Raw genomic sequence first — 118,211 nt, forward strand, 5'->3', positions numbered from 1 at the left:
ATTCTCTGATGTCTATTATATACTGTTATATGACTTGGATTACTAGGTAGTCTTCTTACACTAGGTGTCTACTTGCTACTACTACTACTTGCATCTGAATGTTTTAATGTTTTACACAGGGCTTCGGTGCTTTTGCATTTGTCACAGATGATCTTTTATGTTGTCCCTTCTTTCTATCAAGTTCTATTTCATCTCATGTTCTTTAACATTTAGTCAAGAGCCTTCTATTAAAGTCCACCAGAACCTTGAATACAGTACTTCTAACAGCTTTTTACACCTCACAAAGTATGACTCACATTTTAGTTTAGATGCCTTTGCTAGAATTTTTGTTATGCTCACCTGTCTTTCAAGCAGACCAGAGGCAGAGAAGTGCAGCCCTATAAATGTTGTTGAATTGGTATTCTCATTGATCCTTGCCAGCATAGTGATGAAGAATGTTGTAAGTTGCAGTTTGACATCTGGAAGCTTGACCCTAACTGTAGACCAAAGGCCTTCAGGTAGTACAGACTGGTGGGCACTATGTAAATAAAGCATGAGCGAGGAATCTATGGCTTTCCAGATTATGTCAACTCCCATTAACATTAGAGCCAATGATTAGGCATGTTTTGTATAATCAAACATTGAAAAGGCCACACATTTGCAATCAATGGAATAATCCCTCACTGTTGTGCAAATGTATGGAAACTGCTGGTCTGTGAGGTGAGTGAGGGTAATTTGTCATTTGTTAGCACACGTGTCCTACTCAGTTAACTATATATGCTACTTTTCAATTAAAGCCTAAAAGCTGTTTGAAAGGATAGAGGAAGTCTTGATCTTGTCAGATACAGAAACAAAAATTTAGTGATTTTTGAAAATGCATTTACAGCAACCACAAAAATAATATGTGGAGAATCACATGCTGATCAGCACTGTAGTAAGTTACATCCTCTCACTGTTGGACCACAATAGATTTTACTCACACTATGCAATTACTTACTGTGCCTGCAAGGTGCTAAAGGGCTAAACAGACCGGCATTAAATGCCAGCATCGGGGCAGGGTTGTCGCGGCACTGTTGTTACAGTGTTTAGACATGCTGTGCCAAAGGAGTGCTGAAAGCCGCCTCCACCATGGCAAGGGCACTTTTTTGCTGGCACTAAAAGGAGTGGCATTTTGCTGTTCTTTTTAGCACAAAGCACCAAATCGGGGCCGCAGCATGTGGTTGCTGCAGCCCCAATCTGGCGAGGAAAGGTTCGGTCTGTCAAGCCCTAAGTTCCTAAGAAAGTGCTTGAGGTGTTGTAGGACAATGTTACACACTACTTTTATGGTCATATAAACAATAAAGGCTTTGGGGTTCCCCCCACCCTCAAAATAAGCATCACAAACCCACTAGAATTACTGCAATTGAAACAGAACCCCTAAAACATTTTACCATCTCATTTACCGTGCGAACTAGATCCCACAACTGCAAACATCCAAATATAACTCTCCAACTAATAAAAGCTCATAAATCAGTTTGGTGTAAGCAGTTTGGGTAGCAGTTGAAGCGAACATCAGGAAGGAGAGGAAGAGTGCCATGAAACCTGATAGCACAGATGGTGGATAGTGAATTAACAGAATCACAGATAATTTGGCAGTTCTGCTTAACCTCCATAATGAAGATCCTACTCTTCTGTTGACACAAAAGATGTAGCAAATAAAAAACAATTGTCCCTCTATATACCTGGATTCTCTATCCACAGATTCAAACATCCATGGCTTGAAAATATCCTTCCCCACCCCCCCAAAAAAACCACCATAAATTCCAAAAAACAAACCCTGATTTTACCATTTTATATAAGGGACACCATATTACTATGCATTATATTTAATGGGAGTTGAATATCCGTAGATTTTAGTATCCACAGGAAGTCCTGGAACCAAACCCCAACGGATACCAAGGGCCCATTGTATGTTTAAGCAACAATTAAAACACTTAATTATAAGCTGTTTTAAATTATCACATGCTATTGCATGCATCTTTACATGTGCAATGAATGCAGTTGTTGCAGTGAAGAGATCCCTCAAGACTAAGCTAACTCACTGCTATCAAGTAGAATAAAAGTGATTTTCGCATCAATATCCCCAGCAGGATTACCTTTCAATGTAGGAAAGTCTCACGTCAGAACACTAATCCCACCAAGAGAGAATTCGACCATTGATGAATGCTGCAGACATCAGTAGTTTATTGGTATGTTTAGTCAAAACACATTCAAAAATGGAAACTTAAAAGTAAATACTTTCCACCTGCAACAAGTAAACTAGATTCTACTAGCATATAATGCTTAACACATTACAGCAATAAAGATGGTATTCCACTGTCTTGCATACCTACGAAAGCCAAAAAGATGGTTAAAGCAAGTTTGTTGAAATAGGAATGTAATGATAGCAAATACTACCCATATCAACAAATCAGCAGTTTAACAGGTCAAAGATCTGTCACTTTTTCTTCTAGAGGTACATTTATTGAAAAGGAGGGACAAGAACACTATGAGTCCACAGTACAGAAGGTGAACAGTCACCATGTAAACTTCTGTGTATGCTTCCAATATTTTAATTTCATGGCATTTAAAGAAGCAAGCCAGAAAGCTGAATGGCTCAGAAGCTCCTCTAATGGTCAGTAACATATTTTTCAGATTATTCCTCCAGTGCCATTTGCCTTAAGAGTTTTTACAAAAAATGGCAGGGCAATACCGTAGCAATAAACAAGTCAAGAAACAGAAAACACTGGTAAGCAAACTGCTTTCTGAGAACAGCAGTTTAAAGAAAGGCTTCCAACTTAAGTCAAGTTTATGGTTTATGGTGAGGCATTCAAGTACTACATTTCCAGGTATCATCTGGAAATGAAACAGTTCAACACAAAAAACACCCCAAAAATATAAACATGGAAATAGAGAAATGTGTCCCAGAAAGTGTATGAAAATAGTGCAAGACTTACCGTCAAACATGGAAGACCTCAATTTGGGGGGGTGGAAAAGAATGATACAAACTCACTCCCCCCCTGTACACACACAGGCAAGTTTTTCCACATTCTTTAGAAACAACAAATGGTTACTTTAACCAAATGCTCCTTGCATTAGGCATAATTGTTACATCATATCAAGTGAGGTCTTCCATGCTTAGAGCAGCTCTGAGTGGTCACATACTTTTGCCTCCCCTCTTCCTCAAGAGTAAGCCTGAGGTTTGCTGAATTGTCCAGTGTGAAGCTGGGGAGTATTGTTTGCTACATTTGCCATTTTCTGGAATGTGCTATCTTTGCAAACAGGAACCTAGAAACAGCAAACCTCTCACCAAAATGCAAGAAGCTCTACAAAGTCCAAATACACAAGGAGAGTTCTCCCTCTGTGTACAAATCTGAGCCACGTAGGCCAAGTTGCTTCAAGGTTTGTGCAAAATGGGTGACAGTTCAAAAAACTGGAAATAGCAAATATCTGCGCTATTATCCTGCCCTGTGAAAATTGCAGTATCCTTGAGTGTAACGTGTTAATTATGTTAACTGGAGTATACTTAAAATGAAGGTACACACTTGATTAACTTTGGAGTTGCCTATGCAAGAATGCACACTTACTTCCATAACTTCACTTGTTAAAAATGCAGCTACTACTTCGTACCTCCCTTTTCTCAAAGGCTTTAGAAGCTTGTTAGCTGTAGGCAAATAATATTCCAGTAACTTTTACTGATTTAAAGATACTGCAATTTTTATACAATGATTTTATAAACATTTTTACAGCTGTTAAGAGTTTTGCAGCACAGCCATTCATACACTATACTGTACAAAATCACCAGCAAGACTGGAATGATGTATTTAATAGAAGGCACCATCATGCTTATTACATTACCAGAGACCTCAATACAGTAAAGACAATTTTTCACTGTACACTGCTTACAGAAAGGGGAAAAGGGAGGAGGAGTGTGTTGAGCAGTCAGCCATTCCTGTTCTGGAGAGAGGCAGGGAGCTCATAAGATTCTTTTCTTTAAAAAATCATTTTGCTTTCAGGACAATGATTTCTGACGTTTTACATTTGTATTTAGAGCTAAATGGTTTCTTTCTGGAGCATACTTGTAGTCTTGTTAAGGTCTATGTGTGTGTGTTTGTGTGTGTGTATTGGTCACAGCAAGCAGAGTAGATGCCCGCATCGTTTCACAAGCTATTTTTTTCCTTGCTGTTTTCAGCAGATGTCAACATAAAATGAGTCAAGTACCCATTAGCACGTTTTAAGTTCATAAAAACATGAGTTGTTTGGAGCCAAGTGTTCTAAAAGGGGAGGGGAAAGAGCAAGCTTCTCCAATTGCACAGATTGGACTATTTGCATTTCCAACAGCAATAGGCAGAAACAGTAACACTTACACAAAATGTGCAGCAAAGGATTATTATTAATGTTTTATACTGGAAGGACTGTAACTCAATTAGGTACGCCCTTTGTCCTTTCTGTTCTTGCTGCTGCAGAAAGTTTAAATGGTCATTTCTCAGTCCTTAATCTCCAAGTCTAATTTATAGGTTAACCATGTGACTTCTTTGTGAAACTGGGGAAAGAACGTCCACCTCAATTTAACTTGTAACCAAAAGATGTTTCTCACATCAAAGAAATGATCAAAAAGGCTGTGTTACATTCCAAAGCCAGAAAATTAACAAGAATGCAAACACGACGAATAATGTATCACTGCCAAGACTGCCTGCCAACAATGGTGTCTTCAGCGACGTTGACCTGTAAACCGGCCCTCCATCTGCCCAGTTCCTCTTCCAGAGCCAAGTTTCTGGGACATGCCACCCCTTAGAGGTGGCCCTCTTCCATCACGGTCTCGCATCATTCCACCACCCACTATGCCACGCGGTCCCCCAGGACCTCTGTCGTTGCGCCGAATATCCCTGCGGTCATCACCACCACCTCGAGTTTCCCTTTCACGAGCAGCTCTGGTCTTTTTTTCTTCTACATTCAAGCGCACCTCACCACGGAACATAATGGGCTTTGTGGGGAGAGGAGGGGAGGGAGAAAATGTTGATACCAAAAACTTGGTTAGTCTAATGATGTCCAAAAAGGACACAAGTAATAGAACATGTGCTCTGCATGCAAAATATCCCACGGGCAATCCCTACTATTTCCAGTTAAAAGAATCTCAGGTAGGAGGGATCATAATAACTCTCCATCTGCTAATGCCTTGAACAATCACCAACTGGAGAAGACAAGATTGAATTAGAAATACAAGGCCGGTGAAAGAAGCATTTATGTGCCCTTCAGAGAGGATAGCTGATATCTGGCTCCCACTTCAGCTATTCTCTTCAGTCATTCCATTCTACAGCAGTGTAAAGAAAGATGGGAGAGCAAGGCCGTATCCACTGGCTAGACTGAGAGACTGAACTGGGAGAGGCCATACTTAATTGTGGGATCTTTCTGAACCTGCAAAGCAAACCCAGATTTCAACTGTGAACAAGCAGGCATTATATTCATCCCCCAAACCCTCCCCCAGTCCAGTGACATATAGTGGGTGAAGCAGAGGACAAGGGCAAAATTTGTGTACTTCACTGGGAAGTACAAATACATCTCAGATGCGTGGGTAGCACCAGAATACATCTTCAGCCAGAACTTCTGTTCTCTTCCCAAAGGATGGAAAAACAAGGAAAGGAAGTAAGATATTAATTAAGCTAATATCTAGTCATGGCCAATACATCAAATAGAATATGTTTGCATATTAGAATCTATCCACTTCTACAAAGGACCCCAACTCTAATGACCAGGTATTTTAGGGGAAACAGTTTTAAAGCCAGATGTTTTATTCATTCTGGTTTACAGATATCTACCAATGGGCGGGGGGAGGGGGGGTTATGACTTTGAAAGTTTAACAAGAGAGAGTCCAGAATATTTATATATAGTTATGCAAACAACCCCACCCCTCCTTTGGCATACACTGGCCATAGTCAGAGTACTTACTTTCGCCAACAAAATTTTCTGAACTGGTTCAGAGTCATCAAATACAACAAAGCCAAAGTTTGGAAGTTTTCCTCCAACACCTTTAGTATTGATGCGAAGTTCCACAACGTTCCCAAAGCCTATGAAAGCACAGTACATGTTATAGAAGAAAAGGCACAGCATCTTAATCAACAAATCAAATGACACAGAAGGAAGTATTGTAGCGTTCATTAGAGAGACAATTCAGTATATAAAATTACAGTGTTTAAGAATCTATGTGTCTTTCCTTCGATGCAACACTTCACTACAAAGTGAAAGATGTGTCACTTACTCATGAAGAATTCCTTCAGTTCATTCTCATCAATGTCGTGTGGTAAATTCCCAACAAACAGCTGGTGACTATCTGGGTAGCGAATTATCCGACGACTGTCTGATTCATTCTGATCCATGTCCCCTCGGCCTATAGTCATTCCAAACAGTGATGTCAACTCAGTGCAAATCTGTGTATTTTAATTTGTATGTACAGTTTCTATTGGTATCTAAATTATATACAATGATTTTTTTTAAGCCTCTGAAAAATATATTAGTTTCTTAATAGTACACAAGGACTTATAGACTTAATTATAATGAAAGTGTGAGATTCACTTTCTTCAGCCAATTTTACACCAAGTTCAGAAGGTATTTCACATGTATAAAATTAGGGTTTTCTAGCAAGCTTAGCAGAAGTTCATATGGTAGTGATATCTTTATTAGGCTAACCAAAAGGCACAACATACATTATGATAGATTTCTATGCTCACAAACATCTTCATCTATTCTTCAGTGGTCAAGAGATCTCACTGCTTTAGCTACTCATAAACATATATTTTATAGATGTATTTGGAAATATGGTCAGCTTATATTAATGCACATGCCACAACTATGTTCCTATCCCATATACTCCTGCCTTTTCTTCTTTTTTCCTTTCTTTGTAACTATAATTTTAAAATCCAAAGGAATTAAAAAAATAAACATATTCTATATATGGCCTATAGCATGTATTCCAATTAAACTATGAGTCGGATCTACAGTGATATGTAGAACTCAAAGACATAGTTGTGTTAGTCTGGAAAATCAGTATGCAAATGGATCTTGAAGCACCTTTGAGACTAACTGAAAGATACAAGTTGGTAGTATGGGCTTTTGTAGACTTGAGCCTATTTCCTCAATGCATTTGGATGCATGTGGTATTGAGTACACATCATGGGAATCAGGAAACTCAGGACAACTTAGCAACTTAATGTATGACTAAATCTGGATCTAATGCAATGTATTGCAGTTCAGAAAGTTAAGAGACCTTTCTATGAAGATGCCAGCCACAGATGCTGGCGAAACGTCAGGAAGAAACTTTTCTGGAACATGGCCACATAGCCCAAAAAACTTGAGACCTTGTTTAATTTCCTCATTGAATACTGGACTATATAAATCTTTGTTCTGATTAATGAAAATAATTCTTATGAACTTACAACTGGCATTTCTCTTCCCTATCAGGATGATTTTATGTTCTTTAGCAAGATAATTCTGATGTTCTTATTCACACATAAATATGACTTATACTCTGATTTCCCCCCTGGCTGTTAATAACACAAGCATCCAATTTAGAATCAAACTGAAAAACTGTGAAAATCAGTCATTCTAGGAGAATGTGATTCCAATCAAATTTATTACAACCAAATTTCAGGTATATATGGGGTGTACAAAAAGCTACAAGAAGCCAAAAGCAATTAGATGTTCGTGCATCACTACATCTGCTCAGCGAAGGCTGACAAGCAAAATAAATTATTTTGCCTGTTAACAATAAAGTAGGAAAATCTCATAAGTGCAAGAAACTCAAAAGATCAAGACAGAGGTACCCCTGGTTAGTCAAAAGGCAGATTAGGAAATGATTCAGCCAGCAATGGATGGGAATACATTCTCCCTGAATTCTCAGGCTTGCAGCTTGGTGTACTCCTGGCCAGGGGTTCCTTTGCACAGATAAAACTAGTGTGCTGGCTGTGCCTGTTCCTGAGGTGTCAGATGTCACATGCCTTGCTTGCTTCCTGTATGGATGTAATTTAGATTACTGTAACACTGTCTACATAGGCTGCTTTTGGGAATGGTTTGGCAACTTTAGCAGGTCTAAAATGTTGTGCCCAGGCTGCTAACTGGGATTGGTTATAGAGATCATATAACCCCCTTGCTGAAACAGCTCTGTTTCAGCTGACTCATTTCTAGCCAGAATTCAAATTGCTGGTTGTGGTCTTTAAAGTCCAATATGTCTTGGGTCCAGACTATCTGAAAGACCATATTTCCTTATATGAACCAGTCCAAGCTTTGAGATCTGTAGTAAAGGGCTTCCTCCTAATCCCACCACCACCACTACAGGCAGGGTTGGTGAGGACATGGGAAAGGGCCTTCTTAGTGGCTGGCTCCCAAGTTGTGCAATTCCTTTCCACAGAAGGATTGGTTGGCTCCATATGTTTTACTATGTTTTAAATGCCTTTTTAAAAATGTTTTTAACTTTATGTTTTAAACAGAACTGTGGTTTAATTCTTTTAACTTTTATATTAATAGTATTTTAATTATTTACAGATTTTTAACAGTACTTTGTTTCAAATGGTAGTGAGCTGCCTTGAATCCTGTATCAAGAGACTCGAGAGATATAAACTTTAATAATGATGATATCATCATCATTGGTGGAGATTACCTGTGCATACAAACATAAGTTAAGGAACAGATACTGGAAAGCCACATTAAGTTAAACGTCCAACTCCCAAGTAACTACATTTATTTATTTAGTTAGTTGACACATCTATATCACAACATGGTGATGCACACAAGGTTCACAGGTGATCTCCCACCCAGGCAATTAAGAGTTCCTTATTTATTTTGGTTCAGTAATGAGGCTATATCATGTGCTTTTATACAATGCATTTGTCTTTCAAGTTTGCATTTTAAACCTGGAGTGGTTAGGTAGGTAACTCAGATCAAAACAAATAAACTAACCTTTAGAAGTCCTTCTAAATCCAGAACCTATTGCAAACCAAAACAGCAGCACTAGTGCTTAAAAAAGCTTACCTGGTCTGGGTCCTCTCGATGGAAAACCTGGTCGCTCCCTTGGACGCTGTTCACGAACACGAGGAGGTTGGGACTGGGTTTCTGGTTTTGTTTCTACTCTTTGCTGAAACAAGAGAATCTATTATTAGCAGAGATTTTAAAGATAACTTAAAAGCCAAAGCAAAACAACTCACAAAAGCATGATACTGACATATTTTTATGCAGTATGAAAAATATTTCCTTATCAATTCCTCTGTACCAATCCAGGACTGTAGGGCTTGCTGATCAAATTGCAAACAAGACATGAACAGGAACTCACAAAAGCCAGTCCTGCTCCATATCTTATTTACAGAGGTTGGTATCCAAAGCCCTTTACGGGGAGACCTCCAATGTCAGTCCCACAATTGCATCTTTCCCCGCCTCTGGGTTCAGAAATACTCCTGTGTGTCAAGCTATGAGGGGCTACAATCAAAAAGAAATCTTCTTCTCTGTCTCTCATACACACCCAAGGTATCTGCTTGCTTACAAAGGGGTACAGGACAGGATCCCAGCTGTTAGTTTTGGATCAACATGGCCTTTAATCTCTTTGTCCTGAATGGTCTGAGACCTATTTAAGCCACCTCTCCTCTGAATATGTCACTAAGACCCTATACAGACCGTTCCCAAAAGGCCGGCCTGTGGGCAGAGTCAGGGTGCAGAGTCCTGACGCACACCCTGACTTCGCCCCAGGACATCATGATGCCACATGTTGTTCCAGACTCTGGTGCTGTGTCCAGATGACACAGCGCCTAAAGGGCGCCATACAGCCATGCCACCACGGCTATGGCGCCCTGATCCGGCCAGGAAAAGGGTGGTGACCCGGCACCCCTCAGTGGTGGTCTGTAGAGCCCCTACTTCTTTTAAAAATTTAAGTAAAATTTAAGCTTTTTAACATTTACATGAAACCGCTAGGAGAGATCATCCGGAGACATGGGGCGCGGGGTTATCAGTACGCTGATGACACCCAAATAGTCTTCTCTATGTCTCCGACTGATGCAGTGACTGGGGATGGCATCTCTCCTCTCGTGGCCTGTCTGGAGTCGGTAATGGGCTGGATGAGGGAAAACCGACTCAGTCTGAATCCAGAGAAAACGGAGGTGCTCGTGATAGGTTCCCCCGGCCCAGGGATGACGGTGGTTCCACCTGTCCTGAACGGGATCACGTTTCCCGTGAAGGACTCGGTACGCAGTCTGGGGGTGCTCCTTGATTCGTCCCTCCACCTTACAGCTCAGGTGGATGTGACGGTCAGGAGCACCTGTTACCAGCTTCGGCTGATTCGCCAGCTGCGTCCCTTCCTGGACCGGGGGTACCTTGAAACGGTAGTACATGCTCTGGTAACCTCTCGTTTGGACTTCTGCAATGCGCTCTACATGGGGCAGCCCTTGTACCATACCCGGAAGCTACAATTAGTGCAGAATATGGCAGCCAGGCTGGTTACTGGCATATCCAGAGCCAGCCACATAACACCAGTGCTTAAAGATCTGCACTGGCTACCTATTCGCTTCCGGGCGCAATACAAGGTGCTAGTTATTACCTATAAAGCCCTAAATGGCTTGGGCCCAGGATACCTTGAGGACCGCCTCTCCCCATACAATCCGCCCCACACCCTCAGAACATCTGGGCAGCAGCTATTGAGGGTTCCAGGGGCCAGACTAGCCTCCACGTCTAGAAGAGCTTTCACCATCTTGGCCCCAACCCTCTGGAACTCCCTGCCCATTGAGCTCCGCTCGGCCACCTCCCTGGCCCAGTTTAAAAAGGGGCTTAAGACTTTCTTGTTCAAATCAGCATTCCCTGATACAGGCCCCAATTAGTTCTCCCCCCCCCCCCCCTTCAAGTCAGTAGTGGCAAGCTGGCTAGAATTGTTTTTAATGTAATTGTAATTTTAATGTAATTTGTAATTGTAATTGTAATTGTTGATTGTAATAGATGTTTTAGAATGTTGTACACCGCCCTGGTTATTTAGAAGGGTGGTATAGAAATAAATTTTTTATTTATTATTATTAAGTAGATAAACTCTGACTTTTCTTTCAACATTGCTAAATGTACTGTCTGACAGGTTTGTAATCTCATATAGAAGAAAAAATTAGGATACAGATCTCTCATTTCTCTAATTGTCCTGCCCGTGGAATCTGTTGAGAAAAGATCAAGAAAATGACCAGGTAGGATATCCTCTATCAGACCAAACTGTTCTTTGTCCCCCCCCCCCCAGGGATTAATCTGGAGGGAGATTTAGAATTACATTTGTTAACTAATGCTAGAATTTGTATAGTTACAAACTGGAGGTCAACAAATGCTGCATTCTTGACAGACTGATGCAAATTTACTGGTGCCCACCATTACATGATTTACTGGTTTAAGTGAATTTGGACTGAAACTAATTTGCCCTCTTATAAAAGGCAACAATAAAGACTAGCAAATACATTTCTGGATTAAACAGCTTTAAATAGGTTCAGTGAATTATCTGAATACCTAACACTACAGCATTGCTACCAAAGTTATGCACTAATTGATAAATCTTACTGTTTAAATTAGGTGTAACCGACATCCGGTCCCTCACATGCTGTAGTAGTCCAACTAAATCATCATTACTTATATTTGCTATGGTTTACAGGGGCTGCCATCCAGCAACATTATGGAGAGTTCCATGTCCCTCACTCCTGTTTTATCTGCATATGAAGCTTTTATTCCCCTCTCCACTAAATTCAAAGAATGATACCAAAGCTTAAGAAACAAAAATAAATGTTCATGGCTATTGAGAAAGGCCTGGAAGAAGTATGCTCCACAATATCCAACACACTTTCATAAATTATAACCCAGATTTGTCTATAGCTCCTTGCCTGAAATGCCTCCCGTAGTCTTTTTAATGTGTTCCCTTCTCCAACATTAGTACTAGATACTGCAGAGTATTAAGTGACTGAACTATAAATTGTGAAGTCCCTGGCTCAGACCTCACCTGTGCTATGAATTCACTAGAGGGTCTTAGGCAGGCCTCTTAGATCCCTTTCTCCAATCTACTGTATGTGGACAATACTGATCTAAACTACACAGCTCTTGTGTGGATTAGAACAAGATAAATGTAGGAGGATTTCTACATTCAAAACTATTATATAAAATGTTAAAAATGGTAGGCAAATTATTGTTTTGGAGCATGATGTGTCAAATGTATTAAGAATCTTAAGCACAAATCAACAGACAGGCTGTTTATTAATTGTTTACTATTTCTGCCTCTTGGTCAAGGAGACAAACTCTGATTCTCCTCAACATTTTTGCTTTTCCCTTTGGGACTGATTCCATCTTCCTCTGCACAACTACAAATTGGATCAACTACAAATTAGGAGTAAGTCAATGAAGTTCAAAGTGATACTCTAGATTTCTGTTCAGAAGAAGGGAAAGGGAGAAAAACTGTTTCTGCATTCTGTTTATACCACCATGAGATGTGTGGTGAATTATGGATACTAAGGAAATATATATCCTCATAGATACTCTGTTAATTCATCCAATGCTTGGTAGAGTGATACCAACCCTTAGTTCATTGATCTTTGGAAGGGGAGAAAATCAGCCTCCATGGATTCTGAATATTAAAGAAGTTGTGTGGTGTAAATTACATGTCAGCAAATAAACTTGTATTTCCTGGGAGTGGAAGGAGAAAATTCTGATTTTACTTGTGAAAGTCACTTATTCTAACAAGGAAGGAAATAAACTAACATGAAGAATAAGCTCTTCTGTCAGACTAGACTGATTTCAGATCAAAAGAGTCTCCCTGTTATTCCCTAGACACTGAATACAAGGGAGCACATGTCCCATCAGCAACTACAGCAGTGGGAAACAATTTCTTTTCCCTTCCTCAGGGAACCCTAAGAAGTGAAAAATGCAGTCAATGGGATACAGAAGGATGGAAAGAAGAAACAATTTCCTGAAGGCAATTCCTACCAGAAATTAGCAAGCATCAAAAGGAATCAGTAACCCCATATCGGACAGACCTACAAGACTTCCTTCCCTGAAAGGATAGATTTTTCACCAATAAAACCCAAGAAGTCTTTTTCTCATTACAAAGAGGAGGGGTATAGATAGTGTGGGAATGTTCAAAAGCTTTACAACCCAGAATAGGAAATCACTCTCCAACTGGTAATGAATGTTTAACAGTGATTTAATCCATGGGTGAAAAGTCTTTTTCTAGACCACTTATTTAAAGGGCACCTCTGCAAGGACATTTGATCTTCTTACAAGAAAGTCGACATTCCATATTTTTCATCAAGGCCAGGATCAGCACAAGACATCTTGTTGTCTAGGCCTGCATCTGCACTGCACAAATAATCCAGGTTGACGCCACTTTAACTGCCATGGCTCAATGCTATGCAATTTTGGGAATTGTAGCACTGAGCCAAGGCAATTAAAGTGGTTGCAACTTGGATTATTTCTGCAGTCTGGATGCAGTTTAAGGCAAAACAGCCAAAACTGTGGCACACTGTACCCTAACCCAGCTAGGTTATCCCGGGATTTAAGACATTAAATTCCATGGACATCTCCCTATTTAGTGGACTATAATAAATATAATAAAAATTAAAGGATAATAAATTGCAATAATTAGCTGACTTTCAGTATGCTAAAAACCAGATATGACCAGTTCTGATCAAGAGGGTGGGCTATCCCACCAAATGTATCAAATATGCAGTATTCCTCAGTCAGAGTGTGTCAGTATTTCTTCCAGAAGTGCCAAGGCAATAAATCTGTGAGGCAGTATGCAAGAAAAGCTAATGATATCCTTTTGCCCAAACAAAAGTAGGGTTTTGTCCCACCTCTGCTTTTGATTGGAAGTACCTATTCAAACATTTCAGAAACATTTAATTTCTCAAATATCAGACTGCCAGGATTGGTTAGCATTGTTTAGTGACATGGTAACAGCACACTGCACATGATCAGAGACCAGCGCTTAACAAGAAGCAGCCATACCACCTATCTTGGTAGCCATGTTCTTGAATGTAACAGTCTGGGCCTGTTTGCCACCAAAAGACAGCTCTCTGCCTGCTCACAGCAAAGACTGCTCCAAAACTAAAAACCTCTAGCTAAAGCCGAGCATGTTGGGAAAGGGCAAACCAAAACTGGAAATAATGCAGGGGATCCTACAGCTCCTCCCACAACTAATACAAAGAACTTTTCCTACACTTTAGCCAATTTTAGTTACCAATTTAGCCATTAGCACTTGTAGCTAATAGTCTTGGGGAAAGGAACACTGTACATGCTCAAAATGTATGTTTTCCCCCTAATCAGCATAGGTTTGTATGCATAGTAAAACTAATATCTTTAGTGAACTTCATTAGCATGGCTGTTCTAATCTAGTCTGCTTATTTAGAAAACAATGACTAACATGCATAAACACAACAAACCTGCTTGTAGAGAGAAAGGTATTCGACTCAGTTTCATTTTGTTATGTGGCAGAACTGGAAATAAGCAGCAACTATGGCTTAAATGCAATTAACTTTTTTCTGTATGAAGTTATTCTTCAGATGTTAGGCGTGAAATCTCTCCAAAAGTTTATTTCAGTAAATAATAGGGTCTGTATCATATTCTTAACAAGTAATGTCCTGGCAACTATAGTCTACTGTTTTCTAAAGATCTTGAAAGACATTACAGAGGTAAAGAAATAAGATGTACTACATTACTTTTTTTTTTTTTTTACTGGAATGGCTTAGTTTGGTTACTACAAAAATATCCTTCCAACATTTCCAATTTTTGCTGACATGTATTTTTACCATAAATTTTCTTAGAATGTGGATAATACTTGTACTGGCAAGATGTCAACAACCCAGTCTAGAAACAGTCATAAATTGGTACAGCACACTGAATTGCAAATTAGATAGCAAATTGGTACAATTTAAGCAATTGCTTTGTTAATGAAGCAGTTTGCAGATGGAAACATGGAGATAATCTAAGGTGTTCACAGATTAGTTACCTGTGAGACTGGTGCTTTAACATGGGTTGGAATTCCAGAGGAAGAAACAGTACCACTAGGAGGCAAGTTTTTACTGGTCACTGAAGCCCAGGAGAAAGCCTGCAGGAAATGCAACAAACCTGGTCTACTGATCATGGCAAACCACTGACATTACTTAATGGAATACTAAACCAATGAAAACATTATTGTTCTGCTCCAAAACAGTGTCAGGATTAAACAGGACCACAACACAGCATTAGCACAACTGATTATGAAAAATTATAATTTTAACTACCCCTTATTTCAGCTGCATAGAACACGATTTCTCTCAAAACACCCAAGCTGCCCTTTTCACAACAGATTACAATTATGCAAGAATAAATGTTTCATGCATTCTCTCTTTTAGAGCTAATCCAGATTTATGCCATTGGTTAAGAGACTGAGAACTGGCCACCGGATAATGCATTGTCCCCAATCCCTTCCTTTTCTGGATTTCATTTCTCTCACACCTTCACAACTGTGCCATCAATAATGGAATTAAGTGATAGGAGTCAACCCAAATCTCTTCCCCCCTAAAGAGCAAAGCTTACATTTGAAGTTACTGCTAGGCTCAGTCTTTGCTCTTGACATCCAAATGTAATCTGTGGCACGCATCTTTTACCAGCTGAGGCAGATGGGACCAATCCTGGACAAGGATAACCTGTGAACCTACTCAAACTATTGTAATAATGTTATATATGGGGTTGCCTTTGAAGACTACACAGAAAATCCAGTTGGTTCAAATGCAGTGGCTGGAGCTACTTAATTAATCTATCTTGCCAGTTTTGGAACAGCCACATGACTCATGTTATGTTACCAAACACTGTTCAAAATCCTTCACAACCAGAGACAGGGTCTCCAGGTGAAGCAGTCCAATGGTTAGCATCATCATCTGAGACCATTTCCTAACTCAGGTCTTCCCATCAGATTTTAGATAGGTGAAAATAAAAAAAAAACGGGCCTTTTGATTGTGGTCCTTCTTTACAGTTATCACAAGGGGAGGCTTGCTTGGGAGCAGGAAGCTAGCTAACATTGAAGCATGGAACAAAGACTTTCCTTTTTCTTAATTATAAACATACTCAGCTGAGGTGTTTTTACTTCGTTTTACTTCTGCCTTCTTGTAAAGATAATATCCAAAAGTTATTTTTCACTGCTGAATTATTTGAAATTGATTAAAAATAGAAAGTCATCTATTTATAAGCTGATTTGGCTTTTTTTATATATCTGAGAAGTTTTAAATGATCAAATAAAACCAGGCTCTTAATTAATTTCAAAACTCCATTCAAAACACAATTTAAGAGGTAACCTGGTTAAGACAAACGGCTGTTAACATTAGCTCTCATTAACATGAATACCAGTTAAATTCCTAACCAATTTCATCTAGCAAGAGAGTGGCATAGAGGATGACACAAACCATTCTTGATCTTTCAACACTGTTTAAGAAATCAAGAATATTTTATTGGTAGCACATCCTTTAAAAGGAAAAAAAAATCACAAAAGAAAAAATATATATAATTTTTAAAAAAGCTTAAGAATAAAATAAAAAAAAATTGTTATTAAAGATACTGGAAGCTTTCCAGTGTTCTTTCCACAATCCCCAAATTATTAAGCAAACTCAGGTTTATAGCACACAAAGTTTGCAATACTGATTCTCACAAACAAGTCAAGACTTAGAACTGGATATATTTCAAGGTCTTTAAACAGGCTGGATGACCATCTGTCAGGTATGCTTTGATTGAGAGTTCCTGCATGGCAGGGGGTTGGACTAGATGGTCCTTGTGGTCTCTTCCAACTCTACAATTCTGTGTTTCTAAGTTAAATTTTGAGAAGAATAAAGATCCAATTATGTTAAAGATAACCATGCCACAGCAATGAGATACAGGAAATGTCATTCCATGCTTTTAGTAGCCCCAAGACCAATTTGGATATAGATCACAGGTTACTTGGATGACCATTTGTACATCTTGGATAAGATAAACAAAGTTCATGAAAATTAACCACAAGATAAAAACTGTATTATCATTATATATTTGTATTATGGCTAGCCAGGCTTCTCCACAGTCATGGGGACTTCAATCTACTCAGACAACGCATCCTGATTTTACCAACCTTTGGTGGTTCCTGTGGTAGAGAAACTGTTTCTACAGGAGGTGGGGATGAAGACTTTTCTTCTAGCTCTTCAATAGTTTTTTCTTCAACTTCAGGTTTCAGTTCTTCAGTTTTTGTCTCAGATTCCAGCTCTGGTTCAGGTTCATGAGAAGATTCTTCCAAGGTTTCTTCTATTCCATTACTAAAAGAATTGGGCACATCAGAACAGAAAATTTTTATTAACCTAAAAGTCCTAAATGTAGTTGAACCAAATATACTAATATAGACATATATCCAATTGTTAGTATCAGTTACAGAAGACTCAATGAATCACATAAACATTCATTTACCATTCAGTAGAAAGGCTACTTCAATAAAGACAAACAATTAGATTTAGGCCATGGATGGTGACTCTTTTGGGAAGAAATCTGACTCCGTATGCCACCCTTCTTAATTTGTTAGCACCTATGCACCTAATTCAGGGAGATAATCATGTATCCCTTCAGATGTTGTTGAACTGTAACTCCAAGCAGCCTTGACCCGCATAGCCAATGGTGATGAATGCTAGCAACTGCAGTCCAGTAACATTTGCGTAGGCCTTATAATTCTAACTCCTGAAACAGTTGGCCTTAAAAACCACATTTATGTTGCTCTCCTTTTGCTGATTCACAATTTCAACTGCCTCTTATTATTGGCTGCCAGCAGCCAGACAAATCCATTACAGTACTTCTGCACTACAATAAAAAGTAACAACATTGTCCATTATACAGTTATCATATTTGCCAATGAATGCATCTGAAGAATTAATCTTCTTCCAGTTGGCTACCTAATAAATGTGGCTAGTTTGCCTTCTCAATGACATCATCCACTTACAGTTCTAGCACTTATTGGCTTTATGCAAAAATCAGTAATACTACCTGATTACACAGAAATGAACCAAACAACAAATACATGGCATAAAATGTCTCATGTTTATGCTATTTGCATTGCCAGAGATGAAAAAGGCTATAAGCCTCATTTAAGACTTCCAGAGACAATCCATTGCCATTTCACTGTACAACTTTGAAATTCCCAACATTCTGAATAAACATCCATTCACCTTTGATTGGATGTTCCCAATACTGTATTGGTTTCTCAAATATATGGTTTCTCAAAAATATATGGTTTCTCAAAAATGTCTAAGTGATTTCTATCAATTAAATATGATTAAATAAAATGGATTTAGCATATATTACGGTTTTTGGTGGGTTTTTCGGGCTATTCCTAATGTTTTGCCTGCATCTGTGGCTTCCATCTGAAGATGCCAACCGTAGATGCAGGCAAAACAACAGGAATAAATTCTTCCAGAACATGGCCACATAGTCCAACCCCCCCCCCCCCCCCAAAAAAAAAACCTTTGGATGCCGGCTGTGAAAGCTTTCGACTTCACATTAGCATATATTGATTGCAATATAAGCATGTAAATTCATCTTACGTTACAGGGTGATTATCATAGTAAGTACTGCTTGCATTTTCTTGAGTAGGCTCAGGGGATGGCTGCCTTTCTTCATGCTCTTCCTCTACTTCATCTTCTGACTCTAACACATTGTGGAAAAGATAGTTTTAAATGCTATAAATTAAAAACCATGTTAAAAGAAACATGTATTTTGGCCAAGTACAATATTGTATAAAGTGCGCCCGCGTTTTACACGGGCGTGCTATACACAGCTTTGACCTTACTCACAAACCTGCATAGAGCCACGCGGGAGCACATGGGGCGGCGTGTCCCATTCAAATGACTGTGGTGTGCACCCGTGGTGCATGCGCAAGCCCCATTCACTTGAATGGGGCTCAAGCGTACGCGATATTTGGCTTACGCGGGGGGGGGGGTCCGAATGGATCCCCGCATAAGCCAAGGGTGCACTATATATCTGGAACATTACACTGTGAAGTAGCAGTGTTGTGTTTAGTTGGCTTGATAAATAGACAAAAAATTGACCAGCTAAAAAGTATTTCAAATTAACCAGACAGCAAAGTTTTATTAACTTATTTTTAATATAGCTAATTACAATTATTTGTTTATGGCATGCATGGCAGCTCACAACATGAAATAAAACAAGATACATTAAATAAAAATAGCAATGATTTTTTTTAAAAAAATTAAATAAGCTAGCATCATCTTGACAAAAACAATAAAAAATGCAGACGAGGACCATTAAAGACCTTTGCACATAGCCACTTAGGCTGAATCAACACTGTAGAAACTATCGACTTTGACCCCACTTAAACTGCCAGGGCTCAATGCTATGGAATTCTGGGAATTGTAGTTTTATGTAGTTTTGTTAGCCTTCTCTGTCAGAGCTCTGGTGCCACAATAATGTAATTAATATATGTATCACTGTAGCCAGATCTGATGTCTCCTGGGACAAGTGCAACTAGTGCACTAGTTTTAACTATGAAATAGCATTCTTGGGCATCACTGAAATATGGCCATTCTGGCTCAAGGTTGAGTCCAGAAGTGCACCCAATCTCTGAATTTAAGATTTCATGGTGATTAAACCACATTCAGCACAAGGATGAACCCCTATTCCCTGATCTGCCTTTCAACTGACAAGGAGTATCTCTGTATCATCTGGATTTTCACTTTCTGTGCCTTCGTTCTGTTCATCCACAGTAGATACTGTTTAACACTAAAACAGCTTCCTCAGAGTTAGATGGAAAAGAGAATCAGCTGCCATCAGCATATTGGTGACACCAAACCCCAAAACTCTGGATAATCTTTCCCAGTGGCTTCATGTGTATGTTGAACAACACAGGAGCAAAGCCAAGCCCTGAGGGACATCACCTCAGCATGACCTTCTAGGTTCGCCCTTACAAAAAGGACTGGAACCACTGTAAAACAGTGCCCCAAGTCCTAGTACAGAGACGCGGTCCAGAATGATACAATGGTCATTTATATAATAAAATGAATGTGGCAGGACCTATAACAGCAAAACTATTATTCTTCCATGCCTCTTCTGGGATGTTTCCTACTGAGGAGGAGGGCAGAATGTTGTCCTTACAGTCAGGCGTTTCGTTTCATTCAAAGGCATCAACGCAAGTGTAACATATATGATCCCTTCCAATGGGTCATCAGAGTTCGTCAATCTCAGTATATATGTCTTGAAAGTCATTTCATGACTTTCTGCAATGAAGCCCTGTGTGCTTTCAGCTGTGATAAAGTGTCTTACCTTCATCTAGTTCAGCTTCAGAGTCACCAAATACTTCATCTTCATAACGGAATATGTCATTATGGACATAAAACTTATTTGGAACAGATCCCTGTAGAAACAACCACAGAGGCAGAAGTAAGCTCAGAAGATAACCACTTAGGACTCTGTTAACACTGCACATCATTTCCATATTCAATTATATTTTTCCTACTGCACTCAAAAGACCACCAATATAATTAAGATATTTAATCTCTATCTATTTGAAAGTATTTTTCTTTGGTATGTATGAATGGTCTTCACTCTCAAAGCTTCAATTACAGCAATGAATATCGGGGAGGGGGGGGGATCTGTCAAAAGTAAGCATGTATAATATTGCCTGTCTAAAATAGCGTGGACAAAACAGTGTGCTAACTTCCACAGAGCAAAGGAATAATCCCTGGAGAGACTCCAAAATATCTAGAAGAACCTCATTTCAAGGGACCCCTAAAGACATTTGTTTTTGTTAGATCGACGATGATCCTCTGTCTTCTTTAATGTTAGGAAAAAGGAATAGGGTTTCTGATCCAAAATGGGAACTCAATGCAACACAGTCTATAACACAAACTAATCTGAACTTCCTTTTCTTTTTGGGTGAAAAAAAAGGATGACCATTTAACAGACAATATTATTTCCTGAATTGGAGAGGAGATTTCCAAATCTGAGTTATCCCTTCCTGCTCAATTACACTCCCCCCTCTGCACAGGAAAGCCTTTGAAGGTGTACACAGACGCTGCTGGGATGATGAAATGAACCAGAAGAAAATACCTGTCATTTGAAAAACTAGTATAAAACTTCAATATTTGTGTGTAGCTACATTTGTCTTTAGTAATTTTTCTCTGAAGTCTTAAAGGCTACACACTGCAGAAATAATCCAGTTTGACACCACCTTAACTGCCTTGGCTCAATGCTATGGAATTCTGGGAATTGTAGTTTGTTGTAGCACCAGAGCTCTTTGACACAGAAAGCTAAACATCTCACAAAACTACAATTTCTAGAATTCCATACCATTGAGCCATTGCAATTAAAATGGTGTCAAATTAGATTATTCTGCAGTGTGGATGCAGCCAAAGAGAGACTAAAAGGATCTGTTACATGTTGGATTTGGTTAGCTAGAAACAGAAGGGGGATTCAGAATATTCCTTCAATTTCCTGTCTGAATTAGGGATATAAATCTTAACTTGTCTTGTTCTTATACACAAACATACAAAGTGTTTTTTAAAAAATCCTTCTCAGTGAAAGTTTTTACATCTGAGCACAAATTTTTTGCACAAGCTGCACAAGTTATTTAACTAAACTATGATAGCTATTGTGTGGATTTTTAAAAATTACAAGTGTCGTGGCAGTCATCCGCATCTGTTTGTTGAATGAGTCCTGAGCATGCTATGTGTGTCTGCTTGGTTTCACAAAGGGAAAAGATAGGCAACAAATCTTCTGTGGCACAACAAACTCTTGCCAGGTTGTCTAAGCATGTTGAGACAGCCTGTATTATCAAGAACATGCAATTTAGTAAGGTTTCTTCACATTCCTTAACATAAAAGACTTTCAGGGGCGTTAACTTAGATGTGAAGGAGAAGACTATTTCGCACAAGTTCCAGCTGAATCAACCCTGATAATCAGTGGGGTGACAGATGTCACAACCAGATCCCACACACATCTCATTCGCACTACAGAATTATAATGCAATAGTAATGCAAACCACAACTGCACCCTGAGCAGCATGGGACCAAGATGATCAGACACTGCAGTCCTGATGCCAGGTACTGCGATGGTCCACAATGGACCACTGGCAAGGAGTGCTTCTTTCTGTACTCCTTTGGTGGCCTTTTTTGCGCTTTAGGCCCATCTGTTTTGGACCTAAGTCTATGAAAGCTTAGGCCTGTTACAGACTGCCAAAATAAAGCTGCTTCGGGTCTCTTTGGAGGTATGCTATTTAAATGATGCATGCATCCTAAGAATCCGGAAGCTGCACCAAAGCTGACTTCAGTGCTTAGGAATGGAGTGTGGCTTTGGCGTGACCTCCGGACTCTTAGGACCCATGCATCATTTAAATAGCATACCTCCAAAGAGACCCGGAGCAGCTTTATTTTGGCAGTCTGTAACAGGCCTTAGTTTGCTCAGTTAGTGCTACAAGATCTTTTTACCACTTTATATGAGGGGCACTAGTTTACTGTGCTGCTATATAAAATGAGACCTGACCATGCATGGACTCTGGTATCCACAGGGGTTCCTGGAACCAAACCACAGCAGATACCAAATGGTACATATGAAACTGAAAAAACATATGCAGGAATAGCTATGTTGGTCATACAGCAAAATAAAATACAAAAGCCACAAAAGAGCAATACCTGTATTGCCCAACCAAAATGCACAAAACACATCATGCAAGCTTTCAAAGCTTTACTAGCTTCTTCATCAGGCAAAATATGTTAAATTCATACAGGAGAAAAAAGTGATGGTATTAGAGTCACAGGCCTACATTTTATATCAGATGTTGTTTCTGTTGTAGCTCAGTTGGTTTGGAAAGCACTCAATGCAGGCAGAGGCCACTCCTCTCTTGGCCATGTGAGGACTGAGACAAAGGACAGTAAAATTTAAAGTCCATTAGCGCAGTAAAGTAACTCCTCTTGGGAGATCTCCTCTTTCAGGTTTCTACCACCAACAAAGATAAAACATTTTCTTTTGGATTATAATTGGCTGATTTTTATCTATAGAGCACTTAAAAGTTTTTCCAGATGTAGCAATTAATCAAATGATTACTTACTTCTGGAGCCAGGACAAAGGTTTGCATGAATTTTCTCATTGGTTGGCCATTGTTTGTCAGCTCCCCCATGACTTGCACAACGACTCCATCATTCAGGGTTGCATGGGCATCCACGTGGCGAATCTTAGTGCGGCATTCACTAAACTGCAAGGACATTACCTTCTTGTGTATATCCTAAAAACAAACAAACAAAAATAATAAATTGACATAATGTAAATCTTTGGGATGTGGGATTTTCTTGTAACATGCACATATATGTAGTAAAAATATTGAAGACTGTATTTTCAATATATAAATTCAATGGCTGTGAGCTCTATTCTTTGCTACTGTCTTTTGTCATCCTAATAGGAACAGATAACCCAGTTTGAAAGATCTGTTCTTTGTGGCCATTGGCTATGAGCCATAGGCCAACCATGCTGTCACTTTCCTTCAGTGTGAGAGGCATGGGACACATATTCTTCCTTTTCTATCAATACAAGCCAACTGGTCAAAATCTGAGATTGGTCTGAAGAGCTAGAGCTTGAGTTAGTTTGCTCAAAGGTGGCACCATCTTGATAAGCAAACAAAGCAGCCACTATCATCATTCGCCGTGCCTTCCTCTCCACAAGCAAGGAAAGAGGACACTCTTACAGTGGCAGTAGATTGAAAGATGCAGGCTGACAAGACACTGGAGAAGAAAGCAAGCAGAAAAAGAAAGAAAAAGAATTTTAAAAGGAAGCCTGAGGCTGGGGGATCTTGGAGGGGAAGAAGAAGCACACACATATGTAAGGAAAGTTAATGCAAGGACCTGTAACTTCCTTTTACTCCAATTGTTACAAAAGCTAACATACCTCAATCAGCATTTGTACCACACTGAGAATGTGAAATGTAGGATGTCAAAGTGTAGTAACAGTATAATCTATTCAGGAGAACCTCTTATTCAGAAGAAGCATCTTATTTTAGTTTCTAAGCCTTCTTTACAGATATTGCCTCAGTATAATTTCTATACTTGCCTTGTCTGCCGTTTCTCAATTTCACTAAATCAGATACAAATATAATTGCTTCCATCCAGCACAACAACCTCTAGACCCATTAAGAAAGCAAGGATCTTCACAGAACAGGTATGGGAAATATGTTCCTTCCAGGTGCTATTAGACTGGAATTCCTACCAGCTACAACAAGAATAGCCAACTGTGAAGAATGCTGGGAGCTGTACTCCACAACCATTTGGAGGGCAAAATGATTCCCATCTCTGCCCTCGAGTCACTTTGATAACTCTGCTCTTGAAACAACAGCACACCACTACCTAAATATCATTTTAATGAAACCTCTGCTTGGGTCAGACACCAGCTGCACATTGCTGTATGCCAACATCCACAGGGCCATGCATTTAGTAGAGAAAAATGGGTTGAAAGGCTTTTCATTATAAAAGCCCAAGACAAAGCAGCTTGAAAAGGGAGGCTACTAGGGCTTCCTACTTCAGACATCCAACTTAATATGTCTTCTAAAAAATACTAATAATCTGCTGTCTTCTGAATAGAGGAAATCATCCATTATCTGGCCCACTGGAGATTGACAATTAGGGAGAAAGGAGAGCTTATAATGTGCAAGTACAAAAAATAGAAAAAACAAAATGAACATCAGAAATAGCTTAGCTCAATTACAACACACTGTACTTGAATTAAATCACTTTGATTTTAAAACATTATTTAAATAAAAATCAAGAATGTTAGTATTTATTTTCTTACATTTTCATAATAACATCATTACCTATTTTAAAATGTGTAACAACTTGAACAAGCAATAAAATTAATGAGTATTTAATGGTGCAGCAAAACCATAAATTCTTTTTGAATGTCTGCATATTATTCAAGAAAAATTAAAATTTGGTCTTTTATGGCATATTAACATTGCCCAATATTTTATAACTCACAAAGATATAGGGGGTGATTTGACTTCTCTTAGGTATTCAGCAAATATTAAAATTATTGCTGCAAATATACCAAAGACTTTAACACACACAGAAGAATTACTTCTAAAACTAGCAGAAGCCTAATATTTAAGCCCTTTGTAACCACAGAATCATGCTCGAAAAGGAATGAAAAGAAACCAACTTATGAACAGAACAATATAGGGGAGATACAGACAGTCCCAAAGGGCTGGCTTAGAGCCGCCTCTTTTAGACTGGATCAGGACCAGGGCAAACAAATGCCTGACCCAAAGCCAGCCAGATTCCACCCCAAAAAGGAGCGGATAAAACATGCTACTTTTTAGGGCAGAAAGAAGCCATCCCTTCTCTCAAAGAGGGAAAAGCCAGCTTTGGAGAAAGTGCCACACCTCCAAGCGGGAAAGAAGCTGGCTGGCGTGTACTTGCCAGTCCGGCTTCTATCCTACTTGGGGGCATTGCGCAGCTAAATGTCACACCTTCAAGCCAGCCCCACGTGGGCTCAAATGGGCTGTCTGTTCAGCCCCATAGCTGATATGCAGTACTTACAGCCTGGCCATACACAGCCTCTTGGGGTTTGCCATTGGCATCCAGCCCACCATGGACATAAGAAGAATTCCTGCCATAAAACCTGCAAAGGCAATAAAACACAGGAATTAGGACAGTCATATAGTAGCATAAACTAGATACCATCACTTTAAAAAACTGGTTCAAAGTATACTGCCAAGATTAAAAAAAGCTACTCCAAAAATAATCTTACACTAGTCAGCCATGTAGGAAATTCCTTGGAGCTGGACTGGAATCCATCACTCAGTATTAACTATCACGTTCCTAAATTTCACAGAAGAACCTTCCAATTCTTCTAGCTCAACAGATTTGCTCACATAATCTTCCACCTCAATTCACTTGTAAGCATACAGTTACATACTACCTTTTAAAAAATGATCCTTAACAGTTTCTGTACATTCTGGTCTCATCTGCATTAGCAGTTTCTTGCATACAACACAGTGGGCCTTTGTTATCCAGGATCCCCCATAGATAACAAAATTTGTGGATGCTCAAGTCCCATATACAATGGTGTAGTAAAATGGTGTCCCGTATATAAATTGGCAAATTCAAATTTGCTTTTTGGTTTTTAAAAATGGTGATTTAGTTTCTGGCAATGGTTTAATCACCTTCAACTCTTCCTTTATGTTTCCATCGTTTTAACCTTTTGACAGCTGCATCAATAAAAGTATAGTGTCTAGATCAAGTGAAGTAATAGTGCCACTGTATTCTGCTTTGGTCAGACCCCAGCTGGAATATTGTGCCCAACTCTCTCTAGAAGAGAAAAACAATTCAGTTCTAGAATTAGGAACCACCCATCCGTAGGATGTGTGTTCTGCTTATAACAGCATATAGGCACCGCTTCAGAGCATGCAAAGCTTCTCCTGAACCTCTTCTCCATAACTAGAAGTTTCAGAGAAACAGAGCAAAACATAATCTATTCTACATGATGACACTCTCTTAGATTTCCTAATAAATGCTCCCAATAGCAACATGTAGATGGGTTCCAGCTTTGATAAAAAAAAAAAAGTAGGGTAAAAATAAATCAATATAACAAAATGTGGGAAGATAATACAATAGTGTTTAAGGACAAATACTTAGACTACTGACACTTCAGTCCAAAATCACTTAGATAAGGACATAAAATATTCCATCAGTTTCAGACCAAGACTGTCAAGAAACACAATTAGATAAGAATACTGAATAATTTCAAAATTATTACTATCTTGGAAAAGACCTTCAGTCTATTACTGGTAAGTTTGTTCTTTTTTTTTAAATAATAAAGAGATTCAATATTTTCGGTAAAGAGTTGTACTTATTTGATAAGGATTTAATGCATCGATTGACCATGATATTAATAAATAAATAAATAAATAAATAAATAAATAAATAAATAAATAAAAATTTGATTTGTATACCGCCCTTCCAATGATCAGGGCGGTGAACAACAGATGCTCCAATATCTGGACTGGTATCTAATTTGGCTCTTCCTGAAGATGATACTGCTTTAAAAGATATGGATGAGAAGAGAGCAGATGCAGCATTAAAAAGGGACATAAAGCTGCAGCTCTATCATTAAGAGCTTCCATGGAGGTTTCAATGTTTGCCAGAGCAGATTTGGATGATATATCTGCCTGAACTTTACAGAAAGTTTTAGTAAGGTTAGATAGGCTTCAACAGTATGTAGCAAAGGCAAAATATGATGCCACAGCCTTTTCAGATAGAACAATTTTTCTCCAATATGGTAGCCAGAAGATCTATTTGGTTGAAGCATTGGCTCTATTGAAAAATGGGCTTAATTATGGAATGTCCTCACCTTGGTGGCCTAAATAGTTACCAGTACTGGCTTCATTTAGGCTGCAAGTAAAAACATGGCTATTTATTAAAGGCTTTGGGCCTCACTGATTTATTTCAAATGCCATTCACAGGTTTTTTAAACTGTTTTAACTTGCTAATATGCTTAACATACTTGTAGCCTATTTGTATTACATTTAATGTTTTAACCTTTTGGTTTTAATTTTTACCTATGTGCTCCCCTGAGCTCTTTTGATAAAAGATGGGACAGAATATTTTAATACGTAAATAAATAAGTTAATGAGTCCAACCATTAGAATTACAGAATCTAAACATCAACACTTTAAATTGGATTCCAGTCTGAATTTAAGGTTCTGATAACATTCAAAACCTGAAATGTCCTGAAACTTCGATCCTTAATACTTTCCCTATATATTAAGGATATGAATATCCACTTGTGTCCACCCAATGGGAGTAATATATTACATAGGCCCAGTCCAGACAGGCCAAAAAGGACACCGTCATCATGTGTAAGGGGCAGCGCTTCTAGATGCCCCTCGCATGTGACGAGGGCGTCAAAATGGCGGTGCCCTGTACAGAAGGGTGCCACCATTGTCACGCTGTGCTACCAATATTAGTCTTTATTTCTAAATCCCTACCACCGATATCAGGGCTAATAACCTGAATTGACAGTCTTTGTGGAGAATCTTGATCTTGGTCTCCATCCACCTCTAAACTATAGGGAAGGGAAGGATCCAAGACCTGCTCTGCTCCTATCGCCGTCTGAGAACCATTGTTACGCAAGTGCCATCCACACGGTGCCATTTTATGCAAGTACAGCATCCACATGGCGCCGTGCGGCACTTGAGTAACAAGTGCGCCAATGGCGCATTCCTTACACCGCCACCGCGGCATAGAAAGAACCCACTTTTTGTGGGTTCTTTTTCTGTCGGCAGAAAGCATCACCATTTGGTGGCTGAGGCTTCCCTCTGGCAGAAATGCAGATGTTGGCAGGCTGCCCTTTTTGGGCGGTCTGTACCCCGCCATAGAGACACAGAAGCAGGCCTTCTGTGCTGCGGTCCCACAGCTGTGGAACACTCCCCCGCCAAAGTCCCATTTGGCTCCAATATTAACTAGATTTTAGTGTGAAGCTGAAGACTAGGCACGTGCAAAGAACGTTTAGGATCTAGGAATCTATATAAAGCAATGTTTTTGAACTGTTTTAATTGGCTTAAATTGTTTAACTTGTTTTATGTATTTTAGACTGCATTAAATTGATCTTCCTTGCTGTTTTGTTCTGAAACTGGGTGTAGCTCCAGGCCTCTCCCAGGGTTCTTTTTGTACCAGACACTGACAAACACTCCTAATTTAGAATAAGCCTTATTGGTGGTAAATGATGCAGCAGATGGTACATAGGGGAGAAGCACTCCAGCCCTTTTGCTGATAAGATTCAGCATTCTCTCATGGCAAATGTTAGAACTGAGACCCCAAACCAATTCTACCCAGAGTTATCCCTTGGCCAGCAAACAAATAAAACCCCCATTGCTGGATATATGAGCTAAGCTGCACCTCAACCAAGCTGCAGCCTATGGAAAATGGATTAATAATAATAATAATAATAATAATAATAATAATAATTTGTTTTATTTATATACCGCTATTCCAAAGATCATAGCGGTGAACAGCAAGTAAGCTAATTAGCAAGTAAAGGTTCCCAAAGGTTATACAGAAGCAAACAAAGAAAAATGTGCAAGCACGATCCATCTTTCCCCAATAGCAACGAGACCTATACAAACAGGCTAGCAACAAAGGAAAACTCACTCTAGTCTGTTTTTTTTCCTGAGTCAGACTCCAAAGTGAATTAAATGTCACTATTACAAACTAACTCTCTCATGTACCCAGACAACTGTTAAGGTTGGCCATGATCCTAACCAGGATTGTCTGTTGGTTGCAGCCCAGTTCACTTCATCGCTGTGTGCCTTCAAGGCATTTCTGATTTATGGTGACCCTGAAGCAAACCTATCACAGGTTTTATGAGAGAGGAGGCAAAATTTGTTTGGCGGAAGTTTGGTCTGAGGCGAAGGAAGTGTGACTTGCCCAACAGTACCCTACACTTCTTTTAGATTTGTTTTTGTCTGTATATTGCCCTATGTTCTTATCATAACAAGGGCAGATCATAAATATTTTAATAAACAAAATATATAAGTAAAACAGCTTTCTTTCTTTTCTTTTGTTTACAAAGGTCTGCATACAATGTCAGATTTTTAGCCAACCACATTTTTTATTGCTGACAATACATGTTTTGTGGCAGGAGTGGAGCGGACAGCTGGCTAGAGGAAAAAATGGCTGGCTACTAAGCTCAGCCAACCACAGTTTGCTAACTGCTTTTAAAATATTCATGTTTTCATATGAACTGAAACTGACTGCAGTTTATATGACTGCACAACTTATTCCTCCATAATAAAATACTATCATATATAGGTTTGTTTTATACTGTTTCTTGGTAATCACCAGCCAATAAAATTTTCAAAATCATATAATCATATCAAGGAATGCACATATCTTGTTACAAGACACATTACTCCAACTCTACAAGTGCCAACTCTACTCTTGCATGGCATCTCAAAAATAATTACATAAGCAAACCTTAATCACTAGTTCCTTGACATTCTCTGACCAATATCCATTTCCCTGACTTTCCAGAAAGAGGCAACTATGCCATACCAAGACAGAGGGGTTTCCTGATGCGGAACCCTTCTCTCCATATCAATCTGGCTTCTTGCTATAAAGTGTGCCTAAGCACATATGGGTGGGTCTATCTCATGCAGCTCCTCGGCCTAGGTCTCATTTGTGTTTTATTTCCTGCTTTTTTCCCAGGGTTGGGGAAGCAAGGTGGCTTACAACGGAATTCTAAAGGCTGCAATAAAACAAAACTAATTACACATATTAAAATATTAAATTATATTTAAATAATTATAAACCAAATTAAACATTTTTAAAACTCCTGACTAATAAGTAGTAATATTACAAAGAGCCAGCATGGTGTTGTGGTTTGAGTGTTGGATTATGACTCTGAAGACAAGGTTTCAAATCCCTGCTTGGGCATGTAAATCCACTGGGTGGCCTTGGGCAAGTCACACTCTCTCAGCCTTAGAGGATGGCAATGGCAGTCCCCCTCTGAAGAAACCTGCCAAGAAAACCCCATGGACATTTTGCTTTAGGGTCACCATAAGTCAGAAATGACTTGAAGGGACACAACCACAACAACAAATTAGGAAGTCCAGCACATCTGTTTTAAATTTACCAGCAGGTCAACCAGGCCATTTCTGTCAGAAAGTGAGTTGCTGAAAGCCTGCTAGAACAGAAAACCCTTTATCTGTCAGTGGAAGGAGAACAGGGAGAGAGTTAGCCTAACAACCTTCAGAAAGGAGTTCTGCAATCTAGGAGTGAGCACTGAGAAGCTCTTCTTTCGTGTCTTACCAGACATATCTCTGAAGGTGGTGAGACTGAGAAAAGAGCCTTTCCTACAGATCTTAATAGCCAAACAGGCTTATACAGCATAATATGGCCTTTCAGACAGGTTGGATCCAATATAGGGTCATAATAATCAAAACTCTTTTTTTATTCTGACAGGATTTTAATATATTGTATATACTCATTTATAAATCTAAAAATGTTTGCCCAAACATTGACCCCAAAATCCCAGGCCAACTTATTTATGGGCCACTATGGTAATGTGATAGCAGCTCTTTCAGATTTCCCCAGGCAGTTTCTTTCTCTCTTAAGCCACACAGAAAGAGTCACAGGTGATTTACTGATATTGTTGTTTGTTTAAGAGTCCCTCTCCTGCCTCTGCACCTGGTTGAAACAAAAGCTGAACGTTGGAAGAAAAAAGTCTCAATGAGAATCTCTCTTGCCACACACATATACACACACTGAAGGAATTTCCAAGCTTACCCTTGACTATACACAGGTCATGGCAAAACCCATAATTTTGGCCCTAAAACCTGCCCTAGGCTTATATGTCAGGTAGACTTATACAGTTTACATATTGTGGATAGTTTAGTTGCATTTTAATGTTCACTTTTTGTATGTTTTTAACTGTATTGTTCTTTTTAAAATGGTAAGCTGCCTTGAATTGCAATTTTGGGTAAGGACAGGTTACAAATAAATATAACAAGAACAGGAAAAGAGTTTCCACCTCAACATTAGGAGGAACTTCTTGAAAGTAAGAGCTGTTTGACAGTGGAACACACTTCCTTGGAGAGTGGTGAAGTCTCCTTCTTTGGAGGTCTTTGAACAGAGGCTGGATGGCCATCTGCATGGGGTGCTTTGATTGTGAGTTCCTGCATGGCAGGGGTTGGACTGGATGGCCCTTGTGGTTTCTTCCAACTTTATGATTCTATTATTCTAATAACAACAAGTGCTTTTAATTATGCCAGAAAGTGGGCCGGTAGCCAATGCAGCTATTGTAACAGGTAAGTTACATGTCTCTATAACCAGCTCTAATTCAAGTGTGGCAGTAGCATTTTGGACCAGTTAAATTTCTGGGAAGTCACAGGTAGAACACAATATAATCAAAGAAACAGGATATACAAAGGCAAGTGTCACAGTGGCTACTTTGGCTCTGTCACCACAGTCATCTCATGGTCTTATTACAGACTAATGTGGCATTTACCTGCAGGGCATCCAGACCAAAAGGAACTACTGCCAGGCCAGAAAGAACTTGTTGGATGCCAGAGGGATCTTAGAAAGGGATGGCTCATATCCATTTATGTTCTTTAATACTATGTTAACAACCACTCTCTATTATATAATTCCCCAACCAAAGCCACCTTTACAAAGGTACCTTTTTCCTGTTCCACCCTCTGTTCCTACCTCACCACAAACTTGAATCAACGTTCTTTGAAACTCTGGTTTGTTTCATCATCGCAGTTCTCATAAAGGTGATCAGAACATTCATTTACAGAAGCAATATTTCAGATTTTCAAAACATAAAAACAAATGCATTTAATAAAAAACATTTTCCATCAGATATCCTGGGTTTATGCATACGTAAATATGTATAATGCAAATATATGCATAAACAGGCGAGCATTTTTAGATTTTGATCCTGTTAATAGTTGTATGCTGCTTTCATAATTTTGTGGCTTTGGCTCATTATTTCCTTTGTAATTATTGTATTGTCTGTAAACTATCCAGGGAATATGACCAAAGGGCAGTATCATACTAATATAGAACAGTACATTGAGATCCAGCATAGTATAATGGTTTGAGCATTGAACTAGCACACAAGAGTTTGAATCTCCACTCGGCTATGGAAACCCATTGGGTGACCTTGGGCAAGTCACACTCTCTCAGACTCGGAGGCAAAGGCAATCCCTCTCTTAACAAATCATGCCAATAGAACTTCATGATAGGGTTACCCTAGGGTTACCTTAAGTTGGAAATGACAGAACATGATACTAAATTATTAAAAATATACGAATAATAAATAATTAAATACAGGAACAGCAGACAAGGCATCTATACTCTTTCCTCCCCTGAGCCCCTACATCTCATTTTTCAGTTACACCTCCACCTTCACTTGTTTCCTCTTCAATCAACTCTTTAAAAAAAAGCAAAAAGTCTCAATGGAAACTTTGTACAATTGTTACCAGAACGTACCGTATATACTTGTCTATAAATCTAAAAATTTATGTCCAAAAATTGACCCCAAAATCCTAGGTTGACTTATTTACAGGTCAGGATGGTAATATAACAGCAGCTCTTTCAGATTTCCCCATGCAGTTTCTTAGTGTCCTGAGCCAAGCAGATAAAGTCCTTAGTGATTGATTGATTGATTGATTGCTGTTTCCCTCTTGCCTCTTGCATATATACACTGAAGGAGCTTCCAAGTTTTACACTCGATCTGTCGTCAAAATCCATAATTTTGGCCCCAAAACATGCCCTCGACTTATACATGGGGTCGACTGATAGTTGAGTATATATGGGTAAATTGTTTCAGAATTATGAAATATTTTTAATATGTTGCAAAGATGATATTTCCTTGGTACTAGAAAGAAATGTTATGGCACTGAATACCTTCAGTAATGTTATTATCTTTCTTTTATTTCCCACCTCTTCCCAAAAGTGGGACTCAAGGCATTATTGAAAGAGTAACCATTTATTCATTTTGTTCAGTATACTCTCAAGGCAGCATACAGAAAACTAATACAGTTGAGGATGTATTAATCAATAGTCAGGTTTGACTGGTCATAAGGAAATAACAAATCACATTATATGGAGAAATCAATACACCTCTACTTTGGTCAAAACCACACAAGTTATGTATATCTTCAAAAATTACCTGTGTAAGAAATCTGGTGCTTTATTTAGCAGGGTATAGTACTGCCTCACGAACTCCCGCCCCACAAGCAGCGGACTTGGCTTCTCCATCACCATTTCTTTGGTACACAATGTCAAGGCTATAATACAGGAGAGCAAATGAAGAAATGCACATTTCAGAATCACCGGCTTACATATGATCAGAAAAAAATCAGCCTTTTTAAAAAAATTTACTTTCAGATTGCTGGTCATCCCCTAGTTAAGAAGGCAAGTGAGCTATCATCACTCAGGGGTGAAACAGACCACCCCTTTGGGCTGGCTTCTGGCCTCTTAAGATGTGTGTGTCATTTAAATAGCGTACCTCCAAAGTGACCCGAAACAGCTTTATTTTGGCCTGTCTGTACCGGCCCTAAGTTATCAGTGATTAATAGGTCTACACTTGTTGGAACTAATAATATAATTTAGGCCACAGTTATAAATAATTTTTTCCAGGTCATTCTTCCTAGGAAGTATGTCTGTACATAGTTCTTCAGGTTCAATCAAATGAGTTTAACACTTTCTAGTGTTTTCATTTCCCTCATTAAAAAGTTAAATAATGTATGGGTATATGGTATTTATTGCTTCTGTTACACTTCCAATTTTAAGTTGGTTCTTTTAATGAAACATCATGCCACACTGACTCTAAATAGATTATTTAACCTGTTCAGCAATGCAAGCATATGGATGCCTACCTGGAAGTCTCACTGATTTGAATGGTATTGTGGTTTGAGTGTTGCATTAAGACTCTGGAGACCAGGGTTTGATTTCCCACTTGGCCATGTAACCCATTGTATGACTTTGGGCAAGTCGCATGCTCTCAGCCTTAGAGGAAGGCAATGGCAAACCTCCTTTGAACGAATCTCGCCAAGAAAACCCCTTGATAGGTTTGCCTTATTTGTTGTTCTGTGCCTTCAAGTTGTTTCCAACTTATAAGGCAAACCTTTCTGGGCAAATTTCTTCAGCCTTCTTTGAGGCTGACAGAGTATGACTTACCCAAAGTCACCAGTTAGGGTGCTATAAGTCGGAAACAACTTGAAGGTACACAACAACAACATTCCCAAGGAATGCAGCTTCAATGCAATTTCAAGGGAAAATCAATCAAATATTGCAATTTGGAGATATCTGTACATTGCGTAAAATTTGTATTTAATATGCTATTTACATACTTTTGTTTAAACATTTAAACAAACAAACAAAAATACATCTCAACTGACTCTTGAGCAGGAGAAATTTTCCCATGTAAAATCTGATAAAAAATGTTTATGACTAAGCCTCATATCATGCGCAAAAAGGGATGTTTGGAAAGGTGCAGCACACCAAAAAATATAAACAAATATAGCAGAGCACCTTCATGGCACTTGCCTACTCAGGACCATTACAGGTAACCCCCCCCCCCAACAACTCCAATTGTAACACTCAACAATAATGGTTACTTCACTATCCTAACTGAAGGCTCAAAGCAATATAAACTGATGACACAACTTTTACATGCAGGTAAGCCCAGACATGGTAGGGCAGGCCAGAAACTGCAAGGGTAGGTCAGAAACTGTAATCCCTTTTGCTTTATAGGATCTCAACCTGAAAAAAGATGATGCAGTGAGTTCCAATGGAACTCTACCAGGGAGAGTATATGTTGTCTCTGTGATTATTCTTACAAACAAGGGAGGGGAGGCTGACTAAGAACATTGGTAGAGAATCAAAGGGGCCATTTGCGCAGCAGTAAGATTAGGAGAATGCAGGCCTCCTGGTTACTGGTGTGATAAATCATGACAAGTTCATATGGAGGAAAGAATAATAAGGTCTGCACTGGGTCAAGAGATATGATTATTGGGGCAATAATTAACAAAAGCAGGAAGCTCTAAGGTTGAAGAACTCTCTGCCAAAGGAGGTTAGGCTGGTGTCATCTTTGCTGTCCCTCCATTGGCAGCCCAAGCCCTATTTGTTCAGGCAGAGTTTCAGCAACTGTTTCTCTCTTAAGCAATAGGATTTTAATAGACTGCTGCTATATTTTTAAAAAATGCATTTAAAGTCTTTTTTAACATCTTCATGTTTTACTTTCTTAATCATATTTATCATTTTGTTTTTATCAGTACTTTCCCCTTCCCCCCCCCTTTTTTTTTTTTACCTTTACTTGTTTTATTCTTGTTGTGAGTTGCCTTGAGTCCCAATCCTGTGGAAAAGGTGACAATACAAAACAAATAAATAAAGCAAGCAAATTAGTATGGGCAACATTTTGTCTGGATTATGTGGCAGGCACTAAATGATAGCTTGGGTCGTGTGGAAGCCAAACAACCAGTCCATGCAGTTACTCCTCCGATAGGCTCAAACGCTATCCTTAGGCAGGAGTCCTGTGGATAAACTGTGGAAGATACCCAGAGTTCAAATTGGCATAGTGGCACAAAGTTTGCGCGCCTCGTGTAACCCTCTTAATCTCAGCACATGTAGCTAGGTCTGTAAGATGATACTTTCTCTCACCTGCAGCTTAATGGTCAGAAATATTATGTGAAGAACAGGTTCTACCTACCTTCTGACCTGGCAATTGGTGATACAAAAGGTGAACTAGTCCTAATCCCACCATTGGTCTAGAGATATTTTCACCTCTTGCACTTGTTTCCCATGCTAGTTCCCCATGCAAAGAGCAAACTATTTGTAGTAATAGTACTGTTGTGGCTTCCTTTGGATGTCTTCTATCCCATACTGACAGAAAGGCGGAACATGAGACCAAAAACATTCCTTTGGTAACACATTCCTATTAATGTGTTTGCTACCCACCCAGGTCTGCCTGGTGGTTCAACTCATCATGGTGGAAAATAACTCAGGGTTTTCTATTTGGTTGGCCCACTACAGGAAACAGGCTGGTGAACTAGATGGACTTTAACTTCATTATCAGAGGGATATTCATGTCCTCTTACATTAAAAGCAGCTTTACTTTGGCAGTCTGTAACAGGCCAGAGATTAGCGAGAGGGATGTTTTCAGGCAGCAAACACCGGTGTAGCATTTGGGACACGATATGCATATAGGGATGGTTTTCATTAGAGAAATGAGCGCAAGCACAGAAGAACGGCTAAAGCAAAAGGCTCTTCTTTTGCAAACTACTCAATACTGGCCGGCTTTACATGGTAGTTATAAGGCTGAAGTACACAAAATGCTTCGAGGGTAGCATTAACTACAACTTGAGTCTGGGGTCCAAAACACACTGCAGAAATATTCCAGTTTGAGACAACTTTAACTGCCCTGGCTCAGTGCTAGGAAATCTTGGGAAGCGTAGTTCATTGTGGTACCAGAGCTCTGTGTAAATTTACAGCGCTTTATAAATAAAGGTTAATAATAATAATAAGAGAAGGCTCAATATCCCACAAAATTAGTTCCCAGAATTCCCTAGCATCAAGTCGGGGCAGTTAAAGCGGTCTCAAACTGGATTATTTCTGCAGTGCGTGTGTGTGTTTCGGACCTGGAATTGTGAATGGCGAAATCCTTCAAAATCCAAAACTTTTTTCCCCCATGGGAGACTGAAATAGTGGCACCTTTGCTTTCTGGGTGTTCAACGGACACACAAACTTTGGTCTCCTGCAGAAAATTAAAAACAGAGGGCACAACATTATCTTCAGGTTATGAGTTTAAGGTGTGTAAGAAACATACATTAATTTCAGGTTTAGACCCATCTCTAAGGTCACTCATTATGCATATGCAAATATTCCAATATCTTTGGGGGGGGGAGGTTAATCCCAAACACTTTTGGTGCCAAGCATTCAAGGTGCTGGTTATTACCTACGAAGCCCTACATGGCTCAGGTCCACACTATCTGGCAGGCTGTTATCTCCGGGTATGAACTGGCCCGGACCCTGAGATCCTCTGGAGAAGCCCTTCTCTCCGTCCCAACACCTTCACAAACACGGTTGGTGGGGATGTGAGGGAGGACCTTCTCAGTGGCTGCCCCTAAACCCTGGAACTGCCTGCCCAGGGAGATCAGAGCAGCTCCCTCCTTGATGGTGAAGACCTACCTATCCACCATGAATAAGATTTGGATATGCTAATTAAGAATTGATAATTAACGTGATCTATTACATATTTATTACATTATCCACCCGGATGCCTTGTGATTGGGCGGGCTATAAATAATTTATTATTATTATTATTATTATTATTATTATATTGTCTGTGGAATTATAACCTACTATATTATGTAGGTTATACTATTATTAACAAAAGACCTATCTGCTCACACAAGCTTTTAAGGAGTTATTATAAGGACAGGAAGGGATCATAAATTTGGAAGAGACCCCAAAAAGGGCCATCCAGTCCAACCCCATTCTGCCATGCAGGAACTCCCAATCAAAGCACCCCGGACATTCTGCCATGCAGGAACTCCCAATCAATCAAAGCATCTCTGACATTCTGCCATGCAGGAACTCCCAATCAATCAAAGCACCCCTGGCATTCTGCCATGCAGGAACTCCCAATCAATCAAAGCACCCCTGGCATTCTGCCATGCAGGAACTCCCAATCAATCAAAGCACCCCTGACATTCTGCCATGCAGGAACTCCCAATCAATCAAAGCACCCCTGACATTCTGCCATGCAGGAACTCCCAATCAATCAAAGCACCCCTCACATTCTGCCATGCAGGAACTCCCAATCAATCAAAGCACCCCTGACATTCTGCCATGCAGGAACTCCCAATCAATCAAAGCACCCCTGGCATTCTGCCATGCAGGAACTCCCAATCAATCAAAGCACCCCTGGCATTCTGCCATGCAGGAACTCCCAATCAATCAAAGCACCCCTGGCATTCTGCCATGCAGGAACTCCCAATCAATCAAAGCACCCCTGACATTCTGCCATGCAGGAACTCCCAATCAATCAAAGCACCCCTGACATTCTGCCATGCAGGAACTCCCAATCAATCAAAGCACCCCTCACATTCTGCCATGCAGGAACTCCCAATCAATCAAAGCACCCCTGACATTCTGCCATGCAGGAACTCCCAATCAATCAAAGCACCCCTCACATTCTGCCATGCAGGAACTCCCAATCAATCAAAGCACCCCTCACATTCTGCCATGCAGGAACTCCCAATCAATCAAAGCACCCCTGACATTCTGCCATGCAGGAACTCCCAATCAATCAAAGCACCCCTCACATTCTGCCATGCAGGAACTCCCAATCAATCAAAGCACCCCTGGCATTCTGCCATGCAGGAACTCCCAATCAATCAAAGCACCCCTGGCATTCTGCCATGCAGGAACTCCCAATCAAAGCACCCCTGACATTCTGCCATGCAGGAACTCCCAATCAATCAAAGCACCCCTGACATTCTGCCATGCAGGAACTCCCAATCAATCAATGCACCCCTGGCATTCTGCCATGCAGGAACTCCCAATCAAAGCACCCCTGACATTCTGCCATGCAGGAACTCCCAATCAATCAAAGCACCCCTGACATTCTGCCATGCAGGAACTCCCAATCAATCAAAGCACCCCTGGCATTCTGCCATGCAGGAACTCCCAATCAATCAAAGCACCCCTGGCATTCTGCCATGCAGGAACTCCCAATCAATCAAAGCACCCCTGACATTCTGCCATGCAGGAACTCCCAATCAATCAAAGCACCCCTGACATTCTGCCATGCAGGAACTCCCAATCAATCAAAGCACCCCTCACATTCTGCCATGCAGGAACTCCCAATCAATCAAAGCACCCCTGACATTCTGCCATGCAGGAACTCCCAATCAATCAAAGCACCCCTGACATTCTGCCATGCAGGAACTCCCAATCAATCAAAGCACCCCTGACATTCTGCCATGCAGGAACTCCCAATCAATCAAAGCACCCCTGACATTCTGCCATGCAGGAACTCCCAATCAATCAAAGCACCCCTGACATTCTGCCATGCAGGAACTCCCAATCAATCAAAGCACCCCTCACATTCTGCCATGCAGGAACTCCCAATCAATCAAAGCACCCCTGACATTCTGCCATGCAGGAACTTCCAATCAATCAAAGCACCCCTCACATTCTGCCATGCAGGAACTCCCAATCAATCAAAGCACCCCTGGCATTCTGCCATGCAGGAACTCCCAATCAATCAAAGCACCCCTGGCATTCTGCCATGCAGGAACTCCCAATCAAAGCACCCCTGACATTCTGCCATGCAGGAACTCCCAATCAATCAAAGCACCCCTGACATTCTGCCATGCAGGAACTCCCAATCAATCAATGCACCCCTGGCATTCTGCCATGCAGGAACTCCCAATCAAAGCACCCCTGACATTCTGCCATGCAGGAACTCCCAATCAATCAAAGCACCCCTCACATTCTGCCATGCAGGAACTCCCAATCAATCAAAGCACCCCTGGCATTCTGCCATGCAGGAACTCCCAATCAATCAAAGCACCCCTGACATTCTGCCATGCAGGAACTCCCAATCAATCAAAGCACCCCTCACATTCTGCCATGCAGGAACTCCCAATCAATCAAAGCACCCCTGACATTCTGCCATGCAGGAACTCCCAATCAATCAAAGCACCCCTCACATTCTGCCATGCAGGAACTCCCAATCAATCAAAGCACCCCTGACATTCTGCCATGCAGGAACTCCCAATCAATCAAAGCACCCCTGACATTCTGCCATGCAGGAACTCCCAATCAATCAAAGCACCCCTGACATTCTGCCATGCAGGAACTCCCAATCAATCAAAGCACCCCTGGCATTCTGCCATGCAGGAACTCCCAATCAATCAAAGCACCCCTGGCATTCTGCCATGCAGGAACTCCCAATCAATCAAAGCAACCCTGACATTCTGCCATGCAGGAACTCCCAATCAATCAAAGCACCCCTCACATTCTGCCATGCAGGAACTCCCAATCAAAGCATCCCCATTGACAGATGGCCATCCAGCCTCTGTTTAAAGGCCTCCAAGGAGGAAGACGTTGTACATTTTACACACATTGTATTTTACTGCTTCTTCTTCTTCTTATTATTATTATTGTAACCCGCCTTGATTCCTTCGGGGAAAGGCGGAGTATATTATTATATTATTATTATTACTACTGCTATTATTAATACATTTGGACAAAGGGTGGCTATCACACTGTGCGTGTGTTGTGTATGCAGACACAGGTGACCGTTTCCTGCCCCCTTCCTCCCTCTCTGAACCTGGAAGGGTCCTCCTTTTCAAGAGGCGCCGCTAGTGAAGGCGGCCTGCAGCGCTGTTGACAGCAACCGCCGCCGCCGCCGCCACGTCCTTTGCTCTGAGTGAGGAGGGGGGGAAAGAGCCCCGGAAGGAAGCCCCTGAGGCACCCGCCGAACAGGAAGAGCCTTTCCCGGGCCTCTCCCTCCGTCCCAGCCTCGCTCCGTGCCCCGTTACTCACCTCCGGATCCGGTTCGCTCCCGGCCGACGGCGCGGGGGAAGAGGAGGAGGAGGAGGAGGAGGAGGAGGAGCGACTGGCGCTGCGCCTCCCTCCTTCTTCCCTCAGGCGGATTCGGGGCGGAACCGGAAGTGGACGCCGACGACGTCAGTGACGTCGCCACCGCGCGCGCCCGCCCCTCTTCTCTCTTTTTTCACCCCAGGAAGTGAGGAAAATGCGCATGCGCGAAGCTCGAGACACCTCCCACAGTGGGCGGGGCCAAGCTCGCGGAAGATAGAAGCCGTTGGAGGGAGGGGCTTAGAGGAATGAAGGGATTTTTTTTATGGACTTCAGCTCCCAGACTCCCAAACTATTGGCCGACGTGGCTGAGGCTTCTGGGAGATGAAGTCCCAAATGCTCCTAAAGGGCATAGAGAAAGAGATGCTCTTTTTTAAAGCCTTGGTTTCCCCAAACTCTGCTCTTGAAGGGATTTTTATGGACTTCAGCTCCCAGAATCCCCGACTATTGGCCGACGTGGCTGAGGCTTCTGGGAGCTGTAGTCCAAAATCTCTTAAAGGGCACAGTTTGGGGACCACTATGATTTAAAGTTTTGTGGTTAGCAGGAAATAGATTATATGGCGCCTGCTCTGTCAGGATATGGTCATTCCAAGCTGTTTATTCCTGGTACATTAGTTAGACTGGGCCTGACACCTTAGAAAGGGAAACTGTGGCCTTACTGAAAGCTGCTGAATTGCAGGTCCCATCGTCCACACAATAGCCAGTATAGCCAGTGGCGTGGTATTAGGGGAGTTATGGTCAAATAACATTGGGAACGTACATTTGCTCAGGCAGCCATTAAATGAGTATGAATGTTGTAGATTTCTTTTCCTTAGAGAGACCCAGGAGTCATGAGTGAAAAGGAAACGTAGTTTATTTCGCTGCAGCGTCCCCAGAAGGAAATACATTCAAATTTCCGGAGCCCAGATTTCAAAGTGAACCAAGCTTTTTATAATACTTTGAACAATTCAAACCACAAATTGCATTTCATCGGTTACATTTGAATTAAACATTTACACCCCAGTATATTCATTGGATGTCCTAACGTACGCCTCTATCCCTCGTGGGTCGCCCATCGATCAGTCTATTATCTATAGGCTTTGTTTCACTGTCCCCAAACTCTCCACTGCGTGCCTCCTTTTGTTTGGGTTTGAATCTTAAGTTAGGAGCCGTTTCCAAATTGCTCACGTTGCAAAACAGAGAATCTGACCTAAATTCCATCATCCTGGCAACCTTTGCTCTTCAGTACCGTAATTTTTCAACAACGGAACAAGTGACGTTCCAATTCAAATCTACTCACCACACTAAAACCCAATATTTTTGCTGTGACTGGGAATGAGCAAATCAAATTATAATGAATGGAATGAAAGTCTAAAACATTACTCTTATGTCGGTTTCACACAGTCCAGGATGTACTCTTAAATACATACTACAGGTTTGGCCCATAGTTTTCAGTGGGGAAGGGAAATCTCACCCTGAACTGATGCGCTGAAGAGGCCAAGCCACTCAAACCATAGAGTTTATCACATGGGAGGATGAAAAGAGAGTGGGGCCAGAACGCATTCAGGTGAATTGGCTAGTTCAGTGAATTTATGTGAATTCGAATTGCGTTCGAACTGACTTCCCATTGCCTGAAAATAGCTTGCCATTGCCCAAAATTGTGTGTGATCACCTCTCACGCAATAACATAAAACTCCATGATTGCGTTCGGACTGACTTCCCATTGCCCGAAATTGCGTGTGGTAGTCTATCACGCAATAACGTTAAACCCCATGATTGCATTCAGATTGCCATTGGATTATACTTCCAATTTCCCTTGTCTGATAACGTCCCATGATTAATATGAAGAAGTTTCTAAAAGTGTATAGTTTCAGGGACTCGAGCTCCAAATTGTAGCGCTACTGGTTTTTCAAACACATGCCTTTGGAAAGGGGGGCACGGCTGTATTCCTTGTTGTGTGCTGTCAAGTTATTTTTGACTTATGGTGACTCTAAGGCCACAGTAGCACTGAGTTTTTTGGGGGACATTTGTTCAGAGGGGTTTTGCCATTGCTTTCCTCTCAGGCTGAGAGAGTGTGACTTATCCAAGGTCACCCAGTGAGTGTCCATGCTCAATCAAGTACTTGAACCCTGGTCTTCAGAGTCCTTGTCCAACACCCAGATCACTACACTGGGTAGTATACAAGTTACAACTGGATCTTGTACAGCCTGTGATGAGAATAGAAATCCTGAAGCTATGGGACAACCTGTGTTTCTCCACTTCAACATACAACTAATTTGCAATAAGGAGAGCAGTAACTCTGAAGCTATATTTGTATTTTCATGTTGTTGCTGTGCACCTTCAAGTCATTTCCGACTTATGGCGACCCTATCATGGTGTCTTCCTCACAAGGTTCGTCCAGGGGAGGTTTGTCATTGCCCTTCCCTTGAGGCTGAGAGCATGTGACTTGCCCAACGTTATCCAGTGGGTTTCATGGGTGAGCTGGCAAACTGAATTCTGGTCACCAGAGTTGTAGTCCAACATTAAAATCATTATGACACACTGGCTCTCTAAATGTGGTTAGCCAGTTACATATCATGGGGTTTTCTTAGCAAGATTTGTTTATAAGAGGGGTTGCCTTTGCTTTCCCCTGCGTCTGAGAAAGTGTGACTTGCCCAAGGCCCCCAGTGGGCCTCCATGGCTGCGGTGGGATTCGAATCCTGCTCTCCAGAGTCATAGTCCAGCACCCAAACCACTGCACAACGCTGGCTCTCTGAATTTTCACTGGCAATTTTAAAAACAGGAAGCATTAAATTCAAAACAGAAGTCGGATCACCACAAAAGTCTGACTTTTAACACTCATACCTCCGTATTTGCAGCTTTGTGGATTTGATTATTCACGGATTTGATTAATATCTTCTCTCTAGGAATATCTAGCTCCTCCTCCAGTGCAGCTCTATGGTCAACTTTAACGAAACGTTGCGCCGGAAGACCTAGAAATTCCTAGAGAGGACACTCCACTAGGCCTTTGTTGCTCCTCCAGCGCAGTTCTATGGCCAGTGTCTGTCGGATGTTGACCACAGAGTAGCCCTGGAGGACCTAGAGATTCCTAGAGAGGTGTCCTTTCAGGTAAAAAAACATGGTGATTTTGTCTTGTACCCCTAACCCTTCTGAATATGGAAGGACAAGTGTGTGTGTGTATATACATATAATATTTTATATGATATATATATATATATATATACACACACACACACACACATATATAATTACATGTATATTTATATATTTATACTGCACATATAATTATATCATTTCACATATATTATAATAAATTACTATTATTAATATTAAGTATATATAATTATATATATAATCACAGAATCATACTTTATGTTTTATTCACGTCAACATTAGGAGGACTTCCTGACAGTAAGGACTGTTCGACAGTGGAACAAACTCCCTCGGAGTGTAGTGGGGTCTCCCTCCTTGGAGGTCTTTAAGCAGAGGCTGGATGGACATCTGTCGGGGATGCTTTGATTGAGAGTTCCTGCATGGCCAAATGGGGTTGGACTGGATGGCCCTTGCGGTCTCTTCCAACTCTACAATTCTATATATTATTATACAATTATACATAATTAATATTAATAATAATAATAATTTATTGTAATTATATAATTATATATAACATACTACATTTATATATATATATATATATATGCATGTGTATAGTGTACATCGTCTTATATAATTATATACACATAAAACTATATAATTTATATTAATTACATATAACTAATATAATATTATATGTATATAAAATTATATATATATATATATATATATGCATGTGTATAGTGTACATCGTCTTATATAATTATATACACATACACACACATAAAACTATATAATTTATATTAATTACATATAACTAATATATTATATGTATATAAAATTATATATATATATATATATATATGCATGTGTATAGTGTACATCGTCTTATATAATTATATACACATAAAACTATATAATTTATATTAATTACATATAACTAATATAATATTATATGTATATAAAATTATATATATATATATATATATATGCATGTGTATAGTGTACATCGTCTTATATAATTATATACACATACACACACATAAAACTATATAATTTATATTAATTACATATAACTAATATAATATTATATGTATATAAAATTATATATATATATATATGCATGTGTATAGTGTACATCGTATTATATAATTATATACACATACACACACACATAAAACTATATAATTTATATTAATTACATATAATATATGTATATAAATTTATATATATATATATATATATATACTGATGTGTATATATTATATAACTATATTTATTTATATATAAATATGTATATTATATTGATTATAAATAATTATAAAATTTATTATTATTATTGTTGTTGTTGTTATTGTTATTATGCAGTGTGTTTTGGGCCACAGCCTCAAAGGTGCCACAAGAAGAGCCCTTTCCCTTCCATTCCAGACTGAGTTGCCTATCTCCCCTAAGTTCCAACCGGAAGCTGCCTTCCCCCCTCCCTTCCAGAAGAGAGGAACCGGAAGTCCGGCCTTTCCCTCCGGCCGCCGCTCTATGATGACCACCTTTGTGCCACGTCTGTGGCGCATGCGCAGTGGAGGCTGAGGCTGCTGACTGCCTGGAGTCCAGGGGGCCCCGAGAGCCCCGGAGTGGCGGCCTAGAAGAGACAGGGGCAGCCAGAGAGAGAGAGAGGGAGCGTAAAGGAAGATGAATTTCCTGCGGGGCGTCATGGGCGCCCAGAGCGCGGGGCCTCAACCCTCCGGAGCAGAGACGGTGAGTCAGGCGGTGGCAGGTCCCTCCAGCGCCCCTCTTTCTTCCTGGGCGGTTCTACTGGAGTGGCTGCTGCCCTCCCCAATGTACGCCCTCCTTCTTCGGTGGAGAAGGGCCTAACGTTGAGCTGTGGGCTCTCTTTCCCTGCAGCTTCCCTCCATTGCTCCATGTTCTCTTCTCTGGAGCAGCAGGAAAAAAGCTCGCTCCTTTCTCAGGTGAAAGGGATCTAGGAGTCCAAGTAGACCGCAAGCTGAACATGAGTCAACAGTGCCATGCGGCAGCTAACAAGGCCAATGCGATTTTAGGCTGCATCAATAGAAGTCTAGTGTCTAGATCCAGGGAAGTCATAGTGCCACTCTATTCTGCTTTGTTCAACCCCACCTGGAATATTGTGTCCAGTTCTGGGCACCACAATTCAAAAAGGATGTGGAGAAACTGGAGCCATGTGTCCAAAGGAGGGTGAAGAGTCTGGAAACCATGCCCTATGAGAGCTGGGGATGTTTAGCCTGGAGAAGAGAAGGTTAAGAGGTGATATGATAGCCCTGTTTAAATACTTGAAGGGATGCCATATTGAGGAGGGAGCAAGCTTGTTTTCTGCTGCTCCAGAGAACATGATTCGGAGCAATAGATGCAAGCTGCAGGAAAAGAGATTCCACCTGAACATTAGGAGGAACCTCCTGACAGTAAGGGCTGTTCGACAGTGGAACACACTCCCTTGGAGTGTAGTGGAGTCTCCCTCCTTGGAGGTCTTCAAACGGAGGCTGAATGGCCATCTGTCAGGGATGTTTTGATTTGGATTTCCTGCATGGCAGAATGGGGTTAGACTAGATGGCCCCTGTGGTCTCTTCCAACTCTATGATTCTAAGTATTTAAACAGGGCTATCATATCACCTCTTAACCTTCTCTTCTCCAGGCTAAACATCCCCAGATTCCTAAGCCTTTGCTCATAAGGTATGGTTTTCAGACCACATCCTACCGCTCTGTAATGCCCTACCTCTTTCTCGAATGACCCACATTTTTGGTGCCTGTAGTCCTTTGGGGTGATGACAACTGCTCATCTGGGGCATTGTTTGAGGGGGTGCATGTTTAGCGCTGTTGAGGGAAGCATTGCATAATGTGGCACCCAGACCAGTTGGAGGTTTTGACACCTTGTACATCCAGGTGTAGTGGTAGACTGCGACTCTAGAGACCAGGGTTTGATTCCTGCCTCAGCCACGAAGCCTAGTGGGTGACTTTGGGCAAGCCACACTCTCTCAGCTTTGGGGAAGGCAAGGGCAAACCTCCTCTGGACAAACCTTGCCAAGAAAACCCCACGATAGAGTCGCCTTAGGGCTGTCGTATTTCAGAACTGACTTGAAGGCACACAACAACCACCATAAACTGTAGGCGTAGCTCTCAAAACCCAGCGTTGTCGGTCATGCCTACGTCCCTCTTTCCAGCAGTGTCCTGTCTTCACTCTGTAGTCAAGGAAAGAGAGTTTGCGTAACTTTGTGTAAGTGGGATTGGCAAAGTGGGTTGACAAACACAACTGTTCGACTTGTATATTCTCCACTGTTCCCTCACTCCATGCAAGTGTCCCGTCTATCTCCTGGCATCTTATTCATTGTATTTACTTTATTTGTTTCACTTTTATGCCACCTTTTTCCCAGCTCACAAGATGAAAACTATGGCTCTATACAGACAGGCCAAAATAAAGCTGCTTCGGGCCACTTTGGAGGTATGGGGTTTAAATGATGCATGCGTCCTAAGAGTCTGGAAGCTGCACCAAAGCTACACTCCAGTCCTTAGGATTGGAGCATGGCTTTGGTGCGGCTTCTGGACTCTTAGGACGCATGTATCATTTAAACATCATACTTGCAAAGTGACTCGAAGAAGCTTTATTTTGGTCTGTCTGTATCAGGCCCATGATAAGAATTTTAAAACGGTTAAATCATTTAATCAAAACATATAAAATTAACATTAAAACTTACAAAAAGTTAAAACATAACAAGGCTATAACATAAGTGTATGTTTTAGTTATCACTTCCTTAGAATCATAGAGTTGGAAGAGACCATAAGAGCCATGCAGTCCAATCCTTCTGCCATGCAGGAACTCTCAGTCAAAGCAACCCCAACAGATGGCCATCAAGACTCCGTTCCTCTGTCGAACAGCTCTTACAGTCAGGAGGTTATTCCTAATGTTGAGGTGGAATCTCTTTTACTGTAGCTTGAATCCATTACTTTTCCTTGCTCTGACGTCAGGTTGAAATGCATCTAATTCCTAACACTGGCCTGTTACAGACTGCCAGAATAAAGCTGCTTCGGGTCTCTTTGGAGGTATGCTGTTTAAATGATGCATGCATCCTAAGAATCCGGAAGCTGCCCCAAAGCTGCGTTCCAGTGCTTAGGAATGGAGTGTGGCTTTGGCGTGACCTCCAGACTCTTAGGACACATGCATCATTTAAATAGCATGCCTCCAAAGTGGCCCAAAGCAGCTTTATTTTGGCCTGTCTGTATGGGGCCGTAGATTCCCTTCTTGGTTCTTATTGTCCCATATGTTTTTGGTTTTTCAATCCTCTTACCTCAATTAAGGAGTAGGTTTATACCTTAGTGCCATTTTAGCAAGTAACCCCTTTTGGTAAAGAGCCTGTAACTTTATAATAGGGTATCCTATACACAATCTTTTCCATTCGAAGATGAGTTTCTGAATGTTTCCTACATGTGCGTTGGTCACATCATCCAGACTAGTGTTATTACTCTTTCCCCTCCCCACAAGTTACGAATACAAACTGATACATCAGTCTTCTATACAATACAGTATTATGAATAAATTTATATGTGAGAGCTTTTGTATTGATAACTACTGTAAATCAGAAACGTAATGCATGCAAATATGTTTTGCTGTTATTGGTATGCATGGTTAGATTTTACAAATCGCTCCCTATTCTCATGTTACATAGTAGACAGCTGGTGTGATATCAGTAGCTTGCTTTCGCCATGCTTCACAAAAGAAATGTTGAAGTCTGGAGCTAAGATTGGCCTACTTGGTTTCCATTAGACACCTGTACTGACGCTTCATTAAATGTCTCATGTATTAAGTAAGACAATTCACCAGTCTTGTGACTCAGGTGGGAGGATGATAGATTGGATAAACATCAGAGTAGGCTGTGGTGATAGATGGCTGGTTGAATTGCAGTAGATCAAGTAGAGTTTTTGATTCTCAGTTATTTCAATAACAAAGGCCTGTTACAGACTGCCAAAATAAAGCTGCTTCGGGTCTCTTTGGAGGTATGCTGTTTAAATGATGCATGGGTCCTAAGAGTCCGGAGGTCGCGCCAAAGCCACACTCCATTCCTAAGCACTGGAGTGCAGCTTTGGTGCAGCTTCCGGATTCTTCGGATGCATGCATCATTTAAACAGCATACCTCCAAAGAGACCCGAAGCAGCTTTATTTTGGCAGTCTGTAACAGGCCAAAGTACCACTATCCTTTCAAAATGAGACTCTTAAACTTTATTGCTCATGTGATACTAGTCTAAGTGATTGGTTTCACCTCCTGATTCACCGTTTTGCTGATCCCCAGAGCTTGAGTAAATAGCAAAGGTGGTCCTGCAAAGCTGAAATCTGGCCAAGCCTGTTGTAAACGTCCTTTCCAAATTTAGCTGACATGCAGACATTGCTCTTCTGCTGTCTAAATATTACAGAAATAGGATTGATTAAGGCAAAAGAACTAAAAGTTTGTTCTTCTTTTGCTTTAATCCACTCTTTATCTGTGGAACATTTGTTTTTAAATGATCCTGGGTTGCTTAATGCTTGTAGGGAAGATATAACTGTCTCCTAATGCAAGTGTGAAAACAAATACCTAGTAGTTCCCTGTGTTTTCCAGAGTGAGATTTTGCTACAGGTGTCTATATACAGAGAAGGAGATCAGTTATAGTAGGTCCACAATTTGCTTGTTCCTACTTTCCTTAAGTTTGCCTTGTTCATGGCAAAGAACACAAAAATGAAAAGGGGGCAAGGTTGTCTCTTTCACTTCATCTGAATGCAGGATTCTTGTTCCTGTACAAACCCAGGTGGAAATTATCTCAGTGCAGAGGTTACACTACATGAAAACGTTCTGTAACCTTTGATCAAATGAATGACTGCAAGGAGAAAAATGCCCACCGCCCTTACATTCTGAACCTTTATGGTCTGGATGCCTTTGTTGCTCAGAAAAGCTGCCTCCACAATACTGTACTAAAGAGATTATGCTTTGCATTGTGGAACAGGAGAACAAGGGATTTTTTTCTCATTATGAATGGGATTTGTGATGCCACAATGAGCAGTAGAGAATGTCAGTTTTAATGTTGAGAGTATTGTGTGCAAAAGTGATGAATTTGTTTTGAGACAACCCCTTTCAACTGATAAATACAAGGTTTGAACAAAATGTTTCAACTTCTTGCTTGCTTTTAAAACCTGAAATCTCTGTTGGCTGCATTGTTTGGATGAGGCCAAGAAGCACCATGTAGTAGTAATTCCAGTCCCTCTGGAGCACCAGTCTCTGAATTAAGCAGTTGGGAGATTGCTGCTCCAACCTGGTCTTTTTCTTGGAGTACCTACCAGAGTTGTCACCCATGTATTCTGTAGTGAACTACTAGAAGATACCCTCTGGAAGTTTGACTGGAAATGCCATTGGTAGGCTGATGACACTTGGGTCTCTGTAGTTTAGATCCCTGACCAGGCAAGGGGGTCACTGAACTGTGCTATGTTAGTATGTATTTTGTATGATGTATGTCTGTATGTACAGTGGTTTGATCTTTTAACGTAATCACAGTACTTCCTAGTGAAATATAATGTATCTTCCTTATTTTGAGACTTATATTGGCCTGCTACAGACTGCCAAAATAAAGCTGCTTCAGGTCTCTTTGGAGGTATGCTGTTTAAATGCTGCATGCATCCTAAGAATCTGGAAGTTGCACCAAAGCTGCGCTCCAGTGCTTAGAAATGGAGTGTGGCTTTGGTGCGACCTCCGGACTCATAGGACCCATGCATCATTTAAACAGCATAGCTCCAAAGAGACCCGAAGCAGCTTTATTTTGGCAGTCTGTAACAGGCCATTGCAACTTTTTTAACCTTCCTTACTGTGTTGTGCCTTTATTCTTCTTTTTGTCATCAAAGGTGAAAACTTAGTGTAGAGCAGTGGTTCTCAACCTTCCTAATTCCGCGACCCTTTAAGACAGTTCCTCATGTTGTGGTGACCCCCAACCATAAAGTTATTTTCATTGCTACATGCAAATATGTGTTTTCCGATGGTCTTAGGTGACCCCCATGAAAGGGTCTCTCGACCCCCAAAGGGGTCCCGACCCACAGGTTGGGGACCACTGGTGTAGAGGCATTCAGACTTTAGGGAAAGACAGGAGAGACCCTCATTTTCAGTCTAGTATGCTTTTCTGTAGCAGCCTACTCCTTTGCATACTTATGCAGAAATATGACCGCTGAATTCAAAGGTAACTGTATATATGGGATCCTCTGACCCAGAAGGCCGGTCCGTCTGACCTGCCAAGGCCCCACACTGAAGCTCCATCCTTCAGGAAAGGAGAGGGACTGCAGAAAAGCTTCTGCGCTTGCTGCCTGATCAAATGAACAGTGCAGGTGCTTAGAGAGGTCATATGGAGGTAATGTTTAAACTCTTATGATGGCAGAAGAGGTGAGATACCTGTGAAATCCTGTTGAAAGAGCTGGAATTACTAATTGAATATATGTTTTATCTTTCTGGATCTTTGTTTTGGTCTAAAATATGAATGAATGTGGCAAGTGGTTCATTGTGTGAGTGGATGGGTCCACCCACCTTTTTCAGGTTGTTCTTAAAATTGTTTTTGACTGCCCTTTAGGTGGTCAAGCATCTTTCAAATCCATCCCCATATATCAGCCACATGTAAAAATTATGAAAGATATTTGCCCTGGAATATTTTAAAGGAAGGGCCTTTTACATTCCATATACAGTGGTACCCCGGGATACGAAAGCACCGCCTTACGAAATTCCCGGGATACGAAAAAATCCCAAAGAAAAAAACTGTTCCGGGTTACGTTTTTTTTTTCGGCTTACGAAAAAAATTTTTGGTGCTTTTCGGCGCTATTTCGCACGAAATCGCGGCTTTTAGCGCTAGCGCCTATGGCATTTCGGCTTGCGAAGGCTTTTCGGGTTACGAACGGCGCAGCGGAACGGATTAAATTCGTAACCCGGGGTACCACTGTATCAGCCGTTGTGAACTTGCAGTTTTCCCTGCTTGCATTGCTCAGTATCACAGAAAAAAGATATTTGCAGTCAACATGATTTGATGAAATTCCTAACTGTTGATTTTTTATTCACTTACAGATTCAGAAATTATGTGATAGAGTAGCATCCTCCACCTTACTTGATGATCGTAGGGATGCTGTGCGTGCACTTAAATCTCTTTCGAAGGTAGATATGTTTTGTCCCTTTTATAGTGATTGCACTATACAGTATATTGCTTTTATTTAACTGAGAATCGTTTAGCTTAACATTGGTGATGTCTGTCCTTGAATTTGTCAGAAATACCGCTTGGAAGTAGGGATTCAAGCTATGCCTCATCTTATCCACGTTCTTCAGACAGATCGGTAAGCTTCTTAAGAAACGTTTAAAAAGTGTTGAGATATTTGCTGTTCATACAGTTATTACCCTTGCTATGCACTGCAAATTGCAGTTGAATTCAAATTAATATTATATATAATTGTATTGGCCTGTTACAGACTGCCAAAATAAAGCTGTTTCGGGTCTCTTTGGAGGTATGCTGTTTAAACGATGCATGCATCCTAAGAATCCGGACGCTGCACCAAAGCTGCACTCTAGTGCTTAGGAATGGAGCGTGGCTTTGGCGCGACCTCCAAACTCTTAGGACCCATGCATCATTTAAATAGCATACCTCCAAAGAGACCTGAAGCAGCTTTATTTTGGCAGTCTGTAACAGGCCATTATTTCTTAAAAAGAGACCAATGTATCAATAACTGTCAAAAAGGTACCCTTTTTTTTTGGAAACTACAGAATCACAGTAATCATTTTCAGTGATTCCAAACAATTTCAGAAATTATCAGTGTTGTTAACAGACTTGTTTCTGTAGGAACTATTGTTCAGATACAAAGCAATAATTGCCAGGAAAACAGAAATGTTTTCAAAATATGTCATATACCTGTTTTTCTGTCTTTAAACTAAGAGTCCTGATTTGATACTATGACTTACACTGTAGTTGCTACTAATGATATAAAGATGAATATTCATCATAATGAAGAGACGTCTAAAACAAGGTGACATTGATTTTCATTCATAAGAAATTGTATTTGTTTTCACAGTTCAGATTCTGAAATAATTGGCTATGCTTTGGATACCCTTTACAATATCATCTCTAATGATTTGGAAGAGGAAGAACAAGGTATGCACTTGATATCTGAATAATATGATCTCCTTAAAATCTAGGTTTACTTATCTGGCTATTGGTAGAATAGTTTAAAAAAAACAGCGCACAACTGGTTTTCTGTTCTGCATACAAAGCTACATAAACCTTCAGCCATTCACTCTCACCTACTTTCTCTTCTTCTGTTAATTGATAAGGAGGAGATCAAAACCATCTGCTTTTTATTTTAAACTAATGAGAACTTCCTATTGTGTCTGAACTCAGGGAATGATGATCAGTTAACTGGTGGTCCAAAAAACCCCAAGATCTTATATAATACCCAGTTTAATCTTACCTTCGTTAAATTGCTTGCAGATCTCTGCATGTAGATATAACAGGGAACTCTAGCTAGTTTAAAATTAAAGTCAGTGCTTCTGATCTTGTTGCAGCTTCACCAAAGGAGAAGACAGGAGGTGGGAGTGTGTGAACACAGTGTTCACAATCTTTATGTAACTATCACATTTCTAAACAAATTGAGTAGTTGGTTAAAACATGGTAAAAACTAATTTTTAAACTGTGGGTGAGTGCATGCCTTCAAGTCACCTGTTGGCTTATTGTGATTCCATGAATTGCACAGAGTTTTCTTAGGCAAGGGATACTCAGAGGTGGTTTGCCATTGCCTTTCTCTGAAACAGAACCTACAGCACTAAACTGCTACAGGATTTTTTTGTTATTCTAATAGAAAACTACCTTATGTACTGATACAGTATTTCAGGTATTCCATGTCTCTTTCACATTACATAGTTAGAGCATTATGATTCTACCTTAACTGGCATGGCAACATTAGACAGAAACCTAGGATCTGTAATTTGGTGAGATACTATAACTTTCTGAGATGTAATTTTATACACTTCATGAAACTGTAAACCTAGGGTTTCATAGAATGGAGCCATGGTAGTTAAAGTGGTATCAAAGTATTATAATTGTGTAGTGTGAAAACATCCTAACCCTTACTTTGCTTCAACTATCTGTCATAGATACACCTCCACATCAAACAAAACCGTTTTAGGAGATTAATCATATGATATCAACCAAGGGTGAGACAATGTATTAAAAGTATGTCTCATTCTTGTGTTACCAAGATCAAGGTATTACGGTAATTCTTATTTCGCAAATGCTTAGCCTGTAATATATTATAAATAAGAGACAAAAGCAGAATGATACACACATGGCTTTAATCAATGTTTTCTCTTTGACATATGAATAATGAGCTTTACAGATCTTTCCATAATAATGTTTTTGTGTTTCAAATGGTAGCTTTTTCTATGAATGGGAGATATATATTTGGCTGTGGTGAGAATGGGAAAAGAAGAGTAAGAAAGTGGCTTGTGCTGCTTCTTCCCATATTTTGCTCAGTTCTTTGGATTGTAATAATATATGATTGAATCCAAAATAGCCATCTGCCCCCTTATACACTATCACATCTTATCATCAGAGTGCTTCAAAACACTAGGGCAACATCTCCATCCTTGATTCAAATGAAGTACTAGGTTCAGATTTAATCATAATTAGAATAGAAGCACTGAAACCAGTGAGTCTAAATTGGTTATGACTACAGACCCATGTATTTTAATGGGCCTACTCTAATTATTACTAAATTGGTATCCAGGCCCCAGATGTACTGTACATTGACATGATCCTGGTCATGTGATGGAGTAGTGCAGTTTTAGAGTTCAGGCATCCAGAATATTCATCTGGGAGGCTAAGCTTTTGAGAGTGCACCATTAGATCTTGCAGTATATGCTGGGTAACCCTGGGTTTCATTTCAGCTCTTGTGAGAACACCTTGGGGCCTGAACAGACAGACCAAAATAAAGCTGCTTCGTGGCACTTTGGAGGTATGCTGTTCAAATGATGCATGCATCCTAAGAAGCTGGAAGCCACGCCAAAGCCATGCTCCAGTCCTAATGAATAGAGCACAGCTTTGGCACAGCTTCTGGCCTCTTAAGATGTGTGTGTCATTTAAACAGCATACCTCCACAGTGACCCAAAACAACTTTATTTTGGCCTGTCTGTGCGGGCTCCTTGGGGATCTTTCATTATCTTCACTGTGATAAGTTTATCTCAGTTTTTAAAAGAGCTTTTCGATTCGTTGGAGAATCAGTTGCTGGGGGACAGCTCAAAAGCAGAGCAACCCATTTATGATACCGTAACACCCAGTACATTTTATTTGAAGCCAAGATAGAAATGTACAAAAATATTTCATCAAATTTTGGGTTTTGTTAAATAAAAAACATAAAAACATAATTGAGATTAATGCAGCTTCTGGCTAGCATGTTTAAAATAATATTTGTTGCATTTTATGGATAGGAAATATTCAGATAAACAGAAATTGCTTGCATGCGTATGGGATGTTGGTTGCAGTACTGACTCCTAAGGAATTTTGCTGGTTATGGTCCAAAACACACTGCAGAAATAATCTCGTTTGAGAATGCTTTAACTGCCCTGGCTCAATGCTAGGGAATTCTGAGAACTGTAGTTTTGTGAGCCATTGAGCCTTCTCTGTCAGAGAGTTCTGGTGCCACAGTAAATTACAATTCCCAGGATTCCCTAGCACTGAGCCAATGCAGTTAAAGCGGTCTCAAACTGGATTATTTTTGCAGTGTGCTTTGCACCTATTTTTATAAATCACATAATGATAGGTAGTCCTTGAAAATTTTTGTTCAGGCAACAGCCTCAGTGCAATGCAGACTAGGACAAGTAGATGATATTGTTCTATTAATTTTGGAGGAAGAGAATCTCTTATTAAGTAGTCAAAGTTGGAAGTAAGCATAGTGGGGGAGTGGAATAAATAGCTGCCAGAACGCCTTATGTAATAGATATGAGACAAAAGGAGGGGGGCATAGGAAAATACACAAATTCAAGTGCATAATAGTTATATAATAATAGTCAGGTTAGAATGGCAACTGACAGAAACAATCCAAGAAGGAAAGAGGTAAGCTGTGGTTGGTTCCAGCCTGGCTAATAATGGAGATGGTCATACTGATCGTCCTGGTGCCCGATTCTTTTGAACAGTTTTGATGATGGCTAGCTAAACTATTGGCATTCCTGGGGCAAGGGATTATTCTGGCTCCATCTCAGTTCACCAAAGCTGTACCCTGCTGCCATCACTTTACAACCAGAAGAAAAAGAAATCTGTTTTAAAATGCCAACACACCCTCACTTTTGAGTAGCATGGTTACAGATTCAATGATGGACTTTGAGGGAGGCTGAAAAAAAGAGGCACTACTCTGGCTTCATGTTTAGTTTAGTTTAGAAACTGTTTAGTTGGAGGTCGGAGTTTAAGGGAAGCAAGTTGTGGAATCTTTCATGGTTTGGGGGTCTACATTATATGTATATAGCAATACATAATCAGTAGTACCTGAGCTACACTAATCAAGTAACCACTGTAATATTGATCTGCAATTCTTCCTTTTGACTCAATTTTTAAACTGTTATTTTGTGCTGTACTAAATGAAAAACTGCTTCAATTTGAATCTTTCTTTCTTCTTCTCTGCCTTTACAGATGATTCTGAAGGTAAAAAGGATCTAAATGTATATTAGCATGGTGTGTCTTAATCATAGTTTGCAGCAGTCATTTTTTAAAAGGATATTGCACTGCAAGTAATACTTTAAAGAGTTGTACCCTTTTTCATACTCCCAAATTTAAAATGTTTTGATCCTCTTTACATCAAGGGGAACTGTGTAATAAAGTAGTACTGTTAGATATGATAGCTTGTGGGGTCAGGTACTGAACTAAAATACCTGAAATACATTACCACTTGTTACTAAAAGTGCTGGATTAATATGAAGAGGGTGAGATGAACAGAGTTCAGAAATATTTGTTTATATCCTGCCTTTTCCTCAGCCCTGGGACTCAAGGCAGCACACGCAGTTAAAACAGGTAGATATAATTGGTGAAGTGTTTTTACAGAAGCAAACTAAAGTTCAAAAATTGCTTCATTTGCAGTGCCCTTTTTAAACACTGCTGTGTACATAAGCATGCTTTATTTAACATACTGTACTTCATAGAATTTAACAGTACTTACCACTCCAAGATTCATTTAGAATAATGTAGCACACTATCAAACAGCTAACCTCCCTAAAATGTTTTGGTACAGTATTGTAGTAATGACTTCAGATACATTATAACCCTAGTTCATAGCATGCTCAAACTGTTACGCTTCCTTACTGTTACTCTTTTATGTTATCATTCTGTATAGATTCGTTATTCAAAAATTCCTGGATTTCCTCTTATTCTTAAACTTATTCTAACATTTTAAAAGGATAATGAATGCAATTGTCCACATCTCGATAAGAGAATCGAGGCACTTGATTGTTTTAATGACAGCTTTGATTATTAGTGTTTCGAGGATTGGAAAAATAATAATTACTCCTTTTTTAATGAAATGCAATTAATTTAATGACACCTGATTTAATGAAAAGCATTTTAAAAGTAACTTTAAATGTTTTTCAAACTCGTGTCCAGAGGGACTAAAGTGCAAAGTTGCTTGTGAGTATTATAGCCTTATAAGGACTTGAGTCATAGGCATTAAAGAGTGTTACAGCATCCAGCACAGAAAAAATATAACCCAATTATGTGGAATAGGAGCCAAAGTGGTGGTGTAGGAAGACAGCAGCAAGCGAAAATGCTTATGGTTCTTCCTGATACTTGCACACCCTGGCAGATCCAAATGAGGAGTGAAGTCAGCCTAACAGGTCTCAAAGATAACTCGCAAAGGGCAAATCAAGACCAGAAGTCAGTACTAGCTAGTTACAAACCAAAAGGGAGAGTTAGCTGTTTTCTAAATCATGGGAGACCTAGCTCTTTCCCCCCTCCCAATTTTAAATATTTGTATTTGATTTTAAAACCTAACAAATAACAAAAATTAAATAAAATGAGAGAGCAAAGCACAGTCAGATAAAAGAATCAAGCAAAAATATATCAACAACAAAACTGGACAGAAAATAACCAACAAGAGAACTGAGAAAAGGAATATGTTAAGGGAAAATAGAGGATAGCCTAGGGAAGTAAGTGTATAATTTACGTGTATAATTAGATCTGTATAATTTACAAGAAGAAACAAGAAAGATATACTACAGACTTATTTTTTTGGTGTGCTGTTACCCTGGTGGGAAGGGGCAAATAAATTGGACCCAGTGGTACTGGTCCTCATGAAACCCATGTATGAATTATGGTCCATATTATTTGTGAAATTTATATTAGTCTCCTATGAATGTAACACAACCTTGTAAATGAGTCTGAAGAAATTACAAGCCTGCTGAATGTTTGCACAGAATGGATTCAGAGCTCTGTCATATTTTAGCAGCTCACTATATTTCTGTGCTTGCACAGAGTACAGGACTGTCTTCCATCATGGCAATCCTATTTGTTTTATGTTGAGTGAAGAGTAGGGATGGGATACTTCATGCTGCTTCTGCCACGATCCAGTCCTAAGGACTAGAGCACAGCTTCCAGACTCTTGGTATGCATGCATCATTGAAACAGCATGCCTCCAAAGTGACCCGAAGCAGCTTTATTTTGGCCTGTCTGTTTCAGGCCATAGTCTGTCTGTAATCCTTGCAGCATATACTTGTGGAATTTATATGGTTTGAGTTCAGATCTTCCCATTGCATATTGAATTTCATATTGGGGTTGTTTCCCTTTTGAGGCTAAGCAAGTAGTGGACATAAAGGAGCAAAGACATGTCAAGGAGATGGCATTGTTCGTGAAATCTTGGGGTTTAGTTTTGAAATACTTTACCACTGAGGAACTTGCTAAATGCAGTAGGTGGAGATAGGTGAGCAAATAGAGGTGTACATTTTGATCCTGCCCCATACATTCCAAGCCTTCCTCCACCCTAAGCGCTCTATCTGCCTGTATTAAACTGGGAGATCTAAGGGCTGCTCTGCTTGGATATGACTCGACTTTGTATAACTGGGGACTGGGAGCATTCTACTCAGTCAAGTGAACATGACTAGAGTTCTCCTTCAAACCCTGCTGCTTAATTGGGGGCTGAGGAGGCAGTGTCAATGTGTACAGTCCATCCCTCTAGCTGCTTGCAGTTCTCATTTGTTCAAGTAAACACCTAAGTACGGTTTATGTGTGGGCAGGCAGTGTAATCGGTATTGCAGAGAATCGTCAGCAACAGATTTCTGTGATAAATTTGGTATTCATGTTAGTTTAGCATATTTTCCTTACTAAGGCGTGTTACAAACGCGCACATAGTACACACTCTGCGCGTACTAGGGTTAGGAAGAGCCGTCTCTTCCTCACGGCCCTCAACCCTAGTATGCGCGGAGCGTGTAAGAGATGGTGCCACCCGTCCACATGGGGGCCGCCATCTTTACGTAGCGTACGCTCTGCATCCGCACGTCGCACCCCGGATATGACACTGCGAGTGTGTGACTAGCGCCTCACGGCATCACATCTGGGACCCAGGAAGGAGCGCGATTTTCACGCTCCTTTGCTGCATCCAGGAACTGCGCCGTTTGGCTGCTGCGGTTCCCAGACGCAGCAACCGGCGGCGGCGACAGACCGCCGCTTCTCAGCGGTCTGTAACCTGCCTTAGTTTGTTAAAAGTGACAAGGAAAACATAAGTGTTTTGAGACTCTCTACTGTAAGCATATCAAGAGTTTGCTGCTTTGTAGGGTGAGTGCATCATAATTTTCTGGTAACCATTTAATAATTGAACATTTTATCTTGTATCTGTTCACCAGACTTTGACAAATTTTCTCCACAATCTATGATAGTAGTAGCACCCTCTCAGTGATGAACAGCAAGCAACGCAGGGCCAAACTGGGTATCTCCTCCACTCTACTGCTCTTCTTTGCTTTAGATCAGGAAAGATAAGAAAGGGAGATTGAATGCAGGTGTTTGAAGATAGGAAATAAGTTGGGGAGGATTAGATGATACAAAAGTGACCCCACGTGACCATTCTTCCATGAAAAACCCATGGGAGCGTGCCAAGCAACTGTGGCACAAGGAGACAGGGACACTGCAATAGGTTTTCTCACTTTCAAGTATTGTGGTGGAGGTGGGCCTCTCTGTGATGGTCACAGAAACCCAGTCCCTTTGATGCCAGCTAAATGACTGTGTGTAGTCTCAGCACTACAGTTCTTATTATGAGGGCCAACCTTACATTAGATGATGTGAAGTTACTGAGTCAGGCAGAAAATAATGATAAGTACCAGCAGGGAGTTTGAAGAGGGAACTGTGCACTGTGTAGGCTGCTCTGTGCTCCCTAGATTAGCCTGCTGCTTTCAGTTACAGTGGAGGATGCTGTCTTATTGAAAGAGTTGAAGATGGATCTGTCAGTTTAGTTAGCTTATATCCAGTGAATGGAACTAGGCACTTGTTCTTTGCATCACAGAGCAAGATGTCTTTTCCAGTTATCAAGTCTTGGAGCCTCTGGTTATTTTTCAAGCCATGGTGTTTCCTCTAGTCATGTGGTTGTCAACGTGCCAGGGGGTGGGGTGGGATGGGGTGTGACTTCTGGGGGGCAGGATGTTCGTTGTACAAGGCAGGACTTCTAGGGGTAGGACTTCCCTGGAGATAGCTGAAGGCCCGGAATACTAGTCAGTCCTGTGAATAACGTGTTCCTCCTCTTCCCCACCCTCCTGGGCCTTTAGCTGTCTCTGGAAAGGCAGCTAACAGCATTGGGAGGGTGGGGGGAAGAGAAGGAACATGCATGCACCTGTTGCTACTCTTCCCCCATCCTGTCTTTCTGCATACCCCCAGAAATGGCTTCGTGTGCCAGAGAGGGCACGCGTGTCATAGTTTCACCACCATGGGGCTAGTGGATTGTGATCTGGCTCCTGAGTCAAGGTGTGTATTTGACTCTAAACATAGTAATAAGTGAGTTTGTACTTACTGCCTAGTGTATTGTCTGTTCTCACCCAGTCCTGGAAAAAATCTATTAACTTTTCACTATCTTTACACTAGACATGAAAAAATCCTCCCTAAAGGATCTTGTGCGTATGTGTGGGGTTGTCAAAATAATCAGCCTAACATCAGTGGGAGAGATTTAGGTCCCCTTCCTGTTAAGCATTATGACTGTTACTCAGAACTTGGAAATGTTACTTTTTGGGAGGCCACAACTCCCAGAATCCCTTAGCCAGCCAGGGCCAGTGTAATTGTGAGTTGAGATATTTTTCTGATTCCAAATAATGTTAAATCAACTGAAAATGAACAATCTTTCTTGGTATTCACAGTCAGCATTACTCTTAAAGGTTGGGAAATTTGTTCATGATAGATAAGAGATAGCAGTGTATTAGGGTTGAAAGCCCAGTCACCATTTCTACACTGCCATCACTCATAAATGATCACATTCCAATCACTACAACATTCATAGTCAACAGATAACAGACAGGAAGAATACCACATCCTCAGATCCTCAGTCAGATACTGGAGATCTCAAGTCTGGCTATTGAAATTATCTCATCAACTCAGTTGGCTCCATTCACATTTTTGTCACTTCTGTAGCTTCCAGGTATCTTTACCAGTTATTATTCAAGATGCTACTACTGTAATCTACATTTTGGTAAAATAATTTCAAAACTTGTGTGGAAAGGTAAGCTAGAAAAACATTTAATAATTATCACTATCTCTGTGGCAGGCTCTGAATGTCATTTCAACATTTTCAACAAGTGTCTGTTGGCTTTAGTAACTGATGTCATGAAATCTCTGAGCTCTACATTAAATTTGCTTTGGTACAGTTGTGTGGTTTATGACAACTAATGCATATATATGAAGTTTATATTCAGTTGTCTTCTCTGATAACATTTGCTGCATGTAGTCTTTGGTAGATGCTCTGAAACTGTTTGAAACTGCTCTCTAATTTTTAATATTACAGAAGAAAATTCACAGAAGCAAGTGGAAGATCTTGGAAGTCAATTTACAGAAATTTTCATTAAGCAGAATGATAATGTCACTCTTCTGTTGTCATATTTAGAGGTGAGTATTGCTCTACAGCTACAGAGTAAGCTTTAATTTATTTAATATTGCCATGAACGAGGCTATACTAATTTTAAGACTACTTTGTGCAGATAGAGGAGTTTATTTCAGAGGTTACTGATGGATATACATTAGACTGAATCATTCTTTCAAGTGTCCACCATGTCTGTAGCAATCATAGGATTCCCAAGCACATATCTCTCTGATGTTTAAACTGGGATGGGACATTTTGCAGTGGAAGTCTACAGTCAGGCGGCAGGTCAGTTTTTAAACATATATTTTTTGGTCAGTCTTTTTGTACAGAACCAGGCTAGGGAAATGGTTGCTGGAAAAGAGTTGCAAAGGAAAAGTGGAAGCTCCCCCTTCCTGATTGCCACTATTCCTGTGCAAATCTTTACATATAGGATTGCAAAGAGTACAGTTACATACTGTAACATCAAAGGCTTTCACAGCCAACCTCCACAGTTTCTTGTGGGTTTTTTAGGCTATGTGGCAGTGTTCTGGAAGAGTTTATTCTGATGTTTCACCAGCATCTGTGGCTGGCATCTTCAGTGACAGAGCTGTGAACTAAGATGTATCTGGTGTAAATTAAGTCTGCCACGAAGATATTAATTGGATTTAACAAGCACATTTATTTTATCATATCCTTTGTTTTCGTCCCCACCCCACATCTGCAACATGGGAATATTGACTGACCTTAGTAAGATAGTGGTAAGAACAATTGAGAATGTTTATGAAGTACAGTATTATACAAGTGCTAGTAAATGATTCTTATCATGTTATTGTTTTTACAAGAATGCAGTCATTCTACAGTAGAAACAGAATGTACCATTTTGTTATTGAGTAATGCCATGCGTGTTAGTGTGGCTTTAAGGAAGAGTAGGGAGAATTCACACTTGTAGGATCCTCTTATTTTTACTAGTGCTTTGAGGTTTCACTCTAGAAGAAACTATAGAATACTGTATGCTGAGGATTAAAAAATAAAATGCATTTAAGCTAAAGATGGGGAAGAATTTTGTTCAGTTAACTAACGGATATAAGTTTGTCAAACTTACCTACAGACTTGAAAAAATCATAATGTGGAAATGGAACTGAATCATGCACTCAGCCCAGGAATGCATGCTTACAGAGCCATGTTTGCAATTACTTTTACGCATACCTTGAATCCTGGTTTTCTCACAAGTGTTCTTTTTAGCAGCCTAAATTATTGAGGAGAAATATATAACTGCTTCTATAATTAAATGCTTGGGAGTCTGAAACGCTTACTGAACAAATTAGTTAAAGATCTACCAGTAGATACTGATTTACTTTCTGATTGCACTGACTTAGAACAAGTATAAGTGAATATTGGCTGGAATAATAGAAGTTTTGAAATACAGTGGATTTGATGCATAGCATGATAAATTGCAGGAGTTTGATTTCCATGTTCGATGGCCTGGAGTGAAACTTCTTACAGCATTGCTAAAACAGCATGGACCACCAGTGCAGCAGATAATACTAGTCAGCCCTATGGGTAAGTATAAATACTAGTCAGTCCTGTGAATAAGTTTTGTTTTGTTTTGTTTTTAACATTTATACACTGCTTCTTTTCAGGTGTAATAGAATTGTGCCAAAAAAGTTATTAAACAAGTACCATATGTATGTTGACCTCAAATATAAGTTGAGAGTAGGTTTTGGGATCAAAATTAATGATTTTGACGTGGCCCATGGATAAGTCGAGGGTAAAATGTAAGGGCATGTAACAAAGGATGTAAAATACAAAACAAAGTAAAATAATACTGAAGAGCTTACAAAATTCCAGCAGGCGTAACTGTTTGTGCTTACCTTAAAGGCTGAATGGATGAGGAGGCAACTAAATGCTAAATGGTGGCTGTGCAGTGTGTAGGGGATACAACCAGGCACAGGCAAGGCTACGAAAGTGTGCACATGTCAAAAAGGATGCAAAGGCAAAGCAAATAAAATGGCAACTGTCTTAGCATTGATTGCAGCCTTTGTTTTTAATGTGATAGCTTTGCCTGATTTTAACCCAGGAAAGTTGACAAGCATGCACAAATATCTCCTTCAAAGCCCATTTCATGATCACTGGAATAACATTGCTGGAATCCTCTTTTCTGAGTAGAATATAAAATGCGAGAGCTTAGTCCATGCCAGGATGACATGAAAGAAGTGCCATCCTCCCCTATTGTCTTGGTGCTCCTTTGAGGGGAAGTGCCAAAGAACTGTAGCTGCTGCCATTTTCCTACCCAGGCATTCAAAAAGGTTAGAAACAGTGCTGTGGCGGAGAGAGTGAGGAGTGGGGTGGGGGAGTCAGTGCTTATTTTAGGTTTTCGCAGGACAGACTAATCTGTTGCCATTTGCCACTCTACTCAGAGAAGGGGATGGTTCCTTTTTTGGTAAAAGTTAAGGTGCAATACCTACATTGACCTGTGGATAAATTGCCCCAGGTGTTTTTTTTATTGACTAAATTGACTAAAATTTCTAGATTTATACATGATTATATACAGTACGTGTATGCACTATAGTGGTGTACAATGCATTCCAGTCCTCGAAACATGATATCATTGGATATTATTTGCCCAAACTATTTCTGTCCTGGAGCGGCTGCAGTTGGTTCACTAGCATAAGCTGCTTCAGGGCATCCAGAGATAAGAGGAGGTTTGCTAGCAGCCCCCATTTGTTGCCATTTAGAGTAGGATAGTTTTGTGATAGATGGCTAAAATTCTGACATAGTATTAAGCATCATTAAATCTGTGATCATAGCAAATCTCCTATCATGGTTTTCTTTTCCAGGTGTCTCTAGGCTGATGGACTTGCTTGCAGATTCTAGAGAGGTTATACGGAATGATGTAAGTATAAAAAAAGGAAAGCTTTAAAGTGAGTTATAATAATATAATAATAATCAAATATAATAATCAGATCAAAAATTAAATTACTTTGTAAGATTGGAAACTTACACCATGTCACTCCATGTCACGTCACCTCTTCAGCATCTATATTCTTTGGAAAGGTTGTATGTGACTGTTCATATTTCATATGGTACATGAGTTGACTACAATTACTGCAGAACCTGAGAGAGTTATGTTGTTGTTGTTGTTGTTGTTGTTGTGTGCCTTGACCCTAAGAAAAATATATCATGAGGTTTTCTGGGGCTGAGAATGTGTGACTTTCCCAAGATCATCCTGTGGATTTCTATGGCTTAATAGGGATTCAAACCCTGGTCTCCAGAGTTACCGTCCAGTGATCAAACCATTACTCCACACTACTCCTTGGAATATATTTGTAGAAACTAAACTAATTTCTAATTCAGGTTCCATGGTGATACATTATTTAAGAATGTTTTTATTCTACTTCTCAGTTAAACAGTCTCAAAATGATTTACAGTAAAAACAGGTAAAATAAAATCAACTGCTTAAAGCAGTAATAATGTAAAGAAATGATTTGACATGACCTGTTAGCTTATCCTTTGAAAAAACTTTTTTCCCCATTTTCCGATGAAGCAAGCAGCACGTTACATCAAATAGAAGCTCATTGCAAGCTGTAATTCAACATAAAGAATCCAGGCCAAGAAAAGATCCAAACAAAAGCACAACAGAATATTTGAGGCACTTTTAGAGCCTCCTGTAAATCTATTTAAATTTGGAGATACACTTCTGTGCCCTCTCTACAGTTGCTGATTTGATAGAAATGGGGACAGTAGAGGATGACACAACAGGTCAATACAATATGTTATAAGTGCTTAAATGGTGGGTACCTTATCTTAAAATCTATTAATACCTTAATTATCTTCTTTTTAAATCAATATTTTTTGGTCCTAGAGTAAAATAAACCATAAAAATACAACCCTGTAAAGCACATTAAACACATAAAACATAACATATTTGATACCAGGTTCCTATGGTATCAAATCAGCTATATAGTGTAGCATGAAAAATTTGCCTTTTGCTGCTCATGTACTTCATTTCACAAGTGGGGGAGTTGTAGTGTGGAACAGCAGTAGATGATCACAGCCACCCAAAACGTAAGCAAACCCCTGAAGAGGCAGCCTCAAAGCTAGCATCTCTCAACAGAGACAGTTCTATATTCAGCTTGCTGTTTCTTTAGTATGCACTACTGATGTGTCCCTGATTGAAGGTCTGGAGACCCAGTTTTTTCCAGTGGTCAAGAATGCTTTGTACTCTTAAAGCTAATGTACCTATTATGCCCATTCCTGAGAATGCCTGATCTGGCCATAGTGACACCTGCTTTAGTTAAATCCCAATTGGATGACTGTAACGCATTCTGTATCAGGCTTCCTTTGAAAGGTGTTTGGAAACTTCAGTTGGTACAAAGAGCTGCAGACATTGCTAACTAGGACTGATTAAAGACTAACAACACCCTTGCTACAACAGCTGCACTGGCTGCTAATTTGTTTCTGGACACAATTCAATGTTTGTTTATGACCAATAAAGGCCTATATGGCTTAGATTCAGGCTTTCTGATATACAAATCCCTCCATATTGTCCTGCCCAGTCTCTAAGAGTCTTAGGAGACACTCTTCTCTCAGACCCAAAAGGTACTGGTCCAACTGCATGTGTCTGGCCCCAATCCGGGCCACCACCATGGTTCTGAATTGGGCTGCTGGAAGGACTGGATCCTAGTGCGGCATTGGCGCAGCTTCCAGCTGCATTCAGGGCATGCGTCATCTGAATGCTACAACCCGAACGCAGCTGAAATTAGCATCATTTGGTCTGTGTGTTTCGGGCCTCAGTCTCATTTTTTCATAGGCACATATGCTGTGGATGTGACATAGGATCTGCTCAGTGGCTGCCTCTAGGCTCTGGAGTTCCCTTTGTAAGGGGGCCTTTTCTTGCTTTTCTCTGTTGGCAAGCAAAGACTTGGTTTAGTCTTTCAGGCTTTTGAGAACTGAAGATTTCTAAAGAAAGGGCTATTAAGAGGCACTGTTTATTGTTTTAAACAGCTTTTTATCATTTTTAATTATATGTTTTAATCTGTTTTAAAATGTTTTGGATAGTTCATTCTTAATCTTTTGTATGCATCAACTAAATTTTATTTTAATTTATAACCTGTATTTGAGTTCCAGTTTTGGGGAAAGGGAGTAGTATAAATCAAACATTTTAAAATACATTTTATTAAATTTAGAACTTGTATAACAAGCAGACACATTTATCTCACTCCTAACCTTAACCTAACAACATATCCCTAATCCTAACCACCTATTCTACGTCCACCCCAAACCGAACCATACCACTCTTATATATACCAATAACTAACATAAATAAACTAACATCAACAAAAAAGACTTACCACTTCCCAAGCCCCAAAATACTAACACTCAGTATATATACTTTCCCAGTGTTGCCCCATATTTTAATCTTACTTCAGCTCTAAATATTTTAAATGATGACATACATTCCATTTTCTATTTCTGGGCAAATAAGAATCTCACTGGCATAATCATATAGTGCATCACTTTATAATTTATATCTTTGGATTTTTCCTTTGATATGCCCAACAAAAACAATTCTGGCTTCAGATCAATTCCACATTTAAAAATAGCTTGTATTTACTTTTGTATTTGTTTCCAATAACTATTTGCTTTATCACAAAATCACTATATATGATAAAAAGTACCTTCCTGTACCCCCACATTTCCAACATTTATTCCTAATACCTTTATACATTTTAGATAATTTATCTGGGGTTAAACACCATTGATACATTATTTTATAAAAAATGTTCCATCTTTGTAAATCTTGTTTAATTTCCTGCCAAATCTTTTCATAATTGTTTGAAAATAAATTTGAATTTTTATTAGTCAAAGTAGTACTTAAAAACCTCACTTTAGTCTCAAGCTCTTCTCAGAGGCAAGCACTGGAGAAATAGCTGACTCAGCATGGAGCTTGTCCCTGGTGGAAGGGTGCTGCATAACTATGGTGCATTCTGCTCTGCCAGAACTGAATGGGATTTCTGCCTTAGTAGAAGCCATCTAGCAGAACATTAAAATTTGCACAGCTAAAGTAGACAGACGACAGGAGAATAATTCTGAATCTGAAAATCTGAAATTCTCAGGACTGTTTGAAGTACAAACTGAATCTCTGGAACAGAAGGGTGCACCTACTATGGTTCTTCCATTATGCAGATAGATGTGGCCTAGCAATTTTAACATTAAGGGGAAAGATTTTTTTTTCTTGGATTTTAGTTCATTGGTCAGTTTTATCTGCCTTTTCTCCCATAGGGTGTGTTGTTACTTCAGCAGTTAACAAGAAGTAATGCAGCCATCCAGAAGATCGTTGCTTTTGAAAATGCCTTTGAAAGACTCTTGGATATCATAACAGAGGAAGGAAACAGTGATGGAGGTATGAGCTTCCAAGCTTTGTTCTCTTACCATACATAGGAATCATTGGATGGCAAACATAACCTTCTCTAGTTTCAGATTGGGCTCAAGTCAAACCCTGGTTAGCTCAATATAAATTTACAGTGTTTCAGAAGTGGATATTTGACCTCCAGAAAAGGTGAGGAGTGTGTCCCACAGTTTTAATAAAGTGAACAGTTTGCATCATTAGGTCTCCATTGCATTGTTTATGAATGGTCTAGAATGCAAGAATATTTTGAACAAATGGGTTGTATCAAATCTATATATTTATGTTTGTATAAATATATAGCTTCTGTTATTTCTGAAGGATAGCTGCATGTACAGTTGGCCCTTCTTATACACAGATGTTTTATACACGGATTCAAGCATACACGGTTTGAAAATGTTCCAAAAAAGTATAAATTTCCAATATCAAACCTTGATTTTCCATTTTTTTATAAGGGACACCATTTTGCTATGTCATTATATTTAATGGGACTTCAGCATACACAGATTTTGTTATACACAGGGGATCTTGGAACCAAACCCCAGCGTATAACAAGGGTCCACTGTATTGCTTTTCTGCCTTACCTTGCAATTGTTGTTGTGTGTCTTTAAGTCGTTTCTGACTTACGATAATCATATCTAGTAATTTTCTGAGGCTGAGAGTGTGTGACTTCCCCAAAGTCACCCAGTCAGTTTCCTTGGCTGAGTGGGGATTTGAAACCTACTACTCTCCAGACTCATAGCCCAGTATTCAAACCACTATGCCATGCTGGTTTCTCCTTACAATAAGCAACTTCATTATGGTCTTTCTTCCCTAGAAACGATAGCCATATCAAATTGCAGTATATTCTTTCTGAGTCACAGTGGTTTTTATAATGTGTAAAACATTTGTAGGTAAAATATTAATTTATATGATATTTGACATACATGAAAAATGCCTGTATGTAGATTTTGTTGTTTAGGTTGGAGTGTAGATCTGTAAAAAAATACTACAGTACTTGAATTTGGAGAACACTTAAACTTGTTTGAATTGGTTGTGGACCAGAGCACAAGTCTATCTTCTCATTTTGTGTGAAGATAATAAAAACAATTTTGAATAGGTCATAGAACAGTCATCATGACTGCCTTCATAAATTTGTGATGCCCTGGTGTTTGGGTGGCAGATAAAGCTATTCAGCTGTATCTCTTTCACTCCACTCCTCCCATGTTGTTTTCAATTCTTTGTTAGTCCATAATCTATTGCACTCTGTAGCATTGCACTGTAATGGCTAAAGAAATAGACACTCACTTGGTTGCTGTGGAACTGTATGTTCTGATGCTTCTTTGTTATGAGAGTTTATACCTCTAATACGCAAACTGACATAAGAACAGGGTCTGACACACTTATGAAGTGATGTCATTTTGGTATACATAACTTCATTCTTACTGTTCTTGAAACACATTGAATGCATTGCTGGATGTGTGTCATTAATTCAGCTGGCCTCTGCTTTTTCTTGTGCAACTCCACTTTTGCTTCATATTATGACGTTATAATTATTATGATTCTTGGACTTTTACCACAAATTTTGGCTGTGTTATAAGTATCAGCAGCCCAAGTGTTCAGAGAACATCTTGCTAAGCTGCCTTTAAGCTTCCTCTTACAGTGCTTAGCGAATTAACCTTATATCCTCTGGTAGAGTAAATCACTTTGCAATAGAAGAAACATAGAAGTATATGACCAAACATATATTTAACACTTCACTTGGTAGCCATAGGTGACAAGGAGCTCCATGCAATGAGTGTGAGCAGGCTAACCAAGGCAGAATGGATTTCTGTGTCTTTTCTCCTTCAGGCCAGAAGAGGGGAATTCCAGTATTCCTCCTTAATCAGCATGAAAATTCACGTTACTAGGCTTTTAACAGACTAATAAAAATGTATTAAAACAGATTTATGGGAGTGTCTTTTTCAAATAGATTATTTAAACAAAACGTTTGTGAAGATTGGAGGCTAGAATGGTCTGATCCTATCACTCTTTTGTAAGGAGAGGCATTCTGTTCCTAGACAGTTTTTTGCATTATATCTATTTTGCCATTGGAGAGACATATTACTGCACATTCCCATTCTCATTTTTTAAAATAAGAATGTGCCATTCTATTATGTTGTTAGCAAACTGTCTTGTGAAGAGACTCTGTCTTGTGGTGACAGAGTAATTTTGACGTTGAAACAAGTATCCATCAACCTGTCTGTCTTTGTAGGTATAGTTGTGGAAGATTGCCTTCTCTTACTACAAAATTTGTTGAAGAACAACAATTCAAACCAGAATTTCTTTAAGGAAGGGTCCTATATTCAGCGTATGAAGCCATGGTTTGAAGTTAGTGATGACAATGCTGGGTGGTCAGCTCAGAAAGTAACCAATCTTCATCTCATGCTACAGGTAAATGCTTTTGAGAACAATGTAATAAAACAATCAGAATTGCTCAGCACTAAAGTGGCTTGAATTTGATATTGTTTTATCTTATGGGAGATATTAAAAAGAGTTCTTCCAGTGGTATTTCAGCACTTGTAGATGATGCATTTCTTTCCTTTCCAGCTGGTCCGAGTGTTGGTGTCCCCCACAAATCCTCCTGGTGCCACCAGCAGTTGTCAGAAAGCCATGTTTCATTGTGAGTTACTTCAACAGCTTTGTACAATCCTGATGGCCACTGGAGTTCCTGCTGACATTCTTACTGAGGTAAGGGAGCAGAGAAAAGTTTTTATTATTTTATAATAAAATAAATAATAAATAAAAGCTTTATTTTTAGCCCGCCTTTCCTGGGATCAAGGCGGGTCACAACAGCCAAAAACATGATACAATCAATATACAAAAAATTAAATACAAAAAATACAAAATCTCACAATATCTTACAACAGTTAAAATCCAGTTAAATTTTTTTCCCAACTAGCACAAGATTACAAGAACAATGAGGAGAGAGAAGGGGGCAACATGGAATGTTAGGGGTAAGCCTGCTGGAACAAAAAAGTTTTAAGCCCCTTTTTGAAGTATTCCAGGGAGGTGGTTGAGCGGAGCTCGTTCGGAAGCGAGTTCCAGAGGATGGGGCCCGAGATAGAAAAGACCCTCCGAGTGGTGGTAGAATATCTTGCCTCTGGGACACGTAACAATTGCTTCCCAGCAGATCTGAGTGTGCGGGGCGGAATGTATGGGGAGAGGCGGTCCTCCAAGTACCCTGGGCCCAAGCCATATAGGGCTTTATAGGTAATAACCAACACCTTGTATTGTGCCCGGAAGCGATTTGCAGTACAGTGTGTGAAGTGATACTACTGAACACCCTTGCTTTTGAATACATTTGTGGTAGCGTGCAATTCTACCTGCAGTGTGAGTGTCACAAATGCAAGGTATCAAACGATGTACAGGTCTATTCCAGCTCAAATCCTTATATCATTAGTGAAGAAACAACAACATGATTGATGTTGAAGAGAGTGTTTAAGTTTTGATGAATATTTTTCTTGTTTCTCCTTATCTTGTGAATTGACAAATAAGAGAATCCTTTTCCGTTTTAAAAATATATTGCATGGCTGTTTGCTTCTAGCTACTTTGGTTTCTTCATTAAAACAGTGCACAGAAAATAGGACTAAAGAGCTTGCTTTATACTTCTAGAAGTATGTTTAGGAACTGGCACTCCTAATCGGGGATGCAGTGGTTTAGTGGTGCCAATTCTGATGATCGGAAGGCAGAAGCTTGACAGTTTGAGACCCAAGTGTTGCATGATGGGGTGAGCTCCCTTCACTAGTCCCAGCTTTTTTCAATCTAGCAGTTTGAAAGCATGCAAAAATGCAAGTAGATAAATAAGTACCACTTCAGTAGGAAGGTAACAGCATTCCATGTATTCATGCTGGCCAAAGACCGTTGGAGTCGTCTTCGAACATTGGCTGTTTGGCTTACTAACAGCACCTCTTACAGTCGGTTATGACTAGACATTTGTAGCAGGGGGAAACTTTACCTTTACCTTTTAACCATAATATACACTTTATTTGTGTATTTCATAAAGTTTTATATGAGTCCAAAGAATGGAAGCCAAGATGAATATTTTTACTACAGGGTTAAATTGCATCTCCCAGAAAATCCAATTGACATGAATGGGTCCTGTTTTGTCTGAACTAACTCAGATCTCATTACTTTCACTGAATCTATTTTAAATAGGACTGGCCTTGGATTTAGCCTTCTCATATTTCTGATGTTTCAACTCTTTGTGTGTTTCTCTGTGATTACTTTCTAGACCATTAATACTGTGTCAGAAGTCATTCGAGGCTGTCAGATAAATCAAGACTATTTTGCTTCAGTAAACGCACCATCAAATCCACCAAGGTAGGGTAAGGAAAAACCTTGATGTCTTTTACTGTAAACATAAATACATGTTGAATATTCCTTATCCAATATGCTTGGGATGAGAAGTGTTTCAGTGCTGGGATTTTTTTCAGATTTTGGAATACACAAATAGCATAGTACATACCTGCATGGTATTTGCAAGGCTGGGGAAAGATGCAAGGCTAGGATGTGTGAAATGACAGGAGGTGTGGTTTCGCACATAGCAATACACTTGGATTCCTACCATTTCACAGATCCACAGTCTTTCTTTAGCCTCCTACCTTTTCTTTGCCAACCACCTGCTTCCACTTTCCAAGTAGTGGCTGTGGCGTTCCTGCTTCTTCGTCTCTCTACAGTCTTGCATCACATTCATTCACTATTTGTGTTGTGTATGAAACACAAGACTGAAGAGAACTGAATCACAAGTGAGCAGGAGCTCTGCAGCAGCCGCCTCGAAGGCAGAAGTGAGAAGCTAGTGACAAAAAGTTTCAGGTTTTGGAGATTTTTGGTTTTGTGGATTAGCCTGTATGTGAAATAACAAAATGTTTGCCCATGGTATTAATAATTAGAAGACCTTGGTAGGAAGTTCAACAACCTCCTCAGAAATGTATGGCTCCTTTCAAGAGGATATAAGACTTGTAGTTAAGAGTAAGGATCTAAAATCAAATATTCTGGTGCCAACTAGCAAAGACTCTAACATTGTTTTCTCTTTCATCCACTGATGGTGGATTAATGTTGCCTTTAACTTTTGAGTACTATTAACATTTGATCTCTCCCCATATAGAGGAATAAAGATGCCAGTTTACTGGACAGAGCTAAATTTAGGGAGTAATGTTTGTTAGATTTTTGTAGCAACATCTTACTAGAAGAACACAGGGTTGGGTGATACATTTTCTCTTAGCTATTAAGCATTTCAAGGAACATAGTAGCTCAGCGGTTAAGACACTGTCTCTAATGATTGCAAGATCAGCAGGTTGGCAGTTTGAGGCCCAAGCAATGCATGAAGGAGTGAGTTCCTGTCACTAGTCCCAGCTTCTGTCAACCTAGCAGTTTGAAAGCATGTAAAAGTACAAGTAGGTACCACTTCGGGGGGGAAGGTAACAGCATTCTTTGTAATCATGCTGGCCACATGACTTTGGAGTAATCTTTTACAACACTGGCTCTTCAGCTTAGTAACAGAGATGAGTACCATTTCCTACAGCCGCACAAGGATTGACAACCTTGTTAAAAGGAAAACCTTTATCTTTATTAAGCATTTCAGTCCTTGAAATAATATTTTTATACATGTATCTGTACATCTCTTTTAAAAAAAACAAAAACTAATAGATTGTATTCTTTCCAATTTGACAGGCCTGCAATTGTGGTACTACTTATGTCAATGGTAAATGAAAGGCAACCATTTGTGCTGCGTTGTGCTGTCCTTTACTGTTTTCAGTGTTTCTTGTATAAGAACCAGAAGGGGCAAGGAGAAATTGTGTCAACACTTCTGCCTTCAACCATTGATGGTATAGAGTTTTAAATAAACATTTAAATAAGTAAATATTTTTTTAAAAGGAAGTCCTGATACTTTGGGAGATCTCAAAAAACTGGAGTTAGGCATTCAACAGCGGCCATATATTTCTCTGAAAGTTTAGAGAAGAGCAGGCAAAAAGGCTGCAAAAATGTGAGAGTGTGAAGTATGCAGTTAATCACATCTTGGGGAATGAGGGGTGGTAGTATGTTTAATCCACCCACTGCAAAGAGCCAGTCAGTAGCCTAGTATACAGAACAGCACAGCAGGAATGACAATGAACCATTCTATAAAATGCTGCAATGTGTGTTGCTACTGACTGCAGGTTTTCCACTACTTTGAACTGATGTCAAGCTAGGCAATGGTTGTGATGAAAGAAAGACAGACAGACAGACATTGGAAACCCTGTACTGCCACCTCTCACAATGTTAAACTCTTCATTCTGTGAAAATTGAAAGATTGCGTCATCTGCCACGGAAGTTACTGAACAATTCTCCCCTCCAGCCAGAGAGGGTAGTCCATTGAGCTTGTAGAATCTGGAAGTCAGGGTGGTGGCCCAGTGGTAATAAGGAAGCTGCTTTCCATGAGAAAGTGTTTAGGGGAGCATGAGTATCAAGACATATAGTTGCTTTTAGTTGACCAACTGATAACATACTGTGGAAGAGGGACAGATCACATGATCTGAACCTTGTACAATTAGTAATGGGTAGTAGCTAATATCCTTGTTTTGCTCAAAAACTGGCTGACTAGAGGAGTCATGGGTGTTTAACATTCTTTGATGTGATCATATACCAAAGCGTATGGAGGAGTGCACCAAAACCCAGCCATTATATATTGCAAGTAAACAGGTTGCAACTCTAATGCTGTGTCTTGGGTGCAGGAGGTGCAACATGCTGCCCACTGAGGCTGTTTTTAGACACACATAGTCCCCTATAAGCTCTCCCAAATTTATTTTGCTAGACCTGCCAGTGGACATGGGGGACAATTTTGCTACATTCCCATTTGGTCATTTTAGGCCCAGCCCAAAGCAGTGTCAGAGTTTTTTGAAAGATGGTCTGTTGTTTCTACATGTTACCTTTAAATGGTCCAGATTCCAGGGTGCTCTCTTTTCATAAATAAATAAATACTCTGCTTTATGTCTCCCAGTGTCATGTATAGTATCATGTAAATACTAACACTTCCAAGCATGTGCAGCATGTCAGGATATGATTTAAATGAACTTGCTAGCATTGTTGAAAGCTCTCTGTAGATTTGCCTACAGTCATATTTTTGGTTACAGTTTGCTGTCACTAAATTGTGTGTCTGCTGTTACAGCTACTGGAAATTCTGTGTCAGCTGGTCAGCTACTATGTGGAGGACTCTTTTCTACAGACTCACTTTCAAACTGGTGTGCAGCAGTGGCATTAGCTCATGCTTTGCAAGAAAATGCCACTTTGAAAGAACAGCTGCTAAGAGTCCAGCTTGCAACAAGTATTGGTAACCCTCCAGTGTCCTTACTTCAACAATGCACCAACATTCTCTCTCAGGTATAACATTCACGTCTTTCCTTTCTTACATGAACAGATTTCTTGTTAAGCTAGGGAAGCAATAGTATGTTTATGTCAAGATATATTTTTCTCATAAGTAGAAAGCTGTTTCTAAATGATGTAACATTTAATTTCTGTAGAGCGTAGAACAGAGTCAAATATGCACATTATCTCCCCTCATCAATTTCTGTTTAATTCCAGTTAATACATGTGGTACACCTCATGTTTTGTTGTTGTGTGCCTTCAAGTCATTTATGACTTACGGCCAACCTAAAATAAACCTATCATGGGGTCTTCTTGGCAAGATTTGTTCATAGGGGGGTTTGCCTTTGCCTTCCTCTAAGGAGTGTGACTTGTCCAAGATCACCCAGTGGATTTCCATGGCTCTGGAAACCAGTGCGGATTTGAACCCTGGTTTCCAGAGTCATAACCCAGCACTCAAATGCTCAAACCTCAACAACCCAAAGGTTTTTATACCTCATGTTAGGATGAATAAAATCAGAAGTTTCTAGCTTGTTTGTTGCAATGATGGCTAATGCACATGAAGAATGATGAATTACAAAGTACTAAAATTGCATACATAGTCAAGCTGATGGGCAGATCTGACAGCATGGTAGGTTAAAAAAATTCTATAAAACCATGAAGGATTAGGCTGGAAGAGCAATCAGTTTGTTTTCCCACAAGCAGAACAAGGATAAATATCTGTCCCCTAGAGATAGGGTACCATTTTTATGGTACAGAACTCCTGTATTAACTTGGCCCTCACAGTTGCTAAGCAGGTGAAATCCAGTCAGGCTTGTATTCCTCCTGCTGCCCTTTTTCATATTACCTCTTACAAAAGATATGTGTGTTTCTAAGTGAGTCTTCAAATTGATTTTCAGGTTTTTTGGTTAGATTTCATAACTGTGCATGCTTCATTGTAACTGTATTTTTTAATTGCATGGAAGCAATATGTTTTCAATTGCATATTTTTAAATAATTATCAAAATTCTTCCCAGCTTCCTATGGGATTGTATGGGCAGGGGCTGTAAGCAGTTTATGGGCCATATCCTACACTGTTGTTTGCTGTTGTGTGCCTTCAAGCCATTTCCAACTTATGGTGACCATAAGGCTAGCCTATCATGGGTTTTCTTGGCAAAATTTGTTCAGAGGGCAGTTGTCATTTCCTTCCCCTGAGGCTGAGAGCATGTGACCTGCCCAGGGTTGCCCAAGGTCACCCAGTGCGTTTCATGGTTGAACTGGGAATTGGATCCTAGTCTCCAGTTGCAATCCAAGTACACTGGCTCTCTACCCACACTATTGCTTATAAACTAGTTTTTCTCTGGGGAGCAATTTAAAAGAGTAGGTTCCCAGATACAAATGCAGTGCAAGTCAATGAATCAAAGAGTAGATTCTACCTATATTAAGCACCACAGCAGCCAGATCCTTAGATGTCCATATGTTCTCTATCTCATACAGAAGTTTGCTAAGCTTAAAAATCATGTTCCAGCAGAACAGCCAATATCTATATAATTTTGCCGTCCTTCAGTATAAATATTCTCAATATAGAGTTTTTAAAACAACAACAAAGTCCTTCATTGTACAATTATATAATAGATGTGCAACATTCCCTTATCATTTTTAATGTATGATTCACAGGGTGATAAGATCGACAGACGGGTATGTATTGGTGCATCTGAAGCATTATTTTGTCCCAGAAGGGTCTTTCTGCTCTTTTAGCTTTGCCGTGTGTTTTATGAAATAACTGCTTTGGAGTTTTTTTCCACTTAACGGTTCTGTGCCTGCTGCCCAGTTTTATTTCTAATAACAAGCTATCTGTCTCTTCTGGTGTTCTTGGAAATGGTGGTATGGGAGACTTGGTTGTTATGGGTGCTTTTTTCTTCCCACTAGGGACGATCTTGCACAACCACTGGGCACTGAATGTGGTGGACTTTTCCCTTTTTCTGTCAGTGTGAATTTAATCTCATTTTAGGTGAAGTTTAATACAAACTTAAAACTGATAAGCCTCTTCACAAGTATCCTGAAATGAAGGGGTTGGGATCAGAGATCTGTCCAGATTTTTCAAAATAATTAACTTTATTGTGGCAGTCTTCATGAAAGGGTCTCATCATTTAAGATACCTTAATATTTGATTCAGTTTTTTTAACTGATGCATGATCAATATTTTTATGTTGATTATGTCAGGTAGCATGCATACTAGATCCAAGACTTAGAGGTGGATTTAAAAGGAGCTATTCAAGTTTTATTTGCATCAAGCCAGTGACTATTGCAGTTATAGCAGAAGCAGTGCTGTATAATCACTTGTGATTAATCCAAGTCCTCTCTTTTCTTTCAAGTTAGTCAATGTAAATAGTATTCATGGTTGGCACAACTAGATAGAAGTCTCTTAAAAATATCCTAAGTGGTTCAAAGGGCAAAGGCCTTCCCATGGAAAAGAAATTACTATGCTCCATTAAAAAAAATGGAAATCAGCTTGCACTGTTTGTGTGTGTGTGTGTGTGTGTGATTCTCTAGATAAATTTTTATTGTCCCAAGCACTTCACAAAATTAAAAAAAAAAAACCAATCCTAATACAATAAAAATTGAGAATAGTAAAACCACCCTAAGAACAAACCAGAAAAGGCCACTGAATCTTACAATTATAGTCTAAATGCCATAAAAAGGAGTCAGGCAGCCTTCTCTTAGAAAAGATTTCTGTAACTTTCATATTGCCATTGAGAAGACCCAGTTGCTTTTTAACTTCTAGCAATACACCTTGAACCATACTAAGCAAAAATCATGTCTTGTGATGCATAAGCCTCCAATCCAAATTCTGTTGAAATCGGTCATATTCGGGCATTTCGTTCAGTGCTACACTATACACGTCCTCTAAGTAGTACATCTCATTATGTTCAATATGACCTATTTTGAGTGAATGTGCAGCAAGAAATACTGTCTTTGTATCAGTAGGGTGCTGCTGCAGGATGAAAAACAAAATGCACAAAACTAGGTTGTTTGATCACTCATGTTCAACATACATGCGGAATGGATTGATTTGTTAGTGAATGTTATGCTAATGTGTTCCATATGCATGCAAAATGAAATGAGAGTTTAATTTTCTTTGTTGAAGACATTTGTGGGAGTGGGATAAAAGCTTCCTCAAAACTGAATGTACTGTATTAAATCCTTCTGTACATGGGCTTTGTGCAGCAAAGTATTTCTCAGTCTGTTAACCAAGTTTAAGATATCAAGAGTAAATCTCAGGGTGGCATGCACACACCTCTTCTTTTTTCTTCTCCCTCATTTCACTTTTCAGAACTGGGCACGGTTAGCATTTCATCTGCTCTGAGTTCAAAGTTTGAAAACATAGTTTGAAGCCAGTTTAATATTTGATTTAAATCATACTATAATCAGTATTCAGTTCTATTTCGAAGACAATGCCTTGTGGAGTTGAGTGCTAACTACATATACTTTTAAAGCCAGATTCTAATTTCATGCCAGAGTTTGAAGCCAAGATTAGAAGTAAGTTTCATGTTTCTGATGCTGTAGCATGAAACTTGCTTCTAACCATGGTTATAAACTATGATTTAAAGCTGCCTAGATAAATAAATAATAATAAATAAAATTTTTATTTATATACCGCCCTTCCAACAGATCAGGGCGGTTTACAACAGATTAAAAACAATACAATTAAACAATAAATCCATACAATATTTGCATAAAAACAAAGACAGAAAAGCCCCGGATTAGCCGATCCCTTTGCCAGTGCGGAGGAAGGAGGCCTCGAGGACTTTAATCAGGGAATGCGATCCCAAACAGGAAGGTCTTTAAATCCCGTCTAAATTGGGCCAGGGAGGTGGCTGAGCGGAGCTCTATGGGCAGCGTGTTCCAAAGGGCCGGGGCGGCGATGGAAAATGTTCTCCTAGTAGTGGAGACAAACCTCGCCCCGGGGACCCTAAGTAATTGCTGCCCAGATGTTCTGAGGGTGCGGGGCGGAATGTATGGGGAGAGGCGGTCCTTCAGGTATCCTGGGCCCAAGCCATTTAGGGCTTTAGTCATTCAACCTATTATAGGTGGAGCACTAACCATATCTCATGGGAAAGCTCATGAGCTGGAATGGTACTTCTGACCGGGTAACCATGGTAAGAAATTGAAAATTACATCTGTACCAAGGGTGGAAGAAGATTATTTATTTTTGGCTATTCCAAAGAGCAGCTAATATGCATGCAGGTCAGCAACGTATTTATCTGAATGCTGGATTTGATGTTTCAGCAGATGTTAGCACTCTCATCTCTGACCTACAGAATTAACAAGAGATTACTTTGCAGGGTTGTAAGCTTATATTCTCTTAACACCATTTCCAATTTGTAATAGGGATGAAGTGGTGAACTGTACTTCATATGTCTTGTTTATCACCCTTTCAGGCCAATCTGCAATGTGAGAGCAAAATCAATGAATAACTTGTAGTATTATTGTCACTCACTCAGCTCAGCTCAGTCTAACTTGCAACAGGCTCTAATATCTATGGACAACATCAGTAGTTTGTTGTACATCTCTGATAGTATTCAGTGTAAAGTATGTAGGCATGCTGTCAGAAATTCTGTCTTTTTCTGAGTGACTGAGTAAGAGGAATCCATGACATATGTACGATTCTATGATTCAGTGTGTTTATCCCAACACATGGCAGTAACTCAAGACAGGAATCTAAAATTCTTTTCATCTATAAATGTAGACTTCTTTCTCTTCTGTTCAGTTTTTATTTTCCTGCCTTGCCAATAGGTTGAGTTTCCAATTACGATATCTCATCCTCTTTCATTCTTTCTTTTTTAATTATCTAAAATAGTTAGTGAATCCTTAAAGAAAAGGTTGAAAATAGCTGATTGTTAGGTTGCTGAGAAAGATCTACATTTGACATGTGAGGTGGAAAAAAGCAGATCAGCAGTTAAACCATGAAATATAAGCAAAAATAACACAGAAACCATGGTAAGAAAAATATTTTTAACATCCAGTGAAGGTGACTCAGAGGAGTCGGTATTAAAATTTCCATCACCAAAAAGCAACCCACATATACAGGCTTCAAAGAAATCACCAGCGATATTGGTAAGAGACAGTGAAAAGGGGTCAGATATAGTTAGAATTGGAAAGCAGGACAAAATTAAAGGTAAGAATAAAGAGGGACATATCAGGATTAGTAATGAAGTTTCTTGCATCACTTTGGGATGCTGTTTTGAAAATACAGATTCCAGGGAGAGGAGGCAGAGCTGAAGCCAGGGAAACAAGTGGGCATGGAGTTGGTTCACAGAATGCTGGTGTACAAACACTAGACTTGATTGACAAACCAAAACCAAACAGAAGTCAAAGCCTTTCACAGCCAGCAACCATAGTTTTTTGTGGGTTTTTCGGGTTATATGGCTGTATTCTGGAAGAGCTTATTCCTGACGTTTCACCAGCATCTGTGGCTGGCATCTTCTCTACAGCTGTATTTGGTACAGTGTACCTTTGCTATCTGTTCCAGGCACCCCTGTGGATAGGAAAAAAACAAGGGATCCTAAATCCCATTCTTTTCAATAGGTGCGCACTCCTGCTCACACCACCACATGCACACACACCCATCGAATAAGCCAGGGCTTGCCGTCTGTGGTGTGGGCATACTGTATCTTGAAATCCAGGGGGGAAATATTCAGGTGTAATTGTGTTGGTTGTGCAGCAAAATACAAAAAAATCCGTAACCAGCTATACCTTTTGGGGGCCAATTCCCAAAAAAGGAGTAACATTTTATATCTTTTAAGCAGTGTTTGCTAAATTCTGGTCCTCCAAATGTTTTAGACATCAGCTCCCAGAAACCCCAATTAACTTGGCCAAGGGTCTCGGATTCTGGGAGCCGAATTCCTAAACATCTGGAAGTCCAGAGTTTTGGAATCACTGTTTTGAACTGATCCTGTTAGTAGCAATCATTTTAGCAAGAAGCATTTAAAAACTAGCATCATTTCCTATAAACCCCAATCTGTAGTTTGCAAGAAGTGCTAACTGATTATACTTCCTTTCTGCCGAAATGCATAGAATCATGTAAGGGATCAGGAGATCCAATTACTTATTTTCCCCGCCAAACTGTCACATACATTAGAAAGACATTGGTATTCTGTAGACATTAATAGGTCAGTAGAAGTGAATATGAACAGAACAAAGCTGTGAGGAGAATGGAAGCACTGTTTTTCCCAAATGATTTTGTGTTCTGTGGCTATTATGATCAGAACTCATATGGCTAACTAAGGAAATAAAAGAAATTGGGGGGGGGCAACTGTGTTATTTTATTATTATTATTTTATCCACTGACTTGTGTAACAACTGGATCCTTAATTTGTATTTTGCTTTTTTTGGAAGTTTGGGAGATGCTTCAAAGCAGCAAATTATTGGACAGCACAAGTGACATTTTTGTTTCTTTGTTGTTGTTTTTTCTCCAGGGAAGCAAAGTCCAGACAAGAGTTGGATTATTAATGCTGCTTTGTACTTGGCTAAGCAACTGTCCTATTGCTGTAACTCACTTTCTCCACAATTCAGCCAATATTCCCTTTGTATCCTTTTAAGTGTTTTTAGTCCATTTAGCCTTTCCAAATGACAGAAGAGGGTTCTTTAAGAGCACAGTTTATGTATGTGAACCAAAGAGGAGGGTCCACACTTTGTGGAACAAACACTAGTGTTGCAATATAATTATCTTGACATTTCCTGTAATGAACACTTTAATGTAACTTTACTTAAGGAACACTTGTACCTAAAATTCAATGTGCATCATTTTGCTAGCTAGGCTTTTGATAGATGAGAAAAAAATATTTGAATACTGTTTTTTATTTATTTCCATTTAGTTAAGCTATTACAATTAACTTATAAAAATAATATAAATTGTTCTGTAAGAATGAGGCTCATTCTCTCCATGAAGTGCCTAAACAGCCTTAGCAAAAGATCTAGCTAACGGGACAAATAGCTGAAAACCTTGGAGAAGAGGAGCGGCTAGTTCAAGGATTATGTGCTCTTTTACTAGGGATTTCCATTTATTACAATGACAACTCACTAGAGAATTATAAGAAGTGAGTATATTGAAAAAGAATTGAATGCTACATAAATGTAACCTTAAAATATCAAGTAGTTTTAACCTGAGAAGGGCATTTTTGTTCACTCGTGTTCAGACCAGTGGAGTACCTAATATATTTGACACCCGGTGCGGATCATTTATTAACAACCACCCCAATAGATGCATTTTCATTAATAATCATGAAATGAAAGTTATGTTGCTGCCACCACCACTACTTTCTGTCTCTTCAGGGCAGACCCCAAAAGGATCTGCTACCAGCAAGAGCAGTGGGTCTGCCTCCATGTTTCTGCTGTCACTGCTACTGCCCATCTCTTTGGGGTGCCAACAACCCGCAAAGAGACGGGCTATCAGCAGGTATGGTGGGGCTGACCCTATGTTGCCATTGCCATTTGCCAATACTGCCCATCACTTTGGGGCACCAACTGTCCATGAAGAGACAGATTATCAGCAGCAACAAGTGGCGCTGACTCCATGTTTCTGCTTCCACAGCTACTGTCCATCTCATAGCACGCCACCAACCCCCAAAGAGATGGGTCATTACCAGCGACAGCACAGCCAACTCCATGTTGTCACTGTTGCTATCACTCATCCCTTAGGGGTGTCACTGATACCCAAAGAGATGGGTTATCAGTAGCTGTGACAGCGGGGTGTTTACACCACCACTGCTACTGCTCATTTCTTCGGGATGCTGGCATCCCCCGAAGAAATGGGTAGTGGCAGTGGCAGCAGTAGGGCCAACTCTGTGTTTTTGCTGCCACTGCCGCTCCTTCCTCACTGCTTTCTCTCTCTCTGCGTACCTTTCTCGCCCACCCAGCAGCCCCTTCTGAGTCAAGAAGAGATCCTAGAATCATAGAGTTAGAAGAGACTGCAGGGGCCATCCAGTCCAACCCCCTGCCTTGCAGGAAATCTAAATCAAAGCATCCCTGACAGATGGTCATCCAGAGGTAGAGGAAGGGGAGTCTGAGGGCTGCTGTGTTTCAGTGGGCAGAGAAGGGAATGCTTGCTTCGCTTGCTGACAGTGACCGTAAGCAACCATTCACTGAGCCTGATTCAGCCCTCATGCCTTCGAGACTCACTGGGCAGAGAAAGAGACACTTGCCTCACTTGCCAACAGTGACTGTCAGCGAGCATCTCCTTTTTCCGCCCACTAAGCTGTACCTCACTCTATGCCTTTGACATATGGGGAGTAGTGGTGGCATCATTCAGTGTAGCCTGCACCCCCCCACCAGTGACACATCTGATTCACCCCTGTTTAAAATCTTGTTGTTGTTGTTGTTGTTATACTTTATTTATATAGAGCTGTAGATTTACACATTTAACAGATGGACTTCCTATCACTACAGTACTAAGTCAAAGAAAAAAGCTGATATTGAAACATTTTCTGAAATTAAATGGCTGAAACCTTAGAAAAGAGTTATCCAATTATCCATTGGAATGGTGGGCTATAGTTTCCCTTAGAAAGATATTGAGCTTCAGAACTGAAGTGGAAAACCTCACATAGCCAATTTTACTTTTTAGACTGAAATTCATTTTCCCCTCTCTTCATTATTTCCAAATGCCTGGAACATGCTTGTGCTCTGATTATTTTCTAACTTACCTTGATCCATTTCATTCTCTACATGCTGCTGAATCTGTGTCACTGCAAAATTCAAAATACATATTGCTGATACCTTTATCAGAGCAATTAAAAGGATTTTTTTAAAAAAAGCATTGCATTAACTGGCTTCATCGGGCAAAGATGGTAGGAAAAAAACAATGTTTTCACTACAGATTCTGAAGCTATTTTTCCTGACCATTCTCTGTGGTACCTTAGCTATTAAACACCATTTACATTTTTTCTTTCATTCTCTCCACCATTAATTCTTTGAGTCTTTATCAGCTGGTTTTCTTTCTATCCTTCAAATTAGACTTATTGGTTAAATGAGTGGGGGGGGGGGGTGGAGTGGGCCTATAGACGACATGCTGTTTTCTGTGGCTTAAGTAATCATATTTGTCTCCTTAGGGAGAAATTAAAGCAACTGATAGAAAAGAGGATTGGCAAAGAAAACTTCATTGAGAAACTGGGATTCATTAGCAAACATGAATTCTATTCCCGTGCAGCTCAGAAACCTCAGCCAAGCTTTTCTAGCCCAGACCATATGATGTTTGATCATGAATTTACTAAACTGGTGAAAGAGTTGGAAGGTAAGATGTATATCCTGTATATAGGCATATTTTCTGTGAGTAATAGAATTACTCATTTAGGATAAATGGCATGAAAGTCAATTTTTCAGATGTACCTTACAGAGGTTTTCTGAGTGTAGAAAACAAAGGAAAAATGTGGTTATTGAGTGGAAGTTTATTCCAGTGATACGGATTTAAGAGAGATTGCCAAGAAGGAAAGCTATAGCAGCATGCCTTAAAAATTGAAATGCTGCAATGTACTTTCCTGAAATATCATGGCCAACAAATAATTGATAATTATTTTATTCAACATAATAACAAATATATTGAATGTGATCAGAAATATTATTACTGGAAGCATTGGGCTTATGGATATTTGCTTACATAATGTATACTGAAGTAGTCAAATGTAGCTACCTAGGGAAGAAGCATTGTTTTTCCTTACTAAAAAACACAATTTCTTGTTTTTTGGGTGGCAGTCATCTAAATAGAATTCATGACACAACTGTCTGATATTTCTGAATGATACTACAATGATACACAGTTTGACTTATGCAGTGTAATAAAATGAGCAATTCTTTTACAGGAGTTATAACAAAGGCAGTTTATAAGTCTAGTGAAGAAGATAAAAAAGAAGAGGAAGTGAAGAAAACTTTAGAACAACATGACAACATAGTGACGCACTATAAAAATGTTATAAGAGTACAGGTAAATAATGTATCCTTTAATAATTTAGTTGGCATTTTAATTTTTTTTAAGTAGTTGCTATCTCAGGGCCAAAACTAGACATTATGTTAATCACACTATAATTAGAACATGCCGCTTCTCTAAACAGTAAGCAGACTTGGTGAGGGAGTGATTTGGATTAACTGTGGCATATAAAGCGGTTTAACCCTTTCCCACCCCAGAAACATTTTCCTCATTTGGAGGGACTGTGACTCAGAGAGCCAGCATCAATAAGTGCTGTGAGCAGTCAAGCTGACTCTTTGGACAACCACATATCTTCAGTCACATCATGAAATGCTTTGTCTAATGCATTGCAGACCAAAAATGCATCATTTCAGAAATCATCCAAGAGCCACACTTTCTACCAAGACTTGCAAATAAGTAACCACTGAAAACTATTGCCATGGTGACAGAGAGTCTTTATGCATTTCCCATTCACCCCCTTCCATTGGTTTCTCAAGTCCTCTGGACGATTTGGAACAGTTAGATTTCACTAGCTGTGTCACCTGGGGTTTCAAAACTGGCTGAACTATCTGTCCAGGAGTACTGGAAACGCCCCACTAAGTGGGATCTGCTATCTAATTGTGCAGTATTAAACCCCCAGCCTTTCTTGTTTCATTTAGCTGCCTGACAATTTGAGTGGCAATGGGTTATTCAGTGATGTATTTAATATCCAGTTGTCATCATGCAGAGCAGGGCTGGAGAATATGTGGCTCTCCAGATGTTGGAGTTACCACCACAACCCCAGCTAACAAGGTCAGTGGTGAGGAACATTACAGCTGCATCTGGAGGCACACAGGTTCCCCACACCTGCTAACAAGGTATACTGCAGTGGAGAATTCATTTCTTGATACAGACATCCCCTATGAATCACTTGGGATTTGCTTTCTCAGAATAGTTATCTTAAAGGCAGCATTTTAAGTGACAGTCACATAAGAATAGAGAACACTGAGGGCAGGTTTGAGGCCATTTTTAGACACATTAACCAGTAGAGAAAGTTGAAGAGAGTTGCCACCTTTAAAATATATAGTAAATTAACTGAAAACCAATTTGCACATGCTTTGTTCTCTTTTGTGACACTTAGTAAAGCTTGGGCAAAAATCAAATAGCACAGATTAGTGGATCTGGGATGCAGTGTATTATGTAAATAGCATGGCATAGTATGCACAAAATAGTTCTTCACTGCATTAAACTTTAAAACACTGTTACATACGGCAGATAATCTGGCAGTGTTATACTGTAGGTACTGTTTCCACATCCTTATTTTCTATGGTGCAGTATCAGTTGTAAGAAAAATAAAGATGATAATAGAATGTAATGTATAGTTCCATATTAAGGAATTAATATAAGTTTGCTTTAAGTTAATTTTCTTTTTAATTTGTATTTTGAAGGACCAGGAGCTTGAAGAACTGAAGAAGCAAGTAGACTCTTTGAAAGTGCAAAATGAACAATTGCAGACGACAGTCACTCAACAAGTATCACAGATTCAGCAACACAAGGACCAATATAATCTTCTTAAAGTACAGCTAGGTGCAACTGCTAGTAGTATCTTATATAATGTTTGCTATTGAATTCACTGTGATGCAGATTTGGAGACCATGGCCCCATTCACACTAGCGTTTTTTGTGATGAGTAAATCCAGGAAGATTCAAAGATGCAATACCAAATCAAAGTTCCCACTATGTGGGATCAAATCTCTCTGTAGCAATTTACCCCTGATGAAGTTCACATTATCATTTGTATCAATTTAAAATGGAGCCGCCATTTCACTTGTTCCCGTTTTTTTGTATATATACACTGTAAATCAAATGATGTGCATCTACATCACACTGTTTGACCAACCCCCCGTCAGCCTCGGAGGAGGCAAGCCCCTCAGAACAACCCTTAGCAAGAAACCCTGGGATAGGTTATCCTTGTGGAGAATCACATTCTCTCAGTCATATAATAATATAATCTCTCAGCAATATAATATGTGTGCAATAGATTGAGTTTGCACCAACTTGGGAGCAGAGTCGGTTGTGATATTATTTCTTGAGAGAGAGGAAAAAATGACCCCTAACCCACAACCCCACTGATAGGATTTTTTTTTAAAATGTCAAGCAAATCATGCGCACCTTTGTCATACTGATGACATGAGTCTTTAAAGGTGCCATCTTCTGTGGCCATGTAATAGCAAATATATACATAAGCTGTTATTTTATTTTATTTTAAAAAGTCTAATGATCTTCCCAGGAGGAGCCCCTCCCTGGCCTCTGGGCTGGGAATCAGACATCAGTGCAGATAAGGGGAATGATGGGCAGAAAAGTAAAAAGACCTCTTTCCAAAGTGTGGGAAATTTGAATCCATTGCATTTCTGGAGCTGCTTTTTTCACTCCCACAACCAAGTGCCGAAAGTGAAAAACAATGGTGCTTGGCTGGCAGGGAGAGAGCAAAGGGGTGGGTATGATCTGCCCCCTGTACATTAATCCCTCCTTCCTGGATGCGCTGAATAGGATTGGGAGCAAGTTACCATTGGTGGCACCCTGATATAACCTGGTGTTCTGGAAAAGAAACAGGGAGAAACTCAGTCTTGGAAAAACTGGGTTAAGGGGGATTTGCGTTGGCACCCTTTGAATTCAGCTCAGGAAGAAACGGTGCATGTGTGAATGAGCCCCTTTTAAACTGGTTTGCAAACCAGTTTATAACGTAGTGTGAATAGCCCCCATGATATTTCAAGTTCAGTGCAAATTGTTTATACTGCTCTGGAACTATGTGAATAGTCACAGACTGTTGACACACTATTAATCTATCTGCTACTTTATATGCCTCAGGAGTCATTCTTACATTTTTTATTGTAATTGACCAGTGGAAATTCTGTTGTTACCAAAGATTCAGGATTATATCCTTAAGGAATATTGGTATAGGGGAACAAAGAATAAGAAAGAGGGTTTCAGTTGGTGGCAGTAGACCAGTTACTTAAAAGCAGTAGACAAAAAGCCAGGAGAGTAAAGGTTAAGATTGTACAAATAAAAGGAAGGTAATCTTCAATTCAGTAGAAACCTGTTAAGTGACAGAATAGAAGCCTGTTAAGTGACCAGGCTTTAGATTCAGGAGTGAATGGACAGGCATTGTGCAGATTAGTGCGTGTGGTAGGTAATAGGAACCCTGCCTTTGCTTTTGGAATATGAAAACATTCACCATCATCCCTCAGAACTAACTAATGTGATATTCACAAAAAATTGTGAATATAAAATGATATCAAGACCTGTCTAGATTTTTCTTCCAAAAATTGCATATTTCTCTGAAAGAAATGGTTGCTTTTTAAGCATTATTGTAGTTACCTTTAAACCAACAATGGAATGACATCAGTTTTGTTTGATTTGCTATTTTTTGGAAGTGAGATATAAATAAATAGCAATTAATGCTAATAATAATGCTTATAAAAATACTATACTTGCTTAAAAACCAAAGTGCCATACAGCAAGTATAGTATTTTTATAAGAATTTCAACAGTCATCAGGCATTAGGTGACACATTAGAAATCTATCTCCCACCCCTCCCCAAGCTGTAGTAAGGCATTATTATTGGTATGCAATTGTCTGGTAATATTCCAGGGAAAAGATAAATTTGAAATGTGTTTTGGATAAGACTTATTCCTGACAATTTAGTTCTAATACTACAAGTAAGCCATTTCCAAATCTAACTAACAGGAAAAGAAAATCAGCATCATACGTCCCACAGTGATGTGGCTCAAATGAATGGTGTCCAGCCAGAAGAAATCAGCAAATTGCATGAGGAGATCGAAGAATGGAAACACAAGCTTGAACTATTACAGGAACAGCTGAAAGAAAAGGATTCTTTGATTGAAACCTTGGTGAGTGATCCAACCCTTAGAGAATGTCAGCTGTTAATATTTCATCTGAAACTCTGAGACTGTTCTTTATGTGTATATCGTACATAATATTACATCCATATATACTGTTTCAGTTACAGTTTTAACACAAAAACAATAGTTGTGTTGGACCCTGTGGTCTTAATGAACCCCCCCCCCCCAAGAAACCAAGCAAAATGCTACATTTATATTAATTCTTTTAAAAATATATTTTAAACTTTTTTTAAGATGGGATAATGAAGCATCATAGGAACAGGCATAGTTGGCACACAAATTTTAAATGTGCAAAAGCACTCCTGGCTACTGCAGAAACTTGGGCCTCCAAGTTTAAAGCTGAGTCCAGGGGTACCCCCAAGCTGCGAACCTGCATCTCCAGGGGAAATGTAACCCCATCCAGCACAGGCTGCTCTGCCTTCCAGCTGAACAAAAGCACCTCTGTCTTTTTTTAATCAAGTTTCAGTTTGCTTGCCTAATCCAGCCCAATACTAATGATAGACAGGGGCATCACTATGGGAGGTGTGAACTGCATCACCCTCAAACATCTGCGTTTTGGCAGAAATGGGCTATGGCATTCACTTGTGTCCCTTGAAAATGCTGAAGAGATGGTATGAATGGGGCAAGGCTAAGTGGGAATAGAAAGGAGAGGCCCTATGGTTTTAAAAAAATAATTCAATTTTTTTTTAAACATATAAATTATTATTTGTATTTTTTTAAAAAAACATAACCTCTTTTTCATTGTAACCACATGAAACAAATACATCTGAGGAAGCAGACTTCAGTCTGCCAACTTCTTTCTTCCAGTTAGTCTTAAAGGTGCTACAAGATCTCTCTATGTACACATGAAGCTATGTACATGTAAATACACCGAGGCTATGCATACGATGTTGTAATTTTGAAGTATAATTTTAATTGTGCTAGTTATTTATGTCACAACTATTATCCTGATATCCAATGATATATGGTACTTATGATTTATGATTAACATGAATACAAAAAACCATTCCTAAGGCTTCTATACGGTATGAGATGGGATGAGATCAAAGGTGTTGGGGGGTGACACCTCAGTGGGTGATGACAGACACTGGTTTAGAACCAGGACAGCCTTCTTGGATCGGGTAGAAAGGAGTAGTAGAGTCAGCATATTGATGGCACCCCAAAATTCAGGATGATCTCTCCCAGGTGTCTCATGTATATGTTAAATAGCATGGGGAACAAAACAGAACCCTGAAGGACCCACATACTGAGTCTAGGTCCCTTTGTAGGTCATCTACCAAAGCCATCAGACCTGTCTCTGTGCCATAGCCAGGTCTGAAACCAGAATGAAAAATATCTTGATAAGCTATTTCATCCAAAAACTCCAAGAGCTGGGAGGGCACCACATGATCGGATACCTAGCCCAAAAATGATAGTTTGGACACTGGCTGATAATTATTCATTATAGAGGGATTTCAACAAAGGCCTCACAACTGCCTCCATTAGACAAGTTGGAGCACTATCTTGTTGTAGGAAGAAATTGACTAACCCCTTAACCCACTTAGCCAGTCTCCCTCTGGCCTATTTGATAAGCCAGGAAGGATAAGGTTTTAACACACATGTCGTGGCTCTCACCTCTCCTATCAAGACACTTGGAAATCTATATGGGAAACAAAAAGGATATAAAATTGCTGTTGCTTCTTAAACAATGAAACCTGAGGTTCTCAGGATAAAAGTGTTTTGTTAAAAATATTTATGATCTTTAAGAACTGTGTTTTATTAATATCTGATATTTGCAGAAGCTTTCACCAACAGCAGGAGGAACAACAGAACAGTCTTCCCAAACCAATAAACCAAGTAGTGGTTCTGAGGCTGACAATGAATTATATAAGGTAGGAAATTCCTGTTGCTTGTCTACAATACTTGGTCAGGATGTGTCTATGGAGAGGATCCATGTTCTCATCAACTGACAAGTCATTCTGAGTTGGATTACACATTTGAAAGACAGGAGCTCTTAAATGTTTTCCCTGAATTTGTCCCTTCTGATAGACGTTTCTGATAGAAAATTCAGTAGTCTTGGCTACTCTGATGCACATAGTTTATTCAGATCTCCTGCCTTGTTTTTTCAGGCATTTAATAGTACATTTCACTTGGTTCTCACTAGGGGATTCTACCCAAATAGGATGGGTAGAAGGGCATAACAGTTTATCAGGGATGTTCTTAGCAAATTTTTATAATCGGATTCCAGCAAGATTGCTTATGCCTCCATCCATAAGAAATGGAACTCATGCCTGAACGCTGGAAATAGAAGGAACAATGGGAACTCATGGGAAAGCGCCCACTGCTATTCCTGCTTCCACATTTTGAACCAGCTAAAGATTCTAAAACTCAAAAGTGGTGCACATTACAGAAATCCAAGCTATATATACTGTAATTAAGGCATGTGTTACTGTGACTAGAGCTGTAGGCACAATTGGTATTCTTGCCTAAGGCAGGCAAAAGCACTATTTGCTATACCAGTTATCTGGGCATCCAGATGCAAAGCCCTATATAGTAGTGCCACAACTTTAGGCCTGATTTTTCAAGGTGTGTGTGTGTGGGGGGGGGGGGGGGTGCTGCTACATTCAAAGCAAGCTAAGTATGTATACCTAACCAGAAGCCTTGTTTGGAATCCTCAGTTTATTGGTTCTCATGTAGCCCATTACCATTTTTAAGCATCAGTAAGTTGCCTGATACTTGATGAAAATGAGCTGTGCATCATCTGTGTATTAATGACAACACACTCCAGATCCCTGTGCAGTCTCCCCAGGGATTTAAATCATGCTTTAAATATGGTTTAAATAAGTGGCTTAAATATGGCTAACAATACTGATGACTTGACAGGAAAAAATATTTTCCCCCCACAGGAAGTTGAAACTTTGAGATCCCAGGTTCAATCACAGTCTACAGACATTAGTAAACTTCAAACTGAAAATCAAGAACTACTTCAGAAACTGGTAATGTTATAAACTTTTCATTGTACCTTTTGGTCTGAGTAATCTAGTGTGTCACCTAGCATTTCAACATCCTCCATAAGCAGCCATGGGCTACTTGTTTACCGGTGGAGCTGCTGGGCCACATCCATACATATTGCCTTAGATTTCATAAAAAAATAGTACAGATACTAGTCTGGAAAAATATACTGCCCACTACCAGCCTTATTTAATGTTCTTTGTTTTTCAGAGCCTAACTCCAGTTCCTGTATCAGGAGACAATGGCACTGTTATGGTCTCAAAGACAGCTGACGTGGAAGGGAGCGTCTCAACACTCTTGCGGGAAACTAAAGAATTAAAGGTTGCTTCCTAATAAAATATGCTGCATCTTTTATACTTTCTGTTAAGTTTTGCTTAGTTAATGGCCTCATTCTTGCCAGGTTCTCAATTATAATCATATAATATATTATATAATAATGTATGTAATAGTATTATAACAATTTTTCTATTATAGAAATTTTATTATTCAGTAGTATTAGAAATATATCTTTGCTACTGGAAAAAGGTAATGGCTGGTTCACCCTGGTTCTAAAGTAGAGTCTAAAGTGTGCTACGTATGTTTTTATTAGCTGAGTTGACAACTTGCTTCCCAATTGTTGTAAACATTTCCTCTTGCAGCTTATGGTCAGATCTTGCTAAAGCAAAGCATTCCTCATTAAGTCAGGCATAGGGGGACTAATTAGTCAAAAGCTAAGTAAGGTTTTAAATATACAGTATATATGTAGCCTTACAAAGTCCTAAAACTAAATCCTCTTGTGTAAATCTTTGAGATGTGCAAAGACACTGGCATATTCTGAACAGGGAAATGGAAATGTTCACTGATATATGCCAGTGATTCCCATCTTTCCAACTTTCTGCCCCCTTCAGACAGGGATTTGAAGAGCTGTTGAACATGCACTGAAAGTATTTATTACGCTTTGCAAAAGAAATGTCTTATGACATTTTGAAACTAGATAGCCAAGACCTGCCAATAATAAGGCCGTGTTACATTCTGAATGGCTGGCTTGTGTAGTTTATGCTGTTGACACTAAAACACTATATACTTTCACAATTCATCTTACTACATTGTAAAACCACCTCAAGATAGCACTGTTCATTGATAAAACGCAGATATCCTTCAAACCAGTTTTCTCTTAGATGAGCCTCTTTATCATACAAACTGATTGGACATTTTGGGAAGGACTACTGGGGTTCTTATTACAGAAGGTGACATTCCAGTTAACTTTCATAATAGAAGAATGTTGAATTGTTGCTAAAGTTTTAGGACATTTAAAACATGTAACAGTGAAGTTTTGCTTCTAGATTTACATATATTTCATGCATGGTGTTGCATTTTTATTTTCTACTGTCAGAATGAACTTGCAGCTCTCAATGAAGAAAAAGCCTCACTGAAACAGCAGCTGGACTCATCCAATAGTACTGTAGCCATTTTGCAAAATGAGAAAAGTAAATTGCAACTAGAAGTGGTGGAATCCAAAAAAGAGCAGGATGACCTTCTGGTGCTTCTGGCTGATCAAGATCAGAAAATAATTGCATTAAAGAATAAGCTCAAGGAACTTGGAGAACCGGTAAGATGCATGTTCAGCTAAAGCAGGCATAAGGTTTAATTTGTCTTGGAGGTGTTAATACTTGCCATCTGCTTGGAGCATTTCTTTGTTGCTATACTTTTTATTATATGGTTGGAAAACCTCAGCTTTTTTGAAATAATTGAAACTAGATATTGTGCCTGTATCATTTGTGAACCCTGCTACTACTGCCATTATGTGGGTATTCATAGGCAGGGTATCATCTTTCCAAGGCAAACCTGAGTCATGTCAGTATTTATCTGAAACTTGGCACAAAATGAGTAAATGAAAAGAACCTAGTATTTCACCATGAGCTTTTTGGAGAGAGGTAATAAATACACCATTGAGCAAAGCAGAAGTCATAGTTTGTGCATATAACTGAAGAATATTACAGTTTGAAATTATGGCAAAATGCACTTCTAAGAGACAAAACATGAAATAAATTATTTAAATCTTAATTTATTTTTTTAAAATTCTGACTTTCATAGCATACTATTAGATTTAATATGGACAGAGTTAGTAAGTGAATTCTGATTAAACATAGATTGATTCAGGCTCCATCCCACTGCAGAAATAATCCAGTTTGACACCACTTTAACTGCCATGGCTCAATGCTATGGCATTCTGTGAACTGTAGTTGGTTATGCCACAAGAGCTCTTTGACAGAGAAGGCTAAATATCTTACCAAACTACAAGGTCCAGAATTCCATAGCACTGAGCCATGGCACTTAAAGTGGTGTCAAACTGGATTATTTCTGCAGTGTAGATACAGCTTTAGTTTTGTCCAATACCAAAACAAACAAACAAGCTTCATTTATATACCGCTTCATACCGCCTAAGCAGTGTCTAAGCAGTTTACAACAGTAAGCTAATTTGCCCCCAACAATCTGGGTACTCATTTTAGTGACTTCGAAAGGATGCAAGCCTGAGTCAAGCTTGAGCCCTTTTTCTGGTCTTGAACTCACAACCTTGTGGTTTTGAATGAGTGGCTGCAGTACAGGCATTTAACCACTGCGTCACCAGGGCTTTTTATCTTTCTTCCCAAGTCTACCTTTGTATATACAGACTCTGTATCCACATACAACATAACAGGCCCAACGCCTTAGCTTTTTCTTTGCTTCTCATATTTGGAATTTTTTCAAGATATGCCATTTCTCCTTGCACATTACTGCAGGAATGTGACCCTTACTGTCTCCTCCTTTGGTGAAAATGCTCTTTCATGCTTTGATTATCTCCTAACTTGATAGTCTTCTGTTGTCTTGGCTCAGCCCTTACACAGCTTCCTAAGATTCTGTCATGAAGTTCTGCCCTCCTGAAATCCTTACGCTGATGTACTATTGACTCTTATATCCAGTATAATCTGTCTTCCAGCAGTCCATAGTGAGGCCACTTTTATAGTGTGGGATCTACTTAGGGTGATTCGTTTTTCATACATGCCAGCTGAGTAATGTTCACTGACTACATGGAAGACACAGATAGTGTAGAAGAAAATACAGTCCAACTGTTGTTAATAGGATTATAGCTCAAAAAAGAAATATTTAATATACTAAGTTTACATAACTATGCATATATTTTTATTTCTTTATTGGATTTATATCCTGCCTTTCTCACAAAGTGGGTTTCAAGGCATCTATAAATCAAAGCATAGTTGGAATGCATTTTTTCTTTATATGTTGTCTGCTTACATGCCCTGTCTGAGAAGAGGCATTTCCTCTGTGTGAAAGAGAAAGAATGCATCTTCCTGTGTGAAGTCGAAGGCTTTCATGGCCGGCATCCATAGTTTTTGTGGGTTTTTTCGGGCTATGTGGCCATGTTCTAGAAGAGTTTATTCCTGACTAAAATTATGCATCTTCCTATCTACCACTTACGAGTTTATTAGCACATTAAAATAATTAGCTGTGTTAATAATCTACTGCCCAGTCAATGACTTAAATAATTAACTAAGCATTATTCTCTCCCACCCGGCCAGGTTGAAGATGAGGATGATATTGAGTCTGGTGACCAAGGTGAAGACGATGAAGAGGATGATGGAGAAGAGGAAAAAGATTAATGTGCTTTCTTGTGTCAAATATGGGAATCTTGTCATTCAGTTGTTGAAGGCCTTGTGATGCACACCGCATGGTTAAGAAAGGAACACTAGAACTACTCCTGAGTTTCTGATGCAGTCAAGAAATGCTTTGTAGCTGAGAAAGAAATCTCCCTTTTAAGTTTAACTGCCCATCCAAAATGGAATTGTTCAGACATTAGAAGCAGTTTTAGATGCTTTCAGAAGCATTGAAGGTAATAGTCTGATAAACTAAATGTGCTACCATTTGCATATGTGTTTGTCATTACTTAACTTTTTTTTAATTTTCGATGTGATTAAATATGCTATGAATATGGTTTAACATCTGTTGAAAGAACTCATTGCCTCCTATATTCAGCAAGGAGGGAACTCAGGTTCTTTCTTGCTACCATTTTTTCAAGGTTAGTGGTAGATGGGGTGGGCAAATTGAGAGGATTATACCTTTTGGTTTTCTCAGTGGTTTTCACTTGAGAGGAACTGTATAGTGTTGAGTGCCTTGCGCCAGAAATGGCTGCATTCTGTACCTCAGAAGCAAAAGAGAAGCTAAAACAGTGTGGAAGGATTTTCATAAAGAGCAGAATTTGGTAGCACGTTAAAGCAATTTTTTTAAGCAAAAATTCCATGCAAAAGTATAAGATGCTACCAGATTGTCCCTTTAAAACAAAGCTTTGTTCTTTTATTGAAGTCACATGCTGAATAATAATTTATTGACTTTAATGCCCAATAAATAGATTTTTAAAAAGAAAATTATACAAAGTTGCTGCATCAACTTGTTGTTTTGGTAATAAAAATAGATGCTATTAATGATTTAGTATTCATTTATTTCAGTTCTGATTGGATTTAATCATGTTTCTTGAATGCTGCTTTGTTTGGAATAGTCTTCAATTTATTATTTAAAAGTCTGACTTACTGAAATGCTACCAGGCATGGCATGCTCCATCAGAAAAACTGGGCAATGGATAAAGTTGTTCACAAATTTGTGGAATTCCTACATATTGTGGTCACTGACTCAGTTCTTAACACACAGGGGAAGACTGGTTAAGGTTAAGAAAGGTTAACACTAAAATAAGTATTCGGGACAGTTTGGATAGCAAGGTTGAGAATACTACTATAGAAAGATGTATTTAAGATGCCCTCTTTTGTACCAGTTTGTCAAGATACAGGTAACATAAACTGAGTTTCATCTAAATAAATTGGAGTGCTACCTCAACATTGTAATCCCTTTTTGGAAATAAGGTGTTCCATATGGAAAAGGTCTTCTGCTGTCATTCCTGACATTTATTCCTAGTGCATTCTCCACATGCAAGGAAAAAGATGCTTCATCAAAAGTGGTACAAAATTACGACTTCCAAATAATTAATTATAATATCTTCATTTTGTGGCCTATTGTTGCTAGTGAATAGGTGTTTAAGGTTGCAGAGATGAAGCTGTCTCACTGGTAGAGTTTGCTGGGTCAGGAGCATCCCGTGCCTTAAGACGTAGCTATGGTTCCTGGTGATGTCACCAGGGTGCCCTTGGAGATGCCATGGATGATTTGATTATTATAGTTACCCTTGTGTATCCATGGCTTTAAAATATTTTTAAAAAATAAATTCCAAAATTGAAATAATTTATTTTGCCATTTTCTATTAGGGACCTCATTTTGCTACTCCACTGTAGTAATTGTAGTAATGGCTGCCAGTTATTTTCCAGGCACAATTCAAAGTGCTGGTTATGACCTATAAAACCCTATATGGCTCAGGTCCAGGCTATTTGGCAGACCGTATCTTCCTGTATGAGCCAGCTTAGGCTCTGAGATCATCAGGAGAGGTCCTTCTCTCAATGCCACCACCATCACAAACACAGGTGGCAGGGATGTGAGAGAGGGCCTTCTCAGTGGCTGCCCCTAGACTTTGGGATTCCCTTCCCAGGGAAGCCAGAATGGCCCCCTCCTTGTTGTCCTTTTTTTTAGACAGGCATTTAAAATGGAATTTTTTTAAAGTCCTGGTGGTGGTGTATTGTTTTAGAGTGTATGGGTTTTTAAGTGATTTTATCTTTTTAAAATTGTATTCTATTTTTAATCAAATAGCCTTTTTAATATTATAATAGTGTAATACCATTTTAATTGGCAATTTTGTAGGGTGTTTTTTTTTTTTTAATTGTACTGTGTTTTTTAGAGTGTAAGCCGCTTTGGGCCCCAGTCTTGGGAGGAAGGCAGGATCGAAATGATGATGATGATGATGATGATGATGATGATGATGATGATGATGGGATTTGAGCATCCATGGATTTTAGTTTCGTGGGGGTGGGGGCTGGAACCAAACCCCACCAGATACCAAGCGTCCACTCTATTTACTTTCTATATCCAGCATTTTCTCCAATTGGATTAAGGAGCTGTGGATAGCATTCTTCTCTCCTACTTTATCCACACAACAAAGCTGTAAGTTAAAGCATGATGAGAGAGGATGGTTGGCCTAAAGCAGGGTTTCACTCTAGACTTAAACCTGGATCTCCCATATCCCAATACAGTACTCAAATCACTACTTGAGAGTTTTTCTTAAAACAAAATCTGTAATGTGGAAATAGCACAAGTTTTAAAACTAAATTTACCATGAAGAAATTCATATTTGCATTTAATATGGAGAAAGTGTTTGTAAAAAACATGAGAAAGGACTAGTTCTTGGGATAGCGCTAGCCAGATCTTGAAGGAAGTCCCTCCTCTGAAGCTGATCTTTGCAAAAACAGGGATGGAGATAGGAGGAAAATCACCTATAGCGGATGTACCTATAGCTATGTAACACTTACTTTCATAGCCCCCACAGCTAAAACCCCTAGGGAACACCAAGGGGCAATCCAGAATCAGGCTGAACTACAAACCAACCTCCCCATTCTTTCCTCCCCCCGCCCCCCCAAAAAGGAAAACTGGAAAACAATCAATCTAGAGAAATTGGCCTATTCCACCATTTGCTTCCCTTATCTGACCCAGGATACCTTTCTTCACCCTTTCCACACTTGTTGCAATAAAGAGAATAGTTTTTGTTCCCAAAACAATACACTGACATGAAATGGTATGTTAGGGCTGTAACAGTGCCACCAAATGGTAATGTAAATGAAATAGGTGTAAAAGATGCAGCCCTTTACATAGAGAGAGAGAGAGATGTGAGATGAAATGACTGTGGGTTTGATGCATAGGGGTTGACCTTAGAGGAACTGGCATGACTTGGACAATGCTGTTCTGAGATCCCCACTGTATATTTGTTGTTGTATGTCTTCAAGACATTTTCGACTTACGGTGAGACAACGGTGAATCTATCACAGGGGTTTCTGAGGCTGAAAGTGTGTGACGAGCCAAAGGTCACCCGGTGAGTTTCCATGTCTGAGCAGGGAATCAAATCCCGATCTCCAGAGTCTTAGCTCAGTTCTCAAACCACTGCACCACACTGGCTGTCTAGTGTGTATATACAGTAGATGCACACATTCTATCTGTCCCTTATTTATACTTGGCCTTTTCCCTAGGGCCACCCTACAGCTCCCTGGCTTGAGCAACAGGCTTCAGCAGGAACTGAGACTATATCTTGGTTTTCCTCTGCTGGGGTATCTTCAGTGCCTTGTTGAGACTACTGGAATCTGGCATGCTGCTGAGCAGTCCTGTTTGCAGCTCAGAAGAAGCCACCTTAGAAGAGAGGTAGAAGCACCTCCACCATCCACCTTCTTTGGCACTGACTCTCACACAACATACACACACATATGGGAGTAGTGGTGTCTCAGTGGTTCTGCAGCCCAGGTTCTCATTCTGATCCTAACTCTTTGAAGTGGAAACTAGAGCATGGAGACGGGGTGACGGGGTGATTGTAGGAGAAAGGATATGCTATGTGGGGACAAAGATGGGGTAGTGATTGCCAGATTGCAATGGAAACAGATAGCAGTGGTCCAGCTGGAGGTGTTAAATGATTGCACAGGACTGGAGCCTCTCCAGCCACACGGGGCCCATTCACACTATACAACAATTGAGCTATGCCATGATGACATCCTGTAGAATCCTATGATGTTTAGTTTAGGGAAGGGTTATTTTGAATTCTCTGCCAGAGAGCAATAGGGCCTTCCTGAACTACAAACCCCAGGATTCTGCAGGATGTTGCCATGGCAGTTAAAGTAGGATCATAGTGCCATAACTGAGTAGTGTGGAGTTGTAGCAACAGAGGCCCTAGGGGTTGAGATGCTAATCTCAGTGACTTTGGGCAGGGTCTGAAGGTCAGGGAATCCTACTGGTCGGTAGGCAAGCACAGAACTACTACTGAAGGCTTGTGGAAAGTAAGTACCTGTCAGGATGTGCATTTAATTAATGCTTAATTAGTGCTTTCCTGCCAGAAATGGATTTGACTTAAAGATGGGATTGATAGTTAATTGGGATTGTATAAATGGTGGGTTAGTTCTGTAAGGGTTAATGTGTTTTAATAAAGCTGAAAAGAACTGTGAGAAATGAGCCTTCCTACTCAAGCTTGGTATGTGTGGGCTGATCCCACCTTGGCTACAGCTGGCGGCTTGAGAAAGAAGGGTGGTTGGGGATGAGTTGAATGGTTTGAAAATACAGTATAGAGATATGGTATTTAGTGATATCAGTTTTTAATAGGTGATGTTTATAGTTTTATATATGTTGAGTTATTGATTTCTTTTATATAGACATATGTGGTGCTCTTGATAGCTTAGATGTCATGTTAAAGTGATTGTTTAAAGAAACAGAGGCGCCAAAGGGTCTATATCTCAATGGGACAAAGATGTTGTGTCTGGTGTGGGTGGGAAAGCTAAAGCTTCACACAAATACTTGCCAGGTGCCTAGTTCTGATAGGGTTGCACATTATATAATCCAAATGGACAAAGCGTGGGAAGTTAGAAGTTTCAATGACCAGTCATATAATTGTAACAATCCAAGGGGAGGGAATCTATGGTTGACTATAAAGTTGTCTAAATGCATTTTATTTTCAGACTTGACAAAAAAGTCATGGGCCTGTCTACTAAGATCATCTTTTCTACAATAAAACTATCCTTCGACTAAAAAAGTCTAGAATCTGTCTTTTTGCTATGAAAGAGGGGTTTTAGACAAGTTGTACCTGACAGTCCAAGATGGGCTATAACTCATCCTGGTTTGGAGTGGGTTTGGGATGGGAGTTGTATGCAGCAGGGGATAGATTGGCATTTCCTTTTCCAACCTGAGTAAATTAATGTCACTTCCAAGCATACCGCTCTTTGACTAGGTCAACAGCAGAATCCTATGCTTCTTTACTCTGAGATAAGGCCCGCTGTGCTCAGTAGGGCTTTCACACCCCAGATCTGCACCTAGGGTTGTTGCCTGGGGTGTCACGCTATAAGGATTACCCTTAACTATTATTAGTCTTGGCGGGTTCAAACACAGCACATGAAAATGGAGACGCTAAGGTCTTTGGCAACCATAGCTTAGACATGGTTCCTTTTTTTCAGACTCACTATGGAAAGTTCCCCATTAGCTGGCATAAACCCTGCCCATGCTAAAGGAAGGATACTGGAAGCTGTATTCCAAAAATAAATATTCCTGAACTGCAATCCACTGTGAATTGCAAGTCAGGGGAAGACTTGTAGGATATGCAAGTCAGGAGAAGACTTGTAGGATGTGCACAGGGGCATGAAGAGAAAATTATTCCCAAATTCCAGAAATGACCCAAGATTTTTTGTGACTGCCATGTCCTTTCCCCTCTTGGGTCCTTGTGTCCCCAGATCCTCCTCCCCCCCTTCTACTCCCAGAGAGTGCTATCAGTACTTACGTGGTACAGAGATGTCCACTTTAGAGAAGGACCGACAAAGAAGAGACCCATGGAGGTGATGTGCCTGGTGGTGTTTCCTCTCTGTCTCCCCAGGACAACCTCCTGGGACCTCCGGAGTGGGGAAAAATCCCTTGTTTTGGATTACAACAAACAGAATCCTTCAGCAAACAGAGTCATTGGCCTTAGGTTCTCAGAGGGAATGGAATGCTGGCTGGCTGTTAGGGGAGAAGTGAGAAAACTTGATGGACTAGGCTATGGAATGGAGTAGAGCAGAAGAAGATATGGCTGGCTGGGACATCAACAAGGAGACTTCACAGTACTAGTTCATCACAGTTCCCACTTGTACCTTGGAAACAGATGACAATAGACAGCTACTCGGCACATAGAAGTGGTTTGTCATGTCGTCTTCCTCTGAAATCTCTCTTGCAGTCCCCTGGTATTCCTTGGATGATAGTCCCTTTCAAATTCCTCACCAGGTCTGTCCCTGCTTTGCTTCAGACAGGACCTGGTGCCTTCAATTCTATTCTTTCCTTTTCAAAAATATCTATATGTGAAAACAGGCCAAAAAGGTGATAGGTGATGGCCAGGATTCCAGTAAAAACATTCTATCAACTCAGAGTAAAAAACATACACAAAATCCCAGTAAATATTTCAATACACAATTTCCTTTTATTGAGGCGGTAAATCACAGAAGTCCTCTATAATTCTACCAAATATTCCCACTCAATTAACAATAAGATCTGCCATTTAAACTGCTTCCTGGTGTAATCTCTGTTTAACAGCTGCATGTAGTAATCTCCTGAGATAATCTGAAGTACAGTAGTTTGATTTTTAGTAAGACTATGGGAATGGGTTGAAAATCATAGCCTGTGATTTCCTTAATTTTTTTTTAATTACTGTGTCAGCAATTCAGAAAATGTTTACTCAGTACTTTAGGGCTTTTGACATTTAGTACAGATTATACTGTCAATGTTCTATTAGGGACATACGGAAAATAGTGGGCTTCTACTAAGTAGTAGAACTTGTTAAACTTGTCGAACCTGTTAAAATGGCTGCTAAGTGAAATAGCTGTGTGGTATATCTGAATTACTTCTTTCATGTTCAGAATTATATATTTCCACAAAGGGAATATTAGTTTTAACAAACCCCAGACAGAACTTGAGAGTTGGAAGAGATCCAGAGTCATAATCCAACCTCCCACCAACATCAAAAATATATAGCTAGGGTTCAATTCCCAACTTGCCACGAAAACCCCATGATAACCTTAGGCTCACCATAAGTCAGAAATGACTTGAATGCACACAACAAAAAGTGCATTAATGAATAACATTCTATTTTAGCATACAGTTTGTGTTTTTTCCACAGTGTGGCACTGCTTCACTATTTCCTGAGCAAACACTACTGTATTTGGATGTATAAAAACACCATATTTTCTCTCCAGCAATGCAGTCAATATTCTTTTTTTTACACTATGAAATATGATTGCAAAAATAGTATAAATAATTGCTTGAAACAGTGTGACACTGAGCAGCATGAAGACCAATGCAGAGGGAATGGAAGACACAAGGACTTTTCCACATTTTTTTGCCATGACTGAAATAAATGTGTTCCCCTCCATCTGCAAGGACTTCAACTCGTTGCATTGGGAAGATGATGAATTTCTATTCTGGGTGTGCCTTGAGTAAGGTTCAAATATGCCTTACTAATACCCTAGATGAGCTGCATGGGGACTACTGTTTTCCTCTTTATGTTTACTCCAAGAATCAGAGCCTCCTCCTGTTTTCCCACTTTTTTTGCCCCTTCATGAATCTTAGCAGCAATGTCTCAGACATTCCCCTCCTACTTTCTAGTTCCTATTACTAAGTATTTCCTGATGGGCCATAGCAGTCCCTCTTACTTACTATTGTTATTAGGTGCCTTCAAGTCATTTCGGACTTATGGTGACCCTAGGCGAAGCTATCACCAGGTTTTCTTCAGATAAGGTTTGCCATTGCCATCCTCTGAGGCTGAGAAAGTGTGATTTAGCTAGGGTCACCATTGGGTTTTATGGCTGAGTGGGGATTCATACCCTGTTCTCCAGAGTCATAGTCCAATGCTCAAACCACTACATCAGGCTGGCACTCCCCTCTTACTAATAATATGTCCCTAGTTTGATCTGAAGCCGATCACTGCTGCTTCTGTGACAACCAGAAATACTCTGATCAATTTTGAGATGTATGTATACCACAATGCCCTGATGAATGATAAAAGGCTGCCCCTACTCCCAGTCCTGGGAGAAGGGCATCATCATCATCATCATCCTCCTCCTCCTCCTCCTCCTCCTCCTCCTCCTCCTCCTCCTCCTCCTCCTCCTCCTCCTCCTCCTCCTCCTCCTCCTCCTCCTCCTCCTCCTCCTCTTTGGAGTTTTGACTCTATCATGAGCATCTACCATAATTTCATGATGAATTATAACTGTCCCCTCCCCCTTTTTTTGCTTCTAGCACCACCACTACCACCTCTATTTAATATGTTGACTTTAAATGTGACAGTCCTACTTGGATGACAATCAGAAACATTGTCCAATGTTGAGGTGTCCATTATGGTATCCCATTACAACATGACTGCTAAAGACAGACCAACACATGTGAATGTACACACACATACACAGTTCACACACACACTTATCATATATGCAGGATTTTAAACATAGTTTTTGGAGGTCACTCACGCTCTGACGGATCAAACTGTGTGAGGAGAGGAAATATGTGAGGATCTATGTTTTCTTCGTTCAAAAAATAAAAATGAAATGCCAAAAGTGAAACAGCCATTAAGGACTTCTGCTGCACAAGCTATTCAACAAGAATGTGCAGCCTCCAAAACAGCTTTTGGCCCCTGCAAAGAAAATTGAAACATGGCAATGGATAGTAATTTGTTTACTGAACAGGGATGCTTTCATAGGTGTGAAGTTGCTGAGAAACAGAGAAAGTTGGGTTTAAATCTCAAATTGCTAGTTTTCCATCCAAACAGGGCCTTCTGGCTGGAATTGAGGACAGCTGAGCAAATATTAAACAGAAAGGAAATGGAATGTTGTTGTAACACACACACGCATGCGCAGCTAAAACCCTTCTATACCCAATTTTCTGAACGATTCTTTAAAGCTGACCAAGATCCTTTTTTTTCAATGAGGAAAACAAGTTTATGGTAAACTATTAGTTTCTGGAATATGCACTGACTAGTTCTGTACCCGCTGCTGCCACAGGGATGTAGCCAAGGGGGGGTTCTTGGGGTCCGCCCCCCCTTCCGTTAGATAAAATGAATGGTGCGTGCTGCCTCACCGCCGCACCCAAACCCCATTATAATGGTGGCACTTAGTCTGGACCCCCCCTTCCCAAAATCCTGGCTACGTCCCTGGCTACCATCACTGTTAGTGGCAAAAGTCAAGTGCGCTCTGTTCCATGAGTGAAGGAGAGGAGTGTCAGGGTTCATGCTCTCATTCTATAGCCCAAAGTGCATGCCATGGAAAAAATGTTTAGACACCATTGGCAGAAATAGAACTACCATTGCTCCAACCAAGTGAACACCATGGCTTCATCAACACTGGGTTAGATTCAATGTTAGTCCTACCTAGAGTAAACCTATTAAAACCAATGGGTCTTAGGTTTGTTTCCATTGCCCTATTCTATGTAGGACTACAGTTAGTTGTAGCTTACTGATTACAATGCTAATATTTTTAATGAAAAGGCTGGGTGGCTTTTTGTAAAGATAGGTTAGAGATAAACAAGCACTTAGGGCAATGGTTCCCAACCTTCCTAATGCCGTGACCCTTTAATACAGTTCCTCATGTTGTGGTGACCCAATCTCATGAAATTATTTTTGTTGCTACTTCATAGCTGTAATTAAATAGGTGTTTTCCAATGGTCTTAGGCGACCCCCAAAGGGATCCCGACCCACAGGTTGAGAACCACTGACTTAGGGAAAGCTGCTGTGACATGATCACCTACAGGAGGCAAACGTGAACAGCAGCTTTATTTCCTGTGCATGCTTGTACAGCTCAGTTTCCAGTTACTCCACTCCAAGGATCCTTTCACACCACGCAAGGAAGATTATTATTATATTGGGCCTCTCCTCCTCCCCACACCCAGACCATAAGGCTGCTATGTGCACATTCTCACAGCAGCACTGTGCTTCTGGAGGAAGCAGGGGACAAGTGATCCTGGCTGCCAGCTGCTTCCCGAGGACAGTGAATGTGAGTGAAGGTCCTGGCGGATGCAATCACTGCAAGAAAGATTGGGAGAGAGGAGCAGAATCACATCCACTCCCACTACACATCTGCCTGAGAAGGAGAACTGCAGCAGAAGGGACCAAGGCAGAAATGGAATAGCAACAAGACTGAGAGCCTATTGACAGGATTTGCCATCAATGAAAATGTGCAATGAATGGAATGGAAGGTGACAGCAGGACAGACACATTGCCATGTGATAAGTACTGTCCAAAACTGCTTTTATTCTGTTAACGTTTTGCTTTTTAGCATCAAATGATAATTTTCAGTGAGAACACCATATTCCACCTTAACTGTGATGACTGAGTCTTGGAGAATCGTGATGTTTGTAGTTTGGTGAGGCACTAAAATTCTCTGGCTGAGAATTCTAAGCTCTCCTCCCTAAACTGCAAATCCCAGGTTTCCATAGGATGTGTTTATCACAGTTACAGTGGAATCACATAGCTGTGTAGTGTGAAACTAAATAGTACAGTAGCTCCTGCCAATCTGTAAGGATCCGTTCTGGGCCCACCCTCCACCCCCCACAAACACAAAAATGGAGACTCACAAATATTCAAGTCACATTGAAAATAATGGCCCCGCTCCCAGCCACACACTGCGATTTTTTCCCTCCCCGCTTGTCCCTCCTGTGAAGAGCAAGACTGCAGACTCCCAAGTCTGTGAACAGGAAAGGATAACTATATTTTCAGCTTTTAAAACAGAAATATCCTTTGTGTATTCCCTTTTGAACTAAATTGCTACCCTTTCCCAACATCTGCTCAACTTCTGGTCAGTTATATGGCAGTCTGTGCTCCCCCCTGCTTAGTAATATGCATTAAATAAAGACAGCCAGCATGGTATAATGGTTTGAATGTTGGACTAGGACTCCAGCAGATCCTCACTCAGCCATGGAAACACTGTGGGCAAATCACACTCTCTCAGCCTCATAGGAAAGCAGTGAATGAATAGCTCTGAATAAATCTTGGTCATAAAAATCCTATGATAGGACTACCATAAGTTGGAGGTGACTCAAAGCGCACAATATCAAAAAGGATAAATAATAGTTATGAATATTATTGTTTAATACTAATAATTATATTGATATTAATAAATATTGGGTGTGATTCTAGATCAGCTACTTAGTTACATAGAGACCTTAGTTGCAGAGTTCAGTACAATCAGCCCTCAGTATCCACAGATTCTTTATCCACTGGTTAAACCATCCATATCTTGAAAATATTAAGAAAAAATTCCAGAAAACAAGCCTTGCAGTTTTATATAAGGGACACCATTTTACCACACCATTGTCTTTAATGGGACTTGTTTGGTATTCATGTGGGTCCTGGAACCAATCCCCATTGGATACCAAGGGCCCACTGTAACATCTCTCAGCCCAACCTCCCTCCCCATCCTGACTTACTGGGCAGCAGCCATCAGGAGCAACAGGGGTCTGTTGATCAAGAAACTGCTTCCATGTGTAATCTCTGGTGCGACAATCAGAAGCACAATCCCTGTTACAAACCCTTTCTACACCAGAGTTTGCTCATGGGAGGGGTGTGGAAACATCAGTTTGCTGTGTCCCAATTGACAGGAGAACAGAGCTCCATCATTTGCAGTGGCTGCTACTTGATAAGTCAGGGTTGGGAGAATGTTATGATTTCTACATATTTCCTAATATAGTCGACCCACCTTATCCACGGATTTTTTTTTATCCATGGATTCAAGCAAGGTTTGAAAATATTTTTTAAAATACATAAATTCTAAAAAGCAAAGTTGATTTTGCCATTTTATATAAGGGACGCCATTTTACTTGCCGTTGTATTTAATGAGACTTGAGCATCCATGGATTTTGGTATCCACAGGGGGTCCTGGAACCAAACCCCAGCAGATACCAAGGGCCCACTGTATGTGGATCACACATTCAAACCAATCACAAATGCATAACTCTAGGATATGCATTCGGAACTACAGTCATTAATTCCAACTACTAGTTAGTGATTGGCCATTTAGACATTTTGTGGAGCATTAAGATTCCTCCCCATAGAAATTGCATCTGGCAGGTCCAGTCCTCACGCCATGCCATTTCCTTAACTTAAATCGTCCCTCACCCCTAACTCCTTAGTCATAGAGAGAAAAAGAGGACCGATAAGGCAAGGCAGATCAACAGGGAATTCCCAATTCATAGTATTGTTCATATAGGCAAAAGACTAATCTTATTCTTGTACTGCATCCGTGCTAAAGTCCACAAGGCAGCACTGATAGGGCTTGTGTCTGATTAGTTCCCAGGCCACACTTAAGTGAAAAATCAGGGCAAAAGTTCACAAAAGACTTCACAAAAGACTTGTTCTATGTGACACAAGTTCCTCAGTCTATATGGCCCGAGGCTACAGAATTATAGCATTATAGCCTGCTTTAACTGCCATGGCTGCATCCTGTGGAATCCTGGGATTGACAGTTTAAGGAGGATGTTTCAGAATTCTCAGCCAGGGAGCTCTAGTGCTTCCTTGGTGACTTTGAAACTACAAACTAGTGATCCTACTTAGAAGATAGCCATTACTTTCCGAATATGCTGAGTCTAGGTTCTGGGTTAGGCTTAAACGAAGAGCTTGGAAAAGTTATTTTTTAAACTACAGCTTCCAACTGTGGCCATGCTGGTCTGTGGCTTCTAGCTGCAGTAGTCCAACAAGTAACTTTTCCAAGTTTTCATCAGCATGAGAGTTGAGCCTAAGCTGTTGCTGTCTAACTAACAACATGTTGGTGTGATGCTGGATACCTCCAGTTGAGAATGTGGGCATAGCATTTTTAATATTGGGATTCATTTAAATTTTCACTCCTCCCACTAGCAATCTTAAGAGATCCAAGATAAATTACAGTTGCTTATGGTAAATTTCAGCTCATAGAAGGAATTTGCTGCTACTGTATACCGAAAGCAAACATCCAGTTTTCTCCCACTGCTTGTAAAGCTGTTTTGCAGAAGAAATAAACCAGGGACACTTACACAAATAGAGCAGATCTTTTTGGCCATCTGTCTACAAAATTCTGGGAAATGTAGTTCAAATAAGCAATTTTACCAAGCCCTGCAAAAGAGCCAGGAGGCAGTTATGGGATGATTACTGGCTGATAAGGAAAAGAGCAGAGTGTAAATAAATTACTGACTTCCAGATTACTTATGTTAGTCATCACCCGTGGGCAGACATTGCTTAAGCAATAATTCCTCTGTGTAACCTGGATGTTTCGTCAGAGTGAGACATGAAGAAAGTAATTTTAAAGTTTTCTTCTTGCATATCTGCAGTATGAACAGTGCAAAGTGCAAATTCTCTCCACAGACTTTCATAGGCTAGATATTTAAGGCAAGTCACCAAGTAATTTTTAGATGCATTGGCACTGGACTGTCTCAAAATCTTCTGCTCCTTTGTCTCCTAAAGCAAGTGTTAAACTGTTTTACAGTGGGACCTTGGGATCTGCTGGGGTTTGGTTCCAGGACCCCCCATGGATACCAAAACCCATGGATGCTGAAGTCCCATTAAATACAATGGCATTGTAAAATGGTGTCCATTCTATAAAATGGCATAATCAAGGTTTGCTTTTTGGAATTATATATTCTGGAAATATTTTCAAGCCACGGATGGTGGAATCTGTTGATAAGCAATTCATGGAGAGAGAGAAAGACAATTGTATTTGCTGGATAAAATGATTTGGAGACCAGACCCATTGTAAAGAAGGATGCTTCTTAGTATGGTTGATACTTGTCTGTTGTTGTTATTCTTTATGTTGTTGTGAGCTTTCAAGTCGGTTCCGACTTATGGCAACCCTATCATGGGGTTTTCTTGGAAAGATTTGTTTGAAGGAGGTTTGTCAATGCCTTCTCCTGAGGCTGAGAGAGTGTGACTTGCCCAAAATCACCCAGTGGGTTTCATGGCCGAGCTGGGAACTGAGCCCAGGTCTCCAGAGTCGAAGTCCAACACATGAATCACTATGCCACTTGTTCCTTTGCATCCTGATTTTGGAATGTTGGAATGCACATACCTTTCTTGGGAATGACTTGGAAACATGCATACAAGATCAGTGGTTGGGAAAGGGTTTGAACTATACCTCCCAGAATCCACATACCTAGCATGGCCAATTACTATGCTCCCTAGGACATTCTGGAAGTTTTAGGCCAAAAATAATTTGTAAGACACAGGTTTATACAACCAGGCCCATACCTTAGTAAGGAATGTCAGAGGACGGCCTGAATCTCCATGAAGATATAATACAGTGGCAAGATATAGCATAGCTGGTAGAAACACATTACATAATTATAAAGCTATAATCCATGGCAACACTCTATGGAATCCTGGGATTTGTAGTTTAAAGAGTTTAGAATGCTCAGCCAGAGAGCTCCTCTAGTGATTATTTATGATTCGTGCATCGCAGTTAAAGCAGAAACAGACACTATAATTGTTAAATATGGCGCGGGACAGATCGCCCCAAAAAAGTGGCCTGCTGGCAGCCTAATTTCCTTCAGAGGGAAGCTGCAGCCGCCAAACCGTGCGGCTGCCCTCTGGAGGGAAAAACAGGAATCATGAACGCGCCAATGGCGCACTCATGACATAAGCGACACGTAGCACCATGTGGGCACCAGGTGGTGCTTACATCACAATGGGAACACTAATGTACACGGGACGCTGCCATTGTTGCCACGTGGTCCCTAACCCTAAAATCGATGCCAGCACGGCGCAAAAGGGCGGTCTGTCCCCCGCCTATGAAAGAGTCCATAGTGCTCCATTTCAAATTCATTATTTTTGCATACAGCTAAAGACTCAGTGTGGTATAATGGTTTGAACTTTGGACTTTGACACTGGGAGACCAGGGTTTGAATCCTGGCTCAGTCAAGGAAATCCCCTGGGTGACCTTTGGCAAATCACACTCTCTCAGCCTCAGAGGATGGCAATAGCAACCCCGCATGAAGAAATTTGCAAAGAAAACCCCATGATAGGGTCATCATAAATTGGAAACGAAGGCACACAACAACAGCAAAGACTTGTAAAATAGCCAAATGCACGAGAGGTTTTGTAGCTCAGATCCGGAGTCACTGCAGGTCCAGCCATTCATATTCACGTTATAACATGATGTATTATCAGACGTCATTGCTTTCTATGGGGAGTCATTGTGAGGCAGATCCACAGTCAATTCAAAGTGATTCCTCATTTTTGTGAATTCGGTAACAAGCAAATTCAAAAAAATTATTTCCAAGCTCACTTCAGTTTCACTTCGAATTGGTCTGGTGCGGAAGATCACCCCGATCTCACCCCCAGTGATCCCCTGCGACCTGTCCCATCATACCCTGCCTCCTCCTTCTCCTCGATCTCACCCCCTCTGGCACACTGCCACCTGTCCCATCATCCTCTGCCTCCTCCTTCTCCCCAATCTCACCCCCTCTGGCATCCTGTCACCTGTCCCATCATCCCCTGCCTCCTCCTTCTCCCCGATCTCGCCCCCTCTGGCATCCTGTCACCTGTCCCATCATCCTCTGCCTCCTCCTTTCCCCCGATCTCGCCCCCTCTGGCAACCTGCCACCTGTCCCATCATCCTCTGCCTCCTCCTTCTCCCCGATCTCGCCCCCTCTGGCACCTTGCCACCTGTCCCATCATCCCCTTCCTCCTCCTCCTCCCTGATCTCACCCCCTCTGGCATCCTGCCACCTGCCCCATCATCCCCTGCCTCCTCCTTCTCCCTGATCTCACCCCCTCTGGCATCCTGCCACCTGCCCCATCATCCCCTGCCTCCTCCTTCTCCCTGATCTCACCCCCTCTGGTATCCTGCCACCTGCCCCATCATCCCCTGCCTCCTCCTTTACCCCGATGAAGGATGACAGCTAAGGAGGGGGCAGGAAAGGATGACAGCATCCAGAGCCCCACTGAGCATGCACAAGGGTGCCAATTCGAATCGCTGAATCCCTCTGGTGTGGTAATACAATGTGCACTCGCTCCGCTTTGGCTAAGTAGAGACCACAGTTTCGTTCCTCAGGTATAATAATAGATCACGTGAATTGCCTTGGATCCGAAGTGACTCTGCTTCGGAAGGGCTTCGAATTGGAGTTCTTTTCTTCCACTTTTCCTCAGAGTTCTTTTCTCAAAGATCTCTAAAATAGATCCCCAGAATGTTCCTCCCAGAGATCATGTGAATGTAATTGTAGCTGCTGCTTTTCAGTTAGGAAGGAAAAAACTTCAGTCCCAGTGAATCGTTTGTTTGTGTTCATAAAAACAGCTAAACAGCTACCCTATCTCTAGCTACACATTTTTTTAACAGAAATAGTGTATAATTAACTCTGTGTTTTTTTTAGAAGGACATGTTCCTCCTTCTGCAGGTTAAAGCTGAATTGCCACATTTCTACATCACAGGGAAAGGTGAGTCAAACACATGAAACCATGGACTTTTGCTTATATGCAGCATTTCCTTCTTAGATTTCGACTGCACAGTTATCCTATAGTCTTCCCAAAACTGGTGTTTTCCAGTTATGCTGGACTACAAGTCCCATACTTCTAACCCACCAGGACCAATGGGAATTGTAGTCAAGCACATCTTAAAGGGTAGCTGGATGGGGAAGGCAGGATAACCTATGGCATAAAAAAGCATGTGGTGAGTTTTTACCTCCTCCAATTAAGCTGTTTGCAAAGAACTTCTCTGAGAGAATAGTTAACACATAGTAACTGCTGTTTAACATTTGCAAACACAGTTATCCTCTTAAAATAGATTTTAAAGCTTTCATTCAATGTCAGTGTTCCTACTAAGGTGGGGCTTTTGTTGTTGCCTTTTTAAAGACACATAACCCCTTCCTCCAGGTTAATATTTTCAGGAAGGAACAGAATCAAAAAACCTGTTCCTGATCTGGGGCAGACTGCTCAGGTGAGAGATTTCATGCTCCACAAAGAAAGCAGTGAAGAGTGTAGCAGAGGTAATTTTGTAACCATTGCCATTGGAGCATATGAATCAATCTTAAAGTTACTCCCTTAAACAAGAGATGTATGTTGCAAGACCCTGAGGACAGTGGTATTTATGCTCCAAATTAATTTTCTGGGCTAACTGACCAACATATGGAAGAAAAGTGAAGCAGTCTGATACTTGATCTGGTGCGAGTGCAATTTTTGGAATTGGTGGCTACTTCAAACCGTTTTGTTTTTATTGTTCTGGAAGTGGGCATCACTAATTGGTGCTCCTTGACTCTTCGCTCCACCTTACATCTCAAGTGGATGCGACAGTCAGGAGCACCTGTTATCAGCTTCGGCGGATACGCCAGCTGCGTCCCTACCTGGGCCAGAGGGACCTTGAAACTGTTGTACATGCTCTGGTAACCTCTCGCTTGGATTTCTGTAATGCGCTCTACATGGGGCAACCCTTGTACCATACCCGGAAGCTGCAATTAGTGCAGAATATGGCAGCCCGACTGGTCACTAATACATCTAGGGCCAGTCACATAACACCAGTGCTTAAAGAGTTGCACTGGCTGCCTATTCGCTTCCGGGCGCAATACAAGGTGTTGGTCGTTACCTATAAAGCCCTAAATGGCTTGGGCCCAGGGTATCTCATGGACCGCCTCTCCCCATATAATCCGCCCCGCACCCTCAAATCATCTGGGCAGCAACTTTTAAGAGTTCCACTGGCTAGGCTAGCTTCTACTTCTAGGAGGGCCTTTACAATCTCGGCCCCCAGCCTCTGGAACTCGCTGCCCACAGAGCTCCGCGCAGCCACCTCCCTACCCCAATTCAAGAAGGGGTTGAAAACCTATTTATTTGAGCAGGCTTACCCCTGAATATTTCCCCCCTAGAATGTCTATTCACCTCCCCCCTTCATCTGCCAGCACAATAGACTGGCATGAGTTTGTAATGTTTTTAATATGTCTAGGCTTTTTACTGTAATATGGTTTTTGTATATTGTAACAGCCTTGGTGTTTATTGTATTGTATAATCTTGTTGTGCACTGCCCTGATTTGAAGAAGGGCGGTATATAAATAAAACTTTTATTATTATTTATTATTTATTATTATTATATAGTTCATGTTTGCCATTGTACATTTTTGCGATGAAGAAAAACTGCTTTACTAGGTCAGGCTGACAATGTAGTTCCTGCAACCGTCTGTTTCCACCGGTAGACAGCCAAAGGCTTCCAGGTTGCTGATGAGAAGTGCACCGAGGCATAACATTTCCATGGCTGTACAAAGCACTTGATACTCAGTGGTGTTCTACCATTTTACCAGCATCTGGTATCTTCACCTCTCAGTATGGCAACTACATTTAGTAAGTGATAGATATATCCTTCATGAACTTGTCTAAGCATCCTAAAAAGCCATTTACACTGGTGGCAAACAAATTCCATTTAATTTTTCACTATATGGTGAGCCTTTGGTATCTTCTGGGGTTTGGTTCCAGGTCCTCCCATGGATACCAAAATATGTGGATGCTCAAGTTCCATTAAATACAATGGCTTAGTAAAATTGTGTCCCTGGTATAAAATGCTTAGACAATACATTTACCATGTCTATACGATGACATGTCTCACTATAAAGCTATTCATTTGAAAAGTATTTGATAATTATAGCTCTTTCCTTGAGTTGGGGTGGAGTATGTTTATTCCTGCTGTGAAAGTTTTGATGATCTTGTATTACCTTCTTTAGTCAGTAGAGATGGTTTTTTTGTTTCTGCCTTGTAGGAGCGTTACTAGACTTGCAAAATTTCATTTTAGAATTAATGGCTTAAAATGAAATGTGTGTCCTTCCCATATGTGCCTCATTTGGGATGTTGGTGCCACTTAACAGCCTAAGACACACAAACATGTGCGCACGTACACACACACACACACACACACTCACGTAAGTAAGGGCCAATACAGACAACCCAAAACCACCAGATTGGGACTGTCATGGCACCACACACCACGGCACCGTAACAACCCCACACCACACCCCCAACCTGGCAGTTTTTGGAGCTCCAGCCACATGTGGTGTCTAAATGTCATGCCACCAGAGTGCCAAAAAATTTCCACGTGTGGGCAGCAGGGCAGCTTCACAATGTGTTCCTGGCATCTTGGGAGCATACATCATGCCTATGCCATGCCTCCAAGCTGCCGGGAAGATGCCGCATTTTGCCATTCTGTTTTCTCAGTAAGTTTAATATTGTAACTCCAAGTCATAATATAAAACATTAGAAAGACATACAGTATATACTTGTGTATAAGTCTAGAAATGTTAAATCCGAGTTGACTTATCCATGGGTCAATGTACTCTACTTTAACTCTTAAAGTTAAAGGATCCATCCCCTTCTCCAAGTAGAGTGGCAAAAAGGGAGAGTTTAGTCTGTCCTGGGAGAACCTAAAGGAAGCCCTGACCCATCTGTTCTCTCAGCCATGGCACTACCTTTGGCCTTTTTGAATGCCTTGGTGTGAAAATGGTGGTGGGTGGTTTCTTCCCCATCTATCCAGCCTCTAGTGTGAGTACAAACATTTATCTCTGCTAACATTTGGTAAGTTCTTCGACACAGTTTCCTTTGTTTCATCCTTTATATCCTTTGTTACATGCCCCTAAGTTTTACCATCGACTTATCCATGGGTCATATCAAAATCCATAATTTTGGTCCCAAAAACCTGCCCTTGACTTATACATGAGGTTGACTTATAGTGTGTGCGTGTGTGTGTGGTAGTTCCATTCATCATTTCAAAAGACACGCATGTCCTTTGGTTTTCCTATTTAGAGTTATTGTATCCTCAACTATAAGTCAACCTCATGTATAAGTTGAGGACAGGTTTTGGGGCTAAAATTATGGCTCTTGATATGACCTGTGGATAAGTCAAGGGTAAATTTTAGGGGCATGTAACAAAGGATCTAAAGGATGAAGCAAAGGAAAGCAGTGCCAAAGAACTTACAAAATTTGAGCAGGTATAACTGTTTTTGCTCACCCTAAAAGCTGGATGGATGAGAAAGCAGAGGAGTGCCTTGGATAGATAACACTCTTGCCTTTCTATAGGGGGTGGCTCCTTTTTTATATATATAAGAGATAAAGTATAGTACTTACATTGACCCATGGATTAATAATAATAATTTGTTTTATTTATATACCGCTATTCCAAAGATCATAGCGGTGAACATCAAGTAAGCTAATTAGCAAGTAAGCTAATTTGCCCCCAAGAGTCTGGGTACTCATTTTAGCGACCTCGGAAGGATGCAAGCCTGAGTCGAGCTTGGGCCCTTTTGCTGGTCTTGAACTCGCAACCTTGTGGTTTTGAGTGAATGGCTGCAGTACAGGCATTTAACCACTGCGCCACCAGGGCTCTGGATAAATTGATTCATGTTATTTGGGTCAATTTTTGGACCTAAATTTCTAGACTTATACATGAGTATATACAGTAACAGTCCCTACTCCTTTTGTGCCATTTTTTTAGATTGTAATCCTGAGGGCAGGGAACTGTCAAATTAACTATTTGTAAACTGTTCTGAAAGCATTTCTAAAGAGCAGAATATAAATACAACAAATAAATAAAACTTCTTATTCCTGAGCTGAGAGTCAGCATGGTGCAGTGGTCTGAGTGTTTTGTCTATGAATCTGGAAACCAGAATTCAAATCCCTGCTTGGCCATTGAAACCCACTGGGGGACCTTGAGCAAGTCACATGCTCTCAGCCTCAGAAGAAGGCAATGGCAAACCCCCTGTGAACAAATCTTGCCAAGAAAACCCTGTGGTCGGGTCACACTGGGGATGCCATAAATCAGAAGTGCTTGGTACCAACTTCGGTTGATACGCCAACTGCGACCCTACCTCAACCAAAAAGACGTTGAAGCTGTAGTACATGCTCTGGTAATCTCTCGTCTTGATTTCTGTAATGCGCTCTACATGGGGCTACCCTTGTATCAAGTTCGGAAGCTTCAACTAGTGCAAAATGTGGCAGCCAGGTTGGTCACTAACTCTTCGAGATTTGACGATATAACACTTATTTTAAAAGAGCTACACTGGCTCCCAATTAGCTTCCGGGCACAATACAAGGTGTTGTATTTAAAGCCCTACATGGCTTGGGCCTGGGTTACGGGAACACATCTCCTCATACAATCCGCCCTGCACTCTTAGAACAAGTGGGAAGAACCTGTTGGAGGTGCCATCATCCAAACATGTTTCCACTTCGCAAAAAGCTTTCAGTATAGCTGCTCCTAGACTATGGAACGGACTCCCAGACAAGACTCGCCTTGTTACATCCTTGGCGATTTTCAAGAAGGCGGTAAAGACAGAGCTCTTCCACCGCGCATATCCTCCTGACCTTTTATGAAGACCATTGGTACGGACCGAGAGCACCTGACCTCGTGATTGATTGATGATTGATGTTTTATGTTTTTAGCTGTGGGTTTAATTGTAATTAATGTTGTAATATTACAAGTGTTTTTAACTCTGTTGTGATCCCGCCTCGATCCGTTGGGAGAGGCGGGAAGATACAAATAAAAACTATTATTATTAATATTAAAAGACTTGAAGGCAGACAGCAACAACAAATTTCTGTGCTACCTTCTGTTCTGAGGACAAACTAGATGCAATTGCTTTAATGCAATTAACACACACAATAAAAAGTGTAAATAGCAGCTTTTGGAGAGAGGGAAGCATCATAAGGACTGCAGCAGTGCAGAGTGCATGTTTAACCTTTCCACTACACTATGAACCTTGTCAGAACCC

The 118,211-nt window shown here is 40.1% G+C and overlaps 2 protein-coding genes across 4 annotated transcripts; one reads left to right on the forward strand and one right to left on the reverse strand.

Moving 5' to 3' along the window:
• Positions 1-2,182: 2,182 nt before the first annotated feature.
• G3BP2 (G3BP stress granule assembly factor 2) lies at positions 2,183-41,122 on the reverse strand. Of its 2 annotated transcripts, XM_089532287.1 has the most exons (13): positions 41,085-41,122; positions 35,839-35,883; positions 33,697-33,814; positions 25,557-25,638; positions 23,084-23,257; positions 20,302-20,392; positions 18,567-18,669; positions 17,114-17,294; positions 14,987-15,085; positions 9,019-9,121; positions 6,254-6,382; positions 5,944-6,062; positions 2,183-4,981 (listed from the first exon to the last, which is right to left on the reverse strand). In XM_089532287.1, exons 3-13 carry the CDS (start codon positions 33,789-33,791, stop codon positions 4,709-4,711), a joined length of 1,449 nt encoding a protein of 482 aa, XP_089388413.1. In that variant the 5' UTR covers positions 33,792-33,814; positions 35,839-35,883; positions 41,085-41,122; the 3' UTR covers positions 2,183-4,708. The 2 variants fall into 2 exon arrangements, with proteins under 2 accessions (XP_089388413.1, XP_089388414.1); XM_089532288.1 differs by lacking the exon at positions 14,987-15,085.
• A 4,693-nt stretch (positions 41,123-45,815) lies between these two features.
• LOC149309367 (general vesicular transport factor p115-like) lies at positions 45,816-97,271 on the forward strand. Of its 2 annotated transcripts, XM_089532290.1 has the most exons (25): positions 45,816-45,962; positions 52,292-52,378; positions 52,490-52,554; positions 53,284-53,363; positions 62,218-62,318; positions 63,729-63,831; positions 65,109-65,164; positions 68,554-68,674; positions 70,911-71,089; positions 71,246-71,386; positions 72,930-73,018; positions 74,369-74,523; positions 75,843-76,054; positions 77,693-77,713; positions 82,495-82,605; positions 82,997-83,115; positions 85,123-85,304; positions 85,870-85,991; positions 87,401-87,539; positions 89,699-89,862; positions 91,653-91,745; positions 92,760-92,849; positions 93,076-93,186; positions 94,238-94,453; positions 96,420-97,271. In XM_089532290.1, exons 1-25 carry the CDS (start codon positions 45,897-45,899, stop codon positions 96,498-96,500), a joined length of 2,904 nt encoding a protein of 967 aa, XP_089388416.1. In that variant the 5' UTR covers positions 45,816-45,896; the 3' UTR covers positions 96,501-97,271. The 2 variants fall into 2 exon arrangements, with proteins under 2 accessions (XP_089388416.1, XP_089388417.1); XM_089532291.1 differs by lacking the exon at positions 77,693-77,713.
• Positions 97,272-118,211: the final 20,940 nt, after the last annotated feature.

This window comes from Sceloporus occidentalis, unplaced genomic scaffold, assembly GCF_023333645.1.
Source record: "Sceloporus occidentalis isolate IW3139 unplaced genomic scaffold, rSceOcc1.0.p SCAF_7, whole genome shotgun sequence".
NCBI lineage: Eukaryota > Metazoa > Chordata > Lepidosauria > Squamata > Phrynosomatidae > Sceloporus > Sceloporus occidentalis.

Excerpts from the sequence above, each read along its gene's own strand:
- G3BP2 (XM_089532287.1), bottom strand. The coding sequence starts at position 33,791 with ATGGTGATGGAGAAGCCAAGTCCGCTGCTTGTGGGGCGGGAGTTCGTG. Across the intron at positions 23,258-25,556 it reads AGGCTGTGTATGGCCAGGCT|GATATACACAAGAAGGTAAT; the intron begins GTAAGTACTGCA and ends GTTTGTTTTTAG. Across the intron at positions 20,393-23,083 it reads CCTTTGTCCTGGCTCCAGAA|GGATCTGTTCCAAATAAGTT; the intron begins GTAAGTAATCAT and ends TTGTTTCTACAG.
- LOC149309367 (XM_089532290.1), top strand. The coding sequence starts at position 45,897 with ATGAATTTCCTGCGGGGCGTCATGGGCGCCCAGAGCGCGGGGCCTCAA. Across the intron at positions 45,963-52,291 it reads AACCCTCCGGAGCAGAGACG|ATTCAGAAATTATGTGATAG; the intron begins GTGAGTCAGGCG and ends ATTCACTTACAG. Across the intron at positions 87,540-89,698 it reads TCTTCTTAAAGTACAGCTAG|GAAAAGAAAATCAGCATCAT; the intron begins GTGCAACTGCTA and ends TCTAACTAACAG.